Source organism: Lampetra planeri, unplaced genomic scaffold, assembly GCF_965212315.1.
Source record: "Lampetra planeri unplaced genomic scaffold, kcLamPlan1.2.h2 scaffold_143, whole genome shotgun sequence".
In the NCBI taxonomy this organism is placed as follows: domain Eukaryota; kingdom Metazoa; phylum Chordata; class Hyperoartia; order Petromyzontiformes; family Petromyzontidae; genus Lampetra; species Lampetra planeri.
The window spans coordinates 1-119,899 of record NW_027614152.1 but is presented as its reverse complement, the minus strand read 5'-3'; the positions used below and the strand labels follow the sequence as shown (position 1 = coordinate 119,899).

The window sequence follows — 119,899 nt, the reverse complement described above, 5'->3', positions numbered from 1 at the left end:
GTTCGATTCCCGCTCACGGCCAACATCAGTGACGATTATCTGAACCGGTCCCGGGCCTCCCCTAGGTCGACTCAGCCTCAAATGAGTACCTGGTGCGATGTGTGAACATCGCCATTGGGGAGACAAAGGCGGCCGGGCGGGCGTAGTCCTGGCCCACCCCACCCCCTCGTGTGTAGCCACAGTTGTCAGCTTTCATAGGTGCTGCTACTCGCAAAAAGCACTTGTCCCTTCAGCCCTGTTAGAGGCTACCTGGGGGAGCTTTGTCTGTGTGTGAATCATAGGTGGTGCTACTCGCTAATAACAGCACTTGCCTCTACAGCCCTGCTAGAGGCTACCTGGGGGAGCTTTGTATGTGTGTGAATCATAGGTGGTGCTACCTGCTACTTGCAGCACTTTCCCCTACAGCCCTACTAGAGACTACCTGGGGGAGCTTTGTGTGTCCGTCACCAAAATCCGCAATCATTTATTGTCGTGTCGCCAAAATAAAAACAACAACAACAACAAATTGGACACAAAATTGACACCGCGAAAAAACCACCCCACACAAATCACCAACACCGTGAATGTCACCGTCATCCGTGACGTCAGTGAGCGTCACCGCTCGTGCGTGACGTCAGTGAGCGTCACCGCTCGTGTGTGACGTCAGTGACGTCCGTGCCACAACATCCAAGATGGAAGCACAAAGAATCGAACGGAAATCGGAGATTTAACTCGAGCCACAAAACGTTTCCCTTTAAGGCAAAGAAGAAGATTTATAATATATTCTATATATACTGACATGATATATATTATAAAAAAAATAGTAAAATGGTAACTGAAAGCAAAAAATACGTTTCATTCGTGGTCATTCCTTCCTTAATTCTCTCTTCCCAAGAGCGACAGCGATAGCGGTAGCTGTAGGCCTGGTCGTAGCTATCTGACCATCTAGCCGGCTGGCTGGTTCTCTAGTTGGCTGGCTATTTAGCTGTCTGGCTGGCTGTCTATCGAGCTAGGTAGCTGGCTGGCTTGCTGGATATCTGGTTAGCTGGCTGATTGGCTGACTATCTGGTTAGCTGGCTATCTGGTTAGCTGGCTGATTGGCTGGATATCTGGCTCGCTCGCTAGCTGACTGGCTATCTGGCTAGGTAGCTGGCTAGGAAGCTGGCTGGGCTGGCTGGGCTGGCTAGCTGGCCAGTTGCCTATCTGGCTAGATAGCGAACTGGTTAGCTAGCTAACTAGTTATCTATTTAGCTGGCTAGCTAACTGGCTCGCCGGCGAGTTGGCGATCTAGCTGGCTGGCTATCTGGTTGGATAGCAAACTGGCTGGGTGGCTTGCTGACTATCTGATTAACATCTAGCTGGCTGGCTAGCTGCCTGGCTATCTGGCTAGATAGTTAGCAGGCTGGCAAGCTATAGATCTATCTGGCTGGCTGGCTATCTATCAATCTATCTGGCTGGGTGGCTATCTATCAATCTAGCTGGCTGGGTGGCTTGTTAGCCGTCTATCTGGCTAGCCAGCTCATGGGCTTGCTATCTCGATATTGTAGCTGGCTGGCTTGCTATTTAGCTGACTTGCTATCTGGCTAGATAGTTAGCTGAGTGGCTCTCTGGCTAGCTGACTGACTATCTGGTTGGACAGCTTACTGGCAGGCTGGCTAGCTGGTGGGCTGGCTATCTGGCTAGATAGATAGCTAGGTAGGTATCTTCCTAGCTTGCTGTCTGGATATCTGGCTATCTGCCTGCCCGGCTGGCTAGCTGCCTAACCAGCTATCTGGCTAGCTGGCTATCTGGTTATATGGCTATCTGGCTGGGAGCAGAGCCAGAGGCGCGTCCCCGTCATCAGTAAGGGAGGTTCCCCTCGATCCAGGCGAGGGATTTCCACACGCGCCCGTAGGCGGCCGGCTGGGTGGCGTTTGCGCAGTCGGCACGGCGGCTGTCGATGCCCGTCAGGTACCACCTCCTGTCCGTGCCCAGGCAGAAGACGCCACCGCCCTGGCCCAGCTGGGGAAGGCGGAAAGGCGGATGGTGGATTGGACTTTGATGATGTTTCAAGCATCCAGGTGGGACACCCATTGTGTGTGCGTGTGTCTGTATGTATAGTGTAGTGTATAATATAGTGTAGTGTATTGTGTAGTGTAGTAGTGTATAGTGTAGTAGTGTTCAGTGTAGTAGTGTATAGTGTAGTAGTGTATAGAGTAGTGCATAGTGTAGTGTATAGTGTAATGTATAGTGTAGTGTATAGTGTAGTGTATAGTGTATTAGTGTATAGTGTAGTAGTGTAGTGTGTAGTGTAGTGTATAGTGTAGTGTAGTGTGTTGTGTAGTGTATAGTTTAGTGTATAGTGTAGTGTATAGTGTAGCGTTGCATCACCTGGCAGCTACTGGCCCAACCCTGACGCTTGGCGGCACACATCTTCGTGCGGTGCGTGAAGTTGCCCCACGCCTGCGTGCACAGCGACTCGTTCACCAGCCGCACGTTGCCCTCAGCGGCGCGGGCCGACACAGATCCTGGGGGGTGGGGCGTTGGGGGTGGGGAGTAACGATGATGTCACAGGACTACATGATGATGTCACAGGCGTAGATGATGATGTCACAGGCCTAGATGATGATGTCACAGGCGTAGATGATGATGTAATAGGCGTACAGGCCGTGACATCATCGGCATCGTCGCTAATGTTATCACACACAAACACTAAATTACGTATTCCAGTACCTTAGATATACACTATACACTACGTGTACATATTATAACGTACGAGCTATACACTACACACTACATGACGTACACTAACGTACTAGCTATACACTACACACTACATGACGTACACTAACGTACTAGCTATACACTACACACTACATGACGTACACTAACGTACTAGCTATACACTATACACTACGCACCGTCGCTGCGCCGCAAGCCCAGCGCCTGGCAGCTGCGTCCCAGCAAGGGGCTCTGCTCGTGTCGCGAGGGCAGGCACACCGCCTGCACGGACGGCCCCAACGTCGCCCGCCAGCCCAGCCGCAGCATGGCGACGTCGTGGGCGCCGGTCACCGCGGAGAACTTGGGGTCGACCAAGATGGCCGTCACGTCCAGATGCTCGCCAGAGGCCGTGGTGCAGTTCCAGCTGTAGTTGCCGGGACTGAACGGACGTACACACGCGTACACACACACACACATATACACACGTACACACACGTACACACACACACACATACACACACACACATGTACATACACACACACGTACACACGTACACACACACACGTACACACACACGTACATACACACACACACGTACACACACACACAAACACACACATACACACACAAGTACACACACACACACACGTACACACACACACGTACACACACATACAAACACACGTACATAAACACACGTATATACACACACATACATACACATACGCACACACACACACGTACACACGTACACACACGTACATACACACACACATACATACACATACACACACATGTACATGTGTGTGTAAAAACACACGTACACGAGTGCGAAAGTTGTTTGGTGGTCTGGCATGTACGCTCATGAGTAGGGAATTAGTGCGCGTATTCAGTAACTCGCGAATATGGGAAACTCGCAAAATCCAGAACACGCGCGCGCCTAGAGCGAGGGATTAATAAAAACACATTTAGTAAGTCGAGAATTCAGAAGTAGGACACTTAGCCAGGGATTCATGAACACATTTAGTAACTCGAGAAATCAGAAGTGGAATACTTAGCCAGTTATTAATGAACAAAATTAGTAACTCAAGAATTCAGAAGGGGGACACGTAGCAGGGAATGGATTCTTTGCTCCGCTGCAAGTTTCCCCCCATAGCATAACATTTATATGCTTAATACAATGTACAAAGTAATATATAGTATCGTAATTGTATAGTAAACATATAGCAGTGTGATACACATTAGGGTGGGTAGAATAATACATAGTGTTATATTAAAATGTATAAGGTATAGGGTGGTTTATAGCAATACAGTATATAATTTAATGTTGGGTTTATCTATGGCAGTATATAGTACGGTCTATACTCATGTGATGTAAGAGAATAAAGTTTAGATGGAAGCATATTATATAATTTTTACGACGTAGAATTGTAATGTATTACTTGTTGTTAGTAACTCAGCTTATTGTAGAGTATAGTAAGTATACTGATGATGCTATGCAATTTATACTTTAGTTTTTTATGTAGTTTATACTTTAGTTTTCTACGTGGTTGTTTAGTAACTGCAGCAACATACTATTAACATTCCTTTCCTTTGTTAATGCTACTCCCTGCACCCTCCCTTGGTGCTGCTGATCCTGCATAATGCATGGGCATAATATGACTTTGAAACCCCCCCGCCCACCTCCGACGCATTTCCCATGAATATGCTAAATTCCTCTTGATATACACATTCTTTTTGTTAAGGCGCTCTTCTTCCACCTCCAACCCAGCTTATATATAAGCTCCTAGCTTGGCAGTGTCTCATTCTTCACCTGAAGACGGCTGCTTGCGTTGTAGCCGAAACGTCGTGAGAATTATTTTATTTTATTATGTTTATTTTTATTATTATATTACTTCCCTTCTACGTGACTTTACCGAAAGAACCAAGAAGATTAATGAACGCATTTAGTAACTCGAAAATTCAGAAGTGGGACATTTAGCGAGGGATTAATGAACACATTTAGTAACTCGCGAATTCAGAAGTGGGATACTTAGCAAGGGATTAATGAACGTATTTAGTAACTCGCCAATATGGTGGGAAAACTCGCGAAATCCCGAACTCGAGGTGGCCGCTAGGTGACAACAACTCTGGGGGCCTCCGTGTTGAGGCCCAGGGGCTGACCTCTCCAGCAGGCAGCTCGCCGCGGTCACCACCCACGAGTTGGACAGGAGGGAGCCGAGGCACTGCAGCTGGTCCGTCTGCCTCGTGACGGTCACCTGCCAGGGCCAGGCGCTCAGGACGGACGCGTTGGCGACGCCGCAGCCTTGCGGGAGGGTGGCGGAGACCGCGTCGACAGGAGGGGTGCGGTGGGTGGGTGTGGTGAGTGGGGTTGGTAGGTGGGTGGAGTATGTGAGTGGGTGTGAGTGGATGAGTGGGTAGATGGGTGGGTATGTGGGTGGGAGGGTATGTGGGTGGGTGGGAGGGTATGTGGGTGGGTGGGTGGGTATGTGGGTGGGTGAGTGGTTGGGTGGGGTGGGTGGGTATGTGAGTGGGTGTGTTTGTGAGTAGGTGGGGTTGGTGGGTGGGTATGTGAGTGGGTGAGTGGGTGGGGTGGGTGGGTATGTGAGTGGGTTGGTTTGTGAGTGGGTGGGGTTGGTGGGTGGGTATGTGAGTGGGTGATTGGATGGGTGAGGTGGGTGGGTATGTGAGTGGGAGGGTTTGTGAGTAGGTGGGTGGGGTGGGTGGGTATGTGAGTGGGTGAGTGGGTGGGTGGGTTTGTGAGTGGGTAGGTGAGTGAGTGGGTCGGTATGTGAGTGGGTGAGTAGGTGGGGTTGGTGGGTGGGGTCTGTGGATGGGTATGTGAGAGGGTGAGTGAGTGAGTGAGTGGGGTTGATGGGTGGGTGGGTGTTTTTAACGCGTGGAGCTCTGCACACCCGTCTGTTGAAACGGGAGGGTCACGATCCCGTCCGCTTTCATTATAATTTGTCCCTCTCCCGTTCTGACGAAGTGCGTCATTACGTCAGCGCGTCATCAAAACGATTCGGCAAAGATCGAAGTGAAATCACGTCATCGGTACGATCCCGACCCTGACGATGCCTGCTGGTGCTGTGGGTCTCTATGGGTCTCTGTGGGTCTCTGTGGGTCTCTATGGGTCTTTGTGGGTCTCTATGGGTCTCTATGGGTCTTTGTGGGTCTGTGTGGGTCTCTGTGGGTTTCTATGGGCCTTTATGTGTATGAATGTACACGCTATGGTGATGATGATATCAGCAACATTGTTCACCTTCTATCATTTGTGACGGTCAGATCTCTCTCAGAACAACAGCCACGTAGCATACCTCATTGGGGCCTGACGTGCTACAAATAAAACACAGCTGATACATTCTTCTTCGCATTATATTTCCAAGTTTACCATGTTTGTTTTCTCATTCATTTGTACCTGATGATGGTTGCTCGTGTTGCAATCGAAACGTCGTATTCTATTATTATTTTATTTTATTTCTTTCGACGTCACTTCACCGACAGAACCAAAGAGTCATTCCTGCAGTCGCGAAAGCTTCGAATCTAGTTTCATAGCTGAAACGTGTCGAGGAACGCGGCTTTGTGTTCAAGTGAGGTGCACTCGCCGCTGTTGCGCCGTACTCACTTTTCGAGACCTTCATCGGATTAATCGTTTCAAAGTTCACGACGACTCCGTCGCCTGTGTAATAAACAACAACAACAATGACAAACAAACAAGCAAAGTTAGTTAACTTCCTTTAACAAACTCGAGGTGCCAGTTTCGGGGAAGTTTTGATAGCGGTGCGAAGCGTGGGAGGGGGGGGGGCGCTGAGTAAGATTTGTGTAAGATTTGTGATGCTGAGTAAGATTTGTGTTAAATTTGTGTAAGGTTTGTGATGCTCAGTAAGATTTGTGTAAGATTTGTGACTCTGGGAAGTATTTGTGTAAGTTTTGTGATGCTGAGTAAGATTTGTGTGAGATTTGTGACGCTGAGTAAGATTTGTGTGAGATTTGTGATGCTGAGTAAGATTTGTGCAAGATTTGTGACACTGCGTAAGATTTGTGTGAGATTTCTGACGCTGAGTAAGACATGGAGGGCGATGAGGGTGACGCGTGTCTGGTCGTCATCACAGACGTGCGACTGCCCTCATGAAGGACACGAATCAAGTCTCACAAAGCCCCTCGGCTGTTGTGGAGGTCGCCTCACTCCTCCCGAGGGACAGACGACAACCTCCCTAACGTCATTAGTGTTGTTGTTGTGATCGTTGTTGTCGTCTATTTAGTTGAACCTGTCTGTCCCACCCCACCACCCCCGCTCCCTCGCAGAGGAGAAGGAGAACAGGGTGGACTCCCCCCCCCCCCCCCGTGGCCTCACCTTGAAGCCCCCGAAGAGAGTCGAGCACGAGGTGGAGTCTGTTGGAGGACGAGCGCAAGCCGGGCGGTCTCACAACGCCGCCGCAGAACGCGCCCAGCGAGTCGCCGTTGTCGTCGTAGACGGTCAACGACTCGTCCGCGCAGTCGGGGTCAGAAGACAAACTGCGGCGGTGGCAGAGTGAGGGAGTGTAGTGTAGCATGTAAGAGCACGTGTAGTGTGTAGTGTAGCACGTACGAGTATGTGTAGTGTAGCATGTGCTACACTACGCATGTGTAGTGTTGCACGTATAGAAGTGCATAGTCGTGTATAGTGTAGTGTATAGCAAGGCCGTGTATAGTATATAGTACACACAGGTACACACACACACACAGGTACACACACACGTACTGTGGCGTATATCTGCGTGTAGTGTATAATGTAGCGTAGTCGTGTACTGCGTGTAGCGCCTGCCGAACGTCTAACACCGCCCTACGTGTACCGTTGACCAAAGCAAAAGAAGCCGTGGCCTCTGGAACGTGGAGCGCAAACAGCGGACTCCCCCCCCCGCCCCTCCCCAATCGAGATCTCACTTGAACTGCTGGAACCTCAGCTTGACCTCGTATCTGGGGTCCACCTGGACGGTCCATCGGCACAGGGCGCTCCTCTCGCCGGCCGCGGAGAAGTTGGACGACGACAGCGATCCCTGGCTTCCGACGAGCGTCTCCCTGCACGGTGACCCCACTGGTGGTGGTGGTGGTGGAGGGTGAGATCGCGTGAATATGTAGATGCTGTATCCTTTGTGTCTTACGGTAAAGTCACATAGATAGGTTCAAAGAAAATAACCAAAAAATTACAAAAGAATTAAAAAAACTACGACGTCTCGTCATCAGGAAGAGGTGGTGGTGGTGGAGGGTTACGACGCATTCATACTTCCGTGATCCAGGTTTTATTTGTGGGGGGGGGTGGGGGGTTAGATCGCGTGAATATATAGATGCTGTATTTTTTGTGTCTTTCGGTAAAGTCACGTAGATAGGTTCAAAGAATCTTGATTTGAAGCTTTCGTGACTGCAGGAATCCACACTCTTTGGTTCTTTCGGTAAAGTCACGTGGGTAGAAAAAGAAAATAAATCACGACGTTTCTGGTGCAACACAAGCATCCGTCATCAGGTGGGGAAGCGTGATGTGTTCATTTTATTTTATACCTACGTGACTTTACCGAAAGAACCAAAGAGTAAGGTGCAAAGAAAATAACAAAAAATAAGAAAAAACCACGACGTTTCGATTGCAACGCAAGTCATCAAGAAGAAGGGTTAGCTTCTAAAGGTAATCTGTTCATAAAGGTTTGAAATGGGCGTTGCCCAAATGTCAGCAGCCAATGTTAATGTGAGTGGTGGGCAGTGACTGCGACGGTGGTGGTTTTGCCCACCAATCAAAGGGCTGCCCAGAAAAACCAGCAAGTTAATGTAAGATCCTGAGGTGGCCATGTTCCTGTGAGAGATTAGCACGTTAATGGAGGATCACAAGACTTTAAAACCTCGAGCTCGGTGGGAGCCTCGGCCCTTTTGCGAGTCTCGCCGGAGTCTCGCCGCCACGTGGGAGCGCTCAACGCGTCAAGCGAGGGGCTCACCGCGTTATCGCAGCAAGACAAACAAACAGGCAGACATTCTAGATTTGAAGCTTTCGTGACTGCAAGGATTCATACTCTTTTGTTTTTTCGGTAAAGACACACTTAAGCGGTGCGCTTTCGCTTCGTTGTCTCCGCCTGAAAAAGGACGCTTGTGTTGCGCCCGAAACGTCGTGATTTAATTGAGTTGTTTTCATTAATTGAATTAAATTTTTTACCTACGTGACTTTACCGATTAAACCAAAGAGTATAAACAAACAGACAAACAAACAGACAGACACACACACAAACCGGCAAACAGACAAAAAAACTCACCCCTGTAAAACGCGCTGAAGTTGCCGGCGATTCCCCTCGTGTCGTACGTGGCCCTTATCGACAAGGTGTTGGAGGACGAGATGATGGGAGCAGGGACGCCATCGCGGTCGTACTTGCCCAGGAGCGGCGAGTCCACGGACGGCCCGTCGTAGACGTAGACGACCTCGGCGTCTGTCTGCAGACTTCACGCACACAGACAGCAGAGAGCTGCTGCTGTGATACGCCCCAACGGTGGCATTGTCCCGGCGCTGGTCGCCTTTTGGCGTTGTCTTCTGGTCTGGCGCCGTTTGAGACTAGGCTCTAAAGAAAGATGTCTCTGGTGTTGTGGACCAATCAGTTTCAAAGACAATGCATCATCATATACTACCAAAGCATGTTTTAGTTTGCATGTTCACCACAAAGTATACGTGGCTAATGCAGTGACATGATTCCTTGCAAAAGGTTTCTGTTTGGTGTTTTAACATCTTAACGCAATTGTTATATTGCCAGAAAGGGTAAAACCTATTCTTACGTTGAGCAGAGCTCTCGTTACGGCCGCGAACGCTTCAAAACCACAAAACGTTAGTGACATTACGAATAAAAGATGGCCTCTGGAATAAAAGATGTCCACCGAAATCAAAGATGTCCGCCACCAAAAAAAGTGGTGGCCATATATATTTGTATTCTTAGGTTTTTTTTTTTCGGTAAAGTTCAAATTAGATTTGCTGTATCAAGTGAAGCCTACTAGGTGTGAAACCGACGTTCGTACTTACACGCTCTAACCCCAAAAACAACCTCTAGCATGAGCACACGTGTACGTTGAACCTCCATCGCCGTTGTACGAAGGTCGTCCGTGCTCATCGGCATAGCGGACTCTAATAGCCCGAAGCGGGTCGTGACGTGGGGGTAAACCTGGAGGCCAGAGTGAGTGCACCTATCCCCCCCTCCCCCCCGCCCCCTCTTACCTGAACGTCTGGAAGCGAAGGATCACGGCCGTCCCCACGGCGCCGGTGATGGTCCAGAGGCAGTCTCCGACGTTGGGTCTCGCGAGTAAATCGGCGAACTGGATGGTGCCGCTCGCGGCGGCGAGGTTCACGCGACAGACGACGCCTAGAACATCGCGGGACACTCTTTAGTTACGGAGTTTCACTGAACGTATCGTAAAATGGCGGAGGCGTCAAAATCGCCGAGAGATTTATTGAAGCAGGCATCAGAGTCACCAAAGATTACTATATTCTTCGCTGTACACTAAACTACTATACACTACACTACTATACACTGCACTACTATACACTACACTACTATACACTACACTATTATACACTACACTACTATACGCTACACTACTATACGCTACTCAATTATACACTACTCTACTATACTATACACTACACTACTATACACTACACTACAATATACACTTCACTACTATACACTAGACTACTATACACTACACTACTATACACTACACTACAATAAACACTTCACTACCATACACTAGACTACTATACACTACTCTATACACATCTCTGCTATACACTATACACTTCACTACTTTCCACTACACTATACACTACACTACTATACACTACACTATACACTATACTACTATACGCTACACTACTATACACTATGCTAATATACACTACACTACTATACACTACACTATACACTACACTACTATACACTTCACTATTATACACTACACGCTCCACTACTATACACTATAATACTATACACTATACTACTATACGCTACACTACTATACACCACACTACTATACACCACACTACTATAGACTATACACTACACTATTATACACTATACAACTATACGCTACACTACTATACACTACACTACTATAAGCTACACTCCTATACACTATACTATTTGCTAGACTACTATACACCAAACTACTATACACTATACTGCTATACGCTGCACTAATATACACTATACTACTATACTACTATACACCACACTACTATACACTATACTACTGTACACTATACTACTGTAATGCGGGCGTAAATGGAAAGGCCGGATGTGACGATCCGGGAGGGAGGAGTCAGGGTCACGTGGGAGAGGGGTTATAGAGGGGAGCCTGGAAGAGATCGGGGCCAGTCGATGGAGTGAAGAGGCGGGACCACGTTGGGTGGCCGCCGCGCCATCAGCCACGTGGCTGATGGGGCTTGGCACACCGTCGGCCAGCGGTGTGGAGAGCGAGAGAAGAGTGTGCGGGGCACACGGGGCTAGTGGGGTGGCTAGCGGAGTGTGCGGGGCACACGGGGCTAGCGGAGGGGCTAGCAGGGCGTGCGTGGCACGCAAGAGGAGACGCTGGTCCCTTGTCAGGACCAGCGGGGTGAAGGACGAGTGGAGGAGTTGAGGAGGAAGCGAGTGCGCGGGGCACGTGAGAGACGACGCTGGTCCGAGGAGGAGGCCAGTGGGGTGCGGAGGAGAAGAACCCAAATAAAGGACGAACGGAGACTTACATCGCCTGACAGAGTCCTTTATTACACTACTATACACTAAACTACTATACACTAAATTACTATACACTAAACTACTATACATTATACTACCAAACACTACACTACTATACGCTACACTATACACTACACTACTATACACTAAATTACTATATGCTACACTACTATACACTACACTACTATACACTAGACTACTATACTACTATACACCACACTACTAAACACTACACTACTATACACTACACTACTATACACTACACTACTATACACTAGACTACTATACTACTATACACTATACTACTATACACCACACTACTATACACTATGCACTACGATACTACAATACACTATACTACTACACTACTATACACTACACTATACACTACACTACACTATACACTACACTATACACTACACTATACACTACACTACTATACACTACACTATACACTACACTACAGAGGGAGAGAGGGACGAGCTCTGGGTGTGGTTCGGTCGTGCGGAAGAGACGACAGGAACATCGCGTGGGTCAGAGGGTGGCGAGCGATGCAAGTTGATGGAAAGGGGATCGAGAGGAAGAAGGGCAGAAGAAGAGGTGGGGTTGGTGGGGGGTGCGATGTGGTGGATGCGATGTGGTGGTGCGATGTGGTGGTGCGATGTGGTGGGTGCGATGTGGTGGTGCGATGTGGTGGATGCGATGTGGTGGGTGCGATGTGGTGAGTGCGATGTGGTGGTGCGATGGGATTGTGGTGACCCAAGGAGCGGAAAGAGAGATGGCGCAGGAACAGGGCGGCGTGGAGAAGGTTGGCAACGAGAGCGGAGGAACGCCCCCACGTGGAGTAGGACAAACGCGTGGATGAAGAGGAAGAGGAAGGAGTCTGTGGGTCTCTGTGGAAGTCCATGGGTATTTGTACATCTATAGGTCTCGTTGTAGGTCCTGGATCTCTGTGGGAGTCTGTGGATTTCTGTAGGAGTCTGTGGGTCTCTGTGGAAGTCCATGGGTGTCTGTACATCTGTGGGTCTCTTTGTTGGTCCGTTGGTCTCTGTGGACGTACATGGGTATCTGTACATCTCTGGGTCTCCGTGTGAGGCCAAAACGGGAGAAGCCGCTGTCAATAAAATACTCAAGCCAAGTGGACGAGTCACAGCGGGGGTCGCCTCTGCTAAATCCACAACATCAGTTGTGCACAGACTCAGCCCATCCACCAGGGGGAGGGGCTGTAATGGCACAGGCGTTGTGACGTCACCACACCACGGTAATAGGAAGCCAATCAAATGTGTTGGGGAGGGGCGTTCGCGAGGGTGGTGGTGAGGGTTGTAATGGCGTCGTGTATGTTAGTAGAATAATAACAGTAGTAGTAGTACAAGTTAGATTAGCGATGCTCTAAGTCTGGCTGATCTTGTTACAAATGCTCAGCATTTAGTTACCTCTTAGGTTGCCGTAGCTGAGGACGTAGCCAAATGAATCATAGGATGCCACCCCGTAGAGGTAGAGCCCGAACTGCTGAGTCGCGTGTTCCACCAGGAACTGCTGATTCCCAAGTCCCAGGTTCAGCTCCCCGGCCACGAACTGGAGGTCGTTTGTCCGGACCCACTGGATCTTATCGCACAGTGTCCCGTTGTTCATGACGATCCCACATTTGTCTGCATCCTTGGCGATCACGATCAACATGTTTATAAAATCTGGTTGAGTCGCAAACAGGTACTTGTTAGAGAACTTTCTGGTCGGTATGATGTTCATCTGGAATGGGTCCATGGAATGCCCTAGAGTTGTAGAACCACCCTGGCATATGTACATGACCCCTACATTTACAGATGAGTTTATAGACAAAGTCTGGTTTGCATATACAGGTACGCTGATGAGACCGTAATTGGTCAACGTGTAGGTTGTTAAATTCCCAGCGACACTGACATTGACACTGACGCTCTCGCTTGTAGGCGAGGTGATTATGACGCTGTCGTCTGTAGACTTGATGGACACAGGGAAGACCAGGTAAGAGGAGCCCCACTGCGATACTGGCAAAAGCTGCTCTGTCACAAAATTGCAATAAGTGTTTACAGCGATGCACCGATCTCCACTGAACACGGCCACAGGTTGGCTCGAAAGTACCCTCGTCCCAGTTAGATTTGATCCTTGGAACTGCACGACCTGGTTCTCTTGTAGAGTGATGTTCAGTTCGTTGGAGTACCTTACACCGTTGAAAATAACATTGCTGCTCAAACTCATTTGCACCGTCACGTTGTTGTAGGAACTTACGATCGCGAATTCGTTCGTTGACGAACCAGACACAGGAGCGACTACGTAATATTCTGTTCCCAACTCCTGCTCAGGGATCATCATGAATCCATCGGTAGTTGCAGATCGTTTGGACATGCCCCACACTGAGATGTCACCGTCAGAACGAACGGACACGACCTTGTTGGTGACGATGCCGTTCTCTGCGATCTCTGCCGTTACCGGGATGGATACATTGCCGACGGAGAAGGGAGGCAGGAGGATGGCCTGCGAGAAGTTCACCGCGGGGACCGAGACGTTGACCTGAGTGCTGCTGTCGTAGCTGGCGAAGTCCACCACAAGCGTGTCGATTACCTGCACGTAGTTTTGCATAAATGCGCCGAAGAACTGACGTCCCACACTGCTCCCGGCTCCGTTCCCTGCAAGCAGTGACGACAACATCAGGACAAGCAAGAGAGGTAAACTTTTGAGAACAAGGCCACGAGATCGACAGTAAAGAAATCACCCTTCATGGTGCTTGTTAAACAGGAGGGAAAAAATAAACTCTTAAAGCGACAAACTTAAAGCATCGTTTGCTTTTAGCGGGGTTTTATTTTCTCTATGTAGGTGTTGTTAACGCTTGACGCATAAAGCGAACACATCGCCACGGTGGCCATTTCGCTGAGCCGCTTTCATTTGCGGTTGAGAATGAGGCCACGAGGGCGACCTATTAAAACAAAAAACAATCCCTCACTTTGCGCGGCAATAAGCGGGGATTAAAAAAAACCGCTTAAAGCAAAAAACACTTTGAGCGCAAATGAGCGCTTAAAGTGTGCGTGGTTAATGGAGACTTCACGCCTTGCAAAATGTATAATCTGTTTGGCGTTTGAAAATCTTAACACCTCGTGTTTTGCTATTGCCAGAAAAAATTATGAAAACCCAAACTTATTTTTCTGTAGCTTTGATACGAGCACGAACGAAAAGGTCCCATAGGTAGAGGACTTCGTGTTACACGAACGCCCTATCCACGGATAAGCCTGCACCGGCTACAGCAGCATAATCAGCAAGGCAGAGCCACCCCGTGCCAGTTTCCCAGCGACCAAATTGCGTCCGACACGGAAAGAGCGCAAGCGGCGGCGGAATTCCATGGGCGCAACGCGGTAAGCGTGGCGTTGCGATGCGGCCCCCTTGCGTCAACTCGCGTGAGTTCATGCAAAAGGGCCGGCTCACGTACACGACACCTCTCCACCCCCCCCCCCCCCTCCCCGGGCCGCGGAAGTTGAGGCGCGCAAAATGTGAGACCCGTCAAAGGTTCGAGCGTGCGGGGAATGAGGTTTAGTTTCACATGACAGAACGTACGAATTCGTTACTAATACAGCACTAGTGTATAGTGTAGTGTATAGTGTAGTGTATAGTGCAGTATATAGTGTCGTGTATATTGTAGCGTATAGTGCAGTGTATAGTGTAGTGTATAGTGCAATGTATAGTATAGTGTAGTGTATAGTGTAGCGTAAAGTGCAGTGTATAGTGTAGTGTATCATGTAGTATATTAGTACACCACTAACCGCTATGTCGGAGAGCAAATCCACAACGTTTACAATCGGAGTTCGATGTTTCGCCAGTAATTACAACCAGCTTCATCAGTCTGGGTATCTGTACATCTCTGGGTCTCTGTGCGAGGTCAAAATGTGAGAAGCTGCTGGCAACACATTCCAGTTTCTCAATTAAATACTCAAGCCAAGTGGACGAGTCACAGCAGACGCCGCCTCGGCCCAACCCACAACTTCAGTTGCTTTAAGACGGGGGCTTTCGCGACGAATATCATCCACAATCGAGTTTTTTTGGGTTAAATCGTATATTGTAAATGTTGTGGCTTGGCTCTCCAACACACCGGTGTGCTGTACTAGTTACGAATTGGTATATTCTGTTTCCGTGACAACCCTTACTAGTTGGCTGTGTCGGGTAGTGGTGGGTTTTAGCCAAAATAACTTCTATTAGGGAGAACTTCAGTTGTGCAAAAACTCAGCCCATCCACCAGGGGGAGAGGGGCTGTAATGTCAAAGGCGTTGTGACGTCATTCCACCGCGGTAACAGGAAGCCTATCAGATGTGGGCGAGGTCACAATTGAGGAGGGGCGTGGTGAGGGTGGTGGTGGGGGTTGTAACGGCGCCATGTATGTTAGTGAATAATAATAATCGTAGTAGTCGAAGTTAGATTTGCGATGCTACAAGTCTGGCTGATCTTGTTACAAGTTACCTCTTAGGTTGCCGTAGCTGAGGACGTAGCCAAATGAATCATAGGATGCCACCCCGTAGAGGTAGAGCCCGAACTGCTGAGTCGCGTGTTCCACCAGGAACTGCTGATTCCCAAGTCCCAGGTTCAGCTCCCCGGCCACGAACTGGAGGTCGTTTGTCCGGACCCACTGGATCTTATCGCACAGTGTCCCGTTGTTCAAGACGATCCCACATTTGTCTGCATCCTTGGCGATCACGATCAACATGTTTATAAAATCTGGTTGAGTCGCAAACAAGTACTTGTTAGAGAACTTGCTGGTCGGTATGATGCTCATCTGGAATGGGTCCATGATATACCCTAGATTTGTAGACCCACCCTGGCATATGTACATGACCCCTACATTTACAGATGAGTTTATAGACAAAGTCTGGTTTGCATATACAGGTACGCTGATGAGACCGTAATTGGTCAACGTGTAGGTTGCTAAATTCCCAGCGACACTGACATTGACACTGACGCTCGCGCTTGTAGGCGAGGTGATTATGACGCTGTCGTTTGTTGACTTGATGGACACGGGGAAGACCAGGTAAGAGGAGCCCCACTGCGATACTGGCAAAAGCTGCTCTGTCACAAAATTGTAATAAGTATGTACAGCAATGTACCGATCTCCACTAAACACAGCCACAGATTGACTCGAAAGTACCCTGGTCCCAGTCAGAGAAGATCCTTGGAACTGCACGACCTGGTTCTCTTGTAGAGTGATGTTCAGATCATTAGAGTACGTCACGCCATTGAATGTAACATTTCCGCTCAAAATCATCTGCACCGTCACGTTGTTGTAGGGACTGACTATCGCAAATTCGTTCCGGGTTAAGACACCAGACACAGGAGCGACTATGTAATATTCTGTTCCCAGCTCCTGCCCAGGGATCATCATGAATCCATCGGTTGTTTGAAGTCGTTTGGACATGCCCCACACTGAGATGTCACTGTCAGAACGAACGGACACGACCTTGTTGGTGACGATGCCGTTCTCTGTGATCTCTGTCGTTACCGGGATGGATACATTGCCGACGGAGAAGGGAGGCAGGAGGACGGATTGCGAGAAGTTCTCCGCGGGGACCGAGATGGTGACCTGAGCGCTGCTGTTGTAGCTGGCGAAGTCCACCACAAGCGTGTCGACCATCCGCCTGTAGTTCGGCATAAATGCGCCGAAGAGCTGACGTCCCACACTGCTCCCGGCTCCGTTCCCTGCAAGCAGTGACGACAACATCAGGGCAAGCGAGAGAGGTCAACTTTTGAGAATAAGGCCACGCGATCGACAGTAAAACTCACCCTTCATGGTGGTCGATAAGTAGGAGGGGAAGAAACAAACTCTTGAAGCGACAAATAAAAAGCGTCGTTCGCTTTTAGAGGGGTTTTATTTTCTCGAAGTAGGCGTTGTTAATTATTGACGCATAAGGTGAACACCTCACCACAGTGGCCGCTTTGCTGAGCCGCTATCATTTGCGATTGAGAATGAGGCCATGAGGGCGACCGATAAAAAAAAAACATTCCTCGCTTTGCACGGCAATTACAAAAACTAAAAAACGATTAAAGCGAAAAAACACTTTGAGCACAAATGAGCACTTAAAGTGTGCGTGGTTAATGCAGACTTCACTCCTTGCAAAATGTATCACACCTATTGGGCATTTGAACATCTTAACACACCTCTTGTTTTGCCATGGCCAGAGAAATGTATAAAAACCCAATCTTATTTTTTCGCAGCTTTGATATTGGATGAAGGAAAACTTCCCATAGGTAGAGGACTTCGTGCTACACGCACGCCCCGTCCACATGGAAGCCTGCGCCAGCAGCTTAGCCAGAGCCACCCGTTCCAGTCTCAACTCGGAGTGGCCTCATCACAGCGAGAGAGAGAAAGACAGACGCAGACGCCAAATATACAGTGGCAGTCATCGTCAGGGTCGGGATCGGACCCCTGAAACCTCCTGTATACCAGGTGAGGTAGTAAACATCTCACCGCGCCGACAGAGAGAGACACGCATACTCCAAATATACATAGCGGAAGGCATCGTCAGGGTCAAGATCGAACGCACGACCTCCTGCACACCTGGTGAGGTACTTAAAATCTCATAGCCACCGTGATGATGATGAGTGATATAGAGACGCAGACTCCAAATATACAGCAGCGGCAGGTATCGTCATGGTCGGGATCGAACCCACAACCTACTGTAGACCAGGCGAGTTAGTTAACATCTCCTAGCCACCATGATGATGATAATCAGAGAGAGAGAGAGAGACGCAGACTCTCCATCTCTTCTCTTGCCCGTGCCACTCACTCATTCATCAACAACCGCCATTCGCCACTTAGTGGCGGTGATGTCACCACGACGCTTGTGCCAGGCTATGTGCACTTTGAGGCCACGTTAAGTGTCGAATGCCAGCTGGCAGGAGGTGACAGGGCAGACCCAGATGCCAAAGATCGACTGACTGAGACGACTACTACTGTGCCAACTTGCTGTGCTTTAGCTACCCGGCGCTATGCTCGTTGTTGTGAGCGTCGTTCCTCCCCAATTCGTTGTTGATGGAGGGCGACTGCCTCCAACTGCCCAGTAGCGTCCTTCACGAGCCTCCTCCAAAGAGGCCGATCCTGACACCGCTGGTACCAGTCATCGGCAAGTCCACTCAGCTCCACATCCTCCTGTACCACATCACTCCATCTCTTCTCTAGCCGTGCCGCGCCCGTTTTGCACCCTTTATCCGGCCGAACAAAAGCTGTTTAGGCATGGGGTGGGTCGGTATGCGGGCTACATGACCCAGCCAACACGCCAAACTACGCCTATTGTTACCAGATGAAGCCCCACTGATTTGCTGTGAGCTCTTTGTTCAGTAAGTGTGACCTGGACATCAACAAATGACAGCCAAAGAGACCCGTAGACCCACAGAGATCCATACTCATAGAGACCCATGCAGACCCACAAAGACCCATACTCATAGAGACCCATGCAGACCCACAGAGACCCATACTCATAAAGACCCATACAGACCCACAGAAACCCATATTCATAGAGACCCATGCAGACCCACAGAGACCCACACTAAAACTAGACTGTGTGTGTGTAGCTGTGTGTAGCCGTGTGTGTAGCTGCGTGTGTATTGCTGTGTGTGGAGCTGTGTGTGTAGCTGTGTATGTAGCTGTGTGTGTGTGTAGCTCTGTGTGTAGCTGTGTGTGTATATGTGTGTGTGTACCTCTGTGTGTGTACCTGTCTGTGTGTGTACCTCTGTGTTTGTCCCTGTCTGTGTGTGCACATGTGTGTGTGTGTGACTGTCTGTGTGTGCACATGTGTGTGTATACCTGTGTGTGTACCTCTGTGTTTCTGTGTGTGTACCTGTGTGTGTACCTGTGTGTGTACCTGTGTGTGTACCTGTGTGTGTACCTATTTTCCACGTTATTTATGCCGACGACCTGGTAATTGCAGCTCACTCAGAAGAGGAGTTGGAGGCTCTGCTGCTGAAACTGGAGTGTGCTGCTAAGAGGTGGGGCCTTACCATCAGCCCCACCAAAACGAAGCACCTGCCTGGGTATTTTGTACCATCGGGCAACCCACCCCCACAACTCCCAATCGGTGATGGGGCAGTTGTGGAGAGAGTGGAGAGTTTCCCATACCTGGGCAATGTGCTCATGACCGGCTCGCGTTTAACAGCAGAGGTCTCACTCCAAATCAATCGAGCGGCAATATATTTTCATCGGTTGCGTGATGCTGTGTGGAAGCTACCTGGTCTGTCGCTCCGCACGAAGCTTCGGGTCTTCTCGGCCACAGTCATTCCCTCCCTTCTCTACGCTTGCGAAACGTGGATCCCCCTAATGGAAAAGCTTCGCCGGTTAGAAACATTTAGGCTGGCCTGCCTACGATCCATCCTTCGATAGATCTGGACAAAGTCCCATCGGTGAGCACCTCCGGCAGGCAAGGCTGCGTTGGCTGGGTCTTTGATGGACAGGTTGAAAATACGGGCTATAAGTTTGTATATTAGGTGACCAACAGTTAGCAGATAAAAGACGGGAATAGTATCCTCTCCGGTAGAGGAGGACCCTTTGAGGTAGCACAGTTGTTTCAGAATATTACTTTCGTGCATAGGCTGGAAACTAAATTCATGTAATGTATGGACAGGGGTGTAGGAAATTGCATGAGCAGGGGTGACTCCCAATACATCATCCGCACTGCTGAGAAGGTGATTGGCTGTAATCTACCAACCCTTGAGGACCTGCACACTTTGAGGACCCTGAGGCGAGCGAGGAAGATTGCGGACGATTCCTCGCACCCTGGACACTCTCTGTTCCAGCTACTCCCCTCCGGCAGAAGGCTGCGGTCCATCAAGACCAAAACCTCACGTCATAAAAACAGTTTTTTCCCATCCGCTGTTGGCCTCCTCAACAAGGCCAAGGGCTTAAAATGACGTTTACACTTAAAATGACTGTTACACTTACTATAACATTTTATCTACATAATAACACCTTTCCATACTTACAACGTGTAATTTTATTTGTATTTTTGTATTTTAAGATTGTTTAATACGGTTAATTAACATTTTACATTTCGCATTTTATAAGGTCTACTTATTCATAATTTTATAGATTTTAGCCCTTTAGCATTACTTATACTTTGTAACGTTAGTATAGTTAAAGTGTATACCTTTTATATAAGTTAAGATTCCTACTTGTTCAATGTATGCACCGTCCCGCCATAGTGAATTCCTTGTTTGTGCAAACTTACATGGCGATTAAAACCGTTTCTTTCTTTCTTTCTGATAGAAAAAGGTCACCAGCTTCAGAAAATTTAAGGTTAAAATTGTCGACTTTTTTTTGGGTCTCTGAAAAATAGTCCCCATTTCGGTTAAGCTCAATGGGCAGATTATCCGTGTTCGATGCCTTTTCGATACATTTGATTGTTTTCCAGAAGATCCTGGCATTGCCATGTGATTCCAGGAGAGTGGAGGTAAAGTTAGCATTTCTTGCATGCCGTATTTTTTTGCCACATCTATTCCTTAAAGTCCTGTATTTTAGCCAGTCTTTGATCAAATTACTTTTCTGAGCACATACCCAAGCCTTGTTCCTAGTTTTCATGAGTTTAGTAATCAAAGGATCAAACCATGGTGGTCGGTTGCATTTAATTTTAAATCTAACCAATGGAGTATGTTAATCAAGAATTTTGAGAAACGTGTGTACCTGAAGGTCTCCCAAGCCGCAGTCAGGTTGGGAATATCGCAGACCTTGTCAATATCAGAGTGAAGCACATCATTAATAAATGCCTGTATGCTGAAGTGTCTCATGGAGTGCTTATCAACCAATTTAGGGGGGGGGGGGCTTTGGGTTTGGCTGACGATCTCACCCCAAATATGAAAGAGTGATCACGAAGGTTAAGCGGGAAATTGTGATGGGCATTAGTCAACAGGACGTCAAGCAGAGATGACTGTCCTGGATTTGTTTAGGTTGGGTCTTGTGGGGACATTTATTAATTGAAATAGGTGGGTTTAGCCAATTCCAATTCAGATCACCCAATCAAATTATTTCACCTTTAGCGATGCCCAAGAAGCTCCCTCAGTGCAGTCCCAGCTTCAACATCCTTACAACTAGGCGGTCTATAGCAGCACACTACCAATATGTGTTGATTATTAGGGAGAGTGATTCTGAGAGCCAGATCTTCAGGCAACATTTTTTCAACAAGGAGTGAGCTGATGAAAATGTAATATTACTACGAACATAGATGGCAATTCCACCTCCTTTAGACCCTCGGTCAAGCTGAAAAAGGTAATAGTTGTAAATCGTAATCTGCAAGTCATTGACGGCAGGAGTGAGAAATGTTTCTGTAAGGCAAAAAATATCTGGGTCCAGATTTGCCACTTCTAGTGTTAGTTGACTTAAGTTAATTACAAGCCCTCTGATGGCGACGTGTAGGACACCAATACCTTTGCTGCCAGAAAAACCTACGTAATTACATGAGTTCTTTACATTTGGGCCAGGGTGAAGCTGAATACCTCCCAGAAATAAGAAAAGTATAATTAATAGTTGGCACAGGTATTTTCTGTGAAAGGATGAAAAGCGGCAAACCTTGGAAGAATAGCAGCAGCTCGCAGATGCGACATTTTAAAGAGCAGAATGAAGTTTGGAAGGAGTGCTGGTGAAGTTATGGGACAGAGATAGGATTTAAAGGGACACAATGATGGAGTGTAGAAGTGGTTATACGTTGTTTTACTAGCAGGTACGTTGTAGTGGCAAAGGGAGCACAGGGACCCACAGAGACCCTAAGAGACCCACAGAGAATAATTGAACCAGAGAAACCCATTGAACCACAGAGACCCATAGAGACTCATAGACCCACAGAGACCCACAGAAACCCACAGAGATCCACAGAAACCCACAGAGAATAATTGAACCACAGAAACCCATAGAACCACAGAGACTCACAGAGACCCACAAAGAATAATTGAACCACAGAAACCCATAGAACCACAGAGACTCACAGAGACCCACAAAGAATAATTGAACCACAGAAACCCATAGAACCACAGAGACCCACATAGACCCACAGAGAATAATTGAACCACAGAAACCCATAGAACCACAGAGACTCACATAGACCCACAGAGAATAATTGAACCACAGAAACCCATAGAACCACAGAGACTCACATAGACCCACAGAGAATAATTGAACCACAGAAACCCATAGAACCACAGAGACTCACATAGACCCACAGAGAATAATTGAACCACAGAAACCCATAGAACCACAGAGACCCACATAGACCCACAGAGAATAATTGAACCACAGAAACCCATAGAACCACAGAGACTCACATAGACCCACAGAGAATAATTGAACCACAGAAACCCATAGAACCACAGAGACTCACATAGACCCACAGAGAATAATTGAACCACAGAAACCCATAGAACCACAGAGACTCACATAGACCCACAGAGAATAATTGAACCACAGAAACCCATAGAACCACAGAGACTCACATAGACCCACAGAGAATAATTGAACCACAGAAACCCATAGAACCACAGAGACTCACATAGACCCACAGAGAATAATTGAACCACAGAAACCCATAGAACCACAGAGACTCACATAGACCCACAGAGAATAATTGAACCACAGAAACCCATAGAACCACAGAGACTCACATAGACCCACAGAGAATAATTGAACCACAGAAACCCATAGAACCACAGAGACTCACATAGACCCACAGAGAATAATTGAACCACAGAAACCCATAGAACCACAGAGACTCACATAGACCCACAGAGAATAATTGAACCACAGAAACCCATAGAACCACAGAGACTCACATAGACCCACAGAGAATAATTGAACCACAGAAACCCATAGAACCACAGAGACTCACATAGACCCACAGAGAATAATTGAACCACAGAAACCCATAGAACCACAGAGACTCACATAGACCCACAGAGAATAATTGAACCACAGAAACCCATAGAACCACAGAGACTCACATAGACCCACAGAGAATAATTGAACCACAGAAACCCATAGAACCACAGAGACTCACATAGACCCACAGAGAATAATTGAACCACAGAAACCCATAGAACCACAGAGACTCACATAGACCCACAGAGAATAATTGAACCACAGAAACCCATAGAACCACAGAGACTCACATAGACCCACAGAGAATAATTGAACCACAGAAACCCATAGAACCACAGAGACTCACAGAGACCCACAGAGAATAATTGAACCACAGAAACCCATAGAACCACAGAGACTCACATAGACCCACAGAGAATAATTGAACCACAGAAACCCATAGAACCACAGAGACTCACAGAGACCCACAGAGAATAATTGAACCACAGAAACCCATAGAACCACAGAGACTCACATAGACCCACAGAGAATAATTGAACCACAGAAACCCATAGAACCACAGAGACTCACATAGACCCACAGAGAATAATTGAACCACAGAAACCCATAGAACCACAGAGACTCACAGAGACCCACAGAGAATAATTGAACCACAGAAACCCATAGAACCACAGAGACTCACATAGACCCACAGAGAATAATTGAACCACAGAAACCCATAGAACCACAGAGACTCACAGAGACCCACAGAGAATAATTGAACCACAGAAACCCATAGAACCACAGAGACTCACATAGACCCACAGAGAATAATTGAACCACAGAAACCCATAGAACCACAGAGACTCACATAGACCCACAGAGAATAATTGAACCACAGAAACCCATAGAACCACAGAGACTCACATAGACCCACAGAGAATAATTGAACCACAGAAACCCATAGAACCACAGAGACTCACATAGACCCACAGAGAATAATTGAACCACAGAAACCCATAGAACCACAGAGACTCACATAGACCCACAGAGAATAATTGAACCACAGAAACCCATAGAACCACAGAGACTCACAGAGACCCACAGAGAATAATTGAACCACAGAAACCCATAGAACCACAGAGACTCACATAGACCCACAGAGAATAATTGAACCACAGAAACCCATAGAACCACAGAGACTCACAGAGACCCACAGAGAATAATTGAACCACAGAAACCCATAGAACCACAGAGACTCACAGAGACCCACAAAGAATAATTGAACCACAGAAACCCATAGAACCACAGAGACTCACAGAGACCCACAGAGAATAATTGAACCACAGAAACCCATAGAACCACAGAGACTCACAGAGACCCACAAAGAATAATTGAACCACAGAAACCCATAGAACCACAGAGACTCACAGAGACCCACAGAGAATAATTGAACCACAGAAACCCATAGAACCACAGAGACTCACAGAGACCCACAGAGAATAATTGAACCACAGAAACCCATAGAACCACAGAGACTCACAGAGACCCACAAAGAATAATTGAACCACAGAAACCCATAGAACCACAGAGACTCACAGAGACCCACAGAGAATAATTGAACCACAGAAACCCATAGAACCACAGAGACTCACAGAGACCCACAAAGAATAATTGAACCACAGAAACCCATAGAACCACAGAGACTCACAGAGACCCACAAAGAATAATTGAACCACAGAAACCCATAGAACCACAGAGACTCACAGAGACCCACAGAGAATAATTGAACCACAGAGACCCATAGTGACTCATATAACCACAGAGACCCACAGAGACCCATAGAGACTCATAGACCCACAGAGACCCACATAAACCCACGGAGACCCACAGAAACCCACAGAGACCCACATAAACTCACAGAGACCCAGAGAAACCCAAAAAGGCCCACAGAGACCCACAGAAACCCACAGAAACCCACAGAGACCCACACAAAGACTCATCCGATTGTTCCAAGAGGTCGGACCCTGAAACTCACCGATTTGCAGCGCCAACACCGCCACCAACACCACCGGCAGATGCATTGTTCCTTTCGCTCTAAATTCGAATTGTCATCGATCTTCTTCTGAAACAAAACCAATTATTCGTATGTATATGTGTGTGTATATGTGTGTGTGTTGTATTATCTAATTGTTTTTGTGTGTGTGTGTGGTTTAAAGCTCCTGTGTTGTTTTTTTTTCCCTTCCTCCTTCCTCCTTGCTCCTTGCTTCGAGACCTCCGTCAACCGCACGAGCTGATGGAGGGCGTGTTCGTGCGAGGGATCCTGACGTGTGTCCATTTATATACTGACACACACAGACAATGGCAAAGATCCCCCGTGTAGCCTGTAACAGAATGTTGGGGCAAGTGCTGTTAGCGAGCAGCACGCGAGGGGGTGGGTGGCCAACACCACGCCTTTGTCTCCCCAGTGCTAGCGATGTTTACTGCATACCGCTACACCAGCTACTCATTTGAGGCTGAGTCGACCTAGGGGAGGCCCGGGACCGGTTTAGATAATTTTCATCGGTGTTGGCCAGGTTCGTAGCGCAGCACAGCGCTAACCACTACACTAACGCTCCCCACATATACAAAACACAGACACACACACAGACACACACACACAGACACACAGACACACACACAGGCACTCTGTGGTATCTGTGAGTCTCTATGGGTCTCTATGAGTATGAGTCTCTGTGGATCTATGAAGGTCTCTGAGTATGGGTCTCTATGAGTTTGGGTCTCTATGAGTTTGTGTCTCTATGAGTATGGGTCTCAGTGGGTCTACGGGTCTCTGTGTTGATGTTCAGGTCACGCTTACTGAACAAAGAGTTACACCGCAAATCAGTGGGGCTTTATCTGGTAACAATAGACATCGTTTGGCGAGTTGGCTGGGTCACATAGCCCGCATGCCGACCCACCCCATTCCTAAAAAGCTTTTGGCAGGTTGGATAGTGGGGAGCTAAACGGGCGCGGCATAAGCGAGAGTGGAGATGGAGCTGATAGGTGAGTGGGTGAGTGAGTGGGCGAGTGGGTGAGTGAGTGGCACGGACTAGAAAGGAGATGGAGTGATGGGTGAGTGTGTGAGTGTGTGGCTGAGTGGGTGAGTGTGTTGGTGAGTGGGTGAGTGTGTGAGTGGGTGGGTAAGTGTGTGGGTGAGTGGGTGAGTGTGTTGGTGAGTGGGTGAGTGTGTGGGTGAGTGGGTGACGGTGTGGATGAGTGGGTGAGTGTGTTCGTGAGTGGGTGAGTGTGTGGGTGAGTGGGTGAGGGTGTGGGTGAATGGGTGAGTGTGTTCGTGAGTGGGTGAGTGTGTGGGTGAGTAGGTGAGTGTGTTGGTGAGTGGAGGAGTGAGTGGATGAGTGGGTGAGTGTGTTGGTGAGTGTGTGAGTGGGTGAATGAGTGGGTGAGTGAGTGAGTGCGTGCGTGAGTGAGTGGCACGGACTAGAGAAGAGATGGAGTGATGGGTGAGTCGGTGAGTGTGGAGGTGAGTGGGTGAGTGAGTTGGTGAGTGTGTTTTTGAGTGGATGAGTGTGTGGGTGAGTGAGAGAGTGAGTGAGTGAGTTGCACGGACTAGAGAGGAGATGGAGTGATGTGGTACAGGAGGATGTGGAGCTGAGTGGACTTGCCGATGAGTGGTACCAGCGGTGTCAAGATCGGCCTCTGTGGAGGAGGAGGCTCGTGAAGGACGATGCTGCTGCTACTGGGCTAGTGCCAGGCTAGGTGCACCCTGAAGCTACTGGGCAGTTGGAGGCAGTCGCCCTCCAACAACAACAGCGGAGGGCAGAGGAGCGACGCTCACAGCAACGAGGGAGACAAAGGCGGCCATCGTTGTCAACGCACGCAGGAATCTTCTCCAGGTGGTCCCCAGAGCCCCCAGACGTGGCACATGTCTTGTGCTATTGTTGCAAATTCTCAGAAGTGTTAAAACATTTTTTTGAAGCACCCTGTTTTTGGCGCTTGCCTCCTTCCCGCTCTTTCTCCTCGTCCTGGTCGCGTGGATTTATTTTCTCTCCGTGTCCCCCGTGAGGTTTTTCCCTCCTCATTTTATAAACATGACTCTTTAGAGTTAGTTGGCTACCGCTTTACATTTTCCAAAAGAGCGCTACACAGCAAAGCTCAGTGGGGCCTTATAAATGTTCGTGTTATGATGATATCAGCCGATTCGTTCAGGCGCTAGCATCTTTGATGGCCTGGTCGCTTTTGAAGAAGAGCTACACAGCATGGTTCAGTGGGCCCTTACCACCTGGTCAAATAACGAAAACAAATTGTCTAGTTCATAGTTGAGTACGTGAGACATCACGACTCCCGCAAGAGACACTCCATTTCTTGGGGAGGGGGTGGGGCGAGAGAGGGGGGCGGGGCTGCGTGACGTCATCGCGACCATGGCCAGTGGGCGTGACCGGAAGTTGTCACATGACGCGGCTCGTTCGACACAAGGGCGTGACGGGCTGACTTGGCGGAGCCGGGGGAGGGGCAGGCGAAACCGCTCACGGTGAAGATGTCAACAGCGGCCACCTTACGGGTGCCTCATTAACGTGCAGTGTAGATTTGAAGCTTCTCGTGACTGCAAGGATTCATTCTCTTAGTTTTTTCGGTTAAAGTCACGTAGGTAAACAAATGAAATTTAAATTAATGAAAGTAATAATAGAAATAAAATTAAAAATTTGTATTTTTTATTTCTATTAAAATAATATTTCAATTAAAATAAATTATAATAATACATTAACATTTTATTTCTATTAAAATAAAATTTGTTTATTATTTTATTTCTATTATTACTTTTATTAATTTTAATTTCATTTTTTACTACCTACGTGACTTTACCGAAAAAACTAAGAGCTTAATTAACGTGCAGTGTAGTACTGTGTGTGTGTGTGCGTCTGTCTGTGCGTGTGTGTGTCTTAGTGGGGAGTGGTGGTGTAGCGGTTAGCGCGCTGTGCTACGAACCCGGTGACACTGGTTCGATTCCCGCTCACCAATATCAGTGACGATTTTCTGAACCGGTCTCGGCCCTCCCCTAGGTCGACTCAGCCTCAAATGAGTACCTGGTGCGGTGTGTAAACATCGCCACTGGGGAGACAAAGGCGGTCGGGCAGGCGTAGTCCTGGCCGACCGCACCCCCTCGTGTGTAGCCACAGTTGTCAGCCTTCATAGGTGGTGCTACTCGCTAGCAGCACTTGTCCCTTCAGCCCTGTTAGAGGCTACCTGGGGGAGCTTTGTCTGTGTGTACATCATAGGTGGTGCTGCTCGTTACTAGCAGCACTTTCCCCTACAGCCCTGCTAGAGACTACCTGGGGGAGCTTTGTGTGTCCGTCACCAAAATCCGCAATCATTTATTGTCGTGCCGCCAAAATAAAAACAACAACAACAACAACAAATTGGACACAAAATTTACACCGCGAAAAAACCACCCCACACAAATCACCAACACCGTGTCACCGCCATCCGTGACGTCAGTGAGCGTCATCGCTCGTGAGTGACGTCAGTGCCACAAAAGCCAAGATGGAAGCACGAATAATCGAACGGAAATAGGAGATTTAACTCGATCTACAAAAGTTTCCCGTTAAGGCAAAGAAGAAGATTTATAATATATTATATATATGGACATTCTATATATAAAAAATACACATCTCCATATATATAAAAGGCAAAGTTGTGATTATGTGTGTCTGTTACAAAATGTTTTGCGTACTTCCCGACATGCAACAAACTGGAAATTTGCCGTGTGGGTACTTTCCAGAATGTACACCATGCAAACATTAAAATAAGTACAACCCGTAAAAACAAAGTTTTTCACTATAAATCCTTTATATGCGTGGCAGCGAACATAATATAAAGAATTTAAAAATATATTCGCCTGTGGAGGACGCGGGGATCGATCCCACGACCTTTGGCATGGGAAGCAAGGGCGCTACCAACTGCGCTACTCCGCCACAGCCTGTGGAGGGGTTACGCTCTGGGCTCTTACACTGTTACGTTCAGCCAAAGCCATGAATTCGTTTTATTTGAATATATGTAAAATCATTTTTTTTGCCTAAAAAGTGTACAATTTTGGGAATTTTTTTTCACGAACATTAATTGTCTGGCACAACGAGTCTGTGTGGAAAATGTCAACTCGATTGGATCACGGGAAGTGGGTTAAAAAACGACCGAAAGATTTACATGGTCGTAAGCAAGCACGCAAGCAAGCAAGCGAACTTAATATAAAGGATTTAACAAGTAAACCCGTAAAAACAAAGTTTTTCACTATAAATCCTTTATATGCGTGGCGGCTAGAGTCTTCTCGTCCTCTGGCTTGAGATGGCTGCCACCTATGGGTCAGATGATTGTCTGCGAGTATTAAGAAATTGGTAATTAAATATTTAATTTGTTTTCCCTAAACAGTGTAAAATTTTGGGAATTTTTTTTCACGAACATTAATTGTCTCGCACAACGAGTCTGTGTGGAAAATGTCAGCTCGATTGGATCACGGGAAGTGGGTTAAAAAACGACTGAAAGATTTGCACGGTCGTAAGCAAGCAAGCAAGCACGCAAGCAAGCGAACTTAATATAAAGGATTAAAAAATACACTTTTTGGGGGGGGGGGGGGAGGAGCTCAATAATGCAGAGATTTTGTGCACGGCAAGTGAGCTGTGATGTCACATCTGTCACGTGACCCGCGCACGTGTAGTGTAGCGGGTAGCGCTACGCCGCGCTACGAACCCGGCTACCCGAGTTCGATTCCCGCTCATGGCCACCACCGCTGACGATTATTTTAACCGTACCTCCCCTAGGTCGACTCAGCCTCAAACGAGTAACTGCTGTGGTGTGTGAACATCGCCACTGGCGGGGGGGGACAAAGGCGGCCAGGTGTGGTGAATCCAAGTCCCGGGCAAAAGCCGCGTTAGTACAGCTAGTTGTATATTTTATAGTAAAATGGTAACTGAAAGAACAAAATAAACGTTTAATTCGTGGTCATCCCTTCTTTCATTCTCCCCTCCCAAGAGCGACAGCGATCGCGGGGTAGCTGTAGGCCTGGTCGTAGCTATCTGACTATCTAGCTGTCTGGCTGGCTATCTCGCTATGTAGCTGGTTGTCTATCCGACTAGCTATTTGGCCAGCTAGCTTGCTGGCTATCTGGTTAGCTGGATGATTGGTTGGATATCTGACTGATTGGCTGGTGTTGTATATGTTGGGTGTGAAAATTTTGATGTGTTGTATGCGTGCGTGGGTGAAATTATTATGTTGTATATGTGGGTTATGAATATTCAGTGAAAATAATAATAATCAATTGAAATTTGGCCAAACGTGTAATTATCCGGAAATACTTTAATCCATGTAATTACGCACATTTAATTATGCCAATTCGAGAGGTAATTGTAGTAATTATGCGAGTGGGTGTAATTATGATAATGCAAGTCGTTATGATAACCAGACCCTGCCTCGGTGACGAGGGTGGGTTATCGATCGGAATAAGGCAATTAATCGTATGCAGTTATGCAGGTGTGGTGTAAGTATACAAGATTAACTTAGATTAACTCGGCCTCGTTGTCTAGGTTCGTCTCATTCTCGCTTATTTAGGTCCCCGGTTCGCCCCGTTATCGCTTTAACGTTTACTGAGTATGTGTTAGTGTGTTTATTAAGGTCACCAAGTTCAGATCTCAACGCAGAAGCAGATCTTATGCATAGATTTCAGGAAGGAATCACACAACCACTTCTGTATTAATCAATTTATTACTAATTCAACCTCAACTATGATATAGTATGCGAACTCTCAATCTCGGAACGTCAATACGGCATCAATACAGTATCATCAACGATTGTCTGATTTCACTTGACAACGGCACATGGATCCCGCGTAACGCGATGGTTGTTAGTGAGAGAGAGTCGTTAAAACATGCAAATACTATGCTAAGAAAACCTTAACGTTAATGAATGATTATACTTGAAAGATTATGCGGCGATAAAACACAATCAAAACAGTTATGATTCTTAAAGGCACCAATCTCAACAGATACATCGCAGGTTATCTGACAACAGAGTGGCTCGGCGGAAGAAGGTGCCAAGAATCAATTCGTATTGATGGATCTGTTGGGAATTTATGCGATTAAGAGTACAGTCCACTAAATATTAAAGATAATACTCTTACAAATGACGGATGGCCATCACTCGGTCTCGAGTTTTTCTTCACAGCCACGGATGGCTTATGGGTTCGAGTGGGTTTGAGTGGTAAGAGTTGTCTTCAATAGTCAGTGTTCGGAGTCGGTTCTTTATGTCAAACAACGCCTGGTGGTCGTGTGGTGAGGGGGCGGTGCGCGTCATACGTATTAGTCGCTCCTCTGTCGCCGTGGGGAATTGGTTGGATGCCTGTTGATAAGCTGTCGTAGTTCAGAACCCGGTCGGTAGGTGGCGCCCGCAGCTCGCTCGCAGCGCACCGTCGTCCTCTCGTCACCAGACCGCGACCCTGGCTGCCAGCAGGGGCTTCTGACGCGGCAGGTTGAACTGTCAAGCGGGTCTTGCCCGCCTGCAGAGGAGACGGGGAGCTGCTTGAGTCGAGCCCCGAGAGCCAGCTGTACTCGGCTGAGTCCCAGAAGCTGAAGAGTCGAGCCGACCCGTTAGTCGCAGCTCGGCTGGTGAGTTCGACCCTCTTGGTCGAACTCGGCTGATGAGTCGAGCCGACCCTTCCGGTCGAGCTCGCTCATGAGTCGACCCGTTGGTCGCCCTCGTGATGAGTTGACTCTCCTGGTCCAACTCGGCTGATGAGTCGAGCCGACCCTTCCGGTCGAGCTCGCTCATGAGTCGACCCGTTGGTCGCCCTCGTGATGAGTTGACTCTCCTGGTCCAACTCGGCTGATGAGTCGAGCCGACCCTTCCGGTCGAGCTCGCTCATGAGTCGACCCGTTGGTCGCCCTCGTGATGAGTTGACTCTCCTGGTCCAACTGGTTTCCAATGCTCAGAGTCCTTTCTTTTATGCCGAAAAATCCCTTTGGGTCCTGCCCACAAGGCGGGGTTTCCTTTTGATTTACTGTGTCAGGATCTGTCCGTGTGTAGGTGTGTTCATGTGTGTGTCCGTACGTCCGTGTGTCCTTGTGTGCATCACCCACGATATATCCCGTGGTCATATTCCCTCCATAAAATCCACGAGCAAACAATCAGGTGTTACAAATTGCCTCGAGGTCGTCTCTCTGTCTGGGTGCGATTTATCCCTTGTTTGGCCTTCTTCATGAACCAAAACACAGACGTTACAAATCGTCTCATAGGCGTCTTTGTCCGTGTTGCACCACCTGGAGGGAGGGGCACACTCCCCCCGACCCTCGCTGACGCATGAAGAAATGATTAAAAGTTTTAACATTTGTCCCTTACCATTTCCCAGTTATGATTCTATGTGTAACCTAAGGTCTGTCATTTCCCATCGTGGTGCTTGACTCAAGTGGAGGTGTTTCCCCGAGCGTATACACACTCATATCCCGCGCTGCGGGGATACAAAGACGGCCGGGATCTCCCTTTCTCTCCGACCCTGGATTTAACATCGCTCTTTTATTAGGTATTTTATTTCGACCTGGTGGTGATTTATCCCGTTATGCTTCGGGTCGAGTTGTATCAATAACTTTAGCCTACCCTGTTGTTAAACTCCGACTTTAACGTTATTTTAATAGCAATACAGAATAATTGAGCTTTTCGACTTAACTAGGCGAACACGAACTTTTGGTAACCCCCCCCCCCCCCGCAGCCTCGCTGTTCAGCTGAGCCTGCAGCCTTGAGAGAGAGAGCAACACCCTTATTTTCGTCTCACTGTGGTCATCCAACCTTCTGCTCTGGGAGTGTGATTAATTTCAGGACAAGGCCCCCTCACGTTCAGACGTGCAGTGGTTGTTAATCAGCCCCCTCTCCTGTATACACAACCTTGAGCTGGGCTTATCTTGGCTTTTTCAGCTGCAGCAGAACAAGGCGTATTCCTCCTCCCTGTGTGCACGTGTTCCAATTAGCTCGAAATCCCTAACACACAATCAGTGATGACCCCCCCGGCCTTCTGTGGCCGTGATCCAGACAAAGGCGCCTCTGCTCCTTTCATTGCCCAATTATTTGCCCATGTGCTGAGGTCATAGATGGTTGGGCTTTTTGCTTTAACTGTCTGGCTGACTCTCCCACTGTCTCTGCCCTTGCACGGGTGACATGCCCGTTTATCAGGCCTTATCTATCCCTGAAGCAAGGTTGCAATTCTGCCATCTTAGCCCTCCTCCCGTTCATTACTACAACACCTGGTGTTTTGCAGTTTGCTGCGCTTTAGTGTTTTCATTCATTATATATCAATGATGATAATATATAAAAATATTAAGTTTGGAAGAAGGGTTAGGATACAACATTCCGCCCTTTTAAAAATGGCCAGTGGTCAAATGGCCACGGGTTATTTTTAAAAAAATGTATACCCTTCTTCCATCATGAACCATCGATTGTCCTCAAGTTTTGCTGCTATTTCCTTACAACGCGCGCGTACGTGTCACAACTTAACATGGTTATATGTGACAAAGAAAAAAATATTCTAAAGGAAGGTAAAACGATAAGGGAGGGAGAAATTATTCTATTGACTACGTGTTATAGGAGATATCGTTAAAAAGATAGTTTCTACGGTTATTCTTGGGTGGCATCATCAGGCCTTGGCTCTATCCCTGCTAGCTTGGCAAGGTACGTTAGCAGGAGCGTGAGCAGGAGGGCTGCCATTTCCTGGAAAACATGTTACACATTATCGTAGTGAGATATGCTCATTAGTTTAGTTCCCCAGAGATTGGTGTTTTATTCTGAGTTAATTTTTTTTATGTCCTAAGGTTAAGCGTTATTATGTTTCCACTTAAGCTTTCTGGAATTCGTACTCTTTAGTTTTTTTTTGGAAGGTCGTATAGGTAGGAAACATATAATAATAAAAGTATTGTTTGTTGGTTAATTATCTTTGTTAAGTTTCTACTTTTCGGTACGGAAAACGTTAAGAAAACGCGAAGTTTCAACCGTTATTTATTCTGCCCTTATCTGTATCTCTAGATGTCTTGGGAGGCTAGTCCATACATCTTTTGTCCATTTGGATGTCCATGACCTCTTTGTGACTGAACTCTCAACACTTTAACCGCCCTCCATGTTTCATGGATTCCTGGTGTTCTTGTGAGGAGAAGTGAGTTGTTTTCATTAATTAATTAAAACAAGGTATATATATAAATTTAAAAATATTATTATATTTTTTTGAATTGTTCTTAATTAAAAAAAATAGACACAACAATTCGCCCGTTTGAAAATTATCAGGGGTCGATTTGGCCACTGGCGAATTTCCAAACCAAGTAAATGCCCCTTTTTTGTGTTATGAATCTATAAGCCACCCTCACTCTCGGCGGTTATTTCTTACGACGCGCGCATATGTATCACAATCGTAACATGGTTACTTTTGAAATAAGCAAAAATTAAACACCACGTTAAACATCGGTACTAATCCATAACGCATTCCTTCCAAAGAGCGCATGTATCACAATCTTAACAAGATTACATTTGAAATAAACAAAAAAAAATACCACAAAACTTTAACATCGATATCACCGGTTACATGGTTCTCATCCCTCATAACTCCGACGGATATTAATTTTTTTTTGTTTTTGTTAAATCCTGGGAAACGCTATGTAGCGGTTTCGAACGCATTTTTGCGTTAATTCCCTCCTGTTACATCCTTGCAATCTTTTTACCAAGTTCTGAGTGTCTGGTTTACCACTTATCACTTTGATCATTCGATCACGGTTTTCCGGTTCGTTTTTGTAATTTCCCCTCTCACTCTCTCGCGTCGTGGGAGTGTGTGGTGTAAAATTGTGCTGCACATAATCGGAATTCGCGCACACAACCAACTTCTCTACTCCGTCATCACTGGCATTCGCTCCCTCTGCGATTACATGCACATTTGCCGAGTCAGTGTGTCGATTTAATTCTGTCCCTCGTAATGTTGCCCTCTTTGCTTTTACGAGTGTGTTGGATTTCAACACCATTCCCGATACGTCATGGACATTCGTCTCCATTTTAGCACTCCGATCCACATAAATTTTGGTTTCCCTTGGATATTTCCATTCAAAGGCTCATGCCTGCGCTCCTCAGGGCGTGTCCCTGCTGTCGGTTTTTGTACTGTCCGATCCCGCTTCAATGCAACCCGGTCCTTGTATTCGATCCGCGCGTCACTTACGGGAGTACTGTCCACGTTTCTGCCCGCCCTGTCACTTGTACTCTGCCTGTATTCCCCTTTGAGCTCAGGGTTTAATACCTCGGCGGGTGGGGCGCGTGTTGGCCGCTCGCTCGCGCTCACTATGGGTAGTTCATCAAGTCTTTGGACCGCATTCTGTGTTATTCCTCTATTCCCTCCTGGTATAGCCGGTGGAGGAATTGGTCGGAATTGGATCGATTGTGTTTGACCTCCCATCCCACGATTACTCTGAATGTTCGCATCCATACCTCCGCGGTCTGTGTAACACCTCCCCGCTAGGTGGTTATCTCGCCATCTCTGTGCGTAATTTGAACCTTGCGTGTGTCGTGGGATGGGGTGTTGATATGGTTCTGTTCCGAACCTCCCCCCCCTGCGATTCCTCTGAATGTTCGGCTTTATGCCGCTCTCATTCTCGTGCCAACCTCTCTCTGGGTTATTTTGCCATGTGTGCGTGCGCCCTTGCTCCGTCCTGCATTGTGGGACTGCTCGGTGATTTTTATTCCTCTCTGAGAGGCTGGGTTCTTTATCCCTCTCCCTGTGTTCTGGATCCGAATTATGATTCTTAGCTCTGTATAACCATGCCATGTACGCCTTGCTCTCTATGCGGCGTAAGGATTCACAACCATTCTCACCCTTTCGGTAATCTCTGGGCTCAAGGATTCAAAAAACATAATTTTGAACATTTTATCTCCTTCGTGGTATTGATTCACATCGCCTGCGTAATACGCTCTTTTAAATTGTACGAGGTAGTCACGTGGATCTTGGTCCATGCCCTGGGTCATCGATTTTACAGCATAAAACCCCTCAGTGAGTGTCGAATATTCCCCAAACTTCCGAATCACTGCCAGGCTCAGTTGTTTAAAATCATTTCTAACCTTGTGTGGTAGTGACTTTACCGATGGAATAGAATCTTTATTTAAGCTTCGTTTCAACAAACTCGCTTTTTCATCCCGTCTCATCAACCCTCTAATCATTGCCTCCTCTTCCACTGTCGCGATATGTGTGTGGATATCCATAGTCTTATTGTGGGGGTCAAAATCGGGAATTCTGACTAGAGCCTTGTCCATCAATTTAAGGGTTTTACTGTTGAAAAAGTATTCCGAAAGTTGGTCGCCGTCAGCGTCATCATCAAACAAGTTATCATCAGGCAATCTGTCACTTTTATCTGTTCTGTGTGGGGAGTGATTAAGCGGTGTGCATTTTCTGTGTGCGTGCCCAGTGCCGTGTCGCTCGTGTTGCCATTTCCCTTCAGTTTTTGCCTCTGCCCTTAGCGGAGCACGTCCTATCAACTTTACTTTAACATTTTGCTTCCCTCTATCTGTGAAGTTGTCAATCTCACATGTTTTTGTTTGCATATGTATCTCTCCCTCCCTTCTCTCGAATGAGTGTGATTTAATGTTACTTCCACATTTATTCTGTGGATCCACGTCTGTGAGCTCCGCTGGTGTCGCGAGCCCTGATTTCTCCTCCCTTACAATGGTGTGAGGACATTTTTCCTCGTTTATTAGAGACGATTTATCTCCCGTTTCCTTTCCAAATTTCCCTTTATTCCACCATCCCTGTCTGTATGCCTGTGTGAGGAGGAATGAGTCCTGTCCTGCCTTCTCTGCAGCTTTTGCATCGTGTTCGCCTCTGTTATATTTTATCCAGTCAATTAGTTTCCCCCGAGGTGTGTTCGTGTTATCGATACAGCTCCCTCCCCATATGTCTCTCTGACTGTACTGCTTTGTAACAGATTGGTCGGTACGTTTTAATACGAGCTCCCCGTACCCCGTCACCAATTCAAAAATTATTCTTAATCCTATCATCTCAAGTGGCGGAAGTTACTCTAGACATTCCTTTTCAGAGCACTTATACACAATTGTATCACAGGATGCGTCAGTTCAACTCGAGCAAATAATTTCAGCCCAGCTGTCTTTGTTATACTCTGCTACTCTGGTATTTCCCTTCAGAGCGCGTTTTGTTTTGTTTTACGCCCGTTTACAATCACAAGGCAACGTTAGTTCACACCACTTTGATTAACACAACAGTGATTCGTTCCTGAATTCATGCACAAACTGTCTGCGAGAAATCCCGGACAAGAGCCCCCATTATGTTGTATATGTTGGGTGTGAAAATTTTGATGTGTTGTATGCGTGCGTGGGTGAAATTATTATGTTGTATATGTGGGTTATGAATATTCAGTGAAAATAATAATAATCAATTGAAATTTGGCCAAACGTGTAATTATCCGGAAATACTTTAATCCATGTAATTACGCACATTTAATTATGCCAATTCGAGAGGTAATTGTAGTAATTATGCGAGTGGGTGTAATTATGATAATGCAAGTCGTTATGATAACCAGACCCTGCCTCGGTGACGAGGGTGGGTTATCGATCGGAATAAGGCAATTAATCGTATGCAGTTATGCAGGTGTGGTGTAAGTATACAAGATTAACTTAGATTAACTCGGCCTCGTTGTCTAGGTTCGTCTCATTCTCGCTTATTTAGGTCCCCGGTTCGCCCCGTTATCGCTTTAACGTTTACTGAGTATGTGTTAGTGTGTTTATTAAGGTCACCAAGTTCAGATCTCAACGCAGAAGCAGATCTTATGCATAGATTTCAGGAAGGAATCACACAACCACTTCTGTATTAATCAATTTATTACTAATTCAACCTCAACTATGATATAGTATGCGAACTCTCAATCTCGGAACGTCAATACGGCATCAATACAGTATCATCAACGATTGTCTGATTTCACTTGACAACGGCACATGGATCCCGCGTAACGCGATGGTTGTTAGTGAGAGAGAGTCGTTAAAACATGCAAATACTATGCTAAGAAAACCTTAACGTTAATGAATGATTATACTTGAAAGATTATGCGGCGATAAAACACAATCAAAACAGTTATGATTCTTAAAGGCACCAATCTCAACAGATACATCGCAGGTTATCTGACAACAGAGTGGCTCGGCGGAAGGAGGTGCCAAGAATCAATTCGTATTGATGGATCTGTTGGGAATTTATGCGATTAAGAGTACAGTCCACTAAATATTAAAGATAATACTCTTACAAATGACGGATGGCCATCACTCGGTCTCGAGTTTTTCTTCACAGCCACGGATGGCTTATGGGTTCGAGTGGGTTTGAGTGGTAAGAGTTGTCTTCAATAGTCAGTGTTCGGAGTCGGTTCTTTATGTCAAACAACGCCTGGTGGTCGTGTGGTGAGGGGGCGGTGCGCGTCATACGTATTAGTCGCTCCTCTGTCGCCGTGGGGAATTGGTTGGATGCCTGTTGATAAGCTGTCGTAGTTCGGAACCCGGTCGGTAGGTGGCGCCCGCAGCTCGCTCGCAGCGCACCGTCGTCCTCTCGTCACCAGACCGCGACCCTGGCTGCCAGCAGGGGCTTCTGACGCGGCAGGTTGAACTGTCAAGCGGGTCTTGCCCGCCTGCAGAGGAGACGGGGAGCTGCTTGAGTCGAGCCCCGAGAGCCAGCTGAACTCGGCTGAGTCCCAGAAGCTGAAGAGTCGAGCCGACCCGTTAGTCGCAGCTCGGCTGGTGAGTTCGACCCTCTTGGTCGAACTCGGCTGATGAGTCGAGCCGACCCTTCCGGTCGAGCTCGCTCATGAGTCGACCCGTTGGTCGCCCTCGTGATGAGTTGACTCTCCTGGTCCAACTCGGCTGATGAGTCGAGCCGACCCTTCCGGTCGAGCTCGCTCATGAGTCGACCCGTTGGTCGCCCTCGTGATGAGTTGACTCTCCTGGTCCAACTCGGCTGATGAGTCGAGCCGACCCTTCCGGTCGAGCTCGCTCATGAGTCGACCCGTTGGTCGCCCTCGTGATGAGTTGACTCTCCTGGTCCAACTGGTTTCCAATGCTCAGAGTCCTTTCTTTTATGCCGAAAAATCCCTTTGGGTCCTGCCCACAAGGCGGGGTTTCCTTTTGATTTACTGTGTCAGGATCTGTCCGTGTGTAGGTGTGTTCATGTGTGTGTCCGTACGTCCGTGTGTCCTTGTGTGCATCACCCACGATATATCCCGTGGTCATATTCCCTCCATAAAATCCACGAGCAAACAATCAGGTGTTACAAATTGCCTCGAGGTCGTCTCTCTGTCTGGGTGCGATTTATCCCTTGTTTGGCCTTCTTCATGAACCAAAACACAGACGTTACAAATCGTCTCATAGGCGTCTTTGTCCGTGTTGCACCACCTGGAGGGAGGGGCACACTCCCCCCGACCCTCGCTGACGCATGAAGAAATGATTAAAAGTTTTAACATTTGTCCCTTACCATTTCCCAGTTATGATTCTATGTGTAACCTAAGGTCTGTCATTTCCCATCGTGGTGCTTGACTCAAGTGGAGGTGTTTCCCCGAGCGTATACACACTCATATCCCGCGCTGCGGGGATACAAAGACGGCCGGGATCTCCCTTTCTCTCCGACCCTGGATTTAACATCGCTCTTTTATTAGGTATTTTATTTCGACCTGGTGGTGATTTATCCCGTTATGCTTCGGGTCGAGTTGTATCAATAACTTTAGCCTACCCTGTTGTTAAACTCCGACTTTAACGTTATTTTAATAGCAATACAGAATAATTGAGCTTTTCGACTTAACTAGGCGAACACGAACTTTTGGTAACCCCCCCCCCCGCAGCCTCGCTGTTCAGCTGAGCCTGCAGCCTTGAGAGAGAGAGCAACACCCTTATTTTCGTCTCACTGTGGTCATCCAACCTTCTGCTCTGGGAGTGTGATTAATTTCAGGACAAGGCCCCCTCACGTTCAGACGTGCAGTGGTTGTTAATCAGCCCCCTCTCCTGTATACACAACCTTGAGCTGGGCTTATCTTGGCTTTTTCAGCTGCAGCAGAACAAGGCGTATTCCTCCTCCCTGTGTGCACGTGTTCCAATTAGCTCGAAATCCCTAACACACAATCAGTGATGACCCCCCCGGCCTTCTGTGGCCGTGATCCAGACAAAGGCGCCTCTGCTCCTTTCATTGCCCAATTATTTGCCCATGTGCTGAGGTCATAGATGGTTGGGCTTTTTGCTTTAACTGTCTGGCTGACTCTCCCACTGTCTCTGCCCTTGCACGGGTGACATGCCCGTTTATCAGGCCTTATCTATCCCTGAAGCAAGGTTGCAATTCTGCCATCTTAGCCCTCCTCCCGTTCATTACTACAACACCTGGTGTTTTGCAGTTTGCTGCGCTTTAGTGTTTTCATTCATTATATATCAATGATGATAATATATAAAAATATCAAGTTTGGAAGAAGGGTTAGGATACAACACTGGATATCTGGCTCGCTCGCTAGCTGGCTGGCTATCTGGCTAGGTAGCTGGCTGGGCTGGCTGGGCTGGCTATCGAGCTAGGTAGCTGGCTGGCTTGCAGGCTATCTGGTTAGCTGGATGACTGGTTGGGTATCTGGCTGATTGGCTGGATATCTGGCTCGCTCGCTAGCTGGCTGGCTATCTCGCTAGGTAGCTGGCTGGGCTGGCTGGCTAGCCGGCTAGTTACCTATCTGGCTAGATAGCGAGCTGGTTAGCTAGTTAACTAGTTATCTATCTGGCTGGCTATCCAGTTGGATAGCGAACTGGCTGGCTGGCTATCTGGTTGGATAGCGAACTGGCTGGCTGGCTGACCATCTGGTTGGACAGCTTACTGACAGGCTGGCTCGCTAGTGGGCTGGCTATCTGGCTAGATAGATATAGCTGCCTGGCTATCAAGTTAACTAGCTATTTGTCTATCTAGCTGGCTGGCTGCCAAGCTGGTTGGCTGGCTATCTGGCTAGATAGATAGCTAGGCAGGTATCTTCCTAGCTTGCTGTTTGGATATCTGCCAATCTGTCTGCCCGGCTGGCTGGCTGCCTAGCCAGCTATCTGGCTAGCTGGCTATCTGGCTATCTGGTTATTTGGTTATCTGGTTATCTGGCTATCTGGTTATCTGGCTATCTGGTTATCTGGCTATCTGGTTATCTGGTTATCTGGTTATCTGGCTATCTGGCTATCTGGTTATCTGGTTATCTGGCTATCTGGTTGTTTGGTTATCTGGTTATCTGGCTATCTTGTTATCTGGCTATCTGGCTATCTGGCTATCTGGTTATCTGGCTATCTGGCTATCTGGTTATCTGGCTATCTGGCTATCTGGCTATCTGGTTATCTGGCTATCTGGCTATCTGGTTATCTGGTTATCTGGCTATCTGGCTATCTGGTTATCTGGTTATCTGGCTCTCTGGCTATCTGGTTATCTGGCTATCTGGCTATCTGGCTATCTGGCTATATGGCAATCTGGTTATCTGGCTATCTGGCTATCTGGTTATCTGGCTATCTGGTTATCTGGCTATCTGGCTATCTGGTTATTTGGCTATCTGGTTATCTGGCTATCTGGTTATCTGGTTATCTGGCTATCAGGCTATCTGGTTATCTGGTTATCTGGCTATCTGGCTATCTGGTTATCTGGTTATCTTGTTATCTGGCTATCTGGTTATCTGGTTATCATGTTGTCTGGATATCCGGATATCAGGTTATCTGGCTATCTGGCTATCCGGCTATCTGGTTATCTGGTTATCTGGCTATCTGGTTATCTGGCTATCTGGCTATCTGGTTATTTGGCTATCTGGTTATCTGGCTATCTGGTTATCTGGTTATCTGGCTATCAGGCTATCTGGTTATCTGGTTATCTGGCTATCTGGCTATCTGGTTATCTGGTTATCTGGTTATCTGGCTATCTGGTTATCTGGTTATCATGTTGTCTGGATATCCGGATATCAGGTTATCTGGCTATCTGGCTATCTGGTTATTTGGCTATCTGGTTATCTGGCTATCTGGTTATCTGGTTATCTGGCTATCAGGCTATCTGGCTATCTGGTTATCTGGTTATCTGGCTATCTGGTTATCTGGCTATCTGGTTATCTGGCTATCTGGTTATTGGGCTATCTGGCTATCTGGCTATCTGGTTATCTGGTTATCTGGCTATCTGGCTATCTGGTTATCTGGTTATCTGGCTATCTGGTTATCTGGCTATCTGGTTATTGGGCTATCTGGCTATCTGGCTGGCTGGCTATCTGGTTATCTGGTTATCTGGTTATCTGGCTATCTGGTTATCTGGTTATCTGGTTATCTGGATATCTGGTTATCTGGTTATCTGGTTATCTGGCTATCTGGCTATCTGGTTATCTGGTTATCTGGTTATCTGGCTATCTGGTTATCTGGCTATCTGGTTATCTGGCTATCTGGTTATTGGGCTATCTGGCTATCTGGCTGGCTGGCTATCTGGTTATCTGGTTATCTGGTTATCTGGTTATCTGGCTATCTGGTTATCTGGTTATCTGGTTATCTGGATATCTGGTCATCTGGTTATCTGGTTATCTGGTTATCTGGCTATCTGGCTGGGAGCAGAGCCAGAGGCGCGTCCCCGTCGTAATTAAGGGAGGTTCCCCTCGATCCAGGCGAGGGATTTCCACACGCGCCCGTAGGCGGCCGGTTGGGTGGCGTTTGCGCAGTCGGCACGGCGACTGTCGATGCCCGTCAGGTACCACCTCCTGTCCGTGCCCAGGCAGAAGACGCCACCGCCCTGGCCCAGCTGGGGAAGGTGGAAAGGCGGACGGTGGTTTAGACGTTGATGATGTTTCAAGCACCCAGGTGGGACACCCTTTGTGTGTGCGTGTGTGTCTATATGTTTGTGTGTGTCTGTATGTTTGTGTGTGTGTATATGTGTGTGTGTGTATATGGCCTGGCACAATCGGTGTGGTGATGTCACCGCCACTTAGTGGAAAATGGCGGTTCTTGATGTTGTGTATATGTATGTGTCTGTATGTGTATGTGTGTATGTATGTATGTATAGTGTAGTGTGCAGTGTAGTGTATAGTGTAGTAGTGTATAGTGTAGTGTATAGTGGTGTATAGTGTAGTGTATAGTGTAGTCTATAGTATAGTGTGTAGTGTAGTGTGTAGTATATTGTATAGCGTAGTGTATAGTGTAGTAGTGTGTAATGTATAGTATATTGTATAGTGTAGTGTTGGGGTCACCTGACAGCTACTGGCCCAACCCTGACGCTTGGCGGCACACATCTTCATGCCGCGGCTGAAGTTGCCCCACGCCTGCGTGCACAGCGACTCGTTCACCAGCCGCACGTTGCCCTCAGCGGCATGGGCCGACACAGATCCTGGGGGGTGGGGCGTTGGGGGGGGGGAGACGACGATGATAATGTCACAGGCGTAGATGATGATGATGATGTCACAGGCATAGATGATGATGTCACAGGCGTAGATGATGATGATGATCATGTCACAGGCGTAGATGATGATGTCACTGGCGTAGATGATGATGATGATGTCAGAGGCGTAGATGATGATGTCATAGGCGTAGATGATGATAATGTCACAGGCGTAGATGATGATGATGATGTCACAGGCATAGATGATGATGTCACAGGCGTAGATGATGATGATGATGATGTCACAGGCGTAGATGATGATGTCACTGGCGTAGATGATGATGATGATGTCAGAGGCGTAGATGATGATGTCATAGGCGTAGATGATGATAATGTCACAGGTGTACTGGCCGTGACATCATCGGCATCGTCGCTAATGTTATCACCGATAATTTCACACACATACACTAAATGACGTATTCCAGTACATTAGATATACACTATACACTACGCGAACATATTTTAACGTGCTAGATTTCGATTATACACGACGTGACGTACCCTATCGTACTAGCAATACACTACATAACGTACACTAACGTACTAGCTATACACTGCACACTACATGACGTACACTAACGTACTAGCTATACACTACACACTACATGACGTACCCTAACGTACTAGCATATACACTACACACTACATGACGTACACTAACGTACTAGCTATACACTACACACTACATGACGTACACTAATGTACTAGCTATACACTACACACTGTACACTAACGTACTAGCTATACACTATACACTACATGACGTACACTAACGTACTAGCTATACACTATACACTACGCACCGTCGCTGCGCCGCAAGCCCAGCGCCTGGCAGCTGCGTCCCAGCAAGGGGCTCTGCTCGTGTCGCGAGGGCAGGCACACCGCCTGCGCCACCGGCCCCAACGTCGCCGGCCGGCCCAGCCGCAGCATGGCGACGTCGTGGGCGCCGGTCGCCGCAAAGAACTTAGGGTGGACCAAGATGGCCGTCGCGTCCAGACGCTGGCCGGAGACCGTGACGCTGATCCAGCTGTAGTCGCCGGGGCTGAACGGACGTGCAGGCGCGTACACGCACACATGTACATACACATACACACACGTACATACACACACGTACATACACACACACACTCGTACATACACACACGTACATACACACACACACGTACATACACACACGCACAGACACACACGTACATACATACACACACATACAGACACGTCTACATACACACACGCACATACACACATACACACGTATATACACACATGTACATACACACACACGCGCTATCAGACATGCAAAACACACGTACACGAGTGCGAAAGTTGGTTGGTGGTCTGGCATGTATGCTCGTGAGTAGGGAATTAGTGCGCGTATTCAGTAACTCGCGAATATGGGAAACTCGCGAAATCCAGAACACTTGCGTGCTTATAGCGAGGGATTAATGGACACACATTTAGTAACTCGAGAATTCAGAAGTGGGACACGTAGCGAGCAATTAATGAACAGATTTAGTAACTCAAGAATTCAGAAGTGGGACACGTAGCGAGGGATTAATGGACACATTTAGTAACTCGATAACTCAGAAGTGGGACACTCAGCGAGGGATTAATGAACGCATTTAGTAACTCGAGAATTCACAAGTGTCACACGTAGCGAGGGATTAATGGACACATTTAGTAACTCGAGAATTCACAAGTGTCACACGTAGCGAGGGTTTAATGAACGTATTTAGTAACTCAAAAATTCAGAAGTGGGACACTTAGCGAGGGAATAATGAACGTATTTAGTTACTCGCCAATATGGTGGGAAAACTCGCGAAATCCCGAACTCGAGGTGGCCGCTAGGTGACAACAACTCTGGGGGCCTCCGTGTTAAGGCCCAGGGGCTGACCTCTCTCGCAGGCAGCTCGCCGCGGTCACCACCCACGAGTCGGACAGGAGGGAGCCGAGGCACTGCAGCTGGTCCGTCTGCCTCGTGACGGTCACCTGCCAGGGCCAGGCGCTCAGGACGGACGCGTTGGCGACGCCGCAGCCTTGCGGGAGGGTGGCGGAGACCGCGTCGACAGGAGGGGTGCGGTGGGTGGGTGGGTGAGTGGGGTTGGTAGGTGGGTGGAGTATGTGAGTGGGTGTGAGTGGATGAGTGGGTAGATGGGTGGGTGTGTGGGTGGGTATTTCAGTGGGTGAGTAGGTGGTTGGGTGGGGTGGGTGGGTATGTGAGTGGGTGAGTATTTGAGTGGGTGAGTGGATGAGTGGGTACATGGGTGGGTATGTGAGTGGGTGAGTATTTGAGTGGGTGAGTGGGTGGGTGGGGTGGGTGGGTATGTGAGTGGGTGGGTTTGTGAGTGAGTGGGTTTGTGCATGGGTGGGCGGGGTGGGTGGGTATGTTTGTGGGTGGGTGTGGTGGGTGAGTATGTGAGTGGGTGAGTGGGTTGGTGGGGTGGGTGGGTATGTGAGTGGGTGGGTGGGTGGGTTTGTGAGTGAGTGGGTTTGTGAGTGGGTAGGTGAGTGAGTTGGTGGGTATGTGAGTGGGTGGGGTTAGTGAGTGGGGTTGGTGGGTGGGGTTTGTGGAAGGGTCTGTGAGAAGGTGAGTGAGTGAGTGGGGTTGATGGGTGGGTGGGTGTTTTTAACGCGTTGAGCTCTGCACACCCGTCTGTTGAAACAGGAGGGTCACGATCCCCTCCGCTTTCATTATAATTTGCCCCTCTCCCGTTCTGACGAAGTGCGTCATTACGTCATTACGTCATCAAAACAATTCGGCAAAGATGGAAGTGAAATCACGTCATCGGTACGATCCCTATCCTGACGATGCCTGCTGCTGCTGCTGTGGGTTTCTATGGGTCTCTGCAGGTCTATGTGGGTCTCTATAGGTCTCTGTGGGTCTCTATGGGTCTCTATGGGTCTTTGTGGGTCTGTATGGATCTGTATGGGTCTCTATGGATCTCGATGGGTCTTTATGGGTCTCTATGGTTCTCTGTAGGTCTCTATGGGTCTGTATGGGCCTCTATGGGCCTCTATGTGTATGAATGTACACGCTATGGTGATGATGATATCAGCAACATTGTTCACCTTCTATCATTTGTGACGGTTAGATCTCTATCGGAACAAGAGCTATGTAGCATAGCTCATTGCGTCCTCACGTGCTACAAATAAAACACAGCTGATACATTCTTCTTCGCATTATATTTCCAAGTTTTCCATGTTTGTTTTCTCATTTATTTGTACCTGATGATGGTTGCTTGTGTTGCAATCGAAACGTCGTATTCCATTATTATTTTATTTTATTTCTTTCGACGTCACTTCACCGACAGAACAAAATAGTAATTCCTGCAATTGTGAAAGCTTCGAATCTAGTTTCATAGCTGAAACGTGTCGAGCGACGCGGCTTTGTGTTCAAGTGCGGCGCACTCGCCGCTGTTGCGCCATACTCACTTTTCGAGACCTTCATCGGATTAATCGTTTCAAAGTTCACGACGACTCCGTCGCCTGTGTAATAAACAACAACAACGACAAACAAACAAGCAAAGTTAGTTAACTTCCTTTAACAAACTCGAGGTGCAAGTATCGGGGAAATTTTGATAGCGGTGCGAAGCGTGGGAGGGGGGGGGAGCGCTGAGTAAGATTTGTGTAAGATTTGTGATGCTGAGTAAGATTTGTGTAAGATTTGTGATGCTGAGTAAGATTTGTGTAAGATTTGTGACACTGCATAAGATCTGTATAAGATTTGCGTGAGATTTGTGACGCTGAGTAAGATTTGTGTAAGATTTGTGACACTGCATAATAAGATGCATGTGTGAGGTTTTTGATGCTGAGTAAGATTTGTGTAAGATTTGTGATGCTGAGTAAGATTTGTGTAAGATTTGTGACACTGCATAAGATCTGTATAAGATTTGCGTGAGATTTGTGACGCTGAGTAAGATTTGTGTAAGATTTGTGACACTGCATAATAAGATGCATGTGTGAGGTTTTTGTTGCTGAGTAAGATTTGTGTAAGATTTGTGATGCTGAGTAAGATTTGTGTAAGATTTGTGACACTGCATAAGATCTGTATAAGATTTGCGTGAGATTTGTGACGCTGAGTAAGATTTGTGTAAGATTTGTGATGCTGAGTAAGATTTGTGTGAGGTTTTTGATGCTGAGTAAGATTTGCGTGAGATTTGTGACGCTAAGTAAGATTTGTGTAAGATTTGTGACACTGCATAAGATCTGTATAAGATTTGTGTAAGATTTGTGACGCTGAGTAAGATTTGTGTAAGATTTGTGATGCTGAGTAAGATTTGTGTAAGATTTGTGACACTGCATAAGATCTGTATAAGATTTGCGTGAGATTTGTGACGCTGAGTAAGATTTGTGTAAAATTTGTGATGCTGAGTAAGATTTGTGTGAGGTTTTTGATGCTGAGTAATATTTGCGTGAGATTTGTGACGCTGAGTAAGATTTGTGTAAGATTTGTGACACTGCATAAGATCTGTATAAGATTTGTGTAAGATTTGTGACGCTGAGTAAGATTTGTGTAAGATTTGTGATGCTGTGTAAGATTTGCGTGAGGTTTTTGATACTGAGTAAGATTTGCGTGAGATTTGTGACGCTGAGTAAGATTTGTGTAAGATTTGTGACACTGCATAAGATCTGTATAAGATTTGTGTAAGATTTGTGTAAGATTTGTGATGCTGCGTAAGATTCGTGTGAAGTTTTTGATGCTGAGTAAGATGTGTGTGAGGTTTTTGATGCTGAGTAAGATTTGTGTGAGGTTTTTGATGCTGAGTAAGATTTGCGTGAGATTTGTGACGCTGAGTAAGATTTGTGTAAGATTTGTGACACTGCATAAGATTCGTGTAAGATTTGTGATGCTGAGTAAGATTTGTGTAAGATTTGTGACAACTGCATAAGATCTGTATAAGATTTGTGTGAGATTTGTGTAAGATTTGTGTAAGATTTGTGACGCTGCGTAAGATTCGTGTAAGATTTGTGATGCTGAGTAAGATTTGTGTAAGATTTGTGACAACTGCATAAGATCTGTATAAGATTTGTGTGAGATTTGTGTAAGATTTGTGACGCTGCGTAAGATTCGTGTAAGATTTGTGATGCTGAGTAAGATTTGTGTAAGATTTGTGATGCTGAGTAAGATTCGTGTAAAATTTGTGATGCTGAGTAAGATTTGTGTGAGATTTGTCGTGCTGAGTAAGATTTGTGTAAGATTTGTGATGCTGAATAAGATTTGTGGAATATTTGTGTTGCTGAGTAAGATTTGTGTAAGATTTGTGATTCAGCGTAAGATTCGTGTAAGATTTGTGATGCTGAGTAAGATTTGTGTAAGATTTGTGACAACTGCATAAGATCTGTATAAGATTTGTGTGAGATTTGTGTAAGATTTGTGACGCTGCGTAAGATTCGTGTAAGATTTGCGATGCTGAATAAGATTTGCATAAGATTTGTGACTCTGAGTAAGATTTGTGTGAGGTTTTTGATGCTGAGTAAGATTTGCGTGAGATTTGTGACGCTGAGTAAGATTTGTGTAAGATTTGTGACACTGCATAAGATCTGTATAAGATTTGTGTAAGATTTGTGTAAGATTTGTGACGCTGCGTAAGATTCGTGTAAGATTTGTGATGCTGAGTAAGATTTGTGTAAGATTTGTGACAACTGCATAAGATCTGTATAATATTTGTGTGAGATTTGTGTAAGATTTGTGACGCTGCTTAAGATTCGTGTAAGATTTGCGATGCTGAATAGGATTTGCGTAAGATTTGTGACTCTGAGTAAGATTTGTGTGATATTTGTGACGCTGAGTATGATTTTTGTAAGATTTGTGACACAGCATAAGATCTGTATAAGATTGTGTAAGATTTGTGTAAGATTTGTGACGCTGTGTAAGATTTGTGATTCTGAGTAAGATTTGTGTAAGATTTGTGATGCTGTGTAAGATTTGCGTGAGATTTGTGATGCTGAGTAAGATTTGTGTAAGATTTGTGACACTGCATAAGATCTGTATAAGATTTGTGTAAGATTTGTGTAAGATTTGTGACTGCGTAAGATTTGTGTGAGATTTGTGACGCTGTGTAAGATTTGTGTAAGATTTGTGTCGCTGTGTAAGATTTGTGTAAGATTTGTGATGCTGCATAAGATGTGTGTAATATTTGTGTTGCTGAGTAAGATTTGTGTAAGATGTGTGATTCAGCGTAAGATTTGTGTAAGATTTGTGATGCTGAGTAAGGTTTGTGTAAGATTTGTGATGCTGAGTAAGATTCGTGTAAAATTTGTGATGCTGAGTAAGATTTGTGTGAGATTTGTCGTGCTGAGTAAGATTTGTGTAAGATTTGTGATGCTGAATAAGATTTGTGGAATATTTGTGTTGCTGAGTAAGATTTGTGTAAGATTTGTGATTCAGCGTAAGATTTGTGTAAGATTTGTGATGCTGAGTAAGATTTGTGTAAGATTTGTGACGCTGAGTAAGATTTGTGTAAGATTTGTGATGCTGAATAAGATTCGTGTAAAATTTGTGATGCTGAGTAAGATTTGTGTGAGATTTGTGGTGCTGAGTAAGATTTGTGAGGTTTTTAATGCTGCGTAAGATTTGTGTCAGACTTGTGATGCTGAGTAAGATTTGTGTGAGATTTGTGACGCTGCGTTAAACGCTGGGGGGCGATGAGGGTGACGCGTGTCTGGTCGCCATCACAGACGTGCGACTGCCCTCATGAAGGACACGAATCAAGTTTCACAAAGCCCCTCGGCTGTTGTGGAGGTCGCCTCACTCCTCCCGAGGGACAGACGACAACCTCCCTAACATCATTAGTGTTGTTGTTGTGATCGTTGTTGTCGTCTATTTAGTTGAACCTGTCTGTCCCACCCCACCACCCCCGCTCCCTCGCAGAGGAGAAGGGGAACAGAGCGGAATCCCCCCCCCCCCCCGGGGCGACACCTCCCAATGACCCCCCCCCCCCCCCCCCCCACTCCCCGTGGCCTCACCTTGAAGCCCTCGAAGAGAGTCGAGCACGAGGTGGAGTCTGTTGGTGGACGAGCGCAGGCCGGGCGGTCTCAGAACGCCGCCGCAGAACGCGCCCAGCGAGTCGCCGTTGTCGTCGTAGACGGTCAGCGACTCGTCCACGCAGTCGGGGTCAGAAGACAAACTGCGGCGGTGGCAGAGCGAGAGAGTGTAGTGTAGCATGTAAGAGCACGTGTAGTATGCAGTGTAGCACGTACGAGTATGTGTAGTGTAGCATGTGCTACACTACACATGTGTAGTGTTGCACGTATAGAAGTGCATAGTCGTGTATAGTGTAGTGTATAGCAATGCCGTGTATAGTATATAGTACACACAGGTACACACACACACACAGGTACACACACACGTACTGTGGCGTATAGTTGCGTGTAGTGTATAAAATAGCGTAGTCGTGTACTGCGTGTAGCGCCTGCCGAACTTCTAACACCGCCCTACGTGTACCGTTGACCAAAGCAAAAGAAGCCGTGGCCTCTGGAACGTGGAGCGCAAACAGCGGACTCCCCCCCCACCCCTCCCCAATCGAGATCTCACTTGAACTGCTGGAACCTCAGCTTGACCTCGTATCTGGGGTCCACCTGGACGGTCCATCGGCACAGGGCGCTCCTCTCGCCGGCCGCGGAGAAGTTGGACGACGACAGCGATCCCTGGCTTCCGACGACCGTGTCCCTGCACGGTGACCCCACTGGTGGTGGTGGTGGAGGAGGGTTAGATCGCGTGAAATATGTAGATGCTGTATCCTTTGGGTCTCACGGTAAAGTCACATAGACAGGTTCAAAGAAAATAACCAAAAAATTACAAAAAACTACGACGTTTCGATTGCAACGCAAGTCATCAAGAAGAGGGGTTAGCTTCTAAAGGTAATCTGTTCATAAAGGTTTGAAATGGGCGTTGCCCAAATGTCAGCAGCCAATGTTAATGTGAGTGGTGGGCAGCGACTGCGACGGTGGTGGTTTTGCCCACCAATCAAAGGGCTGCCCAGTAAAAACCAGCAAGTTAATGTAAGATCCTGAGGTGGCCATGTTCCTGTGAGAGATTGGCACGTTAATGGAGGATCACAAGGCTTTAAAACCTCGAGCTCGGTGGGAGCCTCAGCCCTTTCGCGAGTCTCGTCGGAATCTCGCCGCCGCGTGGGAGCGATCAACGCATCAAGCGAGGGGCTCACCGCGTTATCGCAGCAAGACAAACAAACAGGCAGACATTCTAGATTTGAAGCTTTCGTGACTGCAAGGATTCATACTCTTTTGTTTTTTCGGTAAAGACACACTTAAGCGGTGCGCTTTCGCTTCGTTGTCCCCGCCTGAAGAAGGACGCTTGTGTTGCGCCCGAAACGTCGTGATTTAATTGAGTTGTTTTCATTAATTGAATTAAATTTTTTACCTACGTGACTTTACCGATTAAACCAAAGAGTATAAACAAACAGACAGACACAAACCGGCAAACAGACAAAAAAACTCACCCCTGTAAAACGCACTGAAGTTGCCGACGATTCCCCTCGTGTCGTGCGTGGCCCTAATCGACAAGGTGTTGGAGGACGAGATGATGGGAGCAGGGACGCCATCGCGGTCGTACTTCCCCAGGAGCGGCGAGTCCACGGACGGCCCGTCGTAGACGTAGACGACCTCGGCGTCTGTCTGCAGACTTCACGCACACAGACAACAGAGAGCTGCTGCTGTGATACGCCCCAACGGTGGCATTGTCCCGGCGCTGGTCGCCTTTTGGCGTTGTCTTCTGGTCTGGCGCCGTTTGAGACTAGGCTCTAAAGAAAGATGTCTCTGGTGTTGTGGACCAATCCGTTTCAAAGACAATGCATCATCATATACTACCAAAGCATGTTTTAGTTTGCATGTTCACCACAAAGTATACGTGGTTAATGCAGTGACATGATTCCTTGCAAAAGGTTTCTGTTTGGTCTTTTAACATCTTAACACAATTGTTTTATTGCCAGAAAGGGTAAAACCTATTTTTACGTTGAGCAGAGCTTTCGTTACGGCCGCGAACGCTTCAAAACCACAAAACGTTCGTGACATTACAAATAAAAGATGGCCTCTGGAATAAAAGATGTCCGCCGAAATCAAAGATGTCCGCCACCAAAAAAAGTGGTGGCCATATATACTTGTATTCTTAGGTTTTTTTTTCGGTAAAGTCACGTAGGTAAAAAATTCAAATTCAAATTAGATTTGCTGTATCAAGTGAAGCCTACTAGGTGTGAAACCGACGTTCGTACTTACGCGCTCTAACCCCCAAAAATAACCTCTAGCATGAGCACACGTGTACGTTGAACCTCCATCGCCGTCGTACGAAGGCCGTCCGTTCTCATCGGCATAGCGGACTCTAATAGCCCGAAGCGGATCGTGACGTGGGGGTAAACAAGGAGACCAGAGCGTGTGCACCTATCCCCGCCAACGCCCCCCCCTCCACACCACTTACCTGAACGTCTGGAAGCGAAGGATAACGGCCGTCCCCACGGCGCCGGTGATGGTCCAGAGGCAGTCGCCGACGTTGGGTCTCGCGAGTAAATCGGCGAACTGGATGGTGCCGCTCGCGGCGGCGGGGTTCACGCGACAGACGCCGCCTAGAACATCGCGGGACACTTTTTAGTTACGGAGTTTCACTGAACGTATCGTAAAATGGCGGAGTCGTCAGAATCGCCGAGAGATGGACGAGTCACAGCGGGCGCCGCCTCTGACCAACCAGGGGGGGGGGGGGCTGTAATGTCACAGTTGTTGTGACGTCATCGCACTGCGGTTACCAGGAAGCCAATCAAATGTGAGCGAGGTCACAATTGGGAGGGGCCTGGTGAGGGTGGTGGTGGGGGTTGTAATGGCGTCATGTATGATAGTGGAATAATAATAATGGTCGTCGTAGAAGTTTGATTTGCAATGCTACCAGTCTGGCTGATCTTGTTACAAATGCTCAGCGTTTAGTTACCTCTTAGGTTGCCGTAGCTGAGGACGTAGCCAAATGAATCAGCATACTGCGCCCCGTAGAGGTAGAGCCCAAACGGCTGAGTCGCGTGTTCCACCCAGAACTGCTGATCCCCTCTTCCCAGATTCAGCTCCCCGGCCACGAACTGCAGGTCGTTTGTCCGGACCCACTGGATCTTATCGCACAGTGCCTCGTTGTTGATCGTGATCCCACATTTGTCTGCATCTTTGGCGATCACAATTAAAATGTTTGTAAAACCTGGTTGAGTAGCAAACAGGTACTTGTTAGAAAACTTGTTGGTCGGTATGATGTTCATCTGGAATGGGTCCATGGTATATCCTTGAGTTGTAGACCCACCCTGGCATATGTACATGACCCCTACATTTGCAGATGAGTTAATAGACAAAATCTGGTTGGCATATATAGGTATGCTGGTGCGACCGTAATTGGTCAACGTGTAGGTTGTTAAACTCCCATCAACACTGATATTGACACTGATGCTCTCGCTTGTAGGCGAGGTGATTATGACGCTGTCGTCTGTTGACTTGATGGACACAGGGAAGACCAGGTAAGAGGAGCCCCACTGCGGTACTGGGAAGAGCTGCTCTGTCACAAAATTGCAATAAGTGTTGACACTAAAGCACCAATCTCCACTGAACACGGCCACAGGTTGACTCGACAGCACCCTGGTCCCAGTCAGAGATGATCCTTGGAACTGCACGACTTCGTTCTCTTGTAGAGTGATGTTCAGATCGCTGGAGTACGTCACACCATTGAATGTAACATTGCTGCTCAAAATCATCTGCACCGTCACGTTGTTGTAGGGACTGACTATCGCGAATTCGTTCACGCTAGATAAAGCACCAGACACAGGAGCGACTACGTAATATTCTATTCCCAGCTCCTGCTCAGGGATCATCATGAATCCATCGGTCGTTCCATATTTTCTGGATATGCCCCACACTGAGATATCACTGTCAGAATGAACGGACACGATCTTGTTGGTGACGATGCCGTTCTCTGTGACCATTGCCGTTACCGGGATGGATACATTGCCGATGGAGAAGGGAGGCAGGAGGACGGACTGCAAGAAGTTCTCCGCTGGGACCGAGACGTTGACCTGAGCGCTGCTGTCGTAGCTGACGAAGTCCACCAGAAGCGCTTCGACTCCCAGCTCGTAGTTCTGCATAAATGCGCCGAAAAACTGACGTCCCACACTGCTCCCGGCTCCGTTCCCTGTAAGAGGTGACAACATCAGGGCAAGCGAGAGAGGTCAACTTTTGAGAACAAGGCCACGAGATCGACAGTAAAAAAATCACTCTTCATGGTGCTTGTTAAGCAGGAGGGGAAAAAACAAACACTTGAAGCGACAAACTTAAAGCGTCGTTCGCTTTTAGCGGGGTTTTATTTTTCAATGTAGGTGTTGTTAACGTTTGACGTGTAGAGCAAACACATCACTACGGTGGCCGCTTCGCTGAGCCACTATCGTTTGCGATTAAAAATGAGGCCACGAGGGCGACTGATGAAAACAAAAAACGATTCCTCGCTCAACGTGGCAATAAGCGGGGATTAGAGAAAAAAACACTTAAAGTGCAAAACACTTTGAGCGCAAATGAGCGCTTAAAGTGTGCGTGGTAAATACAGACTTTACTCCTTGCAAAAGGTATCACATCTATTTGGCGTTTGAAAATCCTGACACACCTCTTGTTTTGCTATTGACAGAGAAAAGTATAAAAACCTAAACTTATTTTTCTGTAGCTTTGATATGAGCACGAATGAAAAGCTCCCATAGGTAGAGGTGTTACACAAACGCCCTATCCACGGCTTAGCCTGCACCGGCTAAAGCAGCAAGCCGGAGCCACCCGGGCCTGTCTCAACTCGGAGTGGCCTCACCACAGGGAGAGAGAGAGAAACGCAGACTCCAAATATACAGCGGCAGGCATCGTCAAGGTCGAGATCGAACCCGCGACCTCCTTGCACACGAGGCAAGGTAGTTAACATCTCACCCCCTTTAAACAAACACAAAACAAGTGAATAAACTCGTCCCCACGGTTCAAGCCTGCGCCGGCTACTGCAGCAGCAGCATCGTCAGAATCAGCAAGGCAGAGCCACCCCGTGCCAGTTTCTCAGCGACCAAAGCGCGTCCGACGCGGAAAGAGCACAAGCGTCAGAAGAATTCCATGGGCGCACGCAGTAGGGCGTGGCGTCGTGAGCTGGCCCCCTTGCGTCAACTCATGCGAGTTGACGCAAGGGGGCCGGCTCGCGTAAAAATAAATTCTCTCCACCACCCCCCACGGCCGCGGAAGTTGAGGCGCATATAATTTGAGACCCGTCGAAGGTTCGAGCGTGTGGGGAACAAGGAAGCTAGCCCGGCAGGGAGTGCTGGGCAGGGGGGTGTGCGTTGAAACGGACGACTCGTGGGGATGGGAGAGGTGGGGGGGGAGAGATCCGTCGACGATCGCGCGGGGTGGGGAGGGGTGGAGGGTTGAGATGCCTCGTGCTCGATGCGGGTTAGGAGGAAGAAGGGGATGCAGGAGCATTTTGGGACGGCGTCGCGTTAAGCGACGGGGGGGGGGGGAGGAGGACGGGGAAAAAACCGCGTTAGCTTTGACGCGCCGGGTACGTTTTCGTGAGCAAATATCATCCATGGTGTAGTTTTATTTTTAGTAAGGTTTAGTGTCACGTAAACAGAACGTGCCAATTCGTTACAAGTACATCACTAGTGTGTAGTGTAGTGTATAGTGTATTGTATAGTGTAGTGTATAGTGTAGTGTATAGTTTAGTGTATCGTGTAGTAAATTAATACACTACTAACTGCTGTGTCGGAGAGCAAATCCTCAATGTTTACCATCGGAGTTCGACGTTTCGCCAGTAATTACAATCAGCTTCATTAGGTGGTGGCGAGTGTAATGGTACATTTGTATTTACGCGATCTAACTCTAAACGCGTTTAGCAAAAAGTGCAATATCAGCCTAGTTTCACCATGGGTCTCTATGTTTGTATGGGTCTCTGGGTCTTTGGGGGTATGGATGGGAGTCCTTGAGTATCTGGACATCGCTGGGTCTCCGTGCGAGGCCAAAATGTGAGAAGCCGCTGGCAACATATTCCAGTTTCTCAATTAAATACTCAAACCACGTGGACGAGTCACAGCAGACGCCGCCTCTGCTCCACCCACAACTTCAGTTGCTTTAACACGTGGGCTTTCGCGACCAATATCATCCACAATAGAGTTTTTTGGGTTAGATGGCGTATTGTAAATGTTGTGGCTCTGCAACACCGGTGTGAGGTACTGGTGACGAATTGGCCACGTTCTGTTTCCGTGACAACCCTTACTAGTTGGCTGTGTCGGGTGGGGGCGGATTTTAACGACACTTTTATATATTTACGCGATCTAAACAAAAAAAAACTCTATTATGGAGAATTTCAGTGGTGCATACTCAGCCCATCCACTAGGGGGAGGTGCTGTAATGGCACATGCGTGTGACGTCATTGCACCGCGGTTACCAGGAAGCCAATCAAATGTGAGCGAGGTCACAATTGGGGAGGAGCGTGGCGAGGGTGGTGGTGGGGGTTGTAATGGGGTCGTGTATGATAGTGGAATAATAGTAGAAGTAGTAGAAGTTAGATTTGCGATGCCACAAATCTGGCTGATCTTGGTACAAATCTTCTGCGTTTAGTTACCTCTTAGGTTGCCGTAGCTGAGGACGTAGCCAAATGAATCAGAGTATGCCGCCCCGTAGAGGTAGAGCCCGAAAGGCTGAGTCGCGTGTTCCACACGGAACTGCTGATTCCCACGTCCCAGGTTCAGCTCCCCGGCCACGAACTGGAGGTCGTTTGTCCGAACCCACTGAATCTTATCGCACAGTGCCTCGTTGTTGATGATGATCCCACATTTGTCTGCATCCTTGGTGATCACGATCAACATGTTTGTAAAATTTGGTTGAGTCGCAAACAGGTACATGTTAGAGAACTTGCTGGTTGGTATGATGTTCATCTGGAATGTGTCCATGAAATTCCCTGGAGACAGATTCCCACCCTGGCACATGTACATGACCCCTACGTTTACAGATGAGTTTATAGACAAAGTCTGGTTTGCATATACAGATACGCTGATGCTACCGTAATTGATCAACGTGTGGGTTGTTAAACTCCCACCGACACTGACATTGACACTGATGCTCTCGCTTGTAGGCGAGGCAATTATGACGCTGTCGTCTGTTGACTTGATGGACACAGGGAAGACCAGGTAAGAGGAGCCCCACTGCGATACTGGCAAGAGCTGCTCAATCACAAAATTGCAATTAGTATAAACAGAGTTGCACTGATCTCCACTGAACACGGCCACAGGTTGACTCGAAAGTACCCTGGTCCCAGTCAGAGAGGATCCTTGGAGCTGCACGACCTGGTTCTCTTGTAGAGTGATATTCAGTTCGTTGGAGTACGTCACACCGTTGAATGTAACACTGCTGCTCAAAATCATCTGCACCGTCACGTTGTTGTAGGGACTGACTATCGCAATTTCGTTCAGGGTTAACCAACTAGACAAAGGAGCGACTACGTAATATTCTGTTCCCAGCTCCTGCTCAGGCATCATCATGAATCCATCGGTAGATCTATTTATTCTGGATAGGCCCCAAACTGAGATGTCACTGTCAGAACGAACGGACACGACCTTGTTGGTGATGATGCCGTTCTCTCCGATCATTGCCGTTACCGGGATGGATACATTGCCGACGGAGAAGGGAGGCAGGAGGACGGACTGCAAGAAGTTCTCCGCGGGGACCGAGACGGTGACCTGAGCGCTGCTGTCGTAGCTGGCGAAGTCCACCACAAGCACGTCGACTCCCCCTAAGTTCTGCATAAATGCGCCGAAGAACTGACGTCCCACACTGCTCCCGGCTCCGTCCCCTGCAAGCAGTGACGACAACATCAGGGCAAGCGAGAGAGGTCAACTTTTGAGAACAAGGCCACGAGATCAACAGTAAAAATCACCCTTCATGGTGGTCGATAAACAGGAGGGAAAGAAAAAAATGCTTGAAGCGACACAAAAAGCGTCGTTCGCTTTTAGAGGGGTTTCATTTTTACATGAAGGCGTTGTTTAACAGTGAGGGAAAGAAGTATTTGATCCCCTGCTGATTTTGTACGTTTGCCCACTGACAAAGAAATGATCAGTCTATAATTTTAATGGTAGGTTTATTTGAACAGTGAGATGCAGAATAACAACAAAAAAATCCAGAAAAACGCATGTCAAAAATGTTATAAATTGATTTGCATTTTAGTGAGGGAAATAAGTATTTGACCCCTCTGCAAAACAGAGGGGTCAAATACCCTTGTTGGCAATCACAGAGGTCAGACGTTTCTTGTAGTTGGCCACCAGGTTTGCACACATCTCAGGAGGGATTTTGTCCCACTCCTCTTTGCAGATCTTCTCCAAGTCATTATGGTATCGAGGCTGACGTTTGGCAACTCAAACCTTCAGCTCCCTCTAGAGATTTTCTATGGAATTAAGGTCTGGATACTGGCTAGGCCACTCCAGGACCTTAATGTGCTTCTTCTTGAGCCACTCCTTTGTTGCCTTGGCCGTGTGTTTGGGTCATTGTCATGCTGGAATACCCATCCATGACCCATTTTCAATGCCCTGGCTGAGGGAAGGAGGTTCTCACCCAAGATTCGAAGGTACATGGCCCCGTCCATCGTCTCTTTGATGCGGTGAAGTTGTCCTGTCCCCTTAGCAGAAAAACACCCCCAAAGCATAATGTTTCCACCTCCATGTTTGACGATGGGGATGGTGTTCTTGGGGTCATAGGCAGCATTTCTCCTCCTCCAAACACGGCGAGTCGAGTTGATGCCAAATAGCTCCATTTTGGTCTCATCTGACCACAACAATTTCACCCAGTTGTCCTCTGAATCATTCAGATGTTCAGACGGGCATGTATATGTGCTTTCTTGAGCAGGGGGACCTTGCGGGCGCTGCAGGATTTCAGTCCTTCACGGCGTAGTGTGTTACCAACTGTTTTCTTGGTGACTATGGTCCCAGCTACCTCAAGATCATCGACAAGATCCTTCCGTGTAGTTCTGGGCTGATTCCTCACCGTTCTCATGATCATTGCAACTCCACGAGGTGAGATCTTGCATGGAGCCCCAGGCCGAGGGAGATTGACAGTTCTTTTTTGTTTCTTCCATTTGCGAATAATCGCACCAACTGTTGTCACCTTCTCACCAAGCAGCTTGGCGATGGTCTTGTAGCCCATTCCAGCCTTTATAGGTCTGCAATCTTGTCCCTGACATCCTTGGAGAGCTCTTTGGTCGTGGCCATAGTGGAGAGTTTGGAATCTGATTTATTGATTGCTTCTGTGAACAGGTGTCTTTTATACAGGTAACAAGCTGAGATTATGAGCACTCCTTTTAAGAGTGTGCTCCTAATCTCAGCTCGTTACCTGTATAAAAGACACCTGGGAGCCAGAAATCTTTTTGATTAAGAGGGGTCAAATACGTATTTCCCTCATTAAAATGCAAGTCAATTTATAACATTTTTGACATGCGTTTTTCTGGATTTTGTTGTTGTTATTCTGCCTCTCACTGTTCAAATAAACCTACCATTAAAATTATAGACTGATCATTTCTTTGTCAGTGGGGAAACGTACAAAATCAGCAGGGGATCAAATACTTTTTTCCTTCACTGTAGAGGACTTCGTGTTACAACGCACGCTCCGTCCACAGGGAAGCCTGTGCCAGCTACAGCAGCAAGCCAGAGCCACCCGTGCCCCGTGCCAGTCTCAACTCGGAGTGGCCTCTCCACAGGGAGAAAGAGTCCCAGACTCCAAATATACAGCGGCAGGCATCGATGGGGTCGGGATCGAACCCACGACCTCCTGTATACCACTCGAGGTAGTTTACATCTCACCACAGGGACAAAGAGAGACACGGAGACTCGAAATTTACAGCGGCAGGCATCGTCAAGGTCGGGATCGAACACACAACTTCCTCAACACCAGGCGAGATAGTTAACATCTCACCCCCTTTAAACAAACACAAAACAAGTGAACAGACTCGTCCCACGGTTCAAGCCTGCGCCGGCTACAGCAGCAGCAGCAAGGCAGAGCCACCCCGTGCCAGTTTCCCAGCGACCAAATCGCGTCCGATGCAGAAAGTGCGCAAGCGGTGGTGGAATTCCACGGTAGGGCGTGGCCACGCCGTGACCACCACGTTGTGACCACCACGTGACCACCATGTGACCACACCTTGACCACCACGTGATAACCAAGTCGTGACCACCACGTGACCACATCGTGACCACCACGTGGCCACGCCGTGACCACCACGTGACCACCAAGTCGTGACCACCACGTGACCACCAAGTCGTGACCACCACGTGGCCACCACGTGGCCACACCGTGACCACCACGTGACCACCACGTGGTGGTCACGAATCCAGTCTATACTACACTACACACTCCACTATACACTGCAAAGATCACCCGTGTAGCCTGTAACAGACTGTAGGGGCAAGTGCTGTTAACGAGCACCTATGAAGGCCGGCACGGCCAACGAGGGGGTGGGTGGCCAGCACCACGCCCGGCCGCCTTTGTCTCCCCAGTGGCCATGTTTACTGCACACTGCACCAGGTACTGATTTTAGGCTGAGTCAATCTAAGGGAGGCCCAGGACCGGTTCAGATAATCGTCACTGGCGTTGGTCTTGAGCGGGAATCGAACCCGGGTCGCCAGGTTCATAGCGCAGCGTAGCGCTGACTGCTACACTACCGCTCCCCACACTATACAAGACACGCACTCTGCTATACACTACACTATACACTACTCGCACTAAGCTGTGCACTATACACACCCACAGATTCCCATAGAGACACAGACTCATAGACCCACAGAATCCCATAGAAAAACATAGAACCATAGAAACCCACAGAGACTCATAGACCCACAGAACCCACAGAGACCCATAGAGACTCATATAACCACAGAGACCCACAGAGAATAATTTAACCACAGAGACCCATAGAGTCTCATAGAACCACGGAGACCCACACAGAACTACAGAGACCCACAGAAAGCCACAGAAAGCCACAAAAACCCACAGAGACCCACACAGACCCAGAGACACACAGACACCCCGAGAAATCCACACAGAGACCCACAGAGACCCACAGAGACCCACACAGAGACCCAGAGATACCCACACAGAGACCCACAGAGACCCAGACAGAGACCAACAGAGACCCACACAGAGACCCACACAGAGACCCACAGAGACCCACACAGAGACCCACACAGAGACCCACACAGAGACCCACAGAGACCCACACAGAGACCCACAGAGACCCACACAGAGACCCACACAGAGACCAACACAGAGACCCACACAGAGACCCACACAGAGACCCACAGAGACCCACACAGAGACCCACACAGAGACCAACACAGAGACCCACACAGAGACCCACACAGAGACCCACACAAACCCACTGAAACCCACAGAGACCCACACAGAGACTCATCAGATCGTTCCAAGAAACCGGCCCGTTAAACTCACCGATTTGCAGCGCCAACACCGCCACCACCACCACCACCACCGGCAGAGGCATTGTTCCTTTCGCTCTAAATAAGAATTGTCATCGATCTTCTTCTGAAACAAAACAAATTTTTGTATGTATATGTGTGTGTATGTGTGTGTGTGTTGTATTATCTAATTGTTTTGTGTTTGTGTGGTTTAAAGCTGATGTGTTGTGGTGTTTCTCCTTCCTCCTTGCTCCTTGCTTCGAGAGCAGCGGCGCAAGAATTTCACTCTTCGAGACCTCCGTCAGCCGCACGAGCTGCGGGTGCGGGTGTTCGTGCGAGGGATCCTGACGCGTGTCCATTTATATACTGACACACAGACACACACAGACAAGCACACACACAGTCACGCGAACTGCCCCTGGTGGTCATGATGGTGGTGGCGATGGTGGTGGTATTTCAAGAATGTTTTCACAAATCCACGCGCTCTTGAGCGGTGGATAGCGAGATGTTGACTACCTCGCCTGGTATACAGGATGTCCGTGGGTTCGATCCCGATCCTGACGATGCCTGCTACTGTATATTTGGAGTCTGCGTCTCTCTCTCTCTCATCATCATCACGGTGGCTTGGAGATGTTAACTACCTCGCCTGGTATACAGGAGGTCGTGGGTTTGATCTAGACCCTGACGATGCCTGCTGCTGCTGTATATTTGGAGTCTGCGTCTCTCTCTCTCTCATTATCACCACGGTGGCTAGGAGATGTGAACTACCCCGCCTGGTCTACAGAAGGTCGTGGGTTCGAATCCGACCCTGACGATGCCTGCTGCAGTATATTTGGAGTCTGTGTATCTCTCTCGTTCTCCCTGTGGTGGTGACTGAGTGGATTTTGTCTTAGTGTCCTCTAGGGTTTTCCCTCCAAGTTTAGAATCAACATCACCTCGCCTTTACAGTAATTGGGCTTCTCTTACCTATAAACGTAAGTGTTTTGTCTGTCTGTCTGTGTGTCTATCTGTGTATCTGTCTGTGTGTCTGTGTGTGTTTGTGTCTGTCTGTGTGTCTGTCTGTCTGTGTGTCTGTCTGTCTGTCTGTGTGCCTGTCTGTGTGTCTGCGCGTAGTGATTGGCTGTGTGTGTTGGTGACGCGCGCTGACGGTGGGGGATCAGGGGTCAGCGCGGGGTCATGGGTTGTGTGGTGGTGATTGGCTGTGTGCCGGTGACGCGCTTGAGAGGGAGTGATCGTGTGGCAGAGCGGCGTGATTGGTTGCGTAGTGGTAACACGCGCTGGGGAAAACGGATCGTAGGAACAGCGCGGCGTGATTGGTCAACTAAGGAGCGATGCTCACGTCGAGGTCCGCATACACTCCGTCTCCCGTGAGCGGGGACTATATAAGGGGATGCGCGCAGGCGCACGGGGGAGAAGAGTACCAGCGAAGACGGAAGACGGAGGAGGAGGCGGAACCCTGGGACCCGGAGCCGAACGTCCGGGAGAGAGCCGGCTCGTGGGACTCGGAGGGTGTGGCCCACGCCCAAGCCGGGGTGGGCCTGTAGGCTTCACGGACGTTACGGAGTCAAGTGCAGTGTGTGTAGCCGGAGGAATAGAAGCTACACGAGTCAAGTGCAGTGTGTGTAGCCGGAGGGATAGAAGCTACACGAGTCAAGTGCAGTGTGTGTAGCCGGAGGAATAGATGCTACACGAGTCAAGTGAAGTGCGTGTAGCCGGAGGAATAGATGCTACACGAGTCAAGTGAAGTGTGTGTAGTCTGAGGAATAGAGACCACTCGTTGTATAGTGACAAGTCAAGATTTAATAAAAAGTGTGTTACCCGTCAAGGAGTTTCCTGCCGTCATTCAATACTTCACTTTTATTAATTTGAATTTTTTACCTACGTGACTTTACCGAAAAAACCTAAGAATTAGAACAGGCGTGTTCACGAATCACTTTGCAAGGAATCACGTTTCTACATTAACCACACACACACAGTATTCGTGGCGAACATGCTAACAAAAACATCGCTTTGATAATAATATCAATAATAATGTTACACGCATTGCCTTTGAAACTGATTGGCTTAGACCAGGCGTGTTCAGGCGTTCGAACACCCAACAGATTAAGCCTTTTTGCCGACCCGACCTGTTTTTCACGAGCAAAAGGGAGCCCCCACCCCCTCCCACGATACTATTTGAACTTCGCGGAAGAAGCAAAAGGATTATAGAGAAAAAAAAAACAATCAGTTGAAGCAGTCCCAAGTTCCGTCATGCAAATCGACTCGTGTTTATATTTTCAGCAAACCCACGTGCCATGCATAGTTGAAAAAAAGACTAAATCTGTTTTTTTACATCTCTAACTTGTAGCCCTGTCTAAGTCCTCTCACCACTAAAACTTTTTTGTCTTGAAAAATGTTTTTATAATCAGATAAGCGACCTTGCCGATGTGAGTGGCTTATCGCGTGGACGTTTAGAGCCTCAGCCAAATATTGTGACAGCGTGGTTAATGCAGATCCATAGAGACCCATACAGAGACCCATAGAGCCCCATACAGAGAGCTATAGAGACCCACACTCAGAGAACCACACAGACCCACAGAGACCCATACTCATAGAGACCCATACTGACCCCCAAAGACCCAGAGACCATTACAAACATAGAGACCAATTCTCATAGAGACCCATACAGATCCTTACAGACCCACAGAGAACAATACTCATAGAGACCCATATAGAGACCCATAGAGACCCACACTCAGAGACCCACACAGACCCACAGAGACCAATACTCATAGAGACCCATACAGATCCTTACAGACCCACAGAGAACAATACTCATAGAGACCCATATAGAGACCCATAGAGACCCACACTCAGAGACCCACACAGACCCACAGAGACCAATACTCATAGAGACCCATACAGACCCACAGAGACCCACAGATATCCATCTAGACCTACAGAGACACACACTCATAGAGACCCACACTCATAGAGACCCATACTCATAGAGACTCATACAGAGACCCATACAGACCCCACAGAGACCCATACAGACCCATACAGACCCACAGAGACCCATACAGATCCATAGAGACCCACACAGAGACCCATACAGACCCAAAGAGACCCATACAGCCCCACAGAGACCCATACAAAGACCCATACAGAGACCCATACAGACCCAGATACTCATACTCAGAGACCCAGAGAGCCCCACAGAGACCAATACTCAGAGACCTGTACAGATCCATAGATCCACAGAGACCCATACTCATAGGGACCCATGCAGGCCCCCAACGACCCATAGGCCAATGCTCATAGAGACCCATACTCATAGAGACTCATACAGCCTCACAGAGACCCATACAGAGACCCATACAGACCCAGAGACCCATACTCTGAGACCCATAAAGACCCACAGATACCCATACTAAGAAGTCCATACAGCCCCACAGAGACCAATACTCAGAGACCCACAGAGATCCATACAGATCCACAGAGACCCATACAGACGCACAGACCCATACTCATAGAGACTCATTATATGCATTGACTTTGAAACTGATTGGCTTACACCAGGTGTGTACAGGTGTTCGAACACCCAACAGATGAAGCCTTTTGCCGACTTGACCTGTCTCTCGCGAGCAAAAGGGAGCCCCCACGGTACTATTTGAACTTCGCGGAAGAAGAGAAAAAAACGAGAGTCGATTTGCATGACGGAACGAGAGGACAGCGTTGACGGATCGCGATCAGTTAAAGCGGTTTCTAGGTTTTTTTCTTATCAAACGCACGTGCCATGCATAGTTTAAAAAAGGACTAAACCAGTTTTTTTTTTCAATATTGTAAGGCCCCCACCACTAAAGCTGTTTTTGTTTTGAATTTTTGTTCATAATCTGATAAGCGGCCTTGCCGATGGCAAATGACAACGGTCCCAACGTGATTGGCTTATCGCGTGGACATTTGGAGCCTCAGCCAAATATTATGACAGCGTGGTTAATGCAGACCCATCCACACCCATACAGATGTAGTGGGTTCGAATTAGGTGCACACACACACAGCTTGGAGGCAACACTATTTATTAAACGGTAAGTACTATAACACTGTACATGAGGTGGTGACCACCTTCCTCAACTCACTAACACTCTGGAACACGACACAGAGGGGACCAGGCAGGCAACGGGCTGCCTGGTCCAGGACGATGACCCGGGACTTGAGGACCGATGATGTCGTCTTCACTTCAGAGTTCAACAGCCCCGCTCTGCATCCACACCCCGCTTATATCCGCTCGGGCGTGGCCAGCTCCGCCCAGGCCACGCCTCCCTTCCCAGGCCACGCCTCCCTTCACAGGCCACGCCTCCCTTCCCAGACCACGCCTCCCTTCCCAGGCCACGCCTCCACCACGTGACACCCCAGGCACCCCCTTGGGGCCCCCAGCCCTCGTACGGACCGACACAGTAGTGACGTCCTATGTCACTACACTTTCACAAACCCACGCGCTCTTGAGCGGTGTCTAGCGAGATGTTGACTACCTCGCCTGGTATGCAGGAGGTTCGTGGGTTTGATCCTGACAATGGAGACCAGGGTGACTAGCGAGATGTTGACTACCTCGCCTGGTATGCAGTACGTCCGTGGGTCTGTCCCTGACCATCAACACAACGGTGGTATGAGATGTTAACGACCTCGCCTGGTATGCAGGAGGTGCATAGGTTTGATCCTGACCATGACATCACGGTTGCTACGAGATGTTAACTACCTTTCCTGGCCTACAAGAGGTCGTGGGTTTGATCCAGACCCTGACGATGCCTGCTGCTGCTGTATATTTGGAGTCTGCGTCTCTTTCTCTTTCTCATTATCATCACGGTGGCTAGGAGATGTTAACTACCTCGCCTGGTCTACAGAAGGTCGTGGGTTCGAATCCGACCTTCACGATGCCTGCTGCTGCTGCTGTATATTTGGAGTCTGTGTGTCTCTATCGTTCTCCACGTGGTGGTCACTGAGTGGATTTTGTCTCAGTATCCTCTGGGTTTATCCCTCCACGTTCAGAATCAACATCGCCTCGCCTTTACTGTAATTGGCCTTCTTACCTATGTAGTGGATTAACGCGCACCAGTGGGGGGGAAATTGTAAACACGTGTTGGTAATGGACAGTGGGGTCGTATCAGGACAAGCAGGTGCTGCTGGGGGGCAACGGCCGGAGAAAGACGGCTCGTTAGGTGATTATGGGATGCAGGGCAGTGATTGGCTGGTTGGCTGTGAGGTAATTATGGGATGCAGGGCAGTGATTGGCCGATTGCTGTTGTCAGGGACAAGGTGGCGCCAGTAAGTCTGGTAATTAATGAGGAGGGGGATAATTAGGGGAGAGTCAGAGTGAGACGGGGAGTTGTGCTGGGAGCTGGACGGAGATGGAGCGGAGCTGAAGAAGAAGAAGAGATGTGAGATAGAATAGGGTAGCAGTGGAGCAGAAGAAGAAGTATAGGTTAGCAGTGGAACGGAGACGAGAGAGAGACAGTCGGAGTGAGACGGAGAAGCCGAGAGAAAGCGACAGTCGGAGTGAGACGGAGACGAGAGAGACAGTCGGAGTGAGACGGAGAAGCTGAGGGGGAGCGAGACGGGCGAAGCAGAGAGGAGAGTCGGGGGAGAAAGAGACGGAGAAAGAGAGCGAGCCAAAATGGCCCTCTCCTCTAGCCAGACAACATCTTGAAAGTGTTGTTGAATGTTTGGGTAAACTTTTTCCTCCAGTTTCTTCTCTGAAGTGGAAAGGATGCCTTTAGGCATGGTGATAAGTCCATCTGTGCCGTCAGCAAGAATTCTGCCATTTCCAATATCAAGAAGAGCTTCAGCAAAGTGGCCTGCCTCTTGGTCTCCATGGAGATATACACGCTTGTTTGTAGTTAGTCTCAGTTTCAATACGTGGCTCCAAAGAAATGAAGACTTGATGCAGGCATTTAACTCATCAGCTTTGGTTCCTCGAATTACCACAGGTAAGGTTTGTCGGAAGTCATCAGCCATGAGAAAAGTTCCACCACCCATAATCCTGGAATTGTTGCGGAGGTCCTGCAAAGTTGTGTTGACAGCCTCAAATGCTCCCTTGTGGGACATGGTGCATTCATCCCACACTATGAATTCACAATTAACCAGGACTTGTGCAAGGGCAGTCCCCTTTGAAATATTGCAAACAGGGTTTTCTTGTCGGGATAGATCTAATGGAAGCTTGAATGTGGAATGGGCAGTTCTTCCTCCAGTAAGCAGAGTTGCTGCAATCCCTGACGATGCCACAGCCAGGGCAATTTTTCCTTTCGGCGAACTTCAGCCAGGAGCAGGTTGAGGACAAAGGTCTTCCCAGTACCGCCAGGTGCATCAAGGAAAATAAATTAACCCGTAAAAACAAAGTTTTTCACTATAAATCCTTTATATGCGTGGCATCGGTTTCATTTTATTATTCATTTCTGTTTTTCTTGAGTAAGCAAGCAAGCAAGCAAGTGAAGTTAATATAAAGGATTTAAAAATGAAAAATCACCTCTTGACATGCCCCGTATATTCCCGAGGGCACTAGCGTTTATCCGTTTTACCACTTTCAAGAACCTGGCGGCTTCAATTTGACTGCTCTATAAATAGTCTCCATAGTACAGCGTGGGGGCAGGGATTTCATGCCATGTGGTTAGTCAACATTGCGTCATCATGAAACGGGCAGCTAGAGTCCTTTCGCCCTCTGACTTGAGATGGCTGCCACCTATGGGTCACCATTAAGCAATTGGTAATTAAATATTTTAAAAAATTCCCTAAACAGTGTAAAATTTGGGAAAACATTTTTCACGAACATTAATTGTCACGCACAACGAGTCTGTGTGGAAAATGTCAGCTCAATTGGATCACGGGAAGTGGGTTAAAAAACGACCGAAAGATTTGCACGGTCGTAAGCAAGCAAGCAAGCAAGCACGCACGCAAGCACGCAAGCAAGTAAGCAAGTGAACTTAATATAAAGGATTTAAAAATGCCTCAATTTTTAGACTCAATGTCTTCCAAGATGTTTGTGTAGGCTTCTCTTTGTGCATCCATCAGCTTTGGTTCATTTTCCTCAATAAATTTAAGAAGCTCTAAATCATCATAGGATGTTTCACGTAGGATCTCTTGTGCAAGGCCATGCGTGTTTTCCCTGGAGGGTGTGGGTAGTCCGATAGCCCGGAGGTCTTTCCCAGCAATGGATTGAAGTTTATTCTCCAGGAGGATGAGGGTCTGGTTAAAGATGTCATTATTAAAGTGCACATCGATGTTTGGATTTTCTCGTGGAGCTTTGTGGAGGATGTCCTCACTCATGACCTCTTTGTATTTTTCCCAAAGTCCCGTGGGATTTGAAGGGCTGCAAACTTGAATAATAATGCAAAAGAGCATTCTGAGTTGAGAAGAGGACTGACTAACAGAAGCCTCTGTCATAGCTTTGTCAAGATGCTGGTCATCCTCAAGTATTCCACGAAAACTGCAAGCTTCCCTGTATGTTTCGCACACAACCCCTTGCACAGTGTTTAGGTCTTGGAAAGATGTGGGCCCTTTGACAACATGGAGAAGCATTCTCAGAAAGTAGCACTCCTGATAGTTGGGATGAACCGTGTAGACTCTTCCCAAAGCATCAGATGCGCCGTCACCAGCACGCCGCTTCCATTTTTTTTGCGCAGTCCACGTATAGTAGGAGGGAACCTCATGGTAGAGCAGGTTAGCAGCAAATGGGTCACTTTGGCACAAACCAGAAAAACGCCATGAGGGTTGTATTGCGTGGAGCCAGGGCTTGTTGTTGGGCATTTCTTTCGCTGAAGTAGATGCGTTGACCATTTTGTAGGTGGACCTGCCAGTGATCAAAATTTTTATCGTAAATATTTGAACAAAAAATTACCAAAAAGTACACATCTGTTAGTCCCTGGGTAGTAAGTGCTACTTTCTATACGCTGACATCTCAAAAGTTACAAATGGGCGAAAATTCCCCTCAAACTTAGTTTTTGTGACACGGACAGTGATCAAAATATTAATCGTAAATATGATTTATTTTTTACCAAAACGTACACATTTGTTAGTCCCTGGGTAGTAAGTGTTATTTTTTTATACGCTGACATCTCAAAAGTTACAAATGGGCGAAAATTCCCCTCAAACTTAGTTTTTGTGACACGGACAGTGATCAAAATATTAATCGTAAATATGATTTATTTTTTACCAAAACGTACACATTTGTTAGTCCCTGGGTAGTAAGTGTTATTTTTTTATACGCTGACATCTCAAAAGTTACAAATGGGCGAAAATTCCCCTCAAACTTAGATTTTGTGACACGGACAGTGATCAAAATATTAATCGTAAATATGATTTATTTTTTACCAAAACGTACACATTTGTTAGTCCCTGGGTAGTAAGTGTTATTTTTTTATACGCTGACATCTCAAAAGTTACAAATGGGCGAAAATTCCCCTCAAACTTAGATTTTGTGACACGGACAGTGATCAAAATATTAATCGTAAATATGATTTATTTTTTACCAAAACGTACACATTTGTTAGTCCCTGGGTAGTAAGTGTTATTTTTTTATACGCTGACATCTCAAAAGTTACAAATGGGCGAAAATTCCCCTCAAACTTAGTTTTTGTGACACGGACAGTGATCAAATTTTAATCGTAAATATAATTTATTTTTACCAAAAAGTTCACATTTGTTAGTCCCTGGGTAGTAAGTGTTATTTTTTTATACGCTGACATCTCAAAAGTTACAAATGGGCGAAAATTCCCCTCAAACTTAGTTTTTGTGACATGGACAGTGATCAAAATGCTTGCCATGCTGTGTGAGTCCTAACCGCGGTGGCTGAGTGGCCCCGCCGTGACCATGCAATTTCAAGTCAATTCACGGCGCCGCGCTGCAATTTAACATCGGGGAGGATCGCCCAATTCTCTGGCCACAGGAAACCGTGGAGATTAGTCCCATGAGAGGGCTCCTGGGTGAAAACCTGGAGCCAGGTGACTTCTCCCGAAGTCCTACATGGGTGTGTGTGTGTGTGCGTTCATGTGGGGGGAGAGCAGCATCGGCCAAGCTGCTTTGTTGTGTTGGCAGCTTCACCGCTGTGGCATCTCAGGATTCCTGCAGTCACGAAAGCTTCAAATCAAGATTCAGCACTACATTGTTAAATGGAATAGCGCTGGCTAACCACGGGGCTTACGACGTGAGACCTGGCTACTTTATTTCAACGTCAACCCCACGGGTTGCGAGCCAAATCCTTCGCAAGTTGCGTCCACACACACAGACAGACAGACAGACACACAGACAGACACACAGACAGACACACACACAGACACACACAGACAGATAGACACACACACAGATAGACAGACACACAGACAGACACACAGACAGACACACACACACAGACAGACACACAGACAGACACACACACAGACAGACAGACACACAGACAGACACACAGACAGACACACAGACAGACAGACAAAAAATGACGTTTATAGGTAAGAAGCCCAATTACTGTAAAGGCGAGGTGATGTTGATTCTAAATGTGGAGGGAAAATACCAGAGGACACGGAGACAAAATCCACTCAGTGACCACCACGGGGAGAGAGACACAGACTCCACATCATATACAGCAGCAGCAGGCATCGTCAGTGTCGGATTCGAACCCAAGAACTCCAGTAGACCGGGTGAGGTAGTTAACATCTCATAGCCACCGTGATGATGATGATGATAGAGAGAGAGAGACGCAGACTCTAAATATACAGCAGAAGGCATCGTCAGTATCGGGATCGAACCCACGACCTCCTGTAGACCAGGCGAGGTAATTAACATCTCCCAGGGTTGGGATCAAATCCACGACTTCCTGCACACCAGGCGAGGTAGCCAACATTACATAGCCACCGTGATTATGATGAGAGAGAGAGACGCAGACTCAAAATATACAGCAGCAGCAGGCATCGTCAGGGTCAGGATCGAACACACCGATCTCCTGTAGACCAGGCGAGGTAATCAACATTTCGCTAGACACCTTGGTCTTCATGGTCAGGATCGAACCCACGGACCTCCTGCATACCAGACGAGGTAGTCAACATCTCTCTAGACACCGCTCAAGAGCGCGTGGGTTTGTGAAAGCATTCTTGAAATACCACCACCATCGCCACCACCACCACCATCACCACCAGGGGCAGCTCGCGTGACTGTGTGTGTGTGTCTGTGTGTGTCTGCGTGTCAGTATATAAATGAACACGCGTCAGGATCCCTCGCACGAACACCCCCACCGTCAGCTACTGCGGCTGACGGAGGTCTCGAAGCAAGGAGCAAGGAGGAAGGAGGAAGGGAAAAACCACAAAACAGGAGCTTTAAACCACACACACACACACAAATCAATTAGAGAATACAAAACACACACACACATATACACACACATATACACACACATATACACACACATATACACACACATATACACACACATATACACACACATATACACACACATATACACACACATATACACACACATATACATGCAAAAATTAGTTTTGTTTCAGAAGAAGATCGATGACAATTCGAATTTAGAGCGAAAGGAGCAATGCCTCTGCCGGTCGTGGTGGTGGTGGTGGCGGTGTTGGCGCTGCAAATCGGTGAGTTTAAGGGGCCGTATTCTTGGAACGATCGGATGAGTCTCTGTATTGGTCTCTGTGTGGGTCTCTGTGTGGGTCTCTGTGGGTTTCAGTGGGTCTCTGTGGGGGTCTCTCTGGGTCTCTGTGGATCTGTGTGGGTCTCTATGGGTTTTTGTGGGTTTCTGTGGCTTTATGTGGGTCTCTGTAGGTCTGTGTGGGTCTCTGTGGTCCTATGAGACTTTATGGGTCTCTGTGGTTTAATTATTCTCTGTGAGTCTCTGTGGTTATATGAGTCTCTATGGGTCTCTGTGGGTACTGTAGGTCTACGAGTCTCTGTGGGTTTATATGGTTCTATGTTTCTCTATGGGACTCTGGTGGTCTATGAGTCTGTGTTTCTATGGGAATCTGTGGGTGTGTAGAGTGCACAGCGTAGTGTGAGTAGTGTATAGTGTAGTGTATAGCAGAGTATGTGTCTTGCATAGTGTGGGGAGCGGTAGTGTAGCAGTCAACGCTACGCTGTGCTATGAACCTGGCGACCCGGGTTCGATTCCCACTCACGACCAACGCCAGTGACGATTATCTGAACCGGTCCTGGGCCTCCCCTATGTCGACTCAGCCTAAAATCAGTACCTGGTGCAGTGTGCCATAAACATTGCCACTGCGGAGACAAAGGCGGCCGGGCGTGTTGCTGGCCACCCACCCCCTCGTGTGCCGTGCCGGCCTTCATAGGTGCTCGCTAACATCACTTGCCCCTACAGTCTGTTACAGGCTACACGGGGGATATTTGCAGTGTATAGTGGAGTGTGTAGTATATACTGGATTCGTGACCACCACGTGGTAGTCACGTGGTGGTCACGACTTGGTGGTCACGTGGTGGGCACGATGTGGCCACGTGGTGGTCACGTGGTGGTCACGACTTGGTGGTCACGGTGTGGTCACGTGGTGGTCACGTGGTCGTCACGACTTAGTGGTCACGTGGTGGTCACGGTGTGGTCACGTGGTGGTCACGTGGTGGTCACAACGTTGCCACGTGGAGGTCAAGTGGTGGTCACGGCGTGGCCACGCCATACCGTGGAATTCCACCACCGCTTGCGCACTTTCTGCATCGGACGCGATTTGGTCGCTGGGAAACTGGCACGGGGTGGCTCTGCCTTGCTGCTGCTGCTGTAGCCAGCGCAGGCTTGAACCGTGGGACGAGTCTGTTCACTTGTTTTGTGTTTGTTTAAAGGGGGTGAGTTGTTAACTACCTCGCCTGGTGTGCACAGAGGTCGTGGGTTCGATCCCGACCTTGACGATGCCTGCCGCTGTGTATTTGGAGTCTGTGTTTCTTTCTTTCATCATCATCACGGTGGCTAGGAGATGTTAACTACCTCGCCTGGTATACAGGAGGTCGTGGGTTCGATCCCGACCTCATCGATGCCTGCCGCTGTAAATTTGGAGTCTGCGTCTGTTTTTGTCTCTCTCCCTGTGGTGAGGCCACTAGGAGTTGAGACTGGAACGGGGCACGGGTGGCTCTGGCTTGCTGCTGTAGCCGGCGCAGGCTTACCCGTGAACGGGGCGTGCCTCTAACACGAAGTCCTCTTCATAATCAACGTTTTTGGGTTAGATCGCGTTATTTATAAATGTGTCGTAACCCTCCACCACCCGACACGGCCAATCAGCAAAAAAGTGTCACGTTGACAAAAGACAAATAGTTCACTACTTTAGCCCACCGGTGTGTTGAAGAGTGAAACCACAACATTTACAATTTTTGAGTAGTACGACGTTTCGCTGGTAATTGCATCCAGCATCATCGGGAAATTCGCCAGAATGGTGAGGCTCTGGCTCTTGCTCCCGGTCTTAAATAGAGCAGCAGCAGGGTGACGTCATCAGTTAACTCATCAGATGCAACGATTTGAGGCGGAGGGGGGGCATTGTAATTATATACTAGATTGGTAATCATTCAGTTCTAGATTTGAAGCTTTCGTGACTGCAAGGATTCATACTCTGTTTTTTTCGGTAAAGTCACGTAGGTAAAACAATTAATAAAATAAAATAACTCAATTGTGTTGCCTCCGAAACGTCGTGATTTAATTGAGTTGTTTTCATTTATTTTATTTTATTAATTGTTTTACCTACATGACTTTACCTAAAAAAACAAAGAGTATAATCAGTCAATTGTTACGATGTGAGTTGTAGATTAGTAATCAGTTGTAATGTGTGTTATTGCAATTATATGCTACGTTAGTAATCAGTTAATTAGTATTTGTTTCCCCTATAAGGAATTGTAATATGTATTATTTAATAATTCGCTTCCAGGCCGCACTAAGCCTGTAGCTGTCAGAGCGATTAAAGTTATTTCTGTTTCTCTCAATTTCAATGGATTCTCTAATTAGTCTTGGCCAGTAGTAACTAGTTTTACACAATACTTCAACGTGATATAATCAATTGCGTGTCCCTGTTGGCAAGCATGTTCTGCCACTGCCGACAGTTGTGTTTGAGATAGTTTAATATTTCGTTGGTGTTCTTTTAGTCTTACACTGATGTTACGCCCCGTCTGTCCAATATAGCATCTGCTACATAAACAATTAATCCACCTGCTGTTGATAATTTAGGTAATTCGTCTTTAGTGCACGTTACTAGTTTTTGAATTGTGTGTACTGTATCAAATCTTACTGTAATGTTTTGCTTTTGCAAAACCCTGCCTAAATTGTCAGTTACTCCTGAGATATATGGTATTTTAATTGTTTTAACAATCTGATCGCTTTCAGCAGTGTTGCTTTGCGATCGTGATTTGGCATTTTGTGCTCTGTTAGTTTGAGCATTATTGTAGCCATTCTGTCGTAATGCTTCTTTAACATGTTTCATCTCTCTCACTAGACTTTCACCATCTGACACTGTTTTAGCCCGATGTATGAGCGTCTTGATAAGAGAGGATTTCTGAGCTGGGTGATGATGCGTATCTGCATTCAGATAGTCATCAGTGTGCGTTTGCTTTCTGTGAACGCTGTGTGTTATTTTACCATTTAGGCCATGTCCAAGTAAAATATCCAGGAACGGGAGTGTTATTCACCTCCATTTCCATGGTAAACTGGATGGCCGGGTTTTGTGCATTGAGATGATTTAGAAAATCGTTAAGTGTATCTTTACCATGTGGCCAGACAACCAAAATGTCATCCACATATCTTAACCAAAAGGATGGTTTTAATGTGCTCGAGGCAAGTGCTCTTGTTTCAAAGTTTTCCATGTACAGATTTGCTATAGCAGGAGATAAAGGAGAGCCCATTGCTGCTCCTTCCCTTTGTTTAAAGAAATCACCTCTCCATAAGAAGTAAGTGTTATTTAAACAATGGTCAGCGAGTTTCGGAATATCTTTTGGTAAACCTGTATTCTTTACCAGTGTTTGAAGTAATTTAAGCGACTCGCTCACTGTAACCTTAGTGAATAGCGAAATCACATCAACACTCACCAAAATATAATTAGGGTTAAGTTTAATATCTTCAATGACATTCACAAGATGTTCTGAATGTCTTATGAATGAAGATGTTCTACCGATGTAGGGCTGTATTTGTTTAGTTATATATTTTGCTAATTTATATGTGGCAGAGCCAATTGTACTGACTATGGGTCGTAATGGGATGCCGATTTTTTTAATCTTTGGTAGCCCATACAGTCTGGGTGGGTTTGAAGTCCGTGGCTTAATTTGGAATTGCTCATTCGTCGGGATTGATGAATTTGCAATTATAGCAGTAGTCTTACGTTCCTAAGTATTAGTTGGATCTCGTTTAATTTTAATGTAGGTACTTCCCTCTAATAAATCTTTAATGTTATTATCAGAATCGGCTCGTGACATCACTACAGTAGTGCGGCCCTTATCAGCTGCCAGGATTTGAATATCTTTATTTAAACGGAGCTCTTTTAAGGCTTTTGCTTCGTTCGAGCTAATATTTACTTTTGGTACTTTACTATTCTCAATTATTTTGGCAACCTCGTGTCTAGTCATCTCTGCCTCATTATGTGGAAGGAGTCTTACTGCTGATTCTACATCAGCAATTATCTCATCCACTGGAATTGTGCGTGGGGTAACGGCAAAGTTAAGGCTTTTAGAAAGGACAGAAATCATGTCACTGGTTAAAACAGTGTTAGTCAAGTTCATTACGATTCTGTTTTTAAATTGTTCGTTTTTAGTACGGATTTGTTTATTATGAAGTCTAGAGAATTTATTAATTAGGCTAGTTTTTGTTAGATTAAACACATTATCAGTCGATTGTTGTGTTATGGTATCGATTATATTCCAATAATGCATGGATACATTATTGCTTATATCTAAATGTAACTGCTTTAGCGATTCCAAAATGTCGGAAGATTCACTCCTGTTGTGTTGTATTCTCTTCATTAATAATAATTCGCTAGCTTTGTGTAGTATTTGGTTAGCTTTAGAAGACTTTATGCGATGTGTTATTTTAACTGCGTTTGGTATTACCTTAGAATCTCTGCACATTTTGAGGAACGCCAATGAATATATCAATTTCATCCGCTTAATGCGGAGTTTCTCCAATTTTCTGGTTTTAAGAAAAGTATCCTCCCCATAGAGGTTAGTCAGTTTAACACGTGTTAAACTGACGAAGTCCTCTACCTGTGGGAACTTTTCCTTCGTCCAGTATCAAAGCTGCGGAAAAATAAGATTGTGTTTTATTCCTTTTCTCTGGCAATTGCAAAACAAGAGATGTGTTAAGATGTCCAAATGCCCAATAGGTGTGATACCTTTTTGCAAGGAGTGAAGTCTGCATTACCCAACGCACACTTTAAGCGCTCATTTGCGCTGAAAGTGTTTTTTCACTTACCCTTTGGTTCTTTCAGTAAAGTCACGTAGATATAATATAAAATAAATCACGACGTTTTGGGCGCAACACAAGCGTCCGTCATCAGGTGGGAAAGCATGGCCTGATGCTGAGGCAGACTGTTTGAAAATGTTTGAAATGGGTGTAGCCCAAGGGTCATAAAGAAGTGGCCGGGGCTAGTGATGTTAATGTGAGAGATTAGCATGGTGTTAATGTGAGAAATTGGCGTGTAACTGTAAGATAGGAGAGTGGCCTCCTAGACGAGGGAGTGCAACCCAACGGGTGTAATCCAAAGGGCCTGTGAGCATGAGAGTGCAATCCAAAGACAAGAGAGTGCAATGCAACGGACATGTGATCATGCGAGAGGCATAGAGAGAGAGACACAGAGAGTCGAAATAACAGCTGACATAGGCAGGTAATATGGAAACATCACAGTCAGTTAAGACTTTACCTGGTTAATAACGTCCTTCCAATGATTGCTCAATTTGTGCCCATCCTCTCGTACACCCATTTCAAACCTTTTATAACAGTCTGCCTCAGCAGCAGACCATGCTTTCCCACCTGATGACGGACACTTGTGTTGCGCACGAAACGTCGTGATTTATTTTATTTTATACCGACGTGATTTTTCCAAAAGAACCCAAGAGTATGGATTCCTGCAGTCACGAAAGCTTCAAATCAAGTGTTTTTCACTTTAAGCGTTTTTTTTATTTCTAATCTCCGCTTATTGGCCGCGTAAAGCGAGGAATTGTTTTTTTGTTTTTATCGGTCGCCCTCGTGGCGTTATTCTAAATCGCAAATGATAGCGGCTCAGCGAATCGGCCACCATTTGTGATGTGATCGCTTTATGCGTTAAGCTATAACAACGCCTACATCGAAAAATAAAATGCCGCTAAAAGCGAACGACGCTTTTTGTTTCGCTTCAAGCATTTTTTTCTTCCTCTCCTGCTTAACGACCACCATGAAGGGCGATTTTTACTGTCGATCTCGTGGCCTTATTCTCAAAAGTTTAGCTCTTTCACTTGCACTGATGTTGTCGTCACTGCTTGCAGGGAACGGAGCCGGGAGCAGTGTGGGACGTCAGTTCTTCGGCGCATTTATGCAGAACTACGAGGTGGGAGTCGAAGCGCTTCTGGTGGACTTCGCCAGCTACGACAGCACCGCTCAGATCACCGTCTCGGTCCCCGCGGTGAACTTCTCGCAGGCCGTCCTCCTGCCTCCCTTCTCCGTCGGCAATGTATCCATCCCGGTAATGGCAGAGATCGCAGAGAACGGCATCGTCACCAACAAGGTCGTGTCCGTTCGTTCAGACAGTGACATCTCAGTTTGGGGCCTATCCAGAATAAATAGATCTACCGATGGATTCATGATGATCCCTGAGCAGGAGCTGGGAATAGAATATTACGTAGTCGCTCCTGTGCCTTCTGGTTTATCTAACATGAACGAATTCGCGATAGTCAGTCCCTACAACAACGTGACGGTGCAGATTATTTTGAGCAGCAATGTTATTTTCAACGGTGTAAGGTACTCCAACGAACTGAACATCACTCTACAAGAGAACGAAGTCGTGCAGTTCCAAGAATCATCTCTGACTGGGACAAGGGTACTTTCGAGTCAACCTGTGGCCGTGTTCAGTGGAGATCGGTGCAACTCTGTTTATACTAATTGCAATTTTGTGACTGAGCAGCTCTTGCCAGTATCGCAGTGGGGCTCCTCTTACCTGGTATTCCCTGTGTCCATCAAGTCTACAGACGACAGCGTCATAATCACCTCACCTACAAGCACGAGCGTCAGTGTCAATGTCAGTGTCGCTGGGAGTTTAACAACCCACACGTTGACCAATTACGGTCGCATCAGCGTACCTGTATATGCAAACCAGACTTTGTTTATTAACTCATCTGTAAACGTAGGGGTCATGTACATGAGCCAGGGTGGTAATCTGTCTCCAGAGAATTTCATGGACCCATTCCAGATGAACATCATACCGACCAGCAAGTTCTCTAACAAGTACTTGTTTGCGACTCAACCAAATTTTACAAACATGTTAATCGTGATCGCCAAGGATGCAGACAAATGTGGGATCATCATCAACAACGAGGCACTGTGCGATAAGATCCAGTGGGTCCGGACAAACGACCTCCAGTTCGTGGCCGGGGAGCTGAACCTGGGACTTGGGAATCAGAAGTTCTGGATGGAACACGCGACTCAGCCGTTCGGGCTCTACCTCTACGGGGCGGCATACTCTGATTCATTTGGCTACGTCCTCAGCTACGGCAACCTAAGAGGTAACTAAATGCTGAAGATTTGTAACAAGATCAGCCAGATTTGTGGCATCGCAAATCTAACGTCTACTACTACTACTATTATTCCACTATCATACACGACGCCATTACAACCCCCACCACCACCCTCGCGAATGCCCCTCCTCAATTGTGACCTTGCTCACATTTGATTGGCTTCCTGGTAACCGCTGTGCGATGACGTCACATGCATGTGCCATTACAGTCCCTACCCCCTGGTGGATGGGCTGAGTCTGTGCACAACTGAAGTTCTCCATAATAAAGGTTTTTTGGGTTTGATCGCGTAAATATATAAAAGTGTCGTTAAAATCCGCCCCCACCCGACACAGCCAACTAGTAAGGGTTGTCACGGAAACAGAACGTGGCCAATTCGTCACTAGTACAGCACACCGGTGTTGCAGAGCCACAACATTTACAATACGCCATCTAACCCAAAAAAACTCTATTGTGGATGATATTGGTCGCGAAAGCCCACGTGTTAAAGCAACTGAAGTTGTGGGTGGGGCAGAGGCGGCGTCTGCTGTGACTCGTCCACGTGGTTTGAGTATTTAATTGAGAAACTGGAATGCGTTGCCAGCGGCTTCTCACATTTTGGCCTCGCACGGAGACCCAGTGATGTCTAGATACTCACGGACTCCCATCCATACCCCCAAAGACCCAGAGACCCATACAAACATAGAGACCCATGGTGAAACTAAACTGAAATTGCATTTTTCGCTAAACGCGTTTAGAGTTAGATCGCGTAAATACAAATGTACCATTACACTCGCCACCACCTAATGAAGCTGATTGTAATTACTGGCGAAACGTCGAACTCCGATGGTAAACATTGAGGATTTTCTCTCTGACACAGCAGTTAGTGGTATATTAATATACTACACTATACACTACACTATACAATACACTATACACTACACTACACACTAGTGATGTACTAGTACTAATTGGCACGTTCTGTTTACGTGACACTATACCTTACTGATTGGCTGTGTCGGGTGGTGGTGTTGTTTAACGAGACATTTATGGATTTACTCTCCAACACACCGGTGTGCTGTACTTGTGTACTACACTACACACTAAACTATAAACCACACTACATTATATACTACATTATATATTACACTACACATTACACTACACACTAGTGCTCTACTAGTAACGAATTGGTCAGGTTCTGTTTAGTGACACTAAACCTTACTAAAAATAAAACTACACCATGGATGATATTTGCTCACGAAAACGTTCCCGGCGCGTCAAAGCTAACGCGTTTTTTTCCCCGTCCTCCTCCCCCCCCCCGTCGCTTAACGCGACGCCGTCCCCAAATGCTCCTGCATCCCCTTCTTCCTCCTAACCCGCATCGAGCACGAGGCATCTCAACCCTCCACCCCTCCCCACCCCGCGCGATCATCGACGGATTTCTCCCCCCCCACCTCTCCCCTCCCCACGCGTCGTCCGTTTCAACGCACACCCCCCGCCCAGCACTCCCTGCCGGGCTAGCTTCCTTGTTCCCCACACGCTCGAACCTTCGACGGGTCTCACATTATATGCGCCTCAACTTTTGCGGTCGTGGGGGGGGGGGGGTGGAGAGAATTTCTTTACAGGGGCCGGCTCACAACGCACGCCCTACCGCGTGCGCCCATGGAATTCTTCTGACGCTTGTGCTCTTTCCGCGTCGGACGCGATTTGGTCGCTGAGAAACTGGCACGGGGTGGCTCTGCCTTGCTGATTCTGACGATGCTGCTTCTGCAGTAGCTGACGCAGGCTTGAACCGTGGGGACGAGTTTGTTCACTTGTTTTGTGTTTGTTTAAAGGGGGTGAGGTGTTAACTACCTCGCCTCGTGTGCAAGGAGGTCGCGGGTTCGATCTCGACCTTGACGATGCCTGCCGCTGTATATTTGGAGTCTGCACCTCTCACTCTCTCCCTGTGGTGAGGCCACTCCGAGTTGAGACTGGAACGGGTGGCTCCGGCTTGCTGCTTTAGCCGGTGCAGGATTACCTGTGGATAGGGCGTTTGTGTAACACGAAGTCCTCTACCTATGGGAACTTTTCGTTCGTTCTCGTATCAAACCTACAGAAAAATAAGTTTTGGTTTTTATACTTTACTCTGGCAATAGCAAAACAAGAGGTGTGTTAAGATGTTCAAACGCCCAATAGGTGTGATACCTTTGGCAAGGAGTGAGGTCTGCATTAACCACGTACACTTTAACCGCTCATTTGCGCTCAAAGTGTTGATTTACTTTAAGCGTTTCTTTTTTATAAATAAAAATTCCAGATCATTGACGTGTAAAGCGCGGAATTGTTTTTTTTTTTATAGGTCGTCCTCGTGGCCTTATTTTCAATCGCAAATGATAGTGGCTCAGCGAAGTGGCCACCGTGGCGATGTGATCGCTTCATGCGTCAAACGTTAACAACGCCTACGTCGAAAAACAAAACCCCCGCTAAAAGCGAACGACGCATTTTATTTGTCGCTTCAAGAGGTTTTTTATTCACGTCCTCCTTTAACGACCACCATGAAGGGTGATTTTTACTGTCGATCTCGTTGCCTTATTCTCAAAAGTTTAGCTCTTTCACTTGCACTGATGTTGTCGTCACCGCTTGCAGGGAACGGAGCCGGGAGCAGTGTGGGACGTCAGTTCTTCGGCGCATTTATGCAGAACTACGAGGTGGGAGTCGAAGCGCTTCTGGTGGACTTCGCCAGCTACGACAGCAGCGCTCAGGTCACCGTCTCGGTCCCCGCGGTGAACTTCTTGCAGTCCGTCCTCCTGCCTCCCTTCTCCGTCGGCAATGTATCCATCCCGGTAACGGCAGAGATCGCAGAGAACGGCATCGTCACCAACAAGGTCGTGTCCGTTCGTTCAGACAGTGACATCTCAGTCTGGGGCCTATCCAGAATAAATAGATCTACCGATGGATTCATGATGATCCCTGAGCAGGAGCTGGGAACAGAATATTTCGTAGTCGCTCCTGTGTCTGGTTCGTCAACAAACGAATTCGCGATAGTCAGTCCCTACAACAACGTGACGGTTCAGATGATTTTGAGCAGCAATGTTATTTACAACGGTGTAATGTACTTGAACGAACTAAACATCACTCTACAAGAGAACCAGGTCGTACAATTCCAAGGATCATCTCTGACTGGGACCAGGGTACTTTCGAGTCAACCTGTGGCCGTGTTCAGTGGAGATCGGTGCATCACTGTTCATACTAATTGCAATTTTGTGACAGAGCAGCTTTTGCCAGTACCGACGTGGGGCTCCTCTTACCTGGTCTTCCCTGTGTCCATCAAGTCTACAGACGACAGCGTCATAATCACCTCACCTACAAGCACGAGCGTCAGTGTCAATGTCAGTGTCGCTGGGAGTTTAACAACCCACACGTTGACCAATTACGGTCGCATCAGCGTACCTGTATATGCAAACCAGACTTTGTCTATTAACTCATCTGTAAACGTAGGGGTCATGTACATGAGCCAGGGTGGTAATCTGTCTCCAGAGAATTTCATGGACCCATTCCAGATGAACATCATACCGACCAGCAAGTTCTCTAACAAGTACTTGTTTGCGACTCAACCAAATTTTACAAACATGTTAATCGTGATCGCCAAGGATGCAGACAAATGTGGGATCATCATCAACAACGAGGCACTGTGCAATAAGATCCAGTGGGTCCGGACAACCGACCTCCAGTTTGTAGCCGGGGAGCTGAACCTGGGACTTGGGAATCAGCAGTTCTGGATGGAACACGCGACTCAGCCGTTCGGGCTCTACCTCTACGGGGCGGCATACTCTGATTCATTTGGCTACGTCCTCAGCTACGGCAACCTAAGAGGTAACTTGAAACAAGATCAGCCAGACTTGTAGCATCGCAAATCTAACTTCTACTACTACTACTATTATTATTCCACTAACATACACGACGCCATTACAACCCCCACCACCACCCTCACCACGCCCCTCCCAATTGTGACCTCGCCCACATTTGATTGGCTGCAGTGGGATGACGTCACAACGCCCGTCACATTACAGCCCCTCCCCCCCCTGGTGGATGGGCTGAGTCTGTGCACAACGGAAGTTGTGGGTTGGGCAGAGGCGACCCCCGCTGTGACTCGTCCACTTGGCTTGAGTATTTCATTGACAGCGGCTTCTCACGTTTTGGCCTCGCACGGAGACCCAGAGATGTACAGATACCCATGGACTTCTACAGAGACCCACGGACTCGTCCAGAAACCCACAGACTCCCACAGAGATCCATGGACCTACAAAGAGACCCAGAGACGTACACATAGCCATGGACTTCCACAGAGACCCACAGACGCGTAGAGATACCCACAGACTCCCACAGAGACCCATGGACTTCCACAGAGACCCACAGACTCCTTCCTCATCCTCCACGTGTTTGTCCCACTCCACGTTCCTCCACTCTCCATGCCGACCTCCACGCTGCCCTGTTCCGGCGCCATTTCTTTTTCTGCTCCTTGGGTCACTACCACATCGCACCACCACATCGCACCCCCCCCCCCCTCCCCACCTCTTCTTCTGCCTTTCTTCATCTCGACCCCCTTTCCATCAACTTGCATCGCTCGCCACCCTCTGACCCACGCGATGTTCCTGTAGCCTCTCCCGCATGACCGAACCACACCCAGAGCCCGTCCCCCTTCTCTCATCTCTGTCGTCTCCTCTGTGAGTTCCACCGCCTCGAGTTTTCCTCTTGCTTCTTCATTTCCCACCCGCCTTGACCTTTGCTTTGTCACGCACCAACATCCACCGCAGCATCCTCATCTCAGTGGCCGCCATCGCTGGGTCCTCCCTCTTTCTCGTGCCCCAGCACTCGGCCCCCACACAACAGCACCAGCCTCACCACTGTCTTGTACTATACACTACACTATACACTACACTATACACTAAACTACTATACACTACACTACTATACACTACACTACTATACACTACACTACTATACACTACACTACTATACTCTACACCACGAAACACTACACTACTATACACTACTATACACGATACTACTATACACTATGCACTACTATACTATACACTACACAATGCACTACACTATACACTGCTTAATACACTAGGCTATACACCACACTGTACACTACACTACTATACACTACACCACGAAACACTACACCACTATACATTACACTATACACTGCTATACACTACTATACGCAATACTACTATACACTACACTACTTTAGACTACATTATACACTGCACACTTTTCCCTTCAACCAAACTGGGACCCTCTCAGCGCACATTTCAGCCATCCAGCCCTCGTCCTCGTTCTCTGCCCTCACGCTAACCGAGTCTAATTGCGCCTTTGGAACATCTTCATGCATCTCCCCACGTTTCCTGGCTAATTTTTACATTTTTTTCCCACCGGCTTCCACAAATCTGTTGGTGTGAGAATAGGTTTTCACCTTTTTTCAGACAAATTAAACAAATGCATTAAGATGTTAAAACACCAAACTGAAACCTTTGACAAGGAATCACGTCTGCATTAACCAAAATACTTGTGGTCAGAATGCAAACAAAAAAACATACTCTGATAATATATGCATTGTCTTTGAGACAGATTTCTTTGGAGCCTAGTCTCAAAAGGTGTTAGACCAGAGGACGCTAAAAGGCCTTTAGGGGAAAACCTATTCTCATATTTTGGTACAGGCAAAGGAGGTCCCAAGATGTAAATCTCTTGGTGACTGATGCCAGCTTCAACAAATCTCTTGGTGTCTCTGATGCCGGATTCAATAAATCTCTTGGCGACTCCGATGTCCTCCGCCATTTTACGATACGTTCAGTGAAACTCCGTAACTAAAGAGTGTCCCGCGATGCTCTAGGCGGCGTCTGTCGCGTGAACCCCGCCGACGCGAGCGGCACCATCCAGTTCGCCGATTTACTCGCGAGACCCAACGTCGGAGACTGCCTCTGGACCATCACCGGCGCCGTGGGGACGGCCGTGATCCTTCGCTTCCAGACGTTCAGGTAAGCGGTGCGGGGGGGGGGGGGCGGGGGGGATAGGTGCACTCACTCTGGCCTCTAGGTTTACCCCCACGTCATGACCCGCTTCAGGCTATTAGAGTCCGCTCCGCCGATGAGCACGGATCGCCTTTGTACGACGGCGATGGAGGTTCAACGTACACGTGTGCTCATGCTAGAGGTTGTTTTTGGAGTGCGAGCGCGTAAGTACGAACGTCGGTTTCACACCTAGTAGGCTTTCGCCACCGATATCATCCATGATAGAGGTATTTTTGGGGTTGGATACGCGTAAATAAATAAATGCTGGGTCGTTAAACTCGCCACTACCCGACACAGCCAATTAGTAAGATGTTTCGCGTAAACAGAACGTGGCTAATTTGTTACTAGTAGAGCACTAGTGGGTGGCATAGGGTATAGTGTAGTGTATTGTGGAGTGTATAGTGCAGTGTATAGTGTAGTGTAGTGTTTAGTTTATAGGGTAGATATACAAATCTGGCTGTCACCTGATGAAGCTAGTTCTAATTACTGGCTAAACGTCGTACTCAGATTGTGAATGTTGTGGCTTGGCTCTCCAACACACCGATTGGCATGTTGTGTTTACATGACAAAACCTTACTCATTGGCTTCGTCCGGTGGTGGCGGGTTTAATGACAATTTTATATGTTTACGCAATCTGACCCCAAAAAACCTGTATTATGGAAGTATAAAAACATCATAACCTCCACCACCGACACAGCCAGCAAGGTTTGTCACGTGAAACAACGCGCCAGTTAGTTACGACTTCAGCCCACCGGTTTGTTGGAGAGTAAAGTGCATTGTTAATCCACACATGTAGCCTGTTCCCCTATAACGCGCAGTTTTCATGCCGCGAATCGGACATGAATGGATTAAGGAACAAGTTTTTTAAAACGCGGATGCAAATTGGAAATATATAAACACGATCGAGCCAACGAAACTACGTCGAGCAAGTGGGGATAAGTGGTCGTGTGGCTGCCTTGGCGTAGCATCATCACACACTCCACTTGGATGCTGCTGGATGCTTGTCGATGCTTCGCACGCACCTCAATCTCTGTTCGGCCTTCATACGCAACTCACGCGTTGTCGTGGGCTGTGCTTTACCCGATTGTATTCATTACAACGCGGCGTTCTTCAACAAACGCAACTGCCGCATTGTCATAGGACAAACTGTCACGTACAACATTCATACCGAGAGTAAAAATACAAGTATATATGTTCTAGATTTGAAGCTTTCGTGACAGCAAGGATTCATATTCTTAGTTTTTTTTCTTTTTTCGGTAAAGTCACGTAGGTAAAAAATTAAAATTAAAATTATTCAAAGTAAAATAAAAATGACATAAAAATCACGACGTTTCGGAGGCAACACAAGTCTCACTTGATACAGCAAATCTAGCTGTGACGGTCCCACCTGATGACGGAGACTTGTGTTGCCTCTGAAACGTCGTGATTTTTATTTTATTTTTATTTTACTTTTATTAATTTTATTTTTTTACCTACGTGACTTTACCGAAAAAAAACCCTAAGAATACAAGTATATTTGGCCACCACTTTTTTGGTGGCGGACATCTTTGATTTCGGCGGACATCTTTTATTCCAGGGGCCATCTTTTATTTGTAATGTCACGAACGTTTTGTGGTTTTGAAGCGTTCGCGGCCGTAACGAGAGCTCTGCTCAACGTAAGAATATGTTTTACCTTTTCTGGCAACAAAACAATTGCGTTAATATGTTAAAACACCAAACAAAAACCTTTTTCAAGGAATCATGTCACTACATTAACCACCTATACTTGTGGTGAACATGCAAACTAAAATATGCTTTGGTAGTATATGATGATGATGCATTGTCTTTGAAACTGACTGGTCCACAACACCAGGGACAGCTTTCTTTAGAGCCTAGTCACACACGGCGCCAGAACAGAGGACAATGCCAAAAGGCGACCAGCGCCAGGACAATGCCACCATTGGGGCGTATCACAGCAGCAGCTCTCCGCTGTCTGTGCGCGTGAAGTCTGCAGACGGGCGCCGAGGTCGTCTACGTCTACGACGGGCCGTCCGTGGACTCGCCGCTCCTGGGGAAGTATGACCGCGATGGCGTCCCCGCTCCCATCATCTCGTCTTCCAACACCTTGTCCATAAGGGCCACGTACGACACGAGGGGAATCGTCGGCAACTTCAGCGCGTTTTACAGGGGTGAGTTTTTTTTGTTTGTATGCCGGTTTGTGTGTCTGTCTGTTTGTTCGTCTTGCTGCGATAACGCGGCGAGCCCCTCGCTTGACACGTTGAGCGCTCCCACGCGGCGGCGAGACTCCGGCGAGACTCGCGAGATGGCCGAGGCTCCCGCCGACCGCCACGTTCATCGTCGTTCCGCGTCGCTGCACCGGTGGGAGCTCGGCCTCCTTCCGATGTTAGTTGCAATTTTCGTCTCTCTGATTTTACATTTACAGGTTACATTTCTCAACCTAACACAGCCACCTCGCTCACCGAGCTCGAGGTTTTTTTGCTTTGCGATCCACCATTAACGTGCTAATCTCTCACAGGAACATGGCCACCTCAGGGCACCTGCCGTGGATGCCACTCAAAGATCTTACATTAACTTGCTGATTTTTACTTGGCAACCCTTTGATTGGTGGGCAAACCTACCACCGTCGCGGTCGCTACCCACCACTTACACTAACATTGGCTGCTGACATTTGGGCTACGCCCATTTCAAAGCTTTATAAACAGTTTACCTTTAGAAGCTAACCCCCTCTTCCTGATGACGAACACTTGCGTTGCGTTCGAAACATCGTAGTTTTTTCTTATTTTTTGTTATTTTCTTTGCACCTTACTCTTTGGTTCTTTCGGTAAAGTCACGTAGGTATGAAACAAAATGAACACATTATGCTTTCCCACCTGATGACGTATGCTTGTGTTGCGCGCGAAACGTCGTGATTTTTTTTATTTTCTACCCACGTGACTTTACCGAAAGAACCAAAGAGTGTGGATTCCTGCAGTCACGAAAGCTTCAAATCAAGATTCTTTGAACCTATCTACGTGACTTTACCGAAAGACCCAAAGAATACAGCATCTACATATTCACGCGATCTCACCCTCCACCACCACCAGTGGGGTCACCGTGCAGGGACACGCTCGTCGGAAGCCAGGGATCGCTGTCGTCGTCCAACTTCTCCGCGGCCGGCGAGAGGAGCGCCCTGTGCCGGTGGACCGTCCAGGTGGACCCCAGATACGAGGTCAAGCTGAGGTTCCAGCAGTTCAAGTGAGATCTCGATTGGGGAGGGGCGGGGGGGGGGGGTCCGTTGTTCGCGCTCCACGTTCCAGAGGCCACGGATTCTTTTGCTTTGGTTAACGGTACACGTAGGGCGCGGTTAGAAGTTCGGCACGCGCTGCACACTGTACACGACTACGCTGCACTATACACTACACGCGACTATACGCGACTGTACGTGTGTGTGTGTACCTGTGTGTGTGTGTACATGTGTGTGTGTACTATATACTATACTCTACACGGCATTACTATACACTACACTATACACGACTATGCACTTCTATACTAAATTGATGAATAATTTCTTTAGAACTGCTTTGTTTCGTTTGTGAGACGTTCACACATGCTACACTACACACCACATGTGCTCTTACATGCTACACTACACTCCCTCGCTCTCCCACCGCCACAGTTTGTCGTCCGACCCCAACTGCGTGGACGAGTCGCTGACAGTCTACGACGACAACGGCGACTCGCTGGGCGCGTTCTGCGGCAGCGTTGTGAGACCACCCGGCCTGCGCTCGTCCTCCAACAGACTCCACCTCGTGCTCGACTCTCTTCGGGGCCTTCAAGGTGAGGCCACGGGGGGGGGGGGGAGAGTCCGCCCTGTTCCCCTTCTCCTCTGCGAGGGAGCGGGAGTGGTGGGGTGGAACAGACAGATTCAACTAAATAGACGACAACAACAACGACAACACCACCACTAATGACACCATTGGAACCTCATTTGCCAGTAAAAATATGATAATTTTTTTTACCCTTCTATCTGGCAACAAAACTGACACCTTTTTACAAGGAGTCATGTTTGCATAGACCACAATACCTGCAGTCATAATGCAAACAAAAAACACAACTCTGATATCATATTTTTACTGGCAAATGAGGTTCCAATGGTGTAAATGCTTACCCCAAGCTCTCATACTCTGATGGTGCATCATCTTTGAGTTGTGCGCCTTTTGGCGTCATCTGGTCCAACCCATGTGAGACTAGGCTCTAAGGAAAGCTGTCTCGGGTGTGGACCAATCAACTTCAAGGACAGTGCATATCATTATCAGAGTTGTTTCTTTTTTTTTGCATTTTGACTGCTTGTGTTGTGGTTATTGCGACCATGATGCCTTGTATAAAGGTGTCAGTTTTTGTACCAGTTGAAAGGGTAAAAACCTATTACTATATTTTGCCACTGGTAAAGGAGATGTCTCGTAGTTTATTCGTGTCCTTCATGAGGGCAGTCGCACGTCTGTGATAACGACCAGACACGTGTCACCCTCATCGCCCTCCATGTCCTACGCAGCGCCACAAATCTCACACAAATCTTCCTCAGCATCATAAATCTTACTCAGCGTCACAAATCTTACACAAATCTTACTCAGCGTCACAAATCTCACACAAATCTTACTCAGCATCACAAATCTTACACAAATACTTCACAGAGTCACAAATCTTACACAAATCTTACTCAGCATCAGAAATCTTACATAGATCTTACACAAATCTTACTCAGCCCCCCCCCCCCACCCCCCACGCATCGCACCGTTATCAACTCCTCGAAACTTCCCCGAAACTCGAACCTCGAGTTTGTTAAAGGAAGTTAACTAACTTTGTTTGTTTGTCGTTGTTGTTGTTGTTGTTTATTGCACAGGGGACGGAGTCGTCGTCAACTTTGAAACGATTAATCCGATTAAGGTCTCGAAAAATGAGTACGTCGCAACAGCGGCGAGTGCACCGCACTTGAACCCAAAGCCGCGTTCCTCGACACGTTTCAGCTATGAAACTAGATTTGAAGCTTTCGCGACTGCAGGAATTACTCTTTGTTTCTGTCGGTAAAGTGACGTCGAAAGAGATTAAATTAAATAATAACAGAATACGACGTTTCTATGTCAACACGAGCAACCATCATCAGGTACAAATGAATGGGGAAACAAACATAGTAAACTTGGAAATATAATGCGAATAAGAATGTATCAGCTGTGTTTTATTTGTAGCACGTGAGGCCCCGATGAGCCATGCTACGTAGCTATTGTTCCATTAGCGATCTGACCGTCACAAATTATAGAAGCTCAACAATGTTGCTGATATCATCATCACCATAGCGTGTACATTCATACACATAGAGGCCCATAGAGGCCCAAACAGACCCATAGAGACCTACAGAGAACCATAGAGACCCATGAAGACCCATCGAGATCCATAGAGACCTATACAGACCCATACAGACCCACAAAGACCCATAGAGACCCATAGAAACCCACAGAGACCCATAGAGACCCACAAAGACCTATAGAGACCCATAGAAATCCACAGCAGCAGCAGGCATCGTCAGGGTCCGGATCGTACCGATGACGTTATTCCACTTTCATCTTTGCCAAATCGTTTTGATGACGCGAGGACGTAATGACGCACTTCGTCAGAACGGGAGAGGGACAAATTATAATGAAAGCGGACTGGATCGTGACCCTCCCGTTTCAACAGACGGGTGGGCAGAGCTCAATGCGTGAAAAACACCCACCCACCCATCAACCCCACTCACTCACTCACCCTCTCACATACCCTTCCACAAACCCCACCCACCAACCCCACCCACTCACCCACTCACATACCCACCCACTCACTCACCCACCCACTCACCCACTCACATACCCACCCACTCACTCACCTACCCACTCACCCACTCACATACCCACCCACTCACAAACCCACCCACTCACATACCCACCCACCCACCCCACCAACCCACTCACCCACTCACATACTCCCCCACCACACCCACACATACCCACCCACCCCACCCACTCAAATACTCACCCACTCACATACCCACCCACCCCACCCAACCACCTACTCACCCACTGAAATACCCACCCACATACCCACCCATCTACCCACTCATCCACTCACACCCACTCGCATATTCCACCCACCTACCAACCCCACTCACCCACCCACCCACTGCTCGCCTCCTGTCGACGCAATCTCCGCCACCCTCCCGCAAGGCTGCGGCGTCGCCAACGCATCCGTTCTGAGCGCCTGGCCCTGGCAGGTGACCGTCACGAGGCAGACGGACCAGCTGCAGTGCCTCGGCTCCCTCCTGTCCGACTCGTGGGTGGTGACCGCGGCGAGCTGCCTGCGAGAGAGGTCAGCCCCTGGGCCTCGACACGGCGGCCCCCCAGAGTTGTTGTCACCTAGCGGCCACCTCGAGTTCGGGATTTCGCGAATTACTAAATGTGTTCATTAATCACTCGCTACGTGTCCGACTTCTGAATTCTCGAGTTACTACATTTGTTCATTAATATTCTTAGGCTTTTTTTTTCGGTAAAGTCACGTAGGTAAAACATTTTTTATTTAAAGTAAAATAAAAAAACAAAATAAAAATCAACACAAGCCGACGTCTTCAGGTGGAACCGTCACAGCACGACAGCTGTATCAAGTATTTTATTTTTATTTTACTTTTATTAATTTTAATTTGTTACCTACGTGACTTTAACGAAAAAAAAAACCTAAGAATATGAATCCTTGCAGTCACGAAAACTTCAAATCTAGAATTGTTCATTAATCCCTGGCAAAGTGTCCCACTTCTGAAATCTCGACTTACTTAATGTGTTTTCATTAATCCCTCACTATAGGCGTGCGCGTGTTCTGGATTTCGCGAGTTTTTTCCATATTCGCGAGTTACTGAATACGCGCACTAATTCCCTACTCACAAGCGTACATGCCAGACCACCAACCAACTTTCGCACTCGTGTACGTGTGTTTTTACATGTGTGTAAGCGCGTGTGTGTATGTACATGTGTGTATGTACGTGTGTGTGTATGTGTGTGTACGTGTGTGTATGTGCGTGTGTGTATGTACGTGTGTCTGTATGTGTGTGTATGTACGTGTGTGTATGTGTGTGTCTGTGCGTGTGTGTATGCACGAGTGTGTGTGTGTATGTACGTGTGTGTATGTACGTGTGTGTGTATGTGTGTGTACGTGTGTGTGTACGCGTGTGTGTATGTGTGTGTATTTACGTGTGTGCGTGTATGTGTGTGTGCGTACGTGTATGTGTGTGTGCGTACGTGTATGTGTGTGTGCGTACGTGTATGTGTGTGTGCATACGCGCCTGCACGTCCGTTCAGTCCCGGCAACTACAGCTGGAACTGCACCACGGCCTCCAACGAGCGTCTGGACGTGACGGCCATCTTGGTCGACCCCAAGTTCTCCGCGGCGACCGGCGCCCATGACGTCGCCATGCTGCGGCTGGGCTGGCGGGCGACGTTGGGGCCGTCCGTGCAGGCGGTGTGCCTGCCCTCGCGATACGAGCAGAGCCCCCCGCTGGGACGCAGCTGCCAGGCGCTGGGCTTGCGGCGCAGCGACGGTGCGTAGTGTATAGCTAGTACATTAGTGTACGTCATGTAGTGTATAGTGTATAGCTAGTACGTTAGGGTTCGTCATGTAGCGAACATCTCCGCGGTTTCCTACGCGCGTACAAAATGGCGGCCCAACGCGCGAACATCTCTGCGGTTTCCCACACGCGTACAAAATGGCGTCCCAACACGCGAACATATCCGCGATTTCCCACGCGCGTACAAAATGGCGGCCCAACGCGCGAACATCTCCGCGGTTTCCCGCGCGCGTACAAAATGGCGGACCAACGCGCAAACATCTCCGCGGTTTCCTGCGCACGTACAAAATGGCGGACCAACGCGCGAACATCTCCGCGGTTTCCTGCGCGCGTACAAAATGGCGTCCCAACGCGCGAACATCTCCGCGGTTTCCTGCGCGCGTACAAAATGGCGTCCCAACGCGCGAACATCTCCGCGGTTTCTCGCGCGCGTACAAAATGGCGTCCCAAACGCGCGAACATCTCCGCGGTTTCCTGCGCGCGTACAAAATGGCGGCCCAATGCGCGAAAATCTCCGCGGTTTCCCGCGCGTACAAAATGGCGGCCCAACGCGCGAACATCTCCGCGGTTTCCCGCGCGCGTACAAAATGGCAGCCCAACACGCGAACATCTCCGCGATTTCCCGCACGCGTACAAAATGGCGGCCCAATGCGTGAAAATCTCTGCGGTTTCCCGCGCGCGTACAAAATGGCGGCCCAACGCGCGAACATCTCCGCAGTTTCCCGGGCGCGTACAAAATTGCGTCCCAACGCGCGAACATCTCCGCGGTTTCCCGCGCGCGTACAAAATGGCGTCCCAACGCGCGACAATCTGAGCGGTTTCCCGCGTGCGTACAAAATGGCGGCCCAACACGCGAAAATCTCTGCGGTATCCCGCGCGCGTACAAAATGGCGGCCGTATGCTCGAAGGCAATATTCGCGCAAAATCATTCAACGCGGTTCTCCCCGCATTTGTATCGCAGTATACTCCTTTGGGAATCACAACGGACAATCCATGCCCCATGTTTACACCCTCCGACGTCTCTGCGCATCAGCCGCAGCGGGGGAAATTTAAAGCAGTTTCTCTCCAAGACTCGTGTTGTAGCAATCAGCTGTTTCAACCGAGCTGAGAAGACACCTCGCTCACACGCTCCTTCTCGCAATGCAGCCCCTGGCTGCATGCAATCGAGCGGAGGGAGCAACAACAGACAGGAACCCACTGGTCCTGCCAACCAGAATCTCTATGACAATAACCACGGAATTTCAGCACCCAACTCAAAAGCAACTCACCATATGCTCCCTGAGCCTCTGTGTCACTGTTTCAGGCGCGCCTCGGAGTGTCTCGAACTCCGGGAAGTCAGGTCAATCCGCCAGCCATAGCATGACGGGACCACACTCATGTTAACACGCAACCATAACAGGGGCATTCTGTGCAGAATCTTTGCCCCAGATAAGCCACAGCCAGCAGCACAATCCAATCACTGGCCCCATATGTCATCGTCACAATCTAACGATCCGTACCAAGGAACACAACAATGCACCTCACAACCCATCGTCGTCGTCTCTCCCCCCCCGCCCCCGACGCCCCACCCCCCAGGCTCTGTGTCGGCCCCCGCCGCTGAGGGCAACGTGCGCCTGGTGAACGAGTCGCTGTGCACGCAGGCGTGGGGCAACTTCAGCCGCGGCATGAAGATGTGTGCCGCCAAGCGTCAGGGTTGGGCCAGTAGCTGTCAGGTGACCCTAACACTATACTATACACTACACTATACACTACACTACACACTACACTATACACTACACTATACACTACACTATACACTACACTATATACTACACTATACACTACACTATACACTATGATGTGTGCAGTTAAGCGTCAGGGTTGGGCCAGTAGCTGTCAGGTGATGCAACACTACACTATACACTACTACACTATATACTGCACTATACACTACACTATACACTACACTATACACTACACTATACACTACTACACTATGCACTACACTACACACTACACTATACACTACACTATACACTACATTATACACTAAAATATACACTACACTATACACTACACACTACACTACACTATACACTACACTATACACTACACTATACACTACACTACTACACTATACACTACTACACTATACACTACACTATACACTACACTATACACTACACTACACATTACACTATACACTACACTATGCACTACTCTATACACTACTACACTATACACTACTACACTATACACTACTACACTACACAATACACTACACTATACTATACACTACACTATACACTACACACTATACACTACACTATACACTACACTATTATACACTACACTATACATACATACAGACACACGCACACACAATGGGTGTCCCACCTGGATGCTTGAAACATCATCAACGTCCAATCCACCGTCCGCCTTTCCGCCTTCCCCAGCTGGGCCAGGGCGGTGGCGTCTTCTGCCTGGGCACGGACAGGAGGTGGTACCTGACGGGCATCGACAGCCGCCGTGCCGACTGCGCAAACGCCACGCAGCCGGCCGCCTATGGGCGCGTGTGGAAATCCCTCGCCTGGATCGAGGGGAACCTCCCTTAATGACGACGCGGACGCACCTCTGGTTCTGCTCCCAGCCACATAGCCAGATAACCAGATAACCAGATAACCAGATAACCAGATAGCCAGATAACCAGATAGCCAGCCAGCCAAATGGCCAGATAGCCAGCCCACCAGCTAACTATCCAACCAGATAGTCAGTCAGCTAGCCAGCCAGCCAGCTACAATATCACTCACCAACTCACTCACCAACTCGCTCACCAACTCACTCACCAACTCACCAGTACACTCACCAACTCGCTCACCAACTCGCCAACTCACTCAACAACTCACCGGTACACTCACCAACTCACAACTCACCAACTCACTCACCAACTCACTCACCAACTCACCAGTACACTCACCAACTCACAACTCACTCACCAACTTGCTGGCTAGCCAGATAGCCGGCTAGCAAGCCATCCAGCCAGCTCAATATATCGCCAGCCAGCCTGCTAACTATCTAGCCAGATAGGCAACTTGCCGCTAGCCAGCGAGATAGTCAGAGAGCTACGACCAGGCCTACAGCTACCGCGATCGCTGGTCGCTCTTGGGAGGGGAGAATGAAAGACGGGATGACCACGAATGAAACGTTTATTTTTTTCTTTCAGTTACCATTTTGCTATAAAATATACAATTAGCTGTACTAACGCGGCTTTCACCCCCGGGACTTGGATTCACCACAGCCGGCCGCCTGTGTCCCCCCCCCCCCCAGTGGCGATGTTCACACATCACAGCAGTTACTCATTTGAGGCTGAGTCGACCTAGGGGAGGCCCGGTTAAAATAATCGTCAGCGGTGGTGGCCGTGAGCGGGAATCGAACTCGGGTCGCCGGGTTCGTAGCGCGGCGTAGCGCTACCCGCTACACTACAATGCGTCATGCTTTCACGTGCGCGGGTCACGTGACAGATGTGACGTCACAGCTCACTTGTCGTGCAAAAAATCTCTGCATTATTGAGCTCCCCCCCCCCAAAAAAGCATAAAAGTGTATTTTTATAATGTTTGCATGGTGTAGAGTCTGGAAAGTACCCACATGGCAAATTTCCAGTTTGTTGCATGTCGGGAAGTACGCTAAACATTTTGTAACAGACACACATAATCACAACTTATATATGGAGATGTGTATTTTTTTATATATAATGTCCATATATATAATATATTATAAATCTTCTTCTTTGCCTTAACGGGAAACGTTTAGTGGATCGACTTTAATCTCCAATTTCCGTTCGATTCTTCGTGCTTCCATCTTGGCTTTTGTGGCACTGACGTCACTCACGAGCGATGACGCTCACTGACGTCACGGATGACGGTGACATTCACGGTGTTGGTGATTTGCGTGGGGTGGTTTTTTCGCGGTGTAAATTTTGTGTCCAATTTGTTGTTGTTGTTGTTTTTATTTTGGCGACACGACAATAAATGGTTGCGGATTTTGGTGAAGGACACACAAAGCTCCCCCAGGTAGCCTCTAGCAGGGCTGTAGGGGCAAGTGTTGCTAGTAGCGAGTAGCACCACGTATGATGAACACACAGACAAAGCTCCCCCAGGGAGCCTCTAGCAGGGCTGTAGGGACAAGTGCTGCTAGCGGCGAGTAGCACCACCTATGATGCACACACAGACAAAGCTCCCCCAGGTAGCCTCTAGCAGGGCTGAAGGGACAAGTGCTGCTAGCGACTAGCACCACCTATGAAGGCTGACAACTGGCTACACACGAGGGAGTGGGGTGGGCCAGGACTACGCCCGCCCGGCCGCCTTTGTCTCCCCAGTGGCGATGTTCACACACCGCACCAGGTACTCATTTGAGGCTGAGTCGACCTAGGGTAGGGCCCAGGACCGGTGCAGATAATCGTCACCAGTGGTGTTTGGCCATGAGTGGGAATCGAACTCTGGTCGCCAGATTCGTAGCGCAGGGTAGCGCTAACCACTACACTACCACTCCCTACACAGACACACACACACGTACACAATACACAGGTACACAATACACAGGTACACACACACACGTGGTAATGTTGTCTTTATTGCCTTAAAAGGTTTAGTGCGACTGCTATATAACGTCTTTATTGAAATCATCATGAATCAGGATACGTTACTTATTACACCCATCACACACACAAAGTGCCTTGCCACAAATTAACCACAATTCTCTCGCCGATCTCAAGGAGCATGGAACATCATCACGCGAACTCCTCCGGTCATCCTTGCAGCAGCAGCGGCGGCGGCGAATTTTGGATGGCCATCGAACAAAGACGGTGGTCACCGCTTCATCGCTGCTGCCCTTTCAGACGCGCTCCTGCGGCCGTCTGGAACGCTCTCCCTTCCGATATCAGGAAGCGACCGGAAGATGCGCACACTTGGAAATAATCATCATCTAGATTTGACAAACTCATTGCTTCACAGAACTGCTCCTTACACCATTGGTACCTCATTTTCCAGTAAAAAATATGATAATTGGTTTTTTACCCTTTTATCTGCCAACAAAACTGACACCTTTTTTACGAGGAGTCATGTTTGCATAGACCACAATACCTGCGGTCGTAATGCAAACAAAAAACACAACTCTGATAATGTATGCGCTGTCCTTGAAGTTGATTGGTCCACACCCGAGACAGCTTTCCTTAGAGCCCAGTCTCACATGGTGTTGGACCAGATGACGCAAAAGGCGCACAACTCAAAGACAACGCACCATCAGAGTATGAGAGCTCGGGGTAAGCATTCACACCATTGGAACCTCATTTGCCAGTAAATAAATATGATACTTGGTTTTTGACCCTTCTATATGGCAACAAAACTGACACCTTTTTTTATGTGAGACTAGGCTCTAAGGAAAGCTGTCTCGGGTGTGGACCAGTGCATATCATTATCATAGTTATGTTTTTTGTTTGCATTATGACTGCAGGTATTGTGGTCTATGCAAACATGACTCCTCGTAAAAAAGGTGTCAGTTTTGTTGCCAGATAAAAGGGTAAAAAAACAATTATCAGAACTGCTCCTTGTCGCGTTTCGTATCGTTGTATTTCCCACCCCCGTGCACCTCCCGATTCGCGCGATTAGCCACGTACGGCGCCGAAGACGTTCAAAGTGCGCGACGTTTCGAACGCTCTTCCCATCCGAGGAAGCCGTCGGGAGCTGTGCACCTTTCAAAATCGTCACCTGCACCGACGAACTGATTCCTGCTCACGAACACAGCGGCAAGCGGTTCCAGTCTGTCGTACTTCTCCCCTCTCCCTGCACCTCCCATTAAGTTTATGTCAAGGTGCGAAAGAAGTTCAACACACACACAAAGATCCGCCGTGTAGCCTTAACAAACTGTAGAGGCAAATGCTGTTAGCGAGCATCTATGAAGGCCGGCACACGAGGGGGTGGGTGGCCAGCACCACGCCCGTCCGCCTTTGTCTCCCTAGTGGCAATGTTTACACATCGCACCATGTACTCATTTTTTAGGCTGAGTCGACCTAGGGGAGGCCCAGGACCGGTTCAGATAATCGTCACTGATGTTGGCCGTGAGCGGGAATCGAACTCGGGTCGCCGGGTTCGTAGCGCAGCGCGCTAACCACTACACCACCGCTCCCCACACACAGACACACACACAGACACACGTGCTCACGTGCCAGCTAGGGTGACTTCTCATTGGTCAGTAGAGTGACCACTACCACCACCACTGGTCAAGTATTCACCACATTGCATTTCTAAAGGGAGACAGGGTGACCAGTGAGGTCTGACTTGGTCTGTTCTAAGGCAGGGCAGCACTGATAAGGGGTTGACAGGCATGTTAACGCGAATCAAATGCGTGTCTAATCATTTGCTGAAAAAGTGTAATTACGAAGAAACTAAACATTTAAAAACACATACATTTTTTAAAAGTGTCAAAAGTTAGAGGGTGATGATGGTGGGTTGGGTCAGTCTGACGTCAGAGTTATGGGGGGGGGGGGTCTTAGCGAAAAACAACCTCAGTGATTGGACGGATTCACGCAGCCACGCGATTGGTCGCCTTCGTATCAATAATCTCTCGCATCCGATTGGTCGATTTACTGCACCCTTCGCCGACTGTGTTTGAGGTTAAGGTCACGTTGATGTTTTAATTTTAGTATTCTGTTCTTTCGGTAAAGTCACGTAGATAGAAAGAAAAATAAAGTGAATAGAAATAAAATAAAAAAAAACCACGACGATCATCTTCCTGCTGAAGACAATCCCCGGTGTTGTGATCGAAACTTTGTGGTTTCTATTTTGTATCTTTGTTCACTTCATTCTTTTTTTCTATCTATCTACGTGACTTTTACCGAAAGCACCAAAGAATGTGAATTCCCGCCGTCACGAAAGTTTTAAGTCAAGGTTAAAAAAAAAATTGTAGGTTAACAAAAAAATATTTGATGGACATTCCACATTCCTATGGCAAAACGGCTCAGGACGGATGCCGAAAAAGATTATTTGCACAAACAAGAAGGTGATGCCAATTAGTTTGATTGTTGTTGTTGTTGTCGACCGCTGGTAAGAGAACGAAGATGACGAGGATGACGAGCCAAGTCAACTCTCTACTGGAGGAGTTGACCCGCTGGTAGATAAACCTCCACCCCCACGTATAAATTTCGATTTAAAGCTTTCGTGACTGCAGGGATTCATCTTCTTGGTTTTTTCGGTAAAGTCGTCACGTAGAAGGGAAGTAATAAAATAATAAAAATAAAACATAATAAAATAATTCTCACGACGTTTCGGCTACAACGCAAGCAGCCGTCTGCTTGCCTTGTAGCCGAAACGTGTGTTGTAGCCGAAACGTCGTGAGAATTATTTTATTATGTTTTATTTTTATTATTTTATTACTTCCCTTCTACGTGACCCCCACGTACAGGTGAGTCTTTCACGTACAGGTGAGTCTACCTGTGCCTGGAAACGTCACCTACCAGAAACAAGTCCACCTAACCCACCTCACCTATCACCCCCCCCCCCCCTGCCTCTAACCACCCACCACTCTCCCCACCTCTACAGGTGAGCACCGGCTGCCCAGGTGAGTAACGATGCGAGGATGAGGAGGGAGGTGGTGAGGCCGGGCGACGGAGGGTGTTGGCCGGGCGCTGCGGCGGTGGGCGATGGTGTGGCCGGCGAGAGGGTGGTGGTGGTGGCGTTGGTGGTGGTGGCGTTGGTGGTGTCCATGAAGTAGACGGCACGGGTGCCCAGGCTCTGGACGGGACGGAAGTTGTTGACCAGCGGCTCCGTCCCCTTGGCGTCGTAGAACAAGAGGGTGCTGAACAGATCAAGCTGTGGAGCGGTGCGGGTGGGTGAGCGGTTGGGCAGTGGTTTAGCAAACAACAACAACAACCACACAGGCCAACACACACCTACACATACACAGCTATACCCACACACACACAGGTACACACACAACAACAACAACAACCGCCATTCGCCACTAAGTGGCGGTGACGTCACCACGACGCTTGTGCCAGGCCATGTGCACCTTGAGGCCACGTGAAGTGTCGAACGCCCGCTGGCAGGAGGTCACGGGGCAGACCCAGCAGGTGCCACGGGTCGACTGACCGAGATGACCGAGATGACTGGCTGATGCACCACCTGTGCCCCCTACTGTGCCAACTTGCTGTGCTTTAGCCACCCGGCGCTCCGCTCGTTGTTGTGAGCGTCGCTCCTCCGCCCTCCGTTGTTGTTGGAGGGCGACTGCCTCCAACTGCCCAGTAGCGTCCTTCACGAGCCTCCTCCACTGAGGCCGATCTTGACACCGCTGGTACCAGTCATCGGCAAGTCCACTCAGCTCCACATCCTCCTGTACCACATCACTCCATCTCTTCTCTAGCCCGTGCCGCGCCCGTTTAGCCCCCTCGATCCGGCCGAACAAAAGCTGTTTGGGCATGCGGTGGCTGGGCATGCGGGCTACATGACCCAGCCAACGCAGCCTTGCCTGCCGGAGGAGCTCACCGATGGGACCACATACACACCACACACACCACACACACCACACACACCACACACACCACACACACCACACACACCACACACACCACACACACCACACACACCACACACACCACACACACCACACACACCACACACACCACACACACCACACACACCACACACACCACACACACCACACACACCACACACACCACACACACCACACACACACTCTACACACACACCACACCACCCTCACCACACACACCACACCACACTCCCCACACACACAACACACACCACCCCACGCTCTACACAACACACCACACTCTACACACACTCTGCACACACACTCTACACACACACACTCTACACACACACATACTCTACACACACCACACACACCACACTACACACACCACACACACCACACACACCACACTACACACACCACACACACCACACTCTACACACACCGCACACACCGCACACACCACACACACCACACCTGTGCTTGCCCCAGCGAGAGTCGCTTCTGGAATACGCTCCAGATCACCGACTCGTCGCAGGTGGGCGTCGTGAGAGAGCCGTTGTATCGGTAGAAGGAGCCGGCGTTCGATGCGAGCGCTCCCGGCACAAACGACAGGAGGTTCGGGGCCGTCACGCTGCTGTTCATGCCTAGGGCGGACGGGCGGGGGGGGGGAGGAACAATCAAATCGAGACAAAATTCGTAAGAATTAAATAATAGCGAGCGATCGATAATTCATCTTCTTGGTTCTTTCGGTAAAGTCATCACGTAGAAGGGAAGTAATAAAATAATAAAATAAAACATAATAAAATAATTCTCACGACGTTTCGGCTACAACGCAAGCAGCCGTCTTCAGGTGAAGAATGAGACACTGCCAAGCTAGGAGCTTATATATAAGCTGAGTTGGAGGTGGAAGAAGAAGAGCGCCTTAACAAAAGAATGTGCATATCAAGAGGAATTTAGCATATTCATGGAAAATGCGTAGGAGGTGGGCGGGGGGGGTTTCAAAGTCATATTATGCCCATGCATTATGCAGGATCAGCAGCACCAAAGGGAGGGGGCAGGGGGTAGCATTAACAAAGGGGGGGAATGTTAATAGTATGTAGAAGCAATGAAACATGTGAATGGGAGAACGGTGGCAGGAAACCCGCAGCGGTGCAAATAAAGCCTTCCCTGTGGAGAACACAAGATACACAGTCAATGCCAGTGAGTGGACTGCAGTCTGAAAATCACCGTAAACGTGAACACAATCAGTTAAGATCCGAAATGGTTTATTACGTCCTTCCAATGATTGCTGAGCCAAAATCCATCTTCTCGGTTTAATTTATCGTGATCATTAATAATATACGTGCTCCATTGGAACCTCATTTGCCAGTAAAAAATATGATAATTGGTTTTTTACCCTTCTATCTGGCAACAAAACTGACACCTTTTTTTTACAAGGAGTCATGTTTGCATTGACCACAATACCTGCAGTCATAATGCAAACAAAAAACATGACTGATAATGTATGTGCACTGTCCTTGAAGTTGATTGGTCCACACCCGAGACAGCTTTCCTTAGAGCCTAGTCTCACATGGTGTTGGACCAGATGACGCTAAAAGACATAATGACTGCAGGTATTGTGGTCTATGTAAACATGACTCCTTGTAAAAAAAAAGGTGGCAGTTTTGTTGCCAGATAAAAGGGTAAAAAACAATTGTCATATTTTTTACTGGCAAATGAGGTTCCAATGGTGTAAATCCTTCACCCCAAGCTCTCATACTCTGATGGTGCATTGTCTTTGAGTTGTGCGCCTTTTGGCGTCATCTGGTCCAACACCATGTGAGACTAGGCTCTAAGGAAAGCTGTCTCGGGTGTGGACCAATCATCTTCAAGGACAATGCGTACATTATCAAAGTTGTGTTTTTTGTTTGCATTATGGCTGCAGGTATTGTGGTCTATGTAAATATGACTCCTTGTAAAAAAGGTGTCAGTTTTGTTGCCAGATAGAAGGGTAAAATAACAAATTATCAATAAACGTGTTGTTGATACGTTAATGATGATTAATGACTATTAGTAATGAATAAATAATTATTTTTTATATTGTTAATGAATAATACATTTATTGTTAATACGTGTTAATAAATAATTACTATGAATACTTAATAAATAATTAATATTTACTGAAATTGTTGATAACTAATCATTATTAATAAATACACACACACGCAGTACACACACACACCGCGTGTGTACTGTGTGTACTCTGTGTGTGTGTACTGTGTGCGTGTGTGTGTACTGTGTCAGTACACACACACGCAGCACACACAGTACACACACACACAGTACACACACACACAGTGGGTACACATACACACACAGTAGGCACACACACAGTACACACACACAGTAGGTACACACACACAGTACACGCACACACACAGTACACACACAGTACACACACACAGTACACACACAGTACACACAGTACACACAGTACACACACACGCGCGCAGTACACACACAGTACACGCACACGGGCGCAGTACACGCACACAGTACACGCACGCAGTACACACACAGTACACGCACACAGTACACACACACAGTACACACACACACAGTACATACACACCGTACACACACAGTACACACAGTACACGCTACACACGCACGCACAGTACACACACAGTACACACACACACAGCACACACACACAGTACACACACACAGCACACACAGTACACACACACAGTGCACACACACAGTACACACACACAATACACACACACAGTACACACACAGTACACACACACCGTACACACACACAGTACACACACACACAGTACACACACACAGTACACACAGTACACACAGTACCACAGTACACACACACAGTACACACACAGTACACACACACAGTACACACAGTACTCACACACACAGTACACATACACAGTACAACAGTGCACAAACACAGTACACACACAGTACACACAATCACCTGGGAGCGAGATGTTGGGCAGCGCTGTGAGGAACGAGTCCAGACTCGAGAAATTCGCTCCCACCTGCGTGTCGAGGAGCGGTGGTGCGAGGGTTGGTGGACCACGCGAGGAATCCGTCAGACGGCCGTGCGGCATCACGCGGGGAGGCATTGCGGCACACTATACACTACACTACTATACACTACACTATACACTACACACTACGTGCATTACACTATACACTGCACTATACACTAAACTATACATACACTACACTATACACTACGAGCATTACACTACATACACTACACTATACACTACGTGCATTACACTATACACTACACTATACACTACGTGCATTACACTATACACTACACGATACACTACACTATACCCTACGTGCATTACACTATACACTACACTATACACTACACACTACGCTACGAGCATTACACTATACACTACACTATACACTACACTATACACTACGTGCATTACACTATACACTACACTATACACTACACACTGCACACACTACACTATACACTACACACACTACACTCACTACACTACGCACTACACTACACAGTAAACACTGGTGGGTGGGTGGGTGGGGTGACAGAGGCTGGTGGGGTGCGTGGCTACACTACACTATACACTACGTACGCTACACACACCACACACTACACTACGCACTACACACCACACTGCACTCACTACACGCACTACACTACACACTACACTATACTACACACACTACACACACTACACACACTACACACACTACACACTACTCTGCACTATACACTACACACAACACACTACACTATACACTGCACACACTACACTATACACTACACACACTGCACACACTGCACACACTACACTACGCACTACACTATACACTACACTACACTATACACTACGTACACTACACACACCACACACTACTCTATACACTACACACACTACACTCACTACACGCACTACACTACACACTACACACACTGCACACACTACACTCACTACACTAAGCACTACACTACACACTACACACACTGTACTGGGTGGGGTGCGTGGCTACCTGGAAGAAGACACCGAACACGGCGAGCCCGTCTGGGTAGCCCTTGGCCGCGCTCACGTTGCCGTAGCTCTGCCTGTAGTTAATGATGTGCATCTGCAATTCACAGCACGTCACAGAGAGCACGGTGGGGCTAACCGTAGAGACTAGCGTTAGGGGCTAGCGGTAGGAGCTAGGGGCTATCGGTAGAGACTAGCGGTAGGAGCTAGGGCTAGCGGTAAGGACTAGCGTTAGGGGCTAGCGGTAGGAGCTAGGGCTAGCGGTAGGGACTAGCGTTAGGGGTTAGCAGTAGGAGCTAGGACTAGCGGTAGGGACTAGCATTAGGGGCTAGCGGTAGGAGCTAGGGCTAGTGGTAGGGACTAGCGTTAGGGGTTAGCAGTAGGAGCTAGGACTAGCGGTAGGGACTAGCATTAGGGGCTAGCGGTAGGAGCTAGGGCTAGTGGTAGGGACTAGCGTTAGGGGTTAGCAGTAGGAGCTAGGACTAGCGGTAGGGACTAGCATTAGGGGCTAGCGGTAGGAGCTAGGGCTAGTGGTAGGGACTAGCGTTAGGGGTTAGCAGTAGAAGCTAGGGCTAGCGGTAAGGACTAGCGTCAGGGGTTAGCAGTAGAAGCTAGGGCTAGCGGTAGGGACTAGCGTCAGGGGTTAGCAGTAGGAGCTAGGGCTAGCGGTAGGAGCTAGGGACTAGCGGTAGAGACTAGCGTCAGAGGTTAGCAGTAGGAGCTAGGGCTAGCGGTAGGGACTAGCATTAGGGGTTAGCAGTAGGAGCTAGGGCTAGCGGTAGGGACTAGCGTTAGGGGCTAGCAGTAGGAGCTAGGGCTAGCGGTAGGGACTAGCGTCAGGGGTTAGCAGTAGGAGCTAGGGCTAGCGGTAGGGACTAGCGTTAGGGGCTAGCAGTAGGAGCTAGGGCTAGCGGTAGGGACTAGCATTAGGGGTTAGCAGTAGAAGCTAGGGCTAGCGGTAGGGACTAGCGGTAGAAAGACAGAGTCTGAAGTTTCAGACGCTGTCTTTCCGACAGACCTGTTCTTCACCTGAGGACGGCTGCTTGCGTTGTGGCCGAAACGTCGTGAGAATTGTATTTGATTATGTTTTATTTTTATTATTTTTATTATTTCCATTCTACGTGATGACTTTACCGAAAGAACCAAGAAGATGAATCCCTGCAGTCACGAAAGCTTTAAATCGAAATTTAAACTAGTGGTAGAGACTAGCGGTAGAGACTAGTGGTAGGGCATAGCAGTAGGGACTATCGGTAGGGGCTAGGCGCTAGCGATCAGAGCCACGCTCATCATCATCTTCACGACTATTAATCCGACGACGGCCACCACCACCGCTGTGGTCACCACCGCCACCCTCATCACCTCCAGGGGGTACCAGACTCCGTCTATGGCGTGCTCGGAGCCTGCGGCCTGGTTGCCCGGGCTTCCCCAGTGGAAGTGGAAGCTGTCGGTGATGTACGTCCCGTTCAGAGCGCCGCCCGACACGCTCAGGCCGGCGGGCAGCGACACGGACACTGCGCAGGTCGCAAAGAGAGAGAGACACACACAGAGAGACACACAGAGAGAGACACAGAGACACGCACAGAGACACAGAGAGACACACAGAGACACACACACACAGAGACACACACAGAGACACACAGAGAGAGACACAGAGACACGCACAGAGACACGCACAGAGACAGAGAGACACACAGAGACACACACAGAGAGACACAGAGAGACACACACACACAGAGACACACACAGAGACACACAGAGAGAGACACAGAGACACGCACAGAGACACACACAGACACACACAGAAACACACAGAGACACACACAGAGAGACACAGAGAGACACACACACACAGAGACACACACAGAGACACACAGAGACACACACACAGAGACACACAGAGACACGCACACACAGAGACACACACAGAGACAACTGTAAGGAATTGAAATATGTGTTGTGCATCACTTGATAACACTGGTCAACAACAAAAAGCATTTTTTTCTGGCCTGGACTTTTGCAGCTGTTCTAGACTAATTTCAGGGTGCTGATTCCAAATCTGATCTCAGATTTGCTCTCTCACATCTCATTTTTATGCTATCGGCATACCCCATTTTCATTGATTTACTCGAAATTAACTCTGTCACTTATGATTGCAAGTTGTTGCGAGCCAGTGGCTGCTTTAGTGTTAAAACACGGTGCTGTATTTTTAGGAGAGTGTGTTTATAATATCATGTTATGTAGATATCCACATTTATTTAAACATTTTCTTACGCGGTTTTGATTGAAAATGCAATATTTGATATCTCAAAAACCTGATGCGATAGTCAAAAACTGATGCCAGATTTGGAATCAGCACCCCACAAAATTACCTTAAAGCCGTTGGAATACTTTATGCCAGAAAAAGTGTGTTGACCAGTGTATAATCATCATCATCATCGTCATCATCGTCATCATCATCGTCGTCATCGTCGTCATCATCGTCGTCATCATCACCATCATCACCATCATCACCATCATCATCATCATCATCGTCATTGTCATCATCGTCATCATCATTGTCATCATCGTCATCATCGTCGTCATCATCATCATCGTCATCATCATCATCGTTGTCGTCATTGTCATCATCAACATCATCGTCATCATCATCTTCATCATCATCATCGTCGTCGTCATTGTCATCATCGTCGTCATCATCATCATCATCGTCGTCATCATCGTCATCATCGTCGTCATCATCATCACCATCATCACCATCATCACAGTCACCGTGAGTTACCGGAGTGCCCATTGTTCACCACAGTCCAGTTCTGCCCGGCGGTCCCCTCCCAGCCGTGGAGACTCAGGGGGTCGACGGGCCACAGGGGGATGGAGCCGCTCGAGTTGATGTTCACCGGCGACTGTCGCAACGTACTGTTGCACGACGAGGGAAAGTTGGTGGACCACGTGGCAGGGCCTGCGTGTGATGGGGGGGGGGGGGGGGTTACAGCACTGGTGACGTCACAATGAAATCGTCGACGTCACAATCAAATCGTAGACGTCGCAATGAAATCGTCGACGTCGCAATGAAATCGTCGACGTCGCAATGAAACCGTCGACGTCGCAATGAAATCGGCGACGTCGCAATGAAATCGTCAACGTCGCAATGAAATCGTCGACGTCGCAATGAAATCGTAGACGTCGCAATGAAATCATCGACGTCGCAATGAAATCGTCGACGTCACAATGAAATCATCGGCGTCGCAATGAAATCGTCGACGTCGCAATGAAATCGTCGACGTCGCAATGAAATCGTCGCAGTCAAACCGTCGCACGTCGCTGTCAAATTGTCGACGTCGCACGGAGCAGCAGTAGGATGAGTAGTAGCAGTAGGAGTAGTAGCAGTAGTAGCAGCAGTAGTAGCAGTAGTGGCAGTAGTAGCAGCAGTAGTAGCAGTAGTGGCAGTAGTAGTAGTAGCAGTAGTAGAATTAGTAACAGTAGTAGTAGCAGTAGTAGCAGTAGTAGCAGTAGTGGTAGCAGTAGTAGTAGCAGTAGTAGCATTAGTAGCAGCAGTAGTAGTAGTAGTAGCAGTAGCAGTAGTAGCAGTAGTAGCAGCAGTAGTAGCAGTAGTGGCAGTAGTAGCAGCAGTAGTAGCAGTAGTGGCAGTAGTAGTAGTAGCAGTAGTAGAATTAGTAACAGTAGTAGTAGCAGTAGTAGCAGTAGTAGCAGTAGTGGTAGCAGTAGTAGTAGCAGTAGTAGCATTAGTAGCAGCAGTAGTAGTAGTAGTAGCAGTAGCAGTAGTAGCAGTAGTAGCAGCAGTAGTAGCAGTAGTGGCAGTAGTAGTAGTAGCAGTAGTAGTAGCAGTAGTAGAATTTGTAGCAGTAGTAGTAGTAGTAGCAATAGTAGCAGTAGTAGTAGCAGTAGTAGTAGTAGCAGGATGAGTAGTAGCAGTAGTAGCAGCAGGATGAGTAGTAGCAGTTGCAGCAGTAGTAGCAGCAGTAGTAGTAGTAGCAGTTGTAGTAGTAGCAGCAGTAGTAGTAGCAGCAGTAGTAGTAGCAGCAGTAGTAGCAGTAGTAGCAGCAGTAGTAGCAGTAGTAGCAGCAGCAGCAGTAGTAGCAGCAGTAGTAGCAGTAGTAGCAGTAGTAGTAGCAGCAGCAGTAGTAGTAGTAGTAGCAGTAGTAGCAGCAGGATGAGTAGTAGCAGTTGCAGCAGTAGTAGCAGCAGTAGTAGTAGTAGCAGTAGTAGTAGTAGCAGCAGTAGTAGTAGCAGCAGTAGTAGTAGCAGCAGTAGTAGCAGTAGTAGCAGCAGTAGTAGCAGTAGTAGCAGCAGCAGCAGTAGTAGCAGCAGTAGTAGCAGTAGTAGTAGTAGCAGTAGTAGTAGCAGCAGCAGTAGTAGTAGTAGTAGCAGTAGTAGCAGGATGAGTAGTAGCAGTAGTAGCAGTAGTAGCAGCAGTAGTAGCAGTAGTAGTAGTAGCAGTAGTAGTAGTAGCAGCAGTAGTAGTAGCAGCAGTAGTAGCAGTAGTAGCAGCAGTAGTAGCAGTAGTAGTAGCAGCAGCAGTAGTAGCAGTAGTAGTAGCAGCAGTAGCAGCAGCAGGATGAGTAGCAGCAGTAGCAGTAGTAGCAGTAGCAGCAGTAGTAGGATGAGTAGCAGCAGTAGGATGAGTAGCAGCAGCAGTAGGATGAGTAGTAGCAGTAGCAGTAGTAGCAGTAGCAGCAGCAGCAGTAGTAGCAGTAGTAGTAGCAGCAGCAGTAGGATGAGTAGTAGCAGTAGCAGTAGTAGCAGTAGTAGCAGTAGCAGTAGTAGCAGTAGTAGTAGCAGCAGTAGCAGCAGTAGTAGCAGCAGTAGCAGCAGTAGTAGCAGCAGTAGCAGCAGCAGTAGTAGCAGCAGTAGCAGCAGTAGTAGCAGCAGTAGTAGTAGCAGCAGTAGCAGCAGTAGTAGTAGCAGCAGTAGCAGCAGTAGTAGCAGCAGTAGCAGCAGCAGTAGTAGTAGCAGCAGCAGTAGGATGAGTAGTAGTAGTAGCAGTAGTAGCAGTAGCAGCAGTAGCAGTAGTAGCAGTAGCAGCAGCAGTAGTAGTAGCAGCAGTAGCAGCAGTAGTAGTAGCAGCAGTAGCAGCAGTAGTAGCAGTAGCAGCAGTAGTAGCAGTAGCAGCAGTAGTAGTAGCAGCAGTAGCAGCAGTAGTAGCAGTAGCAGCAGTAGTAGCATTCGCTGGGTGAGTAGTAGTAGCAGTATAAGATCAGTTTAACACTTGTGAGGCTTTCGCGACCAATGTTATTCATAATCAACGTTTTTGGGTTTAGATCGCGTTATTTATAAATGTGTTGTAACCCTCCACCACCCGACACGGCCAATCAGTAAAACATGTGTCACGTTGACAAAAGACAAATAGTTCACTACTTTAGCCCACCGCTGTGTTGAAGCCACAACATTTACAATTTGAGTAGCACGACGTTTCGCTGGTAATTGCATCCAGCATCATCGGGCAATTCGCCAGAATGGCGAGGCTCTGCTGTGTCTCCCGTTCTAATATAGAACGTGGGACACAGAAGAACAGCAGGGGGCGTAGTAGTTGCAGCATCAGATGGGCTTCTGTGTGGTGGTGAGTCTGTGGGTCTGTGTGTGTGTGGTGAGTCTGTGGGTATCTGTGTGGTGAGTCTGTGGGTCTCTGTGTGGTGGTGAGTCTGTGGGTCTCTGTGTGGTGGTGAGTCTGTGGGTCTCTGTGTGTGTGGTGAGTCTGTGGGTCTCTGTGTGGTGGTGAGTCTGTGGGTCTCTGTGTGGTGGTGAGTCTGTGGGTCTCTGTGTGGTGGTGAGTCTGTGGGTCTCTGTGTGGTGGTGAGTCTGTGGGTCTCTGTGTGGTGGTGAGTCTGTGGGTCTCTGTGTGGTGGTGAGTCTGTGGGTCTTTGTGTGGTGGTGAGTCTGTGGGTCTCTGTGTGGTGGTGAGTCTGTGGGTCTGTGTGTGTGGTGAGTCTGTGGGTCTCTGTGTGTGGTGAGTCTGTGGGTCTCTGTGTGTGGTGAGTTTGTGGGTCTCTGTGTGGTGGTGAGTCTGTGGGTCTCTGTGTGGTGGTGAGTCTGTGGGTCTCTGTGTGTGGTGAGTTTGTGGGTCTCTGTGTGGTGGTGAGTCTGTGGGTCTCTGGTGAGTCTGTGGGTCTCTGTGTGGTGGTGAGTCTGTGGGTCTCTGTGTGGTGGTGAGTCTGTGGGTCTCAGTGTGGTGAGTCTATGGGTCTCTGTGTGGTGGTGAGTCTGTGGGTCTCTGGTGAGTCTGTGGGTCTCTGTGTGGTGAGTCTGTGGGTCTCTGTGTGGTGGTGAGTCTGTGGGTCTCTCTGTGTGGTGAGTCTGTGGGTTCTCTGTATGGTGAATCTGTGGGTCTCTGTGTGGTGAGTCTGTGGGTCTCTGTGTGGTGGTGAGTCTGTGGGTCTCTGTGTGGTGAGTCTGTGGGTCTCTGTGTGGTGATGAGTCTGTGGGTCTCTGTGTGTGATGAGTCTATGGGTCTCTGTGTGGCGATGACTCTATGGGTCTCTATGTGATGACTCTATGGGTCTCCGTGTGGCGATGAGTCTATGTGCCTCTATGTGGCGATGACTCTATGGGTCTCTATGTGATGACTCTATGGGTCTCTGTGTGGTGATGAGTCTATGGGTCTCTGTGTGATGAGTCTATGGGTTTCCGTGTGATGATGACTCTATGGGTCTCCGTGTAGCGATGACTTTATAGGTCTCTATGTGGCGATGACTCTATGGGTCTCCGTGTGGCGATGACTCTATGGGTCTCCGTGTGATGATGACTCTATGGGTCTCCGTGTAGCGATGACTCTATAGATCTCTATGTGGCGATGACTCTATGGGTCTCCGTGTAGCGATGACTCTATGGGTCTCCGTGTAGCGATGACTCTATAGGTCTCTATGTGGCGATGACTTTATGGGTCTCCGTGTAGCGATGACTCTATAGGTCTCTATGTGGCGATGACTCTATGGGTCTCCGTGTGGCGATGACTCTATGGGTCTCCGTGTGGCGATGACTCTATGGGTCTCCGTGTAGCGATGACTCTATGGGTCTCCGTGTGGCGATGACTCTATGGGTCTCTATGTGGCGATGACTCTATGGGTCTCCGTGTAGCGATGACTCTATAGGTCTCTATGTGGCGATGACTCTATGGGTCTCCGTGTGGCGATGACTCTATGGGTCTCCGTGTAGCGATGACTCTATGGGTCTCCGTGTGATGATGACTCTATGGGTCTCCGTGTGGCGATGACTCTATGGGTCTCCGTGTAGCGATGACTCTATAGGTCTCTATGTGGCGATGACTCTATGGGTCTCCGTGTGGCGATGACTCTATGGGTCTCCGTGTAGCGATGACTCTATAGGTCTCTATGTGGCGATGACTCTATGGGTCTCCGTGTGGCGATGACTCTATGGGTCTCCGTGTGGCGATGACTCTATGGGTCTCCGTGTAGCGATGACTCTATGGATCTACGTGTGATGATGACTCTATGGATCTCCGTGTGGCGATGACTCTATGGGTCTCCGTGTAGCGATGACTCTATGGGTCTCCGTGTGATGATGACTCTATGGGTCTCTATGTGGCGATGACTCTATGAGTCTCCGTGTAGCGATGACTCTGGGTCTCCGTGTGATGATGACTCTATGGGTCTCCGTGTGGCGATGACCCTTTGGGTCTCTCCGTGTGCGATCTCCGAGTGAGCCACCAACCCCCGGGTTGGAACTCACCGCACGACGAGTTTGTGTAGCACCAGTGCGCAGCTGCACACGCACAGGAGGGAAACAGCAGCAACGTGAGACCTCGAATGACCACAACAACAACAACAACAGCAGCAGCAGCAACCATCGCTACCCCTACTACTGATGGACTCACACACAGAGACAGCTGCCACTGGGGGTGCCCATAAGCTATTGTCCCATACAGCGGCAGCAGCAGCAACCTGAAATCAAATGTTTTCGCTCCGGATGACTGCTGCAAAGTATGATCTTGGTGTTTCGATTTAGTTTAACACGTGTAAGGCTTTCTCGACCATTATTATTTATAATCAACGTTTAGGGGTTTAGATCGCCGCGTTATTTATAAAAGTGTCGTAACCCTCCACCACCCGACACGGCCAATCAGTAAAAAAAGCGTCACGTTGACAAAAGACAAATTAGTTCACTGCTTTAGCCCCCACACCGGTGTGTTGAAGCGTGAAGCCACAACATTTACAATTTTTGAGTAGCACGACGTTTCGCTGGTAATTGCATCCAGCATCATCGGGCAATTTAGTGTGCTGATCTTTAAAAGGTGCATTGCAAAAATGTTGATACACCTATTGATGCGCCGGCTGTTGTGGAGTGACTCATGCAGCCAGCTATGGCTGCATGTTGTTGATATCGATTGTTGTGAAAAGTCGGTCACAGCTCCTGCGATCACTGTTACATTGCATTTATGGCTTTATTTTGGTGATTTCGAGAACGTTTCTTGGTTTGGCCACGTTTGTTTGTTGTAGTCAGGAGTTAGAGTGATGGCTTTAATCTAAGTTGTCTTGTGGTTGTTGTTGTTGTTGTTTGACAGCGTTGGTGTACGGTGCTTTTTGCTCGAAGATTTTTAAGTTTTTTCCTGGATTTTTTTGTTTGCGCATAGTCACTTGAAGATGTTTTGTACAAGTTGAAAGGGTAAAAACCTACTACTATATTTTGCCACTGGTAAAGGAGGTCTCATAGTGTAAATGCTTACCCCGAGCTCTCAATACTCTGATAGTGCGCTGTTTTTGTAGGTCTCTGTGTGGGTCTATGTGTGGATCTCTGTGGGTCTCTGTGGGGGTCTCTGTGTGGGTCTCTGTGTGGGTCTCTATGGGTCTCTGTGTGGGTCTCTGTGGGTCTGTGTGGGTCTCTGTGTGGGTCTCTGTGTGGGTCTCTGTGTGGGTCTCTGTGTGGGTCTCTGTGGGTCTCTGTGGGTCTCTGTGTGGGTGTCTGTGTGGTTCTCTGTGTGGGTCTCTGTGTGGGTCTTTGTGTGTCTCTGTGTGTGTCTTTGTGTGGGTCTCTGTGTGGGTCTCTGTGTGGGTCTCTCCGTGGGTCTCTGTGGGTCTCTGTGTGTGTCTCTGTGGGGTCTCTCTGGGTCTCTGTGTGGGTCTCAGTGGGTCTCTGTGGGTCTCTGTGGGTCTCTCTTTGGGTCTGTGTGGGTCTCTGTATGGGTCTCTGTGGGTCTCTGTGGGTCTCTCTGTGGGTCTCTGTGGGTCTCTGTGTGGGTCTCTGTATGGGTCTCTGTGGGTCTCTGTGGGTCTCTGTTTTGTCCCTTAATTAGCGACGAACTTCTCAGGAAGCAGAGAGGGCGTAGCGCTGCACGTGAAATCGTCGTTCTCACGCCCCGGGTCTCATGCTTTCGAATGAGCACACAGCCGTTGAGGCAGCAACCCCGAAGGGCATTTGTTTGTACTTGAGACACTGCTGATGCTGCCTTTTCACCAGAGGAACTAAAAAAATGTCACTCGCCCGCTCACTCACCCACTCACTCACCCACTCACCCACCCACTCACTCACCCACTCACTCACCCACTCACTCACCCAGCCAGTCAGCCAGCCACCCACCCACTCACCCACTCACCCACCCAACCAGCAACCAACTCACCCAGCCACCCACTCGCTCACTCACTCACTCACTCACTCACCCACTCACCCACCCGCTCGCTCACCCACCCACTCACTCACTCACTCACCCACCCACCCATTCACCCAGCCAGCCAGCCACCCACTCACTCACCCACTCACCCACTCACCCACCCACCCAGTCACTTACTCACCCACCCAGCCAGCCACCCACTCACCCACCCACCCACCCACTCACTCACTCACCCTCCCACTCATCCACCCACCCACCGACTCACCCACTCACCCACTCACCCACCCACCCACTCACTTACTCACCCACCCAGCCAGCCACCCACTCACCCACCCACCCACTCACTCACCCTCCCACTCATCCACCCACCCACCGACTCACCCACTCACCCACTCACTCACCCACTCACTCACCCACTCACCCTCCCACTCACTCACTCACCCACTCACTCACCCACTCACCCACCCACCCACTCACTCACTCACCCTCACACTCATCCACCCACCCACCGACTCACCCACTCCCCCACTCACTCAGCCACTCACCCACTCACCCACCCACTCACCCACCCACCCACTCACCCACCCACCCACCCACTCACCCACTCACCCACCCACCCACTCACTTACTCACTCACCCACCCACTCACCCACCCACTCACTCACCCACCTTCCCACTCGCTCACTCACTCACCCACCCACCCACTCGCTCACTCACCCTCCCACTCATCCACCCACCCACCGACTCACCCACTCACTCACCCACTCACTCACTCACCCTCCCACCCACTCACCCACTCACCCACTCACTCACTCACCCACCCACTCACCCACTCACTCACTCACCCACCCACCCACTCACCCACCCACTCACCCACTCACCCACCCACTCACCCTCCCATCCACTCACCCACTAACCCACCCTCCCACTCACCCACTCACCCACACACTCACACACTCACACACTCACCCACCCACTCACTCACCCGCTCACCCACCCACTCACCCACCCACTCACACACTCACCCACCCACCCACTCACCCACCCACCCACTCACCCACCCACCCACTCACTCACTCACCCACCCACCCACTCACTCACTCACCCACCCACCCACTCACCCACTGAACCACCCACTCACCCACTCACCCACCCACTCACCCACTCACCCACCCACTCACCCACTCACCTACCCACTCACTCACCCACTCACTCACCCACTCACTCACCCACTCACCCTCCCACCCACTCACCCACCCACTCACCCACTCACCCACTCACCCACTCACCCACCCACTCACTCACTCACCCACCCACTCACTCACCCACTCACCCACCCACTCACCCACTCACTCACCCACTCACCCACCCACTCACCCACCCACTCACCTTCTGCTGTCACCACCCCCCGCATCTGCACCATGCAGAGCATCAAGAGCAAGGCGCTTCTCACCATCACCACCATCATCACCACCACCACGAACAGCACCTGGAAAATCACAACCACGGATTAGACTCAACGACAATGATGCCGCACGTATAGCCTGTGGGTCGACGGGTCTCTGTGGGGTCTCTGTGTGGTCTCTGTGTGGTCTCTGTGGGTCTCTGTGTGGGTCTCTGTGTGTGTCTCTGTGGGTCTCTGTGTGGGTCTCTGTGGGTCTCTGTGGGTCTCTGTGTGGGTCTCTGTGGGTCTCTGTGTGGGTCTCTGTGTGGTCTCTGTGGGTCTCTGTGTGGGTCTCTGTGTGTGTCTCTGTGGGTCTCTGTGTGGGTCTCTGTGGGTCTCTGTGTGTCTCTGTGGGTCTCTGTGTGTCTCTGTGTGTCTCTGTGGGTCTCTGTGTGTGTCTCTGTGGGTCTCTGTTGGGGTCTCTGTGGGTCTCTGTGTGGGTCTCTGTGGGTCTCTGTTGGGGTCTCTGTGGGTCTCTGTGGGTTTCTGTGGGGTCTCTGTGTGTGTCTCTGTGTGCGTCTCTGTGGGTCTCTGTTGGGGTCTCTGTGGGTCTCTGTGGGGTCTCTGTGTGGTCTCTGTGGGTCTCTGTGGGTCTCTGTGGGGTCTCTGTGGGTCTCTGTGGGTCTCTGTGTGGGTCTCTGTCTCCACAGACATCAGACACAGACATACACACACCTATGCACACCACACACACACACCACACACACACACACACCACACACACACACACCACAAACACCCAGACACACCACACACACACCACACACAGACATACACACCACACACAGACATACACACACCTATATACACACCACACACACACCACACACACACACCACACACAAACACCACACACACCACACACACCACACACACACACCACACACACACCACACCACACACACACCACACACACACCACACACACACACACATCAGTACCTCCGACGTATGAGAACTCCACACCACAAAGACCGTCACCCCTCAGCTGAAGTTCACCTGAGCGGACAGCCGCGTGCCTGTCGATGTGGGTGTATAAATACAGGCGGGAGGGGTGTGGGGAGGTAGGGGGGGGGGTCTGGTAGGTGGGGGGTGTGTGGGTAGGTGGTGGGGTGGTGGGTGGGTCGGTGGGGGGGTGTGTGGGTGGGTGGATGTGTAGGTGTGTAGGTGTGTGTGTCTAGGTGGGTGTGTGGGTGTGTGTGTGGGTGTGTGTGTGGGTGTGTGTGTGTGTGTGTAGGTGGGTGTGTGTAGGTGGGTGTGTGGGTGTGTGTGTGGCTGGGTGGGTAGGTAGGTGTGTGTGTAGGTGTATGGGTGTGTAGGTGGGTGGGTGTGTAGGTGTGTGGTTGTATGGGTGGGTGTGTGGGTGGGTGGGTGTGTGGGTGGGTGTGTGGGTGTGTAGGTCCGTGTGTAGGTGGGTGTGTAGGTGGGTGTGTAGGTGTGTGGGTGGGTGGGTGGGTGGATGGGTAGGTGGGTCGGTGTGTAGGTGTGTGTGTGTGGGTGGGTGTGTAGGTGTATGGGTGTGTAGGTGGGTGGGTGTGTAGGTGTGTGGTTGTATGGGTGGGTGTGTGGGTGGGTGGGTGTGTGGGTGGGTGGGTGTGTGGGTGTGTAGGTCCGTGTGTAGGTGGGTGTGTAGGTGGGTGTGTAGGTGTGTGGGTGGGTGGGTGGGTAGGTGGGTCGGTGTGTAGGTGTGTGTGTGTGGGTGGGTGGGTAGGTGTATGGGTGTGTAGGTGGGTGGGTGTGTAGGTGTGTGGTTGTATGGGTGGGTGTGTGGGTGGGTGGGTGTGTGGATGGGTGGGTGTGTGGGTGTGTAGGTCCGTGTGTAGGTGGGTGTGTAGGTGTGTGGGTGGGTGGGTGGGTAGGTGGGTCGGTGTGTAGGTGTGGGTGTGTGGGTGGGTGTGTGGGTAGGCGTATGGGTGGGTAGGTGTGTGTGTGGGTGGTGGTGTGGGTGGGTGTGTGGGTGTGTGGGTGGGTGGGTGTGTAGGTGGGTGTGTAGGTGTGTGGGTGGGTGGGTAGGTGGGTGGGTGGGTGTGTGGGTGTGTAGGTGGGTGTGTAGGTTGGTGTGTGTGTGTTTGTAGGTGTGCGGGTGGGTGGGTGTGTGGGTGGGTGTGTGGGTGGGTGGGTGTGTGGGTGGGTGGGTGTGTAGGTCCGTGTGTAGGTGGGTGTGTAGGTGGGTGTGTAGGTGTGTGGGTGGGTGGGTGGGTAGGTGGGTCGGTGTGTAGGTGTGTGTGAGGGGGGAGGGGGGGATGGGGGAAGGAGGAGGGGTGGATGGGGGGAGGGGAGGGGGGGATGGGGGAGGGGGGGGATGGGAGGAAGGGGGGGATGGAGGGAGGAGGGGGGTGATGGGGGGAGGGGGGGGAGGAGATGGTGATGATGATGGTGGTGGTGATGATGGTGATGGGATGATGGTGGTGGTGATAATGGTGATGATGGTGATGATGATGGTGATGATGGTGATGGTGGTGATGATGATGATGATGGTAGTGATGATGATGGTGGTGATGATGGTGATGATGATGATGGTGTTGATGGTGGTGATGATGGTGATGATGATGATGGTGTTGATGGCGGTGATGGTGATGATGGTGTTGATGGTGATGATGATGATGATGGTGGTGGTGATGATGATGGTAATGATGGTGATGATGATGGTGGTGATGATGGTGATGGTGATGATGATGGTGATGATGGTGATGGTGATGATGATGATGATGGTGGTGATGATGATAGTGATGATGGTGATGATGGTGATGGTGATGATGATGGTAGTGATGACGGTGATGGTGATGATGGTGATGATGGTGATGGTGGTGA

At 48.3% G+C, this 119,899-nt stretch overlaps 5 protein-coding genes across 5 annotated transcripts; 2 read left to right on the top strand and 3 right to left on the bottom strand.

Moving 5' to 3' along the window:
• Nucleotides 1–437: 437 nt before the first annotated feature.
• On the bottom strand, nucleotides 438–25,578 carry LOC144739322 (uncharacterized). Its single transcript, XM_078622283.1, has 12 exons — nucleotides 25,293–25,578; nucleotides 15,892–17,121; nucleotides 12,849–14,075; nucleotides 9,897–10,041; nucleotides 8,953–9,134; nucleotides 7,604–7,754; nucleotides 7,035–7,195; nucleotides 6,306–6,359; nucleotides 4,844–4,985; nucleotides 2,880–3,118; nucleotides 2,350–2,486; nucleotides 438–1,980 (listed from the first exon to the last, which is right to left on the bottom strand). Exons 1-12 carry the CDS (start codon nucleotides 25,336–25,338, stop codon nucleotides 1,819–1,821), a joined length of 3,876 nt encoding a protein of 1,291 aa, XP_078478409.1. The 5' UTR covers nucleotides 25,339–25,578; the 3' UTR covers nucleotides 438–1,818.
• A 5,409-nt stretch (nucleotides 25,579–30,987) lies between these two features.
• On the bottom strand, nucleotides 30,988–62,496 carry LOC144739321 (uncharacterized). Its single transcript, XM_078622282.1, has 12 exons — nucleotides 62,166–62,496; nucleotides 57,301–58,527; nucleotides 53,623–54,855; nucleotides 53,122–53,266; nucleotides 52,151–52,332; nucleotides 51,226–51,376; nucleotides 50,658–50,818; nucleotides 47,124–47,177; nucleotides 45,586–45,727; nucleotides 44,495–44,733; nucleotides 43,504–43,640; nucleotides 30,988–43,058 (listed from the first exon to the last, which is right to left on the bottom strand). Exons 1-12 carry the CDS (start codon nucleotides 62,215–62,217, stop codon nucleotides 42,900–42,902), a joined length of 3,882 nt encoding a protein of 1,293 aa, XP_078478408.1. The 5' UTR covers nucleotides 62,218–62,496; the 3' UTR covers nucleotides 30,988–42,899.
• A 9,870-nt stretch (nucleotides 62,497–72,366) lies between these two features.
• LOC144739320 (IgGFc-binding protein-like) lies at nucleotides 72,367–83,158 on the top strand. Its single transcript, XM_078622281.1, has 4 exons — nucleotides 72,367–72,750; nucleotides 78,602–79,834; nucleotides 82,451–82,916; nucleotides 83,137–83,158. The coding sequence occupies exons 1-4, from the start codon at nucleotides 72,699–72,701 to the stop codon at nucleotides 83,156–83,158; spliced, it is 1,773 nt and encodes a 590-aa protein (XP_078478407.1). The 5' UTR covers nucleotides 72,367–72,698.
• On the top strand, nucleotides 82,930–97,525 carry LOC144739323 (enteropeptidase-like). Its single transcript, XM_078622285.1, has 10 exons — nucleotides 82,930–83,677; nucleotides 85,707–85,851; nucleotides 87,871–88,052; nucleotides 88,968–89,118; nucleotides 89,540–89,700; nucleotides 90,764–90,817; nucleotides 92,115–92,256; nucleotides 93,237–93,475; nucleotides 95,078–95,214; nucleotides 95,938–97,525. Exons 1-10 carry the CDS (start codon nucleotides 83,308–83,310, stop codon nucleotides 96,094–96,096), a joined length of 1,740 nt encoding a protein of 579 aa, XP_078478411.1. The 5' UTR covers nucleotides 82,930–83,307; the 3' UTR covers nucleotides 96,097–97,525.
• Nucleotides 97,526–98,090: 565 nt separating this feature from the next.
• Nucleotides 98,091–118,120, bottom strand: LOC144739324 (carbonic anhydrase 2-like). Its single transcript, XM_078622286.1, has 9 exons — nucleotides 118,031–118,120; nucleotides 117,035–117,134; nucleotides 113,770–113,802; nucleotides 108,848–109,024; nucleotides 107,428–107,579; nucleotides 106,073–106,165; nucleotides 105,009–105,072; nucleotides 102,503–102,672; nucleotides 98,091–101,343 (listed from the first exon to the last, which is right to left on the bottom strand). The coding sequence occupies exons 2-9, from the start codon at nucleotides 117,111–117,113 to the stop codon at nucleotides 101,068–101,070; spliced, it is 1,044 nt and encodes a 347-aa protein (XP_078478412.1). The 5' UTR covers nucleotides 117,114–117,134; nucleotides 118,031–118,120; the 3' UTR covers nucleotides 98,091–101,067.
• Nucleotides 118,121–119,899: the final 1,779 nt, after the last annotated feature.

Coding starts and splice junctions, on each gene's coding strand:
- LOC144739322 (XM_078622283.1), bottom strand. CDS start 25,338: ATGCATCTGCCGGTGGTGTTGGTGGCGGTGTTGGCGCTGCAAATCG. Junction 2,487..2,879: donor GGGCTTGCGGCGCAGCGACG/GTGCGTAGTGTA, acceptor CCCACCCCCCAG/GATCTGTGTCGGCCCGCGCC. Junction 1,981..2,349: donor GTTGGGCCAGTAGCTGCCAG/GTGATGCAACGC, acceptor CGCCTTCCCCAG/CTGGGCCAGGGCGGTGGCGT.
- LOC144739321 (XM_078622282.1), bottom strand. CDS start 62,217: ATGCCTCTGCCGGTGGTGGTGGTGGTGGTGGCGGTGTTGGCGCTGCAA. Junction 58,528..62,165: donor GGTGTTGGCGCTGCAAATCG/GTGAGTTTAACG, acceptor CACTGCTTGCAG/GGGACGGAGCCGGGAGCAGT. Junction 53,267..53,622: donor CAGCTACGGCAACCTAAGAG/GTAACTAAACGC, acceptor GCGATGTTCTAG/GCGGCGTCTGTCGCGTGAAC.
- LOC144739320 (XM_078622281.1), top strand. CDS start 72,699: ATGCCTCTGCCGGTCGTGGTGGTGGTGGTGGCGGTGTTGGCGCTGCAA. Junction 72,751..78,601: donor GGTGTTGGCGCTGCAAATCG/GTGAGTTTAAGG, acceptor CACTGCTTGCAG/GGAACGGAGCCGGGAGCAGT. Junction 82,917..83,136: donor GTTATTTACAACGGTGTAAT/GTACTTGAACGA, acceptor GTGTCCATCAAG/TCTACAGACGACAGCGTCAT.
- LOC144739323 (XM_078622285.1), top strand. CDS start 83,308: ATGTACATGAGCCAGGGTGGTAATCTGTCTCCAGAGAATTTCATGGAC. Junction 88,053..88,967: donor CTTCAGCGCGTTTTACAGGG/GTGAGTTTTTTT, acceptor CACCACCACCAG/TGGGGTCACCGTGCAGGGAC. Junction 92,257..93,236: donor GCGAGCTGCCTGCGAGAGAG/GTCAGCCCCTGG, acceptor ACGTCCGTTCAG/TCCCGGCAACTACAGCTGGA.
- LOC144739324 (XM_078622286.1), bottom strand. CDS start 117,113: ATGATGGTGGTGATGGTGAGAAGCGCCTTGCTCTTGATGCTCTGCATG. Junction 109,025..113,769: donor CTACACAAACTCGTCGTGCG/GTGAGTTCCAAC, acceptor CATCACACGCAG/GCCCTGCCACGTGGTCCACC. Junction 102,673..105,008: donor GCCCAACATCTCGCTCCCAG/GTGATTGTGTGT, acceptor CGTCCGCCCTAG/GCATGAACAGCAGCGTGACG.